This window comes from Mustelus asterias, chromosome 2 (genome assembly GCF_964213995.1).
Source record: "Mustelus asterias chromosome 2, sMusAst1.hap1.1, whole genome shotgun sequence".
NCBI lineage: Eukaryota > Metazoa > Chordata > Chondrichthyes > Carcharhiniformes > Triakidae > Mustelus > Mustelus asterias.
Window position 1 is genome coordinate 35,380,912 of NC_135802.1, and position 144,179 is coordinate 35,525,090.

Below are 144,179 nucleotides of genomic sequence, written 5' to 3' on the forward strand. Positions count from 1 at the left end.
CTCAAAGTCAAGAGAGTTTGAGACCTAATAGAAACCCACTAGCCTACAACTGGTATTACTACTACCGTTATTACAATATTGACTCTAACCCTAATCCTAATCCACCAACAGGGAATCAAAAATCAAGTCACCTCATACTAACAAATCATCTCTCTAGACAGTATCCATTCTGACCTCTTGCAAAAGGAAAGGATCTTTGTATCAAAATATTTTGGCCTCACAAAACGCTGGTTCCAATGTGAAGTCTTAGTTGGACAGTGAGGTGCCAAAGGGGAGGCGATGGCCTAGTGGTATTATCACAACTATTAATCCAGAAACTCAGCTAATGTTCTGGAGATCTGGGTTCAAATCCCACCATAGCAGATGGTGGAATTTGAATTCAAGAAAAAATATCTAGAATTAAGAATCTACTAATGAACATTGTCAGAAAAATCCATCTGGTTCACTAATGTCCTTTAGGGAAGGAAATCCTTACCTGGTCTGGCCCATATGTGACTCCAGAGCCACAGCAATGTGGTTGACTCTCAACTGCCCTCCAAGGCAACTAGGGATGGGCATTAAATGCTGGATAGACAGCGATGCCCATGTCCTGTGAATGAATAAAGAAAATGTTCTGGGAATAGATTACAAAGACAAACTCAGGATAAATGGCCTTATTACTCTCTAGTGCGGCTATAACCATGAGATCTGTTATATGTTTTAATCTGTGCAGTACATCCAGGTGTGATGTAGAATTTATGGCATTTAACAAACTTCAGAAATATTTTAAAGGAATGTTAGTATTTAACTTCAGTGTATTTATCTTAAGAAAAGCTGCATTATAATGGTTACTGTGATCATACAGGAGGAGCCAGGACAAGCCAAAGTGGCTCTCGACAGTGTTTCAGCAAGGACAGTGTTACCATTTTAATCAGTACACATTTTGAGAGACTATCTTCATTGGTAAGCTGTAATTTTATAAATGGGAAATTTGATCATAGCTTTCCATACACTGAATATCCTCTTCAGGGTGTTTTGATTCATGGATTGATAGAAAAATGATTCAGGGCTCTAGATACGTCTTTAACCAAAGCAGGGGCCTCTCAGCTCAGCTCATCATTCAGTGGGATTCTGTACATCAGTTTTAGCACCGACCTGCAAAAAAGTAATTGATTGTGTTTAAAGGATTTTTCTTAAACAAAATAATTATTTATATTACTTTGACTGAATGCATGTATACCACGGTCTATTTTTAAGTAACTAGAATGAATTGCTCTATTATTTTTCACCGCATTCATGGTGATTGCCTACTCAAAAGACACACTGCTAAGGATGTTTCCTTTCCACTGTCCAAAAAGTCATCCTTGTCGTTTCACCTTGAATGAACCTCAATTGGCTGCAGGCGGGACTTTCGCCCCTCATTCTGGAGGAAGTTCCCCCTTTAGAGAGAGTTAGCGGCCAGTCTGATTGGCCGGTAGCTCTCGAGTTCCTTCAGACGGGAGCTGCAGTGGACAGAAGAGGAAGTGCATGAAGATGACAGAGCCAAAGTCCAAGGACTAGATGGCAAGGGAAGTTTTTGGGGTTCCAGGTGAGGGAGCGTAGGGAGATAGGAAGTGGGCTTTTTGGTGTTGCGGGAGAGGCTGGCAGGGAGGGGGAGGTATGTGAGGTCCACCGGAAGATAAGGGCTGGGCATCCAAAGTTAGAAAGGAGTCTCTGATGGAGGATTCCCCCCCAACCTTCCTGCTTGAGGCCTAAGCCCAATCATCTGTGGGCTTCCCCGTCCCTTGGAAAATCCTCCTGCCAGCCTCAAAATTGAAGCAGAAATGGCCAATAATTGGCCACTTAAGAGTCTCAATTGAAGCAAGGACGGACAGCGTGCCTAAGCCCCAGTATTGGGCTCAGGGTGGACAGGAATCCAGCGGGAAACCCATTGCTTCAATCTGACGGCTCACTTTTGCGAACATGAAATTCAGGCTGGGCTGTTATATTACAATTTTATTGACCTAAATGCTCTGCATTTCCAGGAAACAACACAGAAGTGCAGCAAGTTGCTTTTCTATCCCAAAATAAAGACAAAAGAGGGAAACTTTAATCTACATTTGCAAAATTTCACAGCTTAGAAGAAGCCATACATGTCACGTTGGGAAAAATGTGGCAAAAATGAAACATTTTTAATTAAAAGCATTTGCCATAGTGCATCCACCAACTACCTATAGCAACATCTTCCTTGCAACACCTTTCTTTGTGAATTCTCTCCACCGACATATTTCTGCTTCCACTTACAATGAATCCCATCTTTTTGCTCCACTATATTTTATTCCATACAGTGCGCAACCAGCTACAAGTAACAATTCATTTCTATTTATTACTGTAACCTTAATATTTGGACCTGTGTGACTCTGTATTGTAAACCAGAGAAGCATCTCTTGCACAAACAGAATTATAAATAACTACAGCACTGGAGGAAGCCATTTAGCAATAATGTATGTGTTGGCTCAATGTGAAAGCAATCAAAACCAATCCAACTCTCCTAATAAAAGCAAACATTGCTGCAAATACTCAATGGATCTGGCAACATTTCTGGAGAGAAAAAGAGTTAATATTCCAGCTCAGTGACTCCTCATCTGAACCCTACTCTCCCTATGGCCTCTCACTTCCTCTGTTTAAAAATTTGCTCCACACTTCCCTTAAAATATGCAATGGTCTTTACCTTAATAGTTCCCGATGGTAAAGTATTCCATGCTCTACTAAACCCAAAATGCCAGTGGTCCATTTTATGGCATTATCTACCTTTTTCAGAAAGTCATGTTTGTGATGTGGTAGTTGCTGGTTAGGCCAACATTTATTGCCCATCCCTAATTGCCCTTGAGAAGGTGGTGGTGAGCTGCCTTCTTGAACCACTGCAATCCATGTGATTTGGGGACACACACAGTGCTGTTAGGGAGGGAATTCTGGAATTTTGACCCAGCGACAGTGAAGGAACAGTGATATATTTCCAATTCAGGATCGTGAGGGACTTGGAGGGGAATTCCCAGGTGTTGGCATTCTGAGGTATCTGCTGCTCTTGTCCTTCTAGATATTAGGGTTAGGAAGGTGCTGCCCAAGGTGCCTTGGTGAGTTCCTGTAGTGCATCTTGTAGATGGTACACACTGCTGCCATTGTAAGCCTTTTAAGGAATTGTTTATTTACACCCTCCTCTTCTTCAGAATGTTTCCATTGAGTATTTACTTCCTATTCTTTGTTTTTCCTCCCAAAATACAAAATCTCCAATTTAGATACCTTGGTCCAAATCTTCCCAGACGTACGACGTAAATGCATATCAGGACCCTGGGAAAATCCTGATACACAGATACACATGGGGATTGGTGAGCAATTCTCCTTGTTCCCGGGACCTTCCACCAATGCCTCCACTTAGAGCTAGAGTTGAAGCCTTGGGACTGTTCCTGGGTGCTAGATAGAGTAAAACCTAGTCTAACACCTGGATAACTACACAACTGACCCCCAAATCACTCACACTGACTCCCCAATTAACTCCTGACCACTCGACCACTGCCTGACCACCCCACTACCCCACAACCACTCCCCTGACCAATTACCCGCAGCACATCCCCTAAATCCAATCGATGCACCCTGACCCGACCATCTCCCCACCCCACCCAACAGCCCCCGAACCAACCTGGCTACCTCGCAGACTTAGCTACCACTTCATTCACCTGCCACTTCATGCATCTCCCACTCACATATCTGCCACCTCATCCATCTGCCACCTCACCCATCACCCACGGGCCAGCTCACCCATTCACCCACCTATCACCTCATCCATCACTCTCTCCCACTCACCCATCCTAACCACTTACCTCACCCACCCAGCCATTTACTCACTTATCCACTCGCCCGTTCACTACTATTCAAACTGGATCCTTAAACTTATCAAACGGCAGTCAGTGCTGTAAAAAGGGATCAAGTCCTGTCTCTACTCCAAACTCTGCTCCATTGTGACGGAGCTCTCCAAGGGACACTGTGTTCCGCATTTCTAGAAAAGTCAGGCTTGGAATGGAAGGAATGTGGAGCAGCGTTGAGTCAGGGAAACATCCAGGCACAGCGGCAATCCAATGATGATTGCCATTCCTCTAACGATACCAGCCAGTAAATTGGTAAATCTTGGAACTCCCTCCCTAACAGCACTCTGGGTTAACCTACACCTCAGGCACTGCAGCAGTTCAAGAAGACAGCTCACCACCTCTTCCTTAGGGCAACTAGGGATGGGCAATTAGTACTGGTCCAGCCAATGACGCCCACATCCCACAAGTGAATACAAAAACTATTTCACCTGCTTTTTGTAAAGTCACCTCATTATTGAAGTTAAAGTGTTAAAATTGGCATACATGACATTTATTTAACCAATCCACTGGCGGCACGGTGGCACAATGGTTAGCACTGCTGCCTCACAGCGCCAGGGACCCGGGTTCGATTCCCAGCTTGGGTCACTGTCTGTGTGGAGTCTGCACATTCTCCCCGTGTCTGCATGGGTTTCCTCCCACAGCCCAAAGATGTGCGGGTTAGGTGCATTGGCCATGCTAAATTGCCCCTTCATGTCCCAGGATGTGTAGGTTAGAGGGATTAGCTGGGTAAATAGGTGGGATTACGGTGATAGGGCCTGGGTGGGGTTGTTGTCGGTGCAGACTCGATGGGCCGAATGGCCTCCTTCAGCACTGTAGGGATTCTGTGTGACTTTACATGTTCATTAATTTGATCTAAAATTATGAATTCTAATCGATTCCCCATGACGGACGTTAGACCAACAAGAGTATTGTAACTAAAGGTAATTTTACTCCAATATTTCTGTACTTTGATTTCAATAATTCTATTAAAAAATTGCAGAAAGGACAAAACAAAAGGGCACAGAGTAGTATGTGCCTGTTGAATATTTAGTACTGGCATGGGTCTACAGGGCTGAAGGACCTTTCTGTGCCGAGAATACTGTTGTTCGAATATAATACTTTGATATCAATTCATTCCTTATGTGATAAGTATGGCATTTTAGGCAGTGTTGCAGCACTGTGCGTGCCATCAATACGGCTTGTGCCAGTCATTCTGATCTATTGATCTCAGCTGGGTGTGCAGACTTGAGAAGTGGAACTCTAAATAGAAAGAGAGTGAAGCACAATGGGACACCAATTAGCAAAAATGAAAATGCAATAAACTAGAGGTAATCTTGTGATGTAGGTTGGTAATTTGATGGAAGTTATAATTCAGAAAGTAAGAGACGAAAGGATCATTTTCTGACTGACAGGGAGTCCTCCAGATTTGCAGGGTAGATAAAAAGAATCAATTGCCTTTAGTTACAGAGTGCAGAATAAGACCGATGGGAATTAAAACCTAGCACAGCCACAAAAACATCCATAAGACGCACTTAAAGTGGTTAATAAAATCATTTACTAAAAGAAATAGAAACTATGCTTAAATGTTTACATCCCAAATAGAATAAAAATGGCAACTTGTTCAGAATGATAATGCCCCATCCATATTACACTAAGTACATATTCATTTATCATCTCTGCCCTTTTGCCAACCTTCGGAGGATCCTTGTCTCTCGGCATATCAATTTTCAATCTCTTTGTCCTCATCTACAAAGCTCTCTGGAGCCTCAGTGCACCCCTGTTCTGCAATCTCCTTCTGACAATTCCGTTACTGCGCCTCTGTACTTCTAATACTGTTCTCATTCCACCCGCGTCCCCCACTGATATCTCCTCCATTCTCAGAATTTGCAGTTCAAAAAGCCTCACACTTGGGAAAGGTCTCACTTTGCTGGGAAGGGAGTGGCGTAGTGGCATTGTCAGTGGGCTCGTAATCCAGGGTAATGCTCTGGGGACCTGGGTTCGAACCCAACCACGGCAGATGGTGAAATTTGAATTCAATAAAAATCTGAAATTTAAAATAAAGTCTAATGATCATCACACGACCGTTGCCGATTGCTGTAAAAACCCGCCTGGTTCACTAATGTCCATTAGGGAAGGAAGTCTGCTGTCCTGGTCTGACTTACATGTGACTCCACACCCCAGCAATATGGTTCACTCTTAAATGGGCATTAAATGCTGGTCTTGCCGGATATGCTCACATCCCATCAACAAATCCAAAACAAATGACAGCTGGAATCTTATCACTGGTAGGATTTTCCTATCCCGCTGCAGTGAACGAAGATTTGGCTGGCCTCCAAATTCTCCAGTCTCGTTGCAGCGGGAGCGTGGCGTGAATGGCAGGTCAGATCACGCTTGACCTTTTTGTGATCTTCAGTCACAAACCTTGATCCTTCTCCCAGTGTTTGGTGATGGTTATTTTTGCCTATCTGAAAGATCTGGGACATCACGGTAGCACAGTGGTTAGCACTGCTGCTTCACAGCTCCAGGGACCTGGGTTCGATTCCCGGCTTGGGTCACTGTCTGTGTGGAGTTTGCACATTCTCCCCGTGTCTGCGTGGGTTTCCTCCGGGTGCTCCGGTTTCCTCCCACAGTCCAAAGATGTGCGGGTTGGGTTGATTGGCCATGTTAAAATTGCCCCTTAGTGTCCTGGGATGCGTAGATTAGAGGGATTAGTGGGTAAAATATGTAGGGATATGGGGGTAGGGCCTGGGTGGGATTGTGGTCGGTGCAGACTCGATGAGCCGAATGGCCTTTTTCTGTACTGTAGGGTTTCTATGATTTCTCCATGATCATCCAAACTGAAAGGCACTGTTTAACTCTTGGGTTACTGCTGATGTACTCCATTAAGTTTATGGAAATGCTCAAGTGGCCAATGTTTATCATTCATGTTCAGGGAACATGTGATTCCTCTGATTAGCGCAGAAGTAAACAAAAGGCGCAGACACATCCATTAAGCTGAAGCTTCGCCCTTTTTAATGTTACCCAGCTCTTTCTAGGGTGCTTCCATCTCATTTTTCCACAGGTTTCTGGGTTGGTTATCCATTGGAAAAAGTGCCCAGCAGAAAGAAGCACTGGGTGGTAAACCCAGCTTTCCTCAGAACATGGCACCATGGAGAGAAGCCAAGGAGAATCTACAAGGTTATTTTTCCTTTGGATATGTGGAAATGGAGACTTTGTAGCTGCCTCAAAGCTGATGGCCATTAAAACTCACAACTTCAGGGTTGCCAGCCCAATACCAGAGCATCATATTCCTTGCGTAATAAAAGTGTGGGCCTGTTTACCATTTTAAATGCCGAGGAAATCATTCCATGGTTAGGACAGAGCAGAAGTAAGATCTGGTCTGATTCTTACTCTCCTATACTTCTTACTCTGGGAAGCTGTGACATAGTGGTATTATCACTGGACTAGTAATCGAGAGACCGACGGTGTTGTTCCGGGGACCTGGGTTCGAATCCATTCACCAGGTGAAATTTGAATTCAACAAAGCTGGAATTACAAGTCTAATGATGGCCATGAAATCATTGTCGATTGTCAGAAAAACCCATCTGGTTCACGAGTGTCCTTTAGGGGAGGAAATCTGCCATCCTTACCTGGTCTGGCCTACATGTGACTCCAGAGCCACAGCAATGTGGTTGACTCTCAAATGCCCTTTGAAATGGAGGGCAGTTAGGGATGGGCAATAAATGCTGGCCCTGTCAGCGATGCTCATGTCTGGTAAATGAACAAATAAATAACTGGCAGCACCATGGGATGGCAAATATTGGAAAATATTCCATGATGCAACACCGACATTCCTCAGTTGAACAAAGACAAATAAAATGTCACCAAAGAGACAGGGAAAATTTGAGCAATTTGAATTGATATTTTGAAGGCTGCATTCTGAGACACAATTCTTATTTTCTTCGGTCGGTGTTGTCTGCGAGTATTATGTAATCAACATTGCAATAAATCAGTTAATGTGGGTTTGACTTTAGGTGAAGTCTGGACAGCAAAACGATTGAATGTTCTGAAAGCATGAGCCTCAAACCATATATATCATATCATCACTCACTCCTAACAATGGATAATGGCCATACGCTCCAGGTCTTTTCGCTACAAGAGGTAGCACAGTATTTCTCCATGTGTCCATCATTTGATGGATTAAAAAAAGTCCCATCCATTCATTTATCACTTGCGCAGAGAACAAAGGACTGCATATAGAAGAGTCAGACTCTTAAATTAACAGCATATTCGCCTAATGCTTGTACAATCAGCCTCCAGTTAATTAAATGAATAATTCAGAAAAAGACAAAGATAAAGTCTGACTTTGAAATTAGTGTGACGAGTTTACTGGATAACCCATCATCCGGATCTGCAGTTTCTTTTGGTCCCGCAGTACAGCTTCAAGCCAAAATTAGCTTGTTGCAGTTTACAGTAAAAGGATGACATTTTAAAAATGTGATAATGTTCTTTTGTAAACCTACCACACATGCTAAAAGTTCATGCATTTGCTAATAAATGCCACCAGTGTTAATCTCAGGCATAAATGTTTCAATATCCGCTCATAAAATTTGTCCATTAGGGTCGTCAGCAATATATTAGACACAGACTTATAATGAAACCCTGGAGAACAGTATGGTAAATTGCACCCTCTTTAAAACATTGCTCATTTTTCTTTCAAAATGTAACTGTAATTATAGATCTCTGTTTCATAACTGTCCAGCTTCTAAATCATTGTATCTCCAATGTACTCCCCGAGGCAGTATCTCCTTTCAATCTCAAAAGCCATTCCTTTGAAGGCCTCATTTCTCTCATACCAAAACTACCTTGGGACTGCATTTCTCCTGACCACTTGAAAAGATTCCTGGCAGCAATAATACTTAATATAAAATATAGAGGGAATAATTCGCAAACACAGATCTATTTTCCTTGAAGATTCTCCTTGAAGAAACACGTCTTGTGCTCTGTCGACCACATTCCTACCAGGTCACTGATCAGCTAACTCCCCATTCTTGCTCAAATGTTTGTTGTTTCCTCTCCTCGGGTTATGTCTCCATCTCTTTTTAAATCTCTCATCATCACCCTGGCCCTCAAAATTCAAAACTTGGACTCGTTCATCCTCGCAAACTACCCTTCCATCTCTAAGTTCCCTTTCCTTTCTCAAGTCTCTGTACTTTCCACTTTTCCCAACAGCTGACTTAGTTCCTCAGGAACAGTTCGGAAAGGTGGGCAGAAGGAGGATGGAGGTGGAAGGAAGGGTTGCGGGCGGGTGGGGTGGTGGGGGAGGTGGGGGGTGGCGGGTGAGAGCATAATCTTCCGATGCATTGACGAGGTCCTCTTCCTTAACCTTGTCAAACTCTTTTCTTCCACTTTCAAATTAAGAGATGCTTTTTAAAAATTAATTTATGGGATACAAACGTCGCCGGCTGGGCCAGCAATTATTGCCCATCCCGAATTGCCCTCTATTTCACAGGGCACTTAAGAGTCAACCACATTGCTGTGGGTCTGGCGTCACATAGAGGCCAGACTGGGTAAGGATGACAGATTTCCTTCCCTAAAGGGCCAGATGGGTTTTTAACAACAATCGACAATGGCTTCATGATCATCGTTACATTTTTAATTGAATTTTATTGAACTCAAATTTCACCATGTGCCAGGGTGGGATTTGAATCCGGATCCCCAGATCTTGATTCCTGGATTCCTAGCCCAGTGACAATACCACTACGTCACTGCGTCTCCTGGCACTGAGCTGGGCTGCATTCTTCTGTTCTCTATTGTCACTTATTATTTCTCAGGATCAGTGCCAAGCTAAACAAATAGTTGGGGATTTCATGTTGATTCCCACCCATTGCTTACATGCAAAAGTCAGGGGGAGCTCAGAGCTGCCACTTTTAGGGGCAGGATTGCAACAGAATTGCCCATGTTCCTTAGCCGCATTACGAAAGTACTTGAAAATGAATGATATTAGCAAGATCAATTTGTATTTATATAGCACCTTTCATGTAATAAAACATTCAGGGAAACCAAACTGCCTGCAGAAGCTCAACTTAGAGGAGGGAGAGGATGGTAGACTTTCTTCTGGAAGGATGAAGCAGAAGACAAACATTGTATCCACAGATCTAGATTCACCATCAAAAGCAAGATCGCAGATATATCGGCAGAACTTCCAATTGGCATGAATAAAGGGCTCATGATGCTACACCTTCAGCTTAGTGGCAATGAATAGGCCACAGAGGAAGCAATGACCTAGTGGTATTATCACTAGACTATTAATCCAGAAACTCAGCTAATGTTCTGGAGGCATGGGTTTGAATCCCGCCACGGCAGATGGTGGAATTTGAAGTTAATAAAAAAAATCTGGAATTAAGGATCGACTGATGACCATGAAATCATTGTTGATTGTCGGAAAAACCAATCTGGTTCATTAAAGTCCTTCAGGGAAGGAAATCTGCCGTCCTTATCTGATCTGGCCTACACGTGACTCCAGAGCCACATCAATGTGGTTGATTCTTAAATGCCCTCAGGGATGGGCAATAAATGCCCAGCCAGCGATGCCTTTGCCCCACAAATTGATTTTTAAAAAATCAGCAGTGTTTACATTCTCACGCTCAATTCTATTGACCAAACTCTTTTCTGCAGATTTGGATCGTGTACTGGCAGCCGTCCAAAACAAGACAAACCGATCCTATTGAGAGATTTTAATAACAGAGGTGGACACAACTACACCGCCCGGGAGGGCATCACCAGGAAAGGAGGAGTGGGGAGATCAAATCTAACAACTGCTGGATAGACCACAGACTTGTACACTTGCATACGCCTGGCACCCAAAGACGAAAGATCCTCACAGAATTCCAGAAGATTTAACTCCCAAATTCTCCAGGAGATAAAAAACAAGACAACAATTCCACGTGCAACTATCTTCCTGTCTTCCTCTCTCAGGCTCCAATGAAGCCTATGTGGAAGGGTTTTGGAACAAGATAAGATATGCAACTTGAGCGACATTCGCCCAGTTCATTAAGTTTGAATCTCACAAGCACTGAGACTAGTTTGATGAGAATGATAAAGAAATATGCAAAATTCATGCCCGGACATGCCAAGCCTTCATCACATGCCAAGACTATCCGACATGACAACAAGATTATTTATTATTTGTTCATGGGATGTGGACATTGCTGGCTGGACCAGTATTTGTTGCCCGTGCCTAATCCCTAAGAAAGTGGTGGTGAGTTGTCTTCTGAAATTGCTCCAGTCTATGTGGTGTAGGTACAGCCACAGTGCTGTTAGGAGGCGAGCACATTCTACTCAAATCCAAAGCTCAGGGAATGATGCTTGTCATCAAGAATAGGTGGGGGGTGGGGGGGTGGTTTTAGGTGGGGAGGATCAAGGAAATCCTATGCAGACCTGCACAACGGACGGAGTCCATCACATCCATTTATGGAGCATCCCCTTCCTCCAGTTAAAGATGGTAATAGATTGCTCAGAGACATTACAGTTATCTGAGCCATTTGAGAAAAGTACTACTGGACCCTTCTCAAACTGGAGTCAACAGAATCAGACAAAACAATCTACACAAATCCTCAACAGCTTGAGGGATCACATTTTGATAAGTTGCCAACACTTGCTGGCATCTAACAGATGAAGAATAGGGGTGTGGTTTTGACAACATTCCTGCAAAGATCTATGAAGCTGGTGGTCTTGCATACTCACTCAAACTCTCAAAATCTGGGAAGATTAGTCCTAACTCCGGACTTTCGCAATGTCATCATTGCTTCACTTTTCAGGATGGGTGACAAAGCAACTTGTGGGATTCTCACACATACCCTCCTGAACAGTCTCCTACCCATTAATAAAGACATACTTCCAGCAACACAGTGTGGTTTCAGGTGTTCTGGGGGATCTTTGTCACTCAACAAATCCAAGGAAAGTGTCTGGGGCAATGCAAAGAGCTCTACATGACCTTTATTAAAGGTGGCATGATGGCATAACGGTTAGCACTGCTGCCTCACAGCACTAGGGACCCAGATTTGATTCTGGCCTTGGGTGACTGTCTGTGTGGAGTTTACACGTTCTCTCCGTGTCTGCGTGGGTTTCCTCCGGGTGCTCGGTTTCCCCCCCACACTCCAAAGATGTGCGGGTTAGGTGGATTGGCCATGCTGAATTGCCCCTTAGTGTCCCAAGGTGTGTAAGTTAGATGGATTAGTCATGGCAAATGCACAGGGTTACAGGGAGAGGGCAGAGGGTGTGGGCCTGGGTAAGATGCTTTTTCAGAGAGTTGGTGCACACTCAATGGGCCAAATGACCTCCTTCTGCACTGTAGGGATTCTATGGTTCTGTTGATGTGCCTTTGACTGCATCAGCCACAAATGTTTTTGGAAAGTAATCCAGAGGCTTGGATGTCCAGCAAAATTTGTTACCCTCCTGCGAATCCTGCATGACAATATGGCAGCGACCATCCTTTGCAATGGATTGCACACCCTCTTTTATTCAGATGGCTGTTGAGTAAAGTTGTGCGACTGCACCAACTTTTTTTATTTTCTACCTCAGCCTAGTCACGGAAGCCATTCGTGACCCACTGCCAGTAGGGGATCATGATTGAATTGAACTCAACAGGAATCTTTACAACCACAAGGGACTGGGAACCATGGGGCCTTCCAGCATATCCATGACTTACAAGATGATGAGTGATGGAGTTTAAAAACAGTGAGGTTATGCTGCAGCTGTATAAGGTGCTGGTGAGGCCACACTCGGAGTACTGTGTACAGTTTTGGTCTCCTTATTTGAGAAAGGATATACTGGCATTGGAGGGGGTGCAGAGGAGATTCACTAGGTTGATTCCGGAGTTGAGAGGCTTATGAGGAGAGACTGAGTAGACTGGGGCTATACTCATTGGAATTCAGAAGAATGAGGGGAGATTTTATAGAAACATATAAGATTATGAAAGGAATATGTAAGATAGAAACAGGGAAGTTGTTTCCACTGGCGGGTGAAACTAGAACAAGGGGGCATGGCCTCAAAATAAGGGGGAGCAGATTTAGGACTGAGTTGAGGAGGAACTTCTTCAAACAAAGTGTTGTGAATCTGCGGAATTTCCTGCCCAGTGAAGCAGTTGAGGCTACCTCGTTGAATGTTTTTAAGGCAAGGATAGATAAATTTTTGAACAGTAAAGGAATTAAGGGTTATGGTGAGCGGGCGGGTAAGTGGAGCTGAGTCCATGAAAAGATCAGCCATGATCTTATTGAATGGCGGAGCAGGCTCGAGGGGCCAGATGGCCTACTCCTGCTCCTAGTTCTTATGTTCTTACGATGCCTGACAGATGTCATCCTTGTTTTGAGGGAGTGACAAATTTTGACAATGAAAAAAATAACCTGTGTAGAGTAAATATGGTGAATGTTTTCTTGGGTACTTTTCAGTACTTTATTTCTAATCAAAAAAGCCAATTCAAATTTAGCATGGCCAATTGACCTAACCTGTACATCTTTGGAATGTGGGCGGAAACTGAACACCCGGAGGAAACCCACGCAGACACAGGGACGAACTAGATCCAAGCTGAAGGCAAGACATTGCATCCCATCTTGGGCTTGATCAAACAAGATCCAAGCTGACAGGATGAGGCATTGCACCCCCTCCCGGGCTTGATCTGATGTTTAATTTTAGCTAAAAGGTCAAGAAGGCTTTGAAAAATTGCATCAGGTAAAGCCTTGGTTTAACCTCATTGGCTACCCTGATCCTTTACTCTATCCTAGCCTGGGCAAACCAGGCGTCAGCACATCCCCAGTGCAATGGGCTAATCTCATCCCCTGCCTGATCATGGTTTCACTCCTGCCAGGTAATTTGTGGCTATCAAATCTCCTATAAAAGGATAATGTTGGTGCTTAAAATATACAGGGCCTTTAGCACATGGCACTTCAGAATTGGCACGTCTACCACTGATGCAGTGTACGCTGGCCTTGCTGCAATTGATGGAGCCAGCTCATTTAAAAGCTCATTAACATCCTGTGTAGAATGGGATTACTGAGCAGGTGTGGGATGGATTTTGGTTCCAGCTGCTTTGAGAAGCATGAAGTAATTGAGAAGAACAGAGCAGACAGGGAGCAGCAGAGGAGGACCGGTAACACTGAATGCTAGATTGCACACTTCGAGAGGCCTTCGCAGCGAATCTTCGAGACTTTGGGAGAAAGGCTTCAAATGCAGGAGCAGCCAGAAGGAACCAAAAAAAAGACATAGTTCGCGGAAAGGGGAAAGAAAAATTGAGTTTGACCTTCACGCTTTACTCAAGGACATGCTTCAAAGGTAGAAAGGCTGCTGGGTATTCATGGACAGAAGGTTCTCCCCTACCACCCACCCTCCCCGCCAAAAGGTCTTTCACAATTTAAACTAAATTGCCAATGGCATTGAGTACCACCTATTTCAACCCCAGAGCAGTAGACAGCGCAGGAAAATGTTCAAAGACCTGACAAGGGCAGCCAAGGTAACAGACCAGCCTGTTTTCCATTTTGCGCTAGAGCAGCACTGGAATAACATATTGACCATCCTCTATCATTACTGGGAGCACAAATCTTCCTTCAGTTAAAGGAGCTAACCATCTTTGAAGAACAGGCCTCTGAACTATTGGGGGGGGGGGGGGGCGTTTAGGTCTAGGGTATTGTTGAAATCAGTAGACAGTGCAGGCTACAATTCAGGGCACACAGAGACCCAAATATTTATCACAGGCAGTCCTGCAACTTTAAATGAGACCTAAGTGGTTTTTTCTTGAAAGAAGATTTGTTCAAGGGACATCGCACCTACGGTCATGCATTGAGTCTTCTCCCCTCATTTGTGTAACATTCTGTGATGCATTTTCCATGTTTTAGATATCAATCCGAATAATAACATAAAAAGGAGTGGGCTATTTGGCCCCTCTAACCTGCTCCACCATTCAGTAAGATCATGGTTAAACTTCGAAACAAACTCTACTTTTCTGTTCAATCCTGTATCAGCCTCCCATCCCTTGACTCTGTCTACACTTCCTGCTGCCTCGGTAAAGCAGACAGCTTAATTAAGGACCCCACGCACCCTGGACATTCTCTCTTCCACCTTCTTCCATCGGGAAAAAGATACAAAAGTTTGAGGTCATGTACCAACCAACTGAAGAACTGCTTCTTCCCTGCTGCTGTCAGACTTTTGAATGGACTTACCTTGCATTAAGTTGATCTTTCTCTACACCTTAGCTATGACTGTAACACTACATTCTGCACTCCTTTCCTTCTCTGTGAACAGTATGTTTCGTCTGTATAGTGCACAAGAAACAATACTTTTCACTGTAGGTTAATACATGTGACAATAATAAATCAAATCAAATCAAAATCAAATTGAATCAAATCAAATCCTTGGATTTTTCTAGAGTTCAAAAATCCATCAAATTTGATCTTGAATATAATCAATGAATGAACATGCCTGGCCCTCTGGGTTAGAGAATTCCAAAGATTCACAGACTGAGATTTCTCATCATCTAGAGTCCTAAATAGCCAACCTCTTATCCTGAGATTATAACCCCTGGACTCTCCAGCCAGGGAACAGTCTTTCACCCTATATCCCATCAAGTCCCTTAAGAAATTCACATGTTCGTTGAGATCAGCTGTCATGATTTCAAACTCCAGAGAGTGTAGGCCAAAAGAGATAATGCTGGAAAATCTCAGCAGGTCTGGCAGCATCTGTAAGGAGAGAAAAGAGTTGGTGTTTCGAGTCCAGATGACCCTTTGCCAAAGCTGGACTGGAAACGTCAGGTTTTTTCTCTCCTTATGGATGCTGCCAGACCTGCTGAGATTTTCCAGCATTTTCTCTTTTGGTTTCAGATTCCAGCATCCACAGTAATTTGCTTTTATCCAGAGAATGTAGGCCCATTGCACTCAATCTCTCCTCATAGGTCAAACTTATTTTATGGGCGGCATGGTGGCACAGTGGTTAGCCCTGCTGCCTCACAGTGCCACGGATCCGGGTTCAATTCCGGCCTCAGGTGACTGTCTGTGTGGAGTTTGTACATTCTCCCCGTATCTGCGTGGATTTCCTCCGGGTGCTCCAGTTTCCTCCCACAGTCCAAAGATGTGCAAGTTAGGTGGATTGGCCATGGTAAATATTGCCCCTTAGAGTCCCAGGATGTGTAGGTTAGATGAATTAGCCATAGTAACTGTGTGGGATTATGGGGATAGGGTGGGGGAGAGGCCTGGGTCAAATACTCTGTCATAGAGTCAGTACAGACTCGATGGGCCGAACGGCTTCCTTCTGCACTGTAGTGATTCTATGAAATTTCTCATCCAGGAATCAATCCAGTGAAGATTCATTGCTTCCCCCATAAGATGAATATATCCTTCCTTATAGAGACCAATCTGGAATGCCCTGTATGAAAGGGTGGGGGGGAACCAGAGTTATTGGTAACATCTGAAAGAGAATTAGATGTACACTTGAAAATGAATGATTTGCAATGCTATGTGGAAAGGACAGGAGAGTGGGACTAAATGGATAGTATTTTCAAAGGAGCATGATGGGCTGAATGGTCACTTCCCGTGTGGTAGAATTATTTGATTTTACAGTGCTGTGAGTTACCAATGTACCTTATGTGTCGCCACAGGCTGTCAGCTGTGGGATGTTTGCCACAAAATGTTATTCAGATGCTACAAAAGCTCTTCAGCCTCTGAAATGGCATTGGCAACACCTGCAGACAGTGCATAGTGAACGGCCAACAGAATTATACAGAAAAGGTCAATTGGCCCTCTTGCCAGCATCGGTGTCATTGTGAAGGTAACTGTAAAAGTCCAGCTAGTGTCCTCTTTTAACCACATGCAACTGAACATACATTCAGCAGCAGAAATGAATGCCCACCAACACTAATCAATGGGATCTTCAACTGCTTACAGGCTGGCCCATTTCTTCTGGCTGTTGAATCAACTTTAAAAACATTTGGTTCTTTCTGTAGTTGCTTTCATGGTCTACAGGGAATGGTGTTTTATGCGCTGAAAGACTTTTTGTTAACTTTAGCTTCTGCACCAGACATGAATGCACTCATAACCGTTTCCATTGGGATACAGTATATCTTGGAGAATGAATGGAGGTAAAACAGAGAAGGGCAAGATGCTGGAAGAGGGAGGAGGAGGGAGTGGGTGGGAAGAAAGGCTCTTCACAAAAGGCCATATTGACGCAGGTTGCTCATGGAGCAATTTTTCTCCGCGAACCTCAGTGAGGATCACTGTCTCATTCAGTAAGGACATCCACAATGGAAGCTGTCATGCTGCTGCAACCACAAATTTACCAATACCCACAACCCCAATTTCTGATTGATCAACAGCCCTACACTATACCTTCCCCCGTCATTGATCCTCAGAGCAATAGCCTGACCACAACACAAAAATACATGCCACCACAAAATAAATATTCCAAACCAAAGTCATTAATGAAGGGTGGGATTCTCTTAAACACTGGAGCAAATCCCATTGTCTCTTTCAGCGGAATTTTCAAAATGAATCTCCCATACTTTGTGCACTGCAGAGTGCACTAGCGTGAATATCATTAAACATCAGTGGACAGGGCCTATTCCCACTGGAGATGCCGGCAGCATAGCGCTGAGCGGGCCACTGCACTATAATCTGTCAGAGCGGAGATCAGCGCATGCACAGTAACCCCACACTGCCGACTTCCCAATGGCTGGCCAGCCCCATGACCCCCACATTACTGACCGTGGAACACCCCACACGCCCTGATTGCTCGCCTTCCAGATGTGTCAGGACGAGCCTTGACCCACACCCCCAGCCCGCCTCGATCTCCCCCTCCGCCTCACCAGCAGTCCCAATCTCCCACTGGCAGTTCCTATCAACCCCCGGCAGGCCAATCTCTCCTCCCACACCAATGGGCAGCCCTGACCTCTGGCCTCTCTCCCTCTGTCACTGTCAAGTGCAGAGTGGCAGTGGGTCTCCCCACCCCCACCTATCTCACCTCCAGAGGCCCTGCCCCTCGAGGTCCCATGCCATATGGCCCCACTCCCTTGGCACTGCCCAATGCCTGGTGGGCAGTGCCAAGATGCCCCCGGGCATTGTCACTTGCCCCATTAGGCAGTGCAAGGTCGCCAGGTCCCCCCCTTACCCCCGATCTCCTGGAGGGCCTCCCTTCACTCCAGTGGGGTTAGGTTGTCAGTTCCCCACTAGTGGAGAGCTATTGTAAACCCCGCTGGAGTGAAACGCCCCTGGGGGGGGAGGCGGGGGGGGGGGGGGTGGGGGGGCAAATGGGTCTGGAGAATTCAGTCCCGGTCTGCTAATGATATTGAAATCATCATTTGAACAATTTATACAACTCTGTGCCGCTTTCTGGCGCAGAGCTGATGGTGCCGAAATCCAGCAGCCAGAGACATGCGGAGGCCACGGCGCCCAGCGGGAAGCCTACTACACGGCCTCCGCTTGAGTCTCCCGGCTCGCTGCGCTGGGAGAATCGTCCCTGAAATCTTACCAGATTGTAGGAAAAGTGGAAAAAGTAAACTAATCGCCTTGATGCCTGTCTTCTGTGTGCCTCTGCCTATCCCAGTGTTCCTACACAGTGCTAACCCAGTCATCATTGGCTTCACCCTTCAATTCAAAGTTGATGTCAACTTACGATTGTGAGTTGCTGCCAGGGGTCTTCTTGCCACTGAACACGCTGATTCTGAATTTTGCCTGAGTGTTTGTGGAAGGACACTGGCATTTATCTGACGGCTCTCCCATTGAATCTGGAGGAAGCTGCAAAGGCATTGCTGGTGGAATTTCCCGAGTGCTCTTCTGTGTCGCTGATATAATCCAGGTCACACTGCCGGACAAGAAGGTGGTGATGAATTCCTGCGCTGTACACTACAACTTATGGTGCCTTGCGGATGTCTTTGCTGTTAAACACTCGCTGCCCTAGTTTAGGGAAGGTTGAGATGGTGCAGTTTATCTAGTGTTGGATCTCTTCGTCAATAGAGGCCTTTGGAGAGGTGGCTGGCAAGGTATGGGAAATACTCAACACGTTCCACAGTCTCTCCTTCATCACACAGGGGGAGGTAGATGTTTGGCTGAACCAGGTGTGGGTTGAGATAAGAGTTTTACTTTGGCAATATTCAAGGACAGGCTGAGTTTCTTGTTTGCAGAATTGACGAGATCGAGAATGTCTTACAAAACTGGCACAGAGTGGGCAATGACAATGCAATCATCTGCCAACTGTAGGTCATGCATGTTTTGACACAAAGGCAACTGAGGTGAATGAGTTTTCCAAATAGACGCCACACCAGTAGGCAGTTGATCTTTGATGAAGTGAAAAACCACCGTCAGGTAGGTTGTGAATAGTATGGGGACAATCACACAACCCTGCTAGCCACTGGTCTGAACTTTGATCGTGTCTGCTTCAAGACCCTTACTGAAGAGGAAAATAACTCAGTAGAATCCACAGCATGATGTAAAAGCCTCTGAGAATCCACCCGATCTATACCTCTCAACATCTTGTACACCTCTATCAGGTCACCTCTCATCCTTCGTCTCTCCAAGGAGAAAAGACCGAGCTCCCTCAGCCTATCCTCATAAGGCATGCCAACCAATCCAGGCAACATCCTTGTAAATCTTCTCTGCACCCTTTCAATCATTTCCACATCCCTCCTGTAATGAGGTGACCAGAACTGAGCACAGTACTCCAAGTGGGGTCTGACGAGGGTCTTATATCATAGACTCAGAATAATCACCCCGTCCTCATACTTCAAAATAAATGTTCTCACCTGGTGTTTTAACAACATGAACTTCTGGAACCCCCTGGTCGTTAATAACATGTGAAAAGCAGAACCAGCCGCTGTCCACGTCTCTGAAGCTGCAATATCGGTGTGGCAACTGATCAGGCCGTTCCACTAGAGTTACTTCAAACTCGCACTGATCGCAGGCATCTTTCTTGGGCCCTTTGTTAAAGGCTTTGCACAGAACGCAGTTCCTGTGAATCAGTTAAGATGCAGATTCAACTATACCGGAAAGAACACCTCGAAACATTGAAAATAGAAGCAGCAGGAGGCCATTCGGCCCTTCGAGCCTTATCATATTCACTATGATCATGGCTGATCATCCAACTCAATTGCTTGATCCCACCTTCCCATCCTTTGATCCCCTTCCCCCCCAGGGCAATATCTAACTGCTTCTTGAAAACACATTGGGCCTGATTTTACCATCAAATTGCACCCATTTTCGGGTGCAAAAACTTGGTAAAGTCGGGCGGGAGGCAAGTAGCATGATCTGTGCCTGCCTCCACACCCGTTCCCCCTTTACCAATGGCCGAAAATGGCCGCCATCGGGACGCACCCCAAACGGGCGCAATGTCAATTTAAATACATTTGCATGTATTTAAATTGACTTAATGGGCTGGACACCCAAACGTACCGGCCCTTCCCCCTTTACCACCACATTCGCCTGTCCAGATTCAGCGCGAAACAGACATGGTCCGCAAAGGTCCGATTCGGATGCTCCAGCTTCTGAGGAAGTAAGTTCAGAGCTTCCGGCGACTCTCTGACTCAGATCGGTGGTGGGGGGGAGGAAGGGAGGCGGGTCTCATGGCTCTCTGGTGAGGGGGAAGGAGGGAGGTGGGTCAGATGGCTCTGGTGAGGGGGAGGGAGGCGGGTCAGATGGCTCTGGTGGGGGGGAGGGAGGTGGGTCAGATGGCTCTGGTGGGGGGGAGGGAGGTGGGTCAGATGGCTCTCAAGTGGGGGGGGAGGGAGGTGGGTCAGATCGTTTTCTGGTGGGGTGGAGGGAGGCGGGTCAGATGGCTCTCTGGTAGTGGGAGTAGGTGGGTCAGATGGCTCTCTGGTGGGAGGGAGGGAAGTGGGTCAGATGGCTCTCTGGTTGGGGGGGCGGTGGGATGTGGGTCAGATGTCTTTCTGGTCGGGGGGAGGGAGGTGGGTTGGATGTCTCTTGGTGGCGGGGAGGGAAGCGAGTCAGATGTCTCTCTGGTGGGGGGGAGGGAGGCGGGTCAGATGGTTCTCTGGTGGGGGGGAGGGAGGCGGGTCAGATGGCTCCCTGATGGGGTGGGGGGCAGGGGCAAGGGGGGTCCGCTGCCATTCTGCGTGCGTTCGGTAGGGGAGAAGGGGCGTCAGCCGACACTCTGCATGGCGATCAATGAGGGGAAAGGGGGGTCCGCTGCTACGCTGCGTGTGATTGGTGGGGTGGGGGGGGAAGGGGGCAGAGGCCGTGGTCAGTTTGGGTAGTGGGGGTGGGGGGATAAGGGGATCAGTTATGCTGTGGGGGTGAAGCAATGTCTGTGGGACAGGGGGAGGCATTATCCAGCTCGGGAGTAATGTGGCAGGGGAACATTTTCTATTTTTTTTACTGCACATGCGCAGTTGAAAGCTCCGATCAGAGCTGCAGGGTTTCGGGTGCATTTAGCACCGCCCACAAGCTTGTGCAGCGCAATTCGGACTCGCTGATATTTTTACAGGCAGAGTGCGTATGGGGGCATCTGAGAACAGGTCTAAAAGTCGGATCTGAAACACTCCCAGTTTCAAGTCCGCCCAGAACTTAGAATCAAAATGGTAAAATAGGGCCCATAAGGTTTTGGCCTCAACTATTTTCTGTGGTAGTGAATTCCACAGGCTCACCATTCTCTGGGTGAAGAAATTTCTCCTCATGTCTATCCTAAACGATCTACCCTGTACCCTCAGGCTGTGACCCTGGTTCTGGACACCCCCACCATTGGGAACATCCATCTTGCATCTGCCCTGTTTAGTCCTGTTAGAATTTTATAGGTTTCTATCAGGTTTTATTTATTTATTGGTGCCACTAGCAGGCTTACATTAACACTGCAATGAAGTTACTGTGAAAATCCCCTCGTCACCACCCTCTGGTGTCTGTTCAGGTACACTGAGGGAGAATTTAGCATGGCTAATGCATCTAACCAGCACGTCTTTCAGACTGTGGGAGGAAACCAGACCACCCGGAGGAAACCCACACAGGCACAGGGAGGATGTGCAAATTCCACACAGACAGTGTCCCAAGCCGGAAATCGAACCTGGGTCCCTGGTGCTGTGAGTCAGCAGTGCTAACCACTGTGACACCGTGCCGCCACCGTGATATCACCCTCATTCTTCAAAGCTCCAGTGCTTACAATCCTAACCAACTCAATCTCTCCTCATACATCATTCCCGCCATCCCAGGAATCAGTCTGGTAAACCTTCTTTGCACTCCCTCTAGAGCAAGAACATCCTTCCTCAGATAAGGAGATGAAAACTGCACACAATAAGGAGACCAAAACTGCACACAAGGGGCAACTTTCTGTCTTTGCACTCTGGCTGGGGAAGATCACCAGTTAGGATCATGAAGTCAAAACTCACCCCTTTACTGTCAAAGCTCAGCATTTGTGGGGTGGTGCATTTGTGAATCAGATACATTTCAGGGCTTTAAAAGAGCATGTGCATGAATTAGATGCATATGCAGTCACATAAATTAGTTCAGGTGAGTTTTCAGATAACATACAGATTATTAATGTTTATCACATCCAAGGGCTCTAAATCCAAAAAGTCTTCAAACCCACACTAAGCAGATAGTTACCTAGTTCTTTTTGAAGGAATTAAGCAATGACATTTATTGTAGGAACAGATAAGATACGGCAATTGACTGAATACCTACTTAAGGTTTGTACAGACATTAGGACAAGTTGGACACTGTTCACAGGTTGGTCCTACAAACATGCCTGTGCACCTGCACCGACCACATTCACATATTCCTCTGCCATTACAAATGCGTCCATTGGCTGCTCTACATGATTCCTCCTCCAGTGAACACTGACAGGCATTGCCTCTAAAAGTGGGCAAGCACTCACATCTTCCACACTGGCAAATGCCATTTCCTGCAAACAAAAATCAATAAGATTAGCTCACACATCATAGAATCATACAATCCCTACAGTACAGAAGGAGGTCATTCAGCCCACCGAGCCTGCACCGGATCTCTGACAGAGTATTGTACCCAGGCCCTCTCCCCTGCCCTATCCCTGTGACCCCACACATTTCATATGGCCCATCTCGTCGAACTCACATATCTTGGGGCACTGAGGGCCAAATTAAAATTTAAAGTTTATTCATAAGTGTCACAAGTAGGCTTGAATTAACACTGCAGTGAAATTACTGTGAAAATTCCCTAGTTGCCACACTCCGGCGCCTGTTCGGGTACACTGAGGGAGAATTTAGCATGGCCAATGCACCTAACCAGCACACCTTTCAAACTGTGGGAGGAAACCGGAGCATCCAGAGGAAACACACGCAGACACGGGGAGAATGTGCAGACTCCGTACAGACAGTGACCCAAGCCGGGAATCAAACCCGGGTCCCTGACGCTGTGAGGCAGCAGCGCTAACCACTGCGCCACCATACCAAACGGCCAATCCACCTAACCTACACATATTTGGACATCAGTTCTGTTTTGTCAAAATTTACTCCAAAATTTATTTTTAACACAGTACCTCTTACAATAATTGCTTTTTTAGAAGGTAGCCATGACCTCCAGGCCCACATTGGCTTTGCAGTTCAAGCCTTCCAAAGCTGTGGTTCGGTAAATCACACGCGCCCCTCCTAACAGTATACAATAATTGTAACTCTGTTAATGCACCTCAGAGTGCGGCCTGACCTATGCGTGTAATTTGAACAGCATTGTACTCTCTGTAACAAAAATATTGAAATGTTTATAATGTTCTCATTACTGTCTCGAAGCAGCTCAGAGTGCTTCTTGATCTCTGTGGAGTATGTGAACGTCTTTGAACCTTGCCATTATGACAATTTGAAATGTTTTGCAATGTTTCTTTCAGATATTTTATGAATAAATCATATTTTTGCAAAAAAAGTCACATGCACCAAAGGGACTGCCATGTAAAATTGTCAGTGAAGTACATTTTAGCCATCAGAAAGGCTGTTGGTGCTGCCTCTGTATATTTCAGCCTTTGTAAATCCTGTTCTGGCACAAAAAGTAGCTCAAGGAATGGAGTTGTTGAGAAGATAATGAAGTGTTGCAGCCACTGATGACTGATAAAGTAGATCACCACAGAAGATGGGTGTGAGAAGGTGGATGTCATTGAGTAGAAAGTTGGGTTGATCTTGTAGCAGATAGCACAGCTCTGTAACTGACTTCATGCCCCTATGGGGCCAGTTCCTTACATTTAGTGTTGGGGCATGTTGAAAAGGTTGGAATAATGTTGATCATTCAGCTCTGGTATCTGTTGATCTCCGAGGCATTCATTAATTCCATCTGTGCCAATTTCAACCATAAGAACACACAACGTCCAAACCAATTTCCACCAGGAACTCACTGCCCACCAACAGACTCTGACACTGATCATCTGGTTTGGAAGAACTTTCCTCCCAGTTTCTTTGCAATTATGCTTTCAATGGGTTAGCTGAAATAAAGGGTTATTTTTGGGGCATTAAAGAGGAACTTACTGTAATGAATCTTTACTTCATTTACTGTTCTAAATCAATTGCATAAAATTAACCAAAAATTACAGATTATATTAACAAAAATACAGATTTTTAAAAGAATGCATAAAATGAACAAACAACCAGGATTTGCCAAGCTTGCAGCAGTGAGCCAGCCAGAGTCCACTAACTCCAGCACCATGGAAGATTCCACTGATTGGAAACATTGCAACAAGAAACAGCCAAAGCCACTTCTTCCCGGGTGGCACGGTGGCACAGTGGTTAGCTCTGCTGCTTCATAGCACCAGGGACTCAGGCTCAATTCCGGCCTCGTGTAACAGTCTGTGTGGAATTGCGTGGGTTTCCTCCGGGTGTTCCGGTTTCCTCCCACAGTCTGAAAGACGGCAGGTCAGGTGAATTAGCCATGGTAAATGTGTGGGTTTACGGGGCTCAGGTTGGGGGATGTGCTGGATAAAATGTTCTTTCAGAGAGTCAGTGCAGACTCGATGGACTGAATGGCCTCCTTCTGCACTGTTCACATTATATATTAATGATTTGGAAAAGGAACTAAATGTATTATCTCCGAATTTGCAGATGATATAAAGTTGGGTGGTAGAGTGAGCTGTGAGGAGGATGCAGAGATGCTTCAGCGTGATTTGGACAGGCTGAATGTGTGGGCATGTGCATGGCAGATGAAGTATAATGTGGATAAATGTGAGGTTATCCACTTTGGTTGCAATAATAGGAAGACAGATTATTACTTGAATGGGCGTAACTTGAGAGAGGTGGATACTCAGCGAGACCTAGTGTACCAGTCACTGAAAGTAAGCGTGCAGGTATAGCAGGCAGTAAAGAAGGCAAATAGTATGGTCTTCATAGCGAGAGGACTTGAGTACAGGGATAGGGATGTTTTGCTGCAGTTGTATAGGGTGTTGGTGAGGCCACATCTGGAGTATTGTTTGCAGTTTTGGTGTCCTTATCTGAGGAAGGATGTCCTTGCTATTGAGGGAGTACAGCGAAGGTATACCAGGCTGATCCCTGGGATGGCAGGTCTGTCATATGAGGAGTGACTAAGTCAGTTAAGATTATATTCACTGGAGTTCAGAAGAGTGAGAGGGGATCTCATAAAAACTTATAAAATTCTAGCAGGTTAGACAGGGTAGATTCAGAAAGAATGTTCCCAATGGTGGGGGAGTCCAGAACTAGGGGTGATAGTTTGAGGATAAGGGGTAAACCTTTTAGAACTGAGGTAAGGAGAAATTTCTTCACCCAGAGGATGATGAATGTGTGGAATTCACTACCACAGAAAGTAGTTGAAGCCAAAACGTCTGATTTCAAGAAGAAATTAGATATAGCTCTAAAGGGATCAAGAGATATGGGCGGGAAGGAGGGGAAATCAGGATATTGAATTTGATGCTCAGCCATGATCAAAATGAATGATGGAGCAGGCTCGAAGGGCTGAATGGCCTACTCCTGCTTCTAGTTTCTATGTTTCCATGTAGAGATTCTATGATTTTATTCATAATGGGCTCTGAATGCAAAAACTGAGCATAAGCCTGAAAACTGCAGTAAAATACTCAATTATGTATTTTTTATAGTTTCTGGAACTTTAATTAATTCAAGGCATGAATGCGTGCCAGTGCGCGTGCCAGTGTGCCAACACGTAAAATGTGGCAGGATGGTAAAACCTGGGGGCAGAACGAATTCGGCACAATGAAAAGCTGCTGGCTCAGTTTTCCAATCTCTCCAGCCTGTGCCTGTGGAAGTGTTAGCATCAATCAGAAAATCTGTACTGCAGATCTGACATGGGAATAAATAAAAATCACCATTCCTTGCTTCAATGTGTATTCTACCACTCTCCGAAAAGAATGACGGCATTCCCTCTGAGATTCCTGAATGCTCTCACTATGTTCATACTATTGTGAAGGTGAGTATCGACTACTGTGGCCATCTGCATTTGGTTTGCTCAGGTCACTGAGATCCGGAGTAATGTGTGAAGAATTCTCCGTGTTAAATTAACACGTAGCAGGTCATAGAATCCTTACAGTGCAGAAGGCAGGCCATTCGGCCCATCGAGTCTGCCCTGACTCTCCAAAAGAGCATTTTACCCAGGCCCACTCTCCTACCCTTTCCCTGTTACCCCGTACATTCATCATGGCTAATCTGCCTAACCTACCTAATCTTTGACAATTCAGCATTTGCCAATCCACCTAACCTGCACATCTTTGGACTGTGGGAGGAAACCGGAGCACCCGGAGGAAACCCGCGCAGACATGGGGGAGAACGTGCAAACTCCGCACAGTCAGTCACCCAAGGTCGGAATTGAACCTGGGTCCCTGGCGGCAGCAGTGCTAGCCATTGTGCCACTGCGCCACCCTTGTGCCACCATGCCAGATGTGCAGTGACCCTATAGCCCATGGTATTCATTAACTTTGAGCAGAGTGCACGCCCCCCCAAATGACGTGCCCCCTTTCCACCTTTACAACAAAGATATTCTGACTCTCACCCACCTCTTCATGCCAAATGTAGTGTGATATGGAAAGATTCATATTCAGAGGCCAATTGGCTTCTAAATAAGTCTAATTGGACATTAATGATTTTTTAAAAATGGCCGACACTCTATTTCGGCGTCCACCTACCTATTGTATTGTGGATATTGATTCGGGAGTCAATGGGAAGTTGGTGGGCTCACCAGTTGTCGTGTTTTACATGCCGCACTATGCCCCCGTCCTGCCACCTCAACCCCACCCTGACCAAAAACACACCTGACTGAGATCTGCCACTCACCTGACGAAGGAGCAGCGCTCTGAAAGCTAGTGGCGTTTGCTACCAAATAAACCTGTTGGACTTTAACCTGGTGTTGTTAGACTCCTTACTGCAAAAACACACCGGCAGGGAGGCTTTAAAATCCAGCAGCTCATTTCAGTTCTGCATTGGCTTCTTGGTGTAATTTTTCTAATTGTCAAGAGGGACACAAGATTCTGTATCATACGTTTGACCACACAAGCTAACATTGATTTCCTCTGAGCTCAGTACATCTATTTCATCTTCTGCTGCTGAGCTAATGCAATTAAATAGAATCTGTTTCTGGATTAGCTGCCGTGGACATCAATATGGAGGAAAGTGCCAAGTTAGCATCAAACTGGGCAACACGGTGGCACAATGGTCAGCACTGCTGTCTCACAGTGCCAGGGACCCAGGTTCGATTCCCGGCTTGGGCCATTGTCTGTGCAGAGTCTGTATGTTCTCCCTGTGTCTGTGTGGGTTTCCTCCGGGTGCTCCGGTTTCCTTCCAGAGTCCAAAAGATGTGCTGGTTAAGTGCATTGGCCATGCTACATTCTCCCTCAGTGTACCCGAACAGGCACCGGAGTGTGGCGACTAGGGGATTTTCACAGCAACTTCATTGCAGTGTTAATGTAAGTCTGCTTGTGCCACTAATAAACTTTTAAACTCTAAACTGAATTTTCAGCTAGGCTCAGCAAAATCCGGGAATCTGCGTTTCCTTCACTCTTTATACCATCCTTCATAACCAGTGACATTTGGCAACTTTCACAACAAACATTTGAGGTAAATTACAGATAAATTCAGAAGCCCAGTCAGAATTTTACAGTCCCTCCTGGTCTTCCAGTCCCGCTGAAGTCAGCTGATATTTGAATAGCTCGCTGCAAGAGACCCGTGAGGCATGTGAACTGCCAAGGTTCCCCGGACGTAGGGGAAGAAGGGTGTAATGATCTCAACGAGGCCCATGAAGTTGGCCTCTTGGAGTATGTGCTCCCTGATTGACTGCCTGCCCAATCAGGGAGTCTCGCCTGTATATATATTGAGGAGTGTCAGGGTCACTGACAGTCTAGACTCTGACTTTGTACCTGAAGCACTCTCAGGAGTGGAATGGAGTTTGTAAATAAACATTCTGGTCCAGCAATCAGCATATGCAGAAATACATTCTGGCAGCTCATTCATTCTGCTGTACACTTGCCTCCACAAATCAAGCCATTGTATCGGTCACAGCTGAAGTTATTGCATTCACAGTATCTGCCGAAGATGACTTCTTTGGGATTTTCCCTTCTTCTGCACACACAATCCCCACAGATACAATCCCCATTGTTGCTGCAGATTGGAGATGCCTTGTCTTTTCGACACGAAGCAATGATATCATCACTGAATGTTTCATCAGTGTTGCATTCACAAAACTGACCAATACGTCCTTCGTTACATCTGAAAACGAAGCAGTTCAGCCTTAAAACCAATAACAGTGAACCGTGGACTTACTTTCTACATTGAAAACAAGCACCCTTTGTCTTGAGGAAAACCACCTCAGCTTTTGACTGGGCACTTTACAGCTTTCTGCACTCGTCACTGAGTTCAACAATTTAAATGATAAATGGCATTGTTTTGCTGGTTTGTTCTCTTTATCATTTCTTCTGACTCCTTCTACTTTGCATTCAGGTGGCTGCTCTCCTGCCATTCACACCTCATCGTGACACATCTTTTGTTTCTTTACATGACGCACCACCCACCCCCTGTGGCTTTTTGCAGCATCAAAACCATTTAACCTATCCTCCCTTCCACCCCATCACACACACCTTCCCTGTCGTTCTTCTTCCCACCTTCCCCATTCTCATTCGCTCAAAGCTTTGGCAGTTCATTCGTTCCGCTGTATAATTGCCTCCACAAATTACCCCACTGGATCGATCACAACTGAAGTTGTCACATTCACAGTATTCGCCGGAGATGGTTTCATTGGGATTTTTGCTCCTTTTGCAGGCATATTCCCCACAGATTAGACTATAAAACAATAAGACCACAAGGTATAGGAGCAAAATGAGGTCATTCGGCCCATCGAGTCTGCTCCGGCATTCCATCATGGCTGATAGGATAAAAGCAAATTGCTGCGGATGCTGGAATCTGAAACCGAAAGAGAAAATGCTGGAAAATCTCAGCAGGTCTGGCAGCATTTGTAAGGGGAGGAAAGAGCTGACGTTTCGAGTCCAGATGACCCTTTAAGGAACCTTTAAGGGTCATCTGGACTCGAAACCTCAGCTCTTTTCTCTCCTTACAGGTGCTGCCAGACCTGCTGAGATTTTCCAGCATTTTCTCTTCTGGCTGATATGATTCTCATCCCCATTCTCTTGTCATCCCATAACCCTTGATCCTCTTATTACTATATTATTATAATAGTTATATATATATAAATATAATATATTATTATACTACTATAATATTATTAGATACAATCAACATTGTTGCTGCAGATTAAAGATAAATTGACTTTTCTCAGCTCTCATGAAAGGTCATCAGCCTGAAGCGTGAACTCTGTTTCTACTTCCCACAGATTGTGCCAAACCTACTGAAACCTCCAGCATTTTCCGTTTGTATCACCGGTCTCCAGCATCTGCGGTATTTTGCTGATCATGGACGTGCCTACCTTCTTCCCTTCCAGAACAGCACACAAACAAGAAGGCCATTCAGCCCCTCGAGCCTTAATAATATCATGGCTGATCTAAAAGTAACCACAAATCTGCAACCCGCCTACCCCTCAATAACCTATCACCCCCTTGCTTACCAAGAATCTATCCATCTCTGCCTTAAAAATATTCAAAGACTCTGCTTCCATCGCCTTTTCAGGAACAGAGTTCCAAAGACTCAGGATCCTCTGAGTCACCGCATCTCCATTTTAAATGGGCGACCGCTTATTTTTAAACAGTAACCCCCTCGTTTCAGTATAAGGGCAGCAAAAGAACTTCTCACAGAGAATAAAAGGGTTGTGTCACGAACCAAACATCCAAGGATGAATGAGAAGATTATGTCCAAAGCAACGTGTCAGCAGTCAAACCAGAACAAAAAGTTAAACAGAAACGGATACAGTCACTGATAACTTAATGGCTGCATTGCTGTAAACTTGTGCTCCATATTCCTAGCCATGTTCCATAGCTAGGCTGTTCCTGTACAGCTACAACACTGGCATCTATCTGACAATGTGGAAAATATGTCCACAAAAAACAGAACAAATCCCATCCGGTCAATTATCGCTGGAATTTAATAGATAAGTTTGGAGGTCATGCATTTGAGCAGAACAGGTAGGGGGCGCTATACAGACTTCATGGCACAGTTCCAAAGAGTGTGCAGGGACAGGAAAACACATTGGTTCATGTGAATAGACTTTTGAAGGCGGCAGGACACATTGAGAGGGTAGTTAGCAAAGCATATAATAAGATCGTGATAAAAAGGAATAGGAGTAGGCCATTCAGTCCCTCCATCCCCCCCTACATTTCAATAAGATATTGGCTGATCTGATTGTAGCCTTAACTCCACTTTCCTGCCTGCCTCTCCATAACCTTTGACCACCTTATCAATCAAAAATCCATCGAACTTAGCCTTGAATATATTCAATGATGCTGCAATCCATAAATAGTTGATCTGATCCCGGTTACAATTTGCCAACCTGAAAATGATCTATTTGTCCCAACTCTCCATTTCCTGTCTGTTAGCCAATGTCCTTGCTAACCTATCACTTCCAACACCACCATCTTAGGCAGTAACATATATGTGGCACCTTTTCTAATGCCTTTTTGTAATCCAAACACATTACATCTACTTTGTCCTTTATTCACCCTGCTTGATTCATCAAATAACTGTAACAAATTTGTCAAACACAATTTCCCTATCACAAAACCAAGCTGACTCTGCTTGATTGTGTTATGATTTTCTAAATGTTCTGCTATTAATGTCCTTAATAATGGATTCCAGCATTTTCCCAATGATAGATGTTAAGTTAACTGGCCTATAGTTTCGTGCTTTCTGCCTCTCTCCATTCTTGAATAGGGGTGTTATAATTGTGGTTTTCCAATCCGCTGGGACCTTTCTAAAATCTCGGACATTTTGGAAGATTACAGCCAGTGCACTCACCATCTCTGCAACCATTTCATTTAAGACCCTGAAGCAGCCTATCAGATCTGGGGGACCTATCAGCTTTTAATCCCATTACTTTCTCCAGCATTTTCTATTTAGTGAACATGATAAGGGATCTTGAGCTGCATTCAGTAGAAGCATTGAGCACAAAAGCAGAGAAGTTATGTTGACTTTACCTTATAAAGTTCTGGTTTGGCTACAACTATAATATTCCATCAAGTACTGGTTACTACTCAGGGGTCATAATTTGGATAAAATCATAGAATCATAAAATCCCACAGTATAGAAGGAAGCCATTCGGTCCATTGAGTCTGTACCGATCACAATCCCACCCATACCCTATTCCCATAACCCCACACATTTACCCTGCCAATCCCCCTGACACTAGGGGTCAGTGTACCACGGCCAATCAGCTAACCCGCATATCCTTGGACTGTGGGAGGAAACCGGAGCACCCGGAGGAAACCCACGCAGACACGGGGAGAAAGTGCAAACTCCACACAGACAGTGACCCAAGGCTGGAAATAAACCTGGGTCCCTGACACTGTGAGGCAGCAGTGCTAACCACTGTGCCACCGTGCCACCCTAGAAGAAGGCCATTCGGCCCATCGAGCCTGCACCGACAATAATCCCGCCCAGGTCCTATCATATTTACCCACATATTAACTCTACTAATCCACCTGACACTCTCCTAACACTAAGGAGCAATTTAGCATGGCCAGTCAACCTAACCCGCACATTTTTGGAGTGTGGGAGGAAACCAGAGCACCCGGAGAAAACCCACGCAGACACGGGGAGAATGTGCAAACTCCACACAGACAGTGACCCAAGCCTGGATGAAAAGATGTCTCTACTCCAGAGGACCGTGGATGCTCAGTTATTGAATATATTCAAAGCTAAGATTGTGAGGTTTTTGGACACTAAAGGAATCAAGTGACATGGGGATCAGGCAGGGAAATGAAGATCAGCATAAGCTCATTGAATGGTGGAACAGGCTCAAATGTCTGTACAGCTACTCCCACTCGCACTTATGGGCCAGAATTTTACCATCCCGCCCGCCATAGGAATCAGAGCAGGTGAGGGGGAAGGACCATAGAAAGGTACATTGACTTCGGGCGGGATTTTATGGTTTTGGGGCGAGCGCGGATGGAAAGTCCCACCCATGTTCTTTATCCTGCTGTCTATATTCTCCTTGGAGAGGCGAAGGATGAGAGGTGACCTGATAGAGGTGTATAAGATGCTGAGAGGTATTGATAGAGTGGATTCTCAGCGGCTTTTACCCAGGGCTGAAATGGTTGTCACGAGAGGCCACAGGTTTAGGGTGCTGAGGAGTAGGTATAGAGGAGATGTTAGGGGTGAGTTTTTCATTCAGAGGGTGGTGGGTGCGTGGAATCGGCTGCCGGTAGTGGTGGTGGAAGCGGATTCGATTGAGTCTTTTAAGAGACTTTTGGATAGGTTCATGGAGGTTAGTAAGATAGAGGCTTATGGATGAGCCTAGAAGGTAAGGAAATTGTTCGGCGCAACTTGTGGGCTGAAGGGCCTGTTTGTCCTGTAGCTTTTCTATGTTCTATGTTCTATATTGTGTGCACAAATCCTGAATAAATGATTGACCTACCTACAGGTTCCACACTCGAGCATTCCATTACCCTGGTGACAATATGGGCTGTTGGGGATTCCATTTTTATGGCACTCGCATTCACATACAAACTCCAAATCAATCTCAACTTTCTCATTCAGACCCCGTGGCTCGATGTTAATAGTTGTCTTCTTCCTGTTTTTAGGGCATGTCTTTGCTGTGATACTTATGGCGAAGTTTACCTGGAAAGAAGGGAATGACATTTCAAAAATACCACCTCGTTCAGGTATCACAAGCAAAAATGTTCTTACTTTGATATGCAAGGTTCAACAGAGTAAAACTGAAGAGGTGAATTTAAAAGTGGTTATTTAATTGCATTAACATTGCTCTGAGGGCCACAGGAAGGAGGAAAGACCGAGGGAAATAAGAACTTCCAACATTCTCAGGTCCTGAATCATAGAATCCCTACAATGCAGAAGGAGGCCACTCAGCCCATTGAGTCTGCACCGACACTCTGAGAGCATCTACCCAATCCTCGTAACCCCATGTATCCCCCTAACCTACACATCCTTGGACACTAAGGGGGACAATTTAGCATGGCCAATCCACCTAACCTGCACATCTTTGGACATTAAGGACAATTTAGCATGGCCAATCCACCTAACCTGCACATCTTTGGACATTAAGGACAATTTAGCATGGCCAATCCACCTAACCTGCACATCTTTGGACATTAAGGACAATTTAGCATGGCCAATCCACCTAACCTGCACATCTTTGGACATTAAGGACAATTTAGCATGGCCAATCCACCTAACCTGCACATCTTTGGACATTAAGGACAATTTAGCATGGCCAATTCACCTAACCTGCACATCTTTGGAGTGTGGGAGGAAACCGGAGCATCTGGAGGTAACCCACACAGGCACAGGGAGAACATGCAAACTCCACACAGGCAGTCAACCAAGGCCAGAATTGAACCAGGTCCCTGGCACTGTGAGGCCATAAGGTGGAGATGCCGGCGTTGGGCTGGGGTGGGCACAGTAAGAAGTCTCACAACACCAGGTTAAAGTCCAACAGGTTTATTTGGTAGCACGAGCTTTCGGAGCGCTGCCCCTTCATCAGGTGAGTGGAGAGTTGAGTTCACAAACTGGGCATATATAGACAGAAACTCAATTACAAGATAATGGTTGGAATGAGAGTCGTAACAGGTAATCAAGTCTTTACAGGTGCAGACAATGCGAGTGGAGAGAGTGTTATTTTAAAGAGAGGGTTAACCATTTGGCCTGGGCTTGCAAAATCTTACTAACTGTCCTGGCTTGAGACAATTCACACCTCTTTAACCTGTGCTTAAACCTCTCTCCACTCACGCATTGTTCAAGGCAGCATTTAACCAAGTGAGGCATCACAGGCCTATGGTAAAACTGAAGCCAATGGAAATCAGAGGGAAAACTCTCCACTGATTGGAGCCATACCTAGTCTAAAGGAAAATAGTTCTGGGTTGCTGGAGGCCCGTCATCTCAGCCCAAGATATTGCTGCAGGAGTTCCTCAGGGCAGTGTCCCCGGCTTAACCATCTTTAGCTGCTTCATCAATGACCTTCCGTGATGATTACATAGTGTTCAGTTCCATTCACAGCCCCCCAGATGATGAAGCAGTCCATAACTGCATGCAGCAAGAACTGAACAACAGGCAAAGTTGAGCGATGTAACATTCACACCACATTGGTGCCAGGCAGTGGCCATCTTCAACAACAGAGAATCTAACCATCTTCCCTTGACATTCAATGTTATTACTATTGCTGAATCCTCCGCTATCAACATCCTGAGGTTACCATTAACTATTAATGGTTACATTATTGTTTTTTTTCCAAAAAAGGGAAAATCAAATCAGTTGGCCAGGAAACTTTTTCGAACAGGTAGGGCCTTAATGGAAGACACTATAGTGACTACCATTAAAACAAAATGGGCAACACGAAAACATGGTAGCTTGGTTCTAACGTGCCAGCAGATGTGGGTAAGCTATGGGCACAGCAGCCCCTGCCATTGTACCCAATTTTACATTGCCCTCGCTTGCCAGCCCACTCCCAGGGGGCATAAAATTCCAACCAAGGTGCAGGCACGAGATCTGATAACAAGATCTTTCTTTACTTCCCAAACATGGCTCTGCAAGAATATAATTTCCACTGGTTGGTTATTGATCAAGTCTTTAAGCAGATTAAGAAGTCTCACAACACCAGGTTAAAGTCCAACAGGTTTATTTGGAATCACAAGCTCCTTCATCAGGTGAGTCAGCGCTCTGAAAGCTCGCGCTTCCAAATAAATCTGTTGGACTTTAACCTGGTGTTGAGAGACTTCTTACTGTGCCCACCCCAGCCCAACTCCAGCATCTCCACATCTTGAGCAGATTGGAAAGCAAGTATACATTATACTCATTGCAACTTCAACTTTACACTGATATCTTACCTCATCACCAACTTGAATACCCAAACACTTTCTGCCATCTTCCCCTGTGTGAACGGTATAATTGTTACAGTGGGCTGTATAATCGATTGACATTCGTTTTGGCAACTTGCTATTCTCCAAGATTACTTCAGAAGACAAGTCCTGTAAAAAAAAATGGAAACATAAACACCGCTTGATTGCTAAGTATTGGAGCAGTACAAAATGTTGAATGGATTTTGATGCACAAGTCACGTTAATAGTCAATACTTACGTGATAAGCGTCGAGGATTAACTTGATTACATTACTGGAATTTGATGTCAGAATTCCCACTTTGGATTTTGCAATTGAATTTTGGAGAGTCTATTAAAATAGAGAAAGAGGTTCCAGCGTATCACAGGCTGCAGCTTTAATCATAATGGTAAACGCCTCGAAAGCTCTCCTTGTCAATAAACGATAGCAACAGAAATGGTATAAAACTCTCTAACTGTGGACTCTGACGAGGCGAGGGGAACTAATTCTGTTCTCAGTGAAAAATACAAAAAGGAATTGTACGTAAGGGGTGCAATCTTATCGGCTTGCCACACTGGTCAATCAGTGTGGTGAGCCAGGAAGATTACGTATGCGGCCAAAAATCAGATTTGCAGCAGACGTGAGCCAGTTTGGGGCCGTCCCGGCCCTGTTTTGCCAGCCAGAATATCTTCGCGCGTGAAGCCTATTAGCATATTAATGCCTTTATTTAAAGGGCATTAGCAGCTCAGCACAACCGCTTCCAGCCTCACGGCGGCTTCCCCCCCCCCGTCGCCAGTGAGACATCTCACTGGTGAGAATCACTACTGCTTTGCAGTAGCGGAGACCAGGCACCATGGCCATGCTGGGGAGATCGGAGACCATCGAGGCCCCTGAGTGGTTGGGGGCATGGCCAGGCAATGCCCATCGGAAGAATGTTCCCGATAGTGGGGGAAGTCCAGAACCCGAGGTCGTAGTTTGAAGATACGGAGTAAACATTTTAGGACTGAGATGAGGAGGAATTTCTTCACCCAGAGAGTGTCAGCCTGTGCAATTCATTACCACAGAAAGCAGCTGAGGCCAAAACATTGTATGTTTTCAAGAAAGAGTTAGAATCATAGAATCCCTACAGTGCAGAAGGAGGTCATTCGGCCCATCGAGTCTGCACCGACAACAATCCCACTCAGGCCCTATCCCCGTAACCCTACATATTTCCCCGATAATCCCTCTAACCTATGTATCCCGGGACGCTAAGGGGCAATGTAGCTTGGCCAATGCACCTAACCCAATGCCCCTAACCAGAGCACCCAGAGGAAAGCCACGCAGACATGAGAAGAACATGCAGACTCCACACAGACAGTGACCCAAGCCGGGAATCGTACACAGGTCTCTGGAGCTATGAGGCAGCAGTGCTAACCACTGTGCCACCACGCTGCCCATAACCACTAAGCCACTGAACCGCCCATTAGATATAGCTCTTGGGGCAAACGGGAATAGGCTGTCGAGTTGGATGATCAGCCATGATCATAATGAATGGCGGCGCAACCTCGAAGGACTGAATGGCCGACTCCTGCTCCTATTTTTTATGTTGCTGGGAGATCTGGCACATGTTCAGACAAATGCCAGCCAGTGAGAGAATCCAGGAGATGTGAAAACAGTACAGGGCAATAACCAACACTCACCACCAAGTTCAACCTGACCGCCTTTACATTGGATATCAACTTTTTACCAATAATGTCAGACCTTTATCTTGCCAATAGATCAATGTTGATAAAACATTTCATACACTCTGAGCTCCATCTCCTGCTTGGAGCCAATTTACTGTGATGCCAATAATTTCATTATCATTGAGTGTTTAATATTCTGTCAATTAGCACCAAATTTAGCTTTTTGCCTTTTATTGCCACATTTGAGTAAAGTTGTGCAGAGGAAATTCACCAGGGTGTTGCCTGGGATGGAACATTTAAGTTATAAAGAGAGGCTGGATAGGCTTGGGTTGTTTTCTCTGGAGCAGAGAAGACTGAGGGGCGACCTGATTGAGGCGTTCAAGATTATGAGGGGCATGGACAAGGTGGATAGGGAGCAGCTGTTCCCCTTCGTTGAAGAGTCTGCCACGAGGGGACACAAGTTAAAAGTGAGGGGTGAGAGGTTTAGGGGGGAGTTGAGAAAAAACTTTTTTACTCAGAGGATGGTGATGGGGCATTGCCCCATCCTTTAACATCCTTTAAAAAGTACCTGGATGAGTACTTCACACGGCATAACATTCAAGGTATGGGCCAAATGCTGGCAAGTGGGATTAGGTGGGCAGGTCAGTGTCTTTCATGCATCGGTGCAGACTCGATGGGCCAAAGGGCCAAAGGTGGCAGATGGAATTTAATCCAGATAAATGCGAAGTGATGCATTTTGGAAGAAATAATGTAGGGAGGAGTTATACAATAAATGGCAGAGCCATCAAGAGTATAGAAACATAGAGGGACCTAGGTGTGCAAGTCCACAAATCCTTGAAGGTGGCAACACAGGTGGAGAAGGTGGTGAAGAAGGCATATGGTATGCTTGCCTTTATAGGACGGGGTATAGAGGTTAAAAACTGGAGTCTAATGTGGCCTAACCAGCTGTATAGAACGCTGGTTAGGCCACATTTGGAGTGCTGCGTCCAGTTCTGGTCGCCGCACTACCAGAAGGACATGGAGGCGTTAGAGAGTGTAGAGAAGGTTTACCAGGATGTTGCCTGGTATGGAGGGTCTTAGCTATGAGGAGAGATTGGGTAAACTGGGGTTGTTCTCCCTGGAAAGACGGAGAATGGGGGAGATCTAATAGAGGTGTACAAGATTATGAAGGGGATAGATAGGGTGAATGGTGGGAAGCTTTTTCCCAGATCAGAAGTGACGAACACGAGGGGTCACGGGCTCAAGGTGAGAGGGATGAAGTATAACTCCGATATTGGAGGGATGTTTTTGACACAGAGGGTGGTGGGGGCCTGGAATGCGCTGCCAAGTAGGGTGGTGGAGGCAGGCACGCTGACATCGTTTAAGACTTACCTGGATAGTCACATGAGCAGCCTGGGAATGAAGGGATACAAACGATTGGTCTAGTTGGACCAAGGAGCGGCACAGGCTTGGAGGGCCGAAGGGCCTGTTTCCTGTGCTGTACTGTTCTTTGTTCTTTGTTCTCTGCACTGTAGGGTTCTGTGATTCTGTGATTCTCTTTTCATTCTCTTATTCTTAATGTCTTTCATCCTATCAATCAGCTGGCTCACGTTGTTTTGTTCAAAGAATTGATTCCTTATCCTGCGGCCTCGAAGAATTATGTTTTTTTTTCTGTTTAAGAAGTCCAATTAGCTTCAGGCTAAAGAAAGCAGCAGCATTTAAACACCTGAGAAGCAAATGAAAGCTATTTCTGATATAACAGTTTACTAAATTATTCCTCACAAAGAGAAACTATCTGTTTACAATTAGAGCTTTTATGCAGTATTATAAATCATTGGCTATTTCTTGCTGTTAAGTCTGGTAAGGGCTGAACCACATCAGCTGTACAGTCACATGTCACGCAATTCGGACGTCAAACAACACTTGACTTCGGAAACAGGAAAACTCCATTACAAAGATTATGCTTAATGTATGGAAGCATTTGAAATTTCAGAAAAGAAGAAATTTTCCCTTCATAAATCCATGCTGACTCTGTCTGATCCTGCCACTGCTTTCGAAATGCTCTGCTATAAAGTCCTTGATAATGGATTCGAGCATTTTCCCCACTACCGATGTTAGGCTTGCTGGTCTATAATTTCCTGTTTCTCTCTACCTCCCTTTTTGAATATTGGAGTGACATTAGCTACCCTCCAATCTGCAGGGACTGTTCCAGAGTCGCCAGAATCCTGAAAGATGACCACCAATGCATCCATTATTTCTAGAGCCACTTCCTTAAGTACTCTGGGATATATATTATCAGATCCTAAGAATTTAGCCGCCTTCAATCCCATCAATTTTCCCAGCACCATTTCTCTACTAATATTGATCTCCCTCAGTTCTGCCCTCTCACTAAATCTTGCATTCTCCAACATTTCTGGTATCTGATTTGTGTCCTCTTTTGTGAAGACAGAACTAAAGTATGTATTCAGTTGCTCAGCTATTTATTTGTCCCCGATTATACATTCCCCTGTTTCTGTCTGTAGGGGACCTACATTTGCCTTCACCAACCTCTTTCTCTTCACGTATCTATAGAAACTCTTAGGACCCTGTTTTACCATTGCGTCGCGCCCGTTTTCAGGCGCGAAAGCATGGTAAAGTCGGGTGTGAGGCCATTAACGCGATCCGCACCCATGTCCGCGCAGATGGCCACTTTACCAAAACCCGGGAGTGGCCGCGATCCACTCTGCGCCCGAAACAGGCGCAACGGCGATTTAAATGCATTTACATGTATTTCAATTGAATGAATGAACTGCCCGCCCAACTTTATCAGCATTTCCCCCTTTAACACCACGTTCGCCGATCCAAAATTGTGCCAAAATGAACCTGCTGAATAAAAGTCTGAATTGGGGCGCTCCAGCTGCTGAAGAGCGCATTCAGAGTTTCCAACGGCTCTCTGACTCAGATCAGTGGTGGGGGGGAGGAGGGAGGCGGGTCAGATCATTCTCTGGTTGGTGGGGGGGAGGGGAGTGGGCTAGATTGTTGTCTGGTTGGGGGGGGGAGGAGGAGGCAGGTCAGATGTATCTCTGGTGGGGAGGGGGAGGCCCAATCGTTGTCTGGTGGTGGGAGCGGGGGGGGGGAGGGGGGGGCAGGGAGGGCCAATCGTTGTCTGGTGGGGGGGAGCAGGGAGCGCTGATCATTGTCTGGTGGTGGGGGGGTGTGGTGGACTACAGTTGCGCCTTTGTCCTGTCTGGACCACCGTTGTGTGTTTGTCATGCCTGGACACATCCCCTGCCGGCTCCTCCCCTTGTCACCTAGTATAAAGGTGGCTGTTTCCTCCCCCTTGTTCAGTTCGGGTCGGTTATCTGTTCGGATGTGCTCCTGGTTCTGTAATGAATAAAAACGTACAGTTGTATTGGCACACAAGTAGTCTTTTGCCTAATTGATAGCGCTTCAATTTTATTCATTACCTTTGACCGATATGGAGCAGCTTTTGAAGCCTGACAGATTAACTCGCGACCCTCAAGAGGTCGGAGCGTCTGATAGTTTTGACCATTGGCTGGACTGTTTTGAGGCTTTCATCAGCGCCTCTGCGGTTGTCGACTCCGACGGCGATAAGCTCCGCGTGCTCCGCGCCCGGGTAAGCGATGCAGTCTACTGTATATTCCAGGATGCTACGACATACGTGGACGCCACAGAACTCTTAAAAGGGCAGTTTCGAAAGAGCCCTAACGTGGTCTACGCCAGACATCTCTTGGCTACTCGCAGGCAGCAGCCAGGAGAATCGTGCGCCCAATTTCTGCGCGCCCTGCGGGTTCTAGCTAGAGCTTGCGACTGTAAGGCTGTTTCAGCCGCTCAGAACACAGAGGACCTGATCCGGGACGCCTACGTCACGGGTATTGAGTCTACTTACATTCGGCAGCGCCTGTTTGAACAGGGTGGCCTGGATCTCCAGAAAACGGCCACGATGGCTGAATCCCTAGAAGCGGCCCCCTGCAATTCGGGGCCTACAATGCACCCCGTTCCATCGACGGTTCCACCGCTGCGGCTGTTCCAGCGGGGCCCAAATGCTACTTCTGCGGCCTCCCCAAGCACCCTTGGCGTCGCTGCCCGGCGAAGGATGCGATCTGCTCCAGATGCGGTAAGCAAGGCCATTTCGTCAAAGTCTGCCGGGCGAAGTCGATCGCGAAGTCTCATGGCGCCGCGTGTGTTCCGCGGGCGCCGCCATATTTGATGCAGTAAGTGTCTGCGCGGAAATCATCTTCTTTGATGCAGTCAGTGGCTGCGCGGGAATCGCCATCTTCGATGCAGTCAGTGGCTGCGCGGAAATCACCATCTTGGGTGCCGTCATCAAGGCGCGCCGAGTGGGAAACTTCATCCGCGACGTCATCAGACGCGGATGAATATGAATACTCACCGGGTTCAACAGTTGCATCAATTCGTCTGGACCAATCTCAGCCTCACCAACTCTCCAAGTCAATGATGGAGATTAAGGTAAACGACCATGTAGAAAACTGTCTGTTCGACTGCGGGAGCACAGAGAGTTTTATACACCCTCGCACAGTGCGTCGATATGCCCTTCCCGTGCGGCCCTGGAGACGGACAATCTCCATGGCTTCGGAGTCTCACTCAGTGGATGTCCTTGGGTGCTGCGTGGTGACTCTGACGGTACAGGGCACAGTCTACGAGCATTTTCGGCTCCTCGTGCTGCCGCGACTCTGTGCAGCTGTACTTCTGGGGTCAGATTTCCTCACCCATCATAGGAGCGTCACTTTGCAGTCTGATGGCCCTTATTCCCCGCTCTCTGTCTGCAATGCGCTGTTACTTAAGCGCCCCCCGCTCACCACCTGCAGTCTCTCGACCCTCAAGATTGCACCCCCCCCCCTTTATTCGATAATCTCACCCCGGATTGCAGGCCTATAGCCACCAAAAGTAGGCGCTATAGTGCGGAAGACCGGGCCTTTATTCGGTCCGAAGTACAACGTTTGCTCAAGGAAGGGATTATCCAGGCCAGCACCAGCCCCTGGAAGGCGCAGGTGGTCGTAGTTAAATCAGGGGAGAAACACCACATGGTGATCGACTATAGCCAGACCATAAACAGGTATACGCAACGAGATGCGTACCCTCTTCCCCGCATCTCTGATATGGTCAATCGCATCGCGCACTATAGAGTTTTCTCCACGATTGATTTGAAATCGGCCTACCACCAGCTCCCTATCCGCTCGGAGGATCACCCATATACTGCCTTTGAGGTGGATGGTCACCTCTACCAGTTCCTCCGAGTCCCTTTTGGTGTTACCAATGGGGTCTCAGTTTTCCAGCGGGCCATGGATCAAATGGTGGACCAGCACGGGCTACGGGCCACTTTCCCGTATCTGGATAATGTCACCATCTGCGGCCATGACCTGCAGGACCATGATGCCAACTTACAAAAATTCCTCCGTATTGCCACTCTCCTGAATTTGACATATAATGAGGCGAAGTGTGTCTTTCGGACACGCCGCCTCGCTATCCTTGGGTACGTGGTGGAAAATGGTGTCCTTGGTCCCGATCCAGCCCGTATGCGTCCCCTTATGCAGCTTCCCCTCCCTACGACTCTCAAAGCACTGAGGAGATGCCTGGGCTTCTTCTCCTACTATGCCCAGTGGGTTCCCCATTACGTGGATAAAGCCCGTCCGCTTCTCAAATCGACCTCTTTTCCCCTGGCGGAGGAGGCGTCGGGCCTTCAACGACATCAAAGCGGACATCGCGAAGGCCGCGATGCATGCTGTGGATGAATCCATCCCATTCCAAGTGGAAAGTGATGCGTCTGACTTTGCCCTAGCCGCCACCCTTAACCAAAGGGGCCGTCCGGTGGCCTTTTTTTCCCGGACCCTACAAGGCCTCGGTTGAGAAGGAGGCCCAGGCCATCATGGAAGCCGTCCGGCACTGGCGCCATTACCTTGCGGGCCAACGGTTCACTTTACTTACGGACCAGCGGTCCGTTGCCTTTCTGTTCAACACCAGGCAGAGGGGCAAGATCAAAAATGATAAGATCTTGCGGTGGAGGATTGAGCTCTCCACCTATAGATATGATAACATGTACCGGCCTGGGAAGCTCAATGAGCCCCCAGACGCCCTGTCCCGTGGGACATGTGCCAGCGCCCAACTGGTTCAGCTACAGTCCCTCCATAATGATCTCTGTCACCTGGGTGTCACCAGATTATTCCACTTTGTCAAAGCCCCTAACCTGCCCTACTCCCTCGAGGAAGTCCGGTCGGTTACCAGGCAATGCAGGGTCTGCGCAGAGTGCAAACCGCAGTTCTATCGGCCAGGTAGGGCGCACCTTATAAAGGCCACTCGCGCGTTTGAGCGCCTCAGCATTGATTTTAAAGGCCCCCTCCCTTCCTCTAACCGCAATATTTATTTTCTGAATGTCATCGATGAATATTCACGTTTCCCTTTTGCCTTCCCCTGCTCGGACATGACCTCGGCCACGGTGATTCGGACTCTGAACACGCTCTTCACCCTGTTCGGCTTTCCATCCTATATTCATAGCAACCGTGGGTCTTCATTCATGAGCGACGAGCTGAGGCAGTACCTGCTCGCCAAAGGCATTGCCTCCAGCCTCACCACTAGCTATAACCCCAGGGGTAATGGTCAAGTAAAGCGGGAGAACGCAACTGTCTGGAAGGCTGTTCTATTAGTGCTACAATCTAGGGGCCTTCCAGTCAGTCATTGGCAAGACGTCCTCCCGGATGCACTACATTCAATTAGGTCACTCTTGTGTACAATGACCAATACAACCCCTCACGAGCGGATGTTCACTTTCCCCAGAAAGTCCTCCTTGGGTACCTCGCTCCCAGCTTGGCTGATGTATCCTGGGCCCATTCTGCTTCGGAAGCATGTCCGGACCCATAAGACAGACCCCTTGGTCCAGAGGGTTCAATTGCTACATGCTAATCCTCAATACGCTTATGTGGCGTACCCTGATGGGCGGGAGGATACAGTCTCTGTCCGTGACTTGGCCCCTGAGGCTACCACGTCCCTCCGCCCCACTGTCCCAGTCCCTTGTGTTGTGCGCCCAGAGCCCACTACGTCCTCCACCCCCCCAGCCCCAGTTCCCCCTGTTCTCCATACACCACCAGGGCCACAGCTCACTCCCCTCACCCCTATGTACAGCTCGCTTGAGTCGCCGGTGCCGTCGCCACGCAGTACCCGACTACTGGACGGGACGACGGATGGTTCCGCCTCACACCACCTGGCGCCTCCTCTCGACGCTCAGTGCCTGGAGCCTGGGCCGACACCGCTCCCTGCTCGGACAACTCTGCAACTTGCACTACGGCGATCGCGACGGCAGATCAAGCCACCAGATCATCTGAACTTGTGACATTGTTTCCGCTTCACCCCGTGTTGGTTTTTTTTAAAGGAGGGGTGAATGTGGTGGACTACAGTTGCGCCTTTGTCCTGTCTGGACCACCGTTGTTGTGTTTGTCATGCCTGGACACATCCCCTGCCGGCTCCTCCCCTTGTCACCTAGTATAAAGGTGGCTGTTTCCTCCCCCTTGTTCAGTTCGGGTCGGTTATCTGTTAGGATGTGCTCCTAGTTCTGTAATGAATAAAAGCCTGCAGTTGTATTGGCACACAAGTAGTCTTCTGCCTAATTGATAACGCTTCAGGGGAGAGGGCTGATCGTTGTCTGATGGGGAGGGAGGAGGAGGCGGGTCAGATGTTCCTCTTGCGGGGGGGGGGGAGTGAGGCTAGATCATTCTCTGAGTGGGGGTGAGTGAGGCCAGACCATTCTCGGGGGGGGGGGGGGGGGGCGGGGAGGTGAGGCCAGATCATCCTCTGAGGAGGGGGAGAGGTGAGTGAGGCCAGACCATTTTCTGGGGGGGGGAGTGAGGCCAGATCGTTCTCGGGGGGGGGAGGGGTGAGGGCGGGGGAATAAGAACAGGATATGGCGCTCGACTCATCGATCGACAGTTCCGACGCGCCACAGCGAAAAACCGCACTGACCTCCTCAGAAGACAAACACGGGACACGGTGGACAGAGTACCCTTCGTTGTCCAGTACTTCCCCGGAGCGGAGAAGCTACGGCATCTCCTCCGGAGCCTTCAACATGTCATTGATGAAGACGAACATCTCACCAAGACCATCCCCACACCCCCACTTCTTGCCTTCAAACAACCACACAACCTCAAACAGACCATTGTCTGCAGCAAACTACCCAGCCTTCAGGAGAACAGTGACCACGACACCACACAACCCTGCCACAGCAACCTCTGCAAGACATGCCGGATCATCGACACAGATGCCATCATCTCACGTGAGAACACCATCTACCAGGTACACGGTACCTACTCTTTCAACTCGGCCAACGTTGTCTACCTGATACGCTACAGGAAAGGATGTCCCGAGGCATGGTACATTGGGGAAACCATGCAGACGCTACGACAACGGATGAATGAACACCGCTCGACAATCACCAGGCAAAACTGATCTCTTCCTGTGGGGGAGCATTTCAGCGGTCACGGGTATTCAGCCTCTGATCTTCGGGTAAGCGTTCTCCAAGGCGGCCTTCACGACACACGACAGCACAGAGTCACTGAGCAGAAACTGATCGCCAAGTTCCACACACATGAGGACGGCCTAAACCGGGATCTTGGGTTTATGTCACACTATCAGTAACCCCCACAGCTTGCCTCCTGGACTTGCAGAATCTCACTGGCTGTTCTGTCTGGAGACAATACACATCTCTTTAACCTGTGTTGAATGCTCCCTCCACCCACATTGTCTGTACCTTTAAGACCTGGTTGGCTGTAGAGATTCGCATTCTAATCAGTATTGATTAGAATGATTTTGTGTCTCTGTGCCCTGTTTGAGAGCAGATTTCCACTCCATCTCATGAAGGAGCAGCGCTCCGAAAGCTAATGGCATTTGCTACCAAATAAACCTGTTGGACTTTAACCTGGTGTTGTTAAAACTCTTAGTGCGGATTCTATGCAGCTTCAATAAAATAATTGCCCACTGACTCTCCTGCTAGATGCCACAAAGCCTTGGATGTGGAATGGCATACAAAATGTCGTCTCCCGAGTTTTGATTTGATTTATTATTGTGACAGGTATTGGGATACAGTGAAAAGTATTGTTTCTTGCTCGCTATAAATACAGAACAAAGTTTCATAGAGTACATAGGGGAGAAGGAAAGGAGAGAGTGCGGAATGTAGTGTTACAGTCATAGCTAGTGTGTAGAAAAAGATTAGCTCAATATACCGCCAACAATCTGACCCAATGTGACCAGTGCAAAAGCTTTCTGGCCGCAATACAAAACGTAAAGGTTGATTTATGACTCCTTTCTTCTGGTATTAACAGCCTCAACATAGGGACTGTGATTTTTTTATTATTTGTGAGTGTGGCTGGCTGGTCCCTCATTTATTGCCCACCCATAGTTGCCCTTGAGAGGGCAGTTAAGAGTCAACCACATGGCTATGGATCTGGAGTCACCTGTAGGCCAGACCAAGTGAAGATGGTAGATTTCTTTCCCTTCCCTTCCTTCCCACATTAGTGAACCAGATGGGTTTTTATGACAATGGTTTTCATGATCATCATTAGACTTCATGACCCCCGACATGCCCCCTTTATGACTCCCGACATGCCCCCTTTATGACCCCCGACATGCCCCCTTTATGACTCCCGACATGCCCCCTTAATGACCCCTGACATGTCCCCCTTCAAGACCCCTGACATGCCCCCTTCATGACCCCACTATGCCTCCCTTCATGATCTCCCTCATGCTCCACCCCTTCATGACCCCTCCCGTCATAGACCTCCATTATAGCCCCCGCTCAGGCCTGACCCTCACTCGGCCCCACGCCTTGGCACTACCCTGGCACACTGGCAGTGGCCATTCAGTACTGCTCGGGTGCCAGGTGGGCACTCCCAGGGTGCAAGGGGACACTGCTAGGTGGGCACTCCTCAGCCATGTTCCCGACCACCTGGGGGCTTCAATGGCCTCCAAGCCACCCGGTGTGGCCATCATGCCTGGTCTCTGCTAGTGGAGACCAGTCGTGATTCTCGTTGGGTTTGTGCCAACCCCGAGGGTTGGAAGAGCCGGGAGCTGGGAGAATCCGCGGGCTAAGCTAATTTAAATGCTACTTTAAATATACTAATCAGCTTCATGCCTTTTCTGAGCATGATCCAGTTTGTGCCAATAGAAAGGGACCGGGATGATTGCAACTATTTGGCACCGGGCACGATACCCTGGGTATCAAGCCCTGGGTGTGGCAGAATCTGCACCAGCCGCAGCGAGGCTGGAAAATCACCCTCCAAATGACCCCAATTGCCATTTCTGGGGTGTGTGTTTATTATCCATAGCTGAAGATGATGATGACATTGATTGGAATTCATTGAGTTAAGTTTCAATTGCTCTATAGAGGCAAAATACTGCGGATGCTGGAATCTGAAACAAAAACAGAATGTGCTGGAAAATCTCAGCAGGTAGTGGAGGCAATAGCCTCGTGGTATTATCGCTAGACTATACAGAAACTCAGCTGATGCTCTGGGGACCTGGGTTCAAATCCCATCACGACAGGTGTTGGAATTTGAATTCAATAAAAGATATATCTGGGATTAAGAATCTACTGATGACCATGAAACCATTGTCAATTGCCAGAAAAACCCATCTGGTTCACTAATGTCCTTTCGGGAAGGAAATCTGCCTTCCTTACCTGGTCTGGCCTAAATGTGATTCCAGAGCCACAGCAACGCGGTTGACTCTCAACTGCCCTCTGAAACGGTCTAGCAAGCCATTCAGTTCAAGGGCAACTAGGGATGGGCAATAAATGCTGGCCCAGCCAGCGACGCCCAAGTCCCACGAATGAAGAAACAAAAGTGCTTAAAGCCTAGAGGGAGCCTTGTTCAAAGTATAAATGTTCATTTTGGTTAGAAAAGAAGCTACGATACAAGTAACCATGTTAAAATACAATGGTTTTGCTTGTAACATAGAAGATGTAATGTATATACAAAACCTGTTAACATCTACAAGGTTTCAAGAAGTTCCTTGTGGAAGCATGAGTGGCCTAATCTTGTTCCAAAAACATTCAAATACACTATACTTTGGCCAGAATTCTCTGATGGCATATGCCCCTCCACCGCTGCCAGCGAGTACGGTGAATTTGGCGCTCAGACAAATCTCCATTCACGGCAGCGGGACTGGAGAATTCGAGCCGCGGACAAGGTCGGAGTTGTCTGCTTTGATACGTGATATATTACAGGAGCTTGTGGCTGCTTTTTGTGTGATTATGACAGAAGATCTCAATGTTAACCCAAGCCAAGGAACCTCCGAACCACTTCCACACATTCCAAAATAGGCAGAAACGGTCATTCAAATGGATCCTTTTCTGTGATCCCTTAACATATATAACCAAAGTAGGCTAAATGTCTTCCGGCACAGGTGGACAAGGGTAATTGTTCAAGCTACCGACAATAACAACTCTGGTTCTAAAAGCTCAATTTCTACTGAAAGGCTTGCAAAATAGTTGACTTCAAACATATTTCATCACATTCTTGCAGAGTTCAATTCTATGTTGGTTTCTATGTAAAAATATAGTGATTAGCTCTACCCCACCTCGACCCCTATGTTTTCATTTTATTTAATTTTTCACTGTTCGCTACCTTTTATTTCTTCATTGTCTTTCTTTATTTTTCCCCTCCCCCGCTCTTTCCCCCTATTTTACCCCCTTTCCTTACCTTTTCTCCCCCTTTGCTTCCCCTTTCCCCCTTTTCTCAATTTTACCTCTCTCCCACCCATCTCCCCCTCCCCCCACATCTTCATCTGTCACAGTTTACCCTCTGATTTCAGCTTCTCTGCCGTTTGGCCATTCACACCTTCTATTCTCTCTATGGACGGCCATTAGCAGCCTTTCCCCTTGGTTTTGTGGCTACGACTCATCTTTCATTCCCTCACCCTGCATTATAAATATCTCCCACTCTCTATGCCTTTTAGCTTTGACAAAGAGTCATCTGGACTCAAAACGTCAGCTCTTTTCTCTCCTTACAGATGCTGCCAGGCCTGCTGAGATTTTCCAGCATTTTCTCTTTTGGGTGGAGATAGTTTCTTGATGGAAGATATTTTCCTAAATACCAAGCTTAGATTTTGCAACTGTGAAGCATGACCAGACCTCTACTCATGACAAGATACGCGTCTCTTCCTCACAGCCCATCACTCACCCACCCATTCCATTCAGAGCAAAACATTCAGCTTTATAATTGTTGACCTAATGGAGCAGGGTCAGTGGCTTTTATCATCGAGCACTTCAGAAACAGGGGCAGAGTTTTGCTCTGCATGCCTGTTGCAAGATTAATCAATCAAATGAGACAAATTCCTTTCAACACATTCATAATTTCTTCTGTGGAAATGATTGCACAGGTTCCGACTTTTTTCCCTCCCTTCCATCGGCCTTTGAATTCTGGATATCTCGGCCTAATCAGTAGCTCTGTGACTCGGAGGGTGCACGTAATGTAAATGCAACCAACTACACCTGGCAGGTACATCCTGTATTTATTGGAGGACATGGGAAGGTGCGCAGAAAGGTAGGGATAGAACAGAGAGCAGCATGGTGGCACAGTGGTTAGCGCTGCTGCCTCACAGCACCAGGGACCCGGGTTCAATTCTGGCCTCGGGTGACTGTGTGGATTTTGCACGTTCTGCCCGTGTCTGGGTGGGTTTCCTCCGCGTGCTCCAGTTTCCTCCCACACTCCAAAGATAAACAATTCACACCTCTTTAACCCGTGATTAACCCTCTCTCCACTTGCATTGTCTGTACCTGTGAAGACTTGATCACCTGTAAAGACTTGCATTCCAACCATCATCTTGCAATTAAGTCTTTGTCTATATATGCCCAGTTTGTGAACCCAACTCTCCACTCACCTGATGGAGGAGCAGCGCTCTGAAAGCTCGTGATACTAAATAAACCTGTTAGACTTTAACCTGGTGTTGTGAAACTTCTTACTGTGCCCACCCCAGTCCAATGCCGGCAACTTCACATCACACTCCAAAGATGTTACAGGCTGGACGGTGGCACAATGGTTAGCACTGCTGCCTCACCACTCCAGGGACCTGGGTTCGATTCTCAGCTTGGGTTACTGTCTGTGTGGAGTTTGCATGTTCTCAACATGTCTGCATGGGTTTCCTCTGGGTGCTCCGGTTTCCTCCCATAGTCCAAAGATGTGCAGGTTAGGTGCATTGGCCATGCTAAATTGCCCGTGAGTGTCTTGGGATGTGTAGTTTAGAAGGATTAGTGGGGTTATGGGATGGGGCCTGGGTTGGATTGTTGTCGATGCAGACTTGATGGGCCAAATGGCCTCGTTCTGCCCTGTTGGGTTTCTATGATTTATATGTTTGTGGGTTAGATTGATTGGCCATGCTGAATTGCCCCTTAGTGTCAGGGGGGGCAAGAGGGTTAAATATGTGGGGTTACGGAGATAGGGCCTGGGTGGGATTGTGGTCGGTGCAGACTCGATGGGCTGAATGGCCTCCTTCAGCACTGTATGGATTCTATGATTCTATGAACAGGTTGCTGAATCTTCCAGAGCCATTAGTATCAGGTCCATGAACAACTGCTAGACAATCTGTATAGGCTGCCTTACCAGGTAAATGTCTTTGAGCTCTTCTTTAACAGCAAAAAAAAGATGGATTTTATTCTTCTCAAGTTTTTGTGCCAAATGAGAAATGGATGGATGATTCTGGAAAGAAAACAGATTTCAGAATTTGCACGAGAGCAATGTACAAAAAATCCAAAATGCACGGCACCACCTTTATTGTTGAAATTTTGCAACATAACCACATCCGACCAATTCCCAAACTCTGCAACATTTTGATTTCTACCATTAACGTTTTACAATAATTTATTATATTAGATCCCAAACTTACTGACTCAACGCAGAGAAAACGCACCTCCAATTCATCACTGGCACAGTGGTTCGCTTTGGTTGGACATCTTTTTAATTCCATCAAGGGATGTGGATTGAGGGGGGTCCTGTTGGGGGGTTGGGGGTGGGGAAGGTGGGGGAGGGGGGGGGTGGCGAAGAGGGGGAGGGGTGGATTGATGTGAGTCTGTGCAACAGTTACCCAGAAGTCAGAAGAGGTTTTATTTCTTTTAACTTTTGTCTGGGTAACTCTTTTTGTAACCCAGTCAGAACCATCTGAAGTTTGCAATTTTAATCACATTTTTGGATGGTTCCCAATGCAGGGAATTGCCCAAGAGAAGTTCGCACTTTTGGGCAAATACCCTGCAAACCAAAGCTGACGAAGGGTCACCCGGACTCGAAACGTTGGCTCTATTCTGTCCCCACAGATGCTATCAGACCTGCTGAGATTTTCCAGCATTTTCTGTTTTTGTTTCAGATTCCAGCATCCGCAGTATTTTGCCAACCTAATCTGGGAACGTCTGTGCATCTTTGGGGTACTCACCCGCCAAATATGACACTCTGGAGGTCAGATGTTACTGCCCATTGTTATATTTTAATCACATCACATTTGATTGGGTTGACTGGGTGGGATTGTGGTCGGTGCAGACTCGATGGGCCAAATGGCCTCCTTCTCAGTGTAGGATTCTGTGAGATTGCAGGGCACTTAAGCATGTGTCATTCGAAATTTGATTAAAGAACATTTGTCTACATACGGACAGGTTGTTCTCATAGTTCTCCTATTCTGCAGTGACCTCGGCCATGAATCGACAACACATAATAGTGCCAGGAAGATTCCACCAGCAATGCCTCTGCCACATCCTCCAGATTCAATGAGAGGATCATGCAACAAATGCTCCTGTCCTCTTGTAGCCAGCTCCACAAGCATTCAGGCAAAACTCCTACTAAATCAACTTTGGTGGACTAGCCACTGTGTCCAGCTGGCTGAAAAGCATCTATCCCGCCAGCTCCTCTTTTCCCAACTCTCAAAATGCCAGTGTTCCAGGGGGAGGACAAAGAAAATGCTTCAAAGACACTGAAACTCTCCTGGAATGCAGCATTGATACTAATGACAGGACATCGTTACCATTTTTCAGAATGGTGATAACTTGTCTATCAAGCTATATAATAATCACAAGTTCTGAATGTTGAAGCAGAGAAGGAAAGAAAAGGAAGAAAATCTTGTACTCCGATCCCACTACCTCCTGCTTCCCATACCAAAATATCCACAGCTCGGGAATCAGCCAGCTCAATCACATGAAGACCCACGGCAGAACCTGGCAACCATCCTCCAATGAAGGGATGGCCAATGGCAAGATTCTATAGCCAGCAATTCATTTCTAGCTCCTTATAGTTCATGGTCCCCAATGCATGTGGGTGACCCAAAACACAAACTGAAATACTAGCAATGCTCAGGGAGGTGGTGGAAACAGGTAGGATAGCGGCATTTAAGGGGCAACTAGACGAATACATGAATCGGATGGGAATGGAAGGAAATGGACTCCATAGGTGCATATGGTTTTAGTTTAGTTAGGGCATCATGATCGGCACAGCCTTGGAGGGCCGAAGGGCCTGTTCCTGTGCTGTACTTTTCTTTGTTCTTTGTTTCTTTGTTCTAGAAATGGATAGAAAATCACCTCCAAGTCACCGAGCGTCCTGCCTTTGGCATATGCCACCATTTCATCATTGCTTCTGGGTCAATCCAGTGTTCCCTTCCTAACACAGCTGCTAATGCGCCACAAGGACTTGCTGTGGTTCAAGGAGATAGTCAGATCCTCCTTCCCAGGGCAGCCACTGATAGATAATAAATGTGGGGCTGCCAATGTTGCTGCATCACAAGTATAAGCAATAACTCAGTGCTGCTATATCAACGATGAACTCATTTGCTGTTCACTAATGTCTAACATAAGTAACAGTACTTGAAGCACATCAATCCCAACTATGTCCCAACTAAGATTATGGAAACTGTTTTGAATACTGGCTCACTCCAAATGACATTTTTACACAGAGATTTTCTAGAACAGTAAACAATTTATTTCCTTAAAAAGGATGTATTGTCCATCCACTATTTTTATGTTGCATTTGATGAGTTCAAAAGCAAGCTTACATGATGATGATTCATTGTATAGACACCGTGACTATCGATGTGGCATTTCCCATCATTTAGCAGCATACTGCGGAGTTTATCATCTCCAGAAAAGTGAAGCCCTGTGTTGCTGTAGTAGATAAGCAGTCGAATGGCATTTCGCCAACCGATTGTATCCTGTAAGATAAATCAGATTTAATCAACTAAATGTGGATACTTATTATGAGAAAAAGCTTTACTTGTAGCAATGGGGAAACGAAAAGGGACGCAGAGAAAAAGTTGGACAGTGATTTTTAGAGATCTCTACTACACTTTAGAGAAAAGTATTCAAGCACATGCAGAGAAATGTGAGGTGATACATTTTGGCAGGAAAAACATGGAGAGGCTGCATAGAGTAAAGGGGACCACTCTAAAGGAGTGGAGGAGCAGGGGGACCTGGGTGTTTATGTGCAATTGTCATTAAAGGTGGCAGGACAGACTGAGAGCAGTTAATAAAGCATACAGTGTCCTAGGCTTATCAATAGGGGTAGAGAGTACAAGAGCAAAGAGGTTATGTTGAGCTTGTATAAGACACTAGTTAGACCTCGGCTAGAGTATTGCATCCAGTTCTAGGTGTCTCACTTTAGGAAGGATGAGTACGCATTGGAGAGAGTGCAGAAGAGATTTAAAGGAACGGTTCTAGGGATGAGGAACTTCAGTTATGGAGTAAGATTGGAGAAGTAGGGACTCTTTTTCCTTGGAGAAGAGAAGGCTGAGAGGGGATTTGATAGAGGTATTCAAAATCATGAGGGGTCTGAACAGTGTAAATAGGGAGAAACTGTTCCCACTTGTGAAACAACTGGGAATGAGAGAGAACAGGTTTAAAGCAATTAGTTAAAAAAAAGTGATGTAAGGAAAAGCTTGTTCACGCATCGAGTAGTTAGCATCTGGAATGTACTGCCTGAGAGTGTGGTGAAGGCAGATTCAATTCGGGCATTCAAAAGGGAATTCAACTGTTATCTAAAAGGAAGAATGTACAGGGTTGTAGGGAGAAGGTGGAAAAATGGTACTAACTGAATTGCTCATTTGGAGAGCCGGTGCAGACCTGATGGGCTGAATGGCCTCCTTTCGCTCTGTAACAATTCTGTGATTCTTTATACTAATAAGAGTTAATGGAAATGTTGCAGGGAAATAACATTTTGGATGGGATTTTATGGCCTCGCTTGTACCGAAACTATAAAATCCCGCCCAAGGTCAATGGACCTTTCTGCCCCTCACCCGCTCCGATTCCCATGGCGGGTGGAGTAGTAAAATTCTGGTCTATGTCTATAAATGCCCCATACAGCTAGATTTAGCGACATAAACTGTTTCTATTGAGTACTCAAACCTGAGATTTGAGTAGAATCTGAGGTGTAATCCCCCAACTGTCATACTGGCCGTCTTTCTGGTCACCTACATCCCCTCAGGACCAGTGTTTCCTCTAACTTGTGCACTTGCGCAGTCACGCAACAGTCCTTCAGGTGCTGTGCACTTTATTATTACAGCCACGCATCAGTCTCGCTTCCACTCCAACCGTTCCACTCACTGCTTCAATCTCACTCACCATCTCTCCCAACTTGCTGCATCTCTCAAGTCTCCATTTCACTCTGCAAGGGGGTTTTCACAGTAACTTCATTACAGTGTGATTGTAAGCCTACTTGTGACTAATAAATAAACTTTAACTTTAAACTTTAACTTAACTTTTAACTTTAACCCTCCAAGACAGTTAGACAGTAGCTTTTGCTAGCTCTTGACAGTTCCAACGATTTTCTACAGGATTTTACACACATTCATGTCCACTTTTAACACTCTCAAAGGGCACCTGGCCTCTACCAAAGGGCAGCTTACCTCCCCCAAAGGTTATCGCAGGACCATATCCAAAGGGGTATCTCACCTCTCCAAAAATGTATCCCGCATTTCCAAAGGACGCTGCAAAGTTTAGATTTGCTCCTACCAGGTCTAGCTTGTACAGCGAACAAAACGCAGACATGAGTGGGGACAGCTGTTGATTCATATGGGCAGCTGCCTCCCTGAAACATGCAGGCGCAGGTCCCAACCACCCCCCTCCCCCCCACCCCCAACCCCGCCGCAAAAATGGTAGGTGCTGTGTTCAGGGACGAGACCTCTGGAACGCGGCCTGCTCCGCCATTTTCAGAGTGACAGAGGGGCTCTCCGTGAAATGCCGGGCCTGTGTCTCCTGGACCTTCACCCTCCAGTTGGCAAAAGCCAACCTCTCCTCAAATTCACAGGGAAATTCATAGGGTAATTTTCTATTAGGATGGAGGGTTATAGGTAGGCCTAAAAGGTAGGGATATGTTCGGCACAACTTGTGGGGCCGAAGGGCCTGTTTTGTGCTGTAGCTTTCTATGTTTCTATGACACTTTCCCTCTGCCTTATTGTTGCTGTGAGGAAATGACTGCGCTACTTTCCTCACTTTTTGCAGCAGTTTTAAGCAAAGAAAAACTCGCAGTGAGCTGAAAAAGTAAAGAAGTTACCTTTGCCCACATTTACTATCAATTCAAAAAGGCCTCCTTAACTCTTTCTACTTTGAACTCATCAAGTTGAAACAATAGATCCTTGTCTTGTCTTGAGCAATTCAACGTCTGTCAAATGGCAAAAATACAAGCTACAATACGAAAACAAAAGCCTCTCTCATGTGGAGCAGTGATCATGGTACTGAACTTAAAACCTAGAGGCCGTGAGTTCAAATGCCACCATGGTAAATTTAAAATTGGATGCAGTAAATCTGGATGGTATGTCAATGGCAGGGGGGTTGACATTCCTTCTTCTGCTTCCATCCCTAGGGTAAATTTTTAAATATATGCATTATTAGGTAAAGATATTTTTTTTCTTGTTTTAACTGGTGGCGTCCTTCTGCACATTACCTTGAAATTGGCACAGAGAACAAAATTCACTCCGCAGATGGATGGAAAAAATTAGAGGGAGCATTGCTCAGGACACAAAACTGCAATCAAAAACAGCTGACTGGCTCTTCATTCATCCTGCTGTTATTTGAAAAGATTCCTCTGCTGACCTGCAACCCCCAGGCAAACGAGAAACAGACAGAAAGCGCTGGAGGGATGTAATAACATGAGCAGCGGAGGCATCAGTGTTAATCAAAGAGGCACTTGGGGGCAGGGCTGTTGCGATACTGCAACATATTGAAGAGTGACAAAGCTAACAAAAACAGGCAGCAGACAGTTTCATTAAAATGTGTCTCAGGGAGACTAACAACTGTCTCCAAGCCAAGATCCTGCATGTCTTGAAACCAGGTTCTGCAATTAAATGGGACCTTCGATGGCTCTTCAGCGCAGGTTAAGGACGAAATAAAGACACATCTACACTGCGTCGTCTCGATCACAACGCGGAGACAAAAACAACGAAAACTGAGCTCTTTAAGTATAATTCCTATAGCGTTGACGGTCGAGCAAACTGCCAAAGGTTTGACAGCTGCCGAGACAAGGCTGTTGATCAAACCCCAATGAGAATTGTTCCAACCACAGCGCACAGCTGATGCAAGCCACAGGACAGATGTTGGATCAGAAGACCACAAATGGACCATGCCACCCCCTCTCTCCCTCTCCCCCCCTCTCCCCACCAAACTGCAGCTGGTGCCAAGGATTATGGGAAGACATACATTCATCAGCTTACTCAGCTTCTTAGGAGCGTTCCTGGAGACAACTGTCACTGAGCACCTTCAACACTGTCTCAAGCACATTCGCTCTGTCAACTCCAGATAAACCGAGGGACAGCGTGCTTCAGCTGGCCGCACAGATTCTATGCAGCTTCAATAAAATAATTGCCCACTGACTCTCCTGCTGGATGCCACAAAGCCTTTGATGTGGAATGGCAGACAAAATGTCGTCTCCCGGGTTTTGATTTGATTTATTATTGTGACAGGTATTGGGATACAGTGAAAAGTATTGTTTCTTGCGCGCTATAAATACAGAACAAAGTTTCATAGAGTACATAGGGGAGAAGGAAAGGAGAGAGTGCGGAATGTAGTGTTACAGTCATAGCTAGTGTGTAGAAAAAGATTAGCTCAATATACCGCCAACAATCTGACCCAATGTGACCAGTGCAAAAGCTTTCTGGCCGCAATACAAAACGTAAAGGTTGATTTGTGACTCCTTTCTTCTGGTATTAACAGCCTCAACATAGGGACTGTGATTTTTTTATTATTTGTGAGTGTGGCTGGCTGGTCCCTCATTTATTGCCCACCCATAGTTGCCCTTGAGAGGGCAGTTAAGAGTCAACCACATGGCTATGGATCTGGAGTCACCTGTAGGCCAGACCAAGTGAAGATGGTAGATTTCTTTCCCTTCCCTTCCTTCCCACATTAGTGAACCAGATGGGTTTTTATGACAATGGTTTCATGATCATCATTAGACTTCATGACCCCCGACAAGCCCCCTTTATGACTCCCGACATGCCCCCTTAATGACCCCTGACATGCCCCCTTCATGACCCCTGACATGTCCCCCCTTCAAGACCCCTGACATGTCCCCTTCATGACCCCAATATGCCCCCCTTCATGATCCCCCTCATGCCCCACCCCTTCACGACCCCTCCCATCATAGACCTCCATCATAGCCCCCGCCCAGGCCTGACCCTCTCTCGGCCCCACGACTTGGCACTGCCCTGGCACACTGGCAGTGCCCATTCAGTACTGCTCGGGTGCCAGGTGGGCACTCCCAGGGTGCAAGGGGGACACTTCTAGGTGGGCACTCCTCAGCCATGTTCCCGACCACCTGGGGGCTTCAATGGCCTCCAAGCCACCCGGTGTGGCCATCACGCCTGGTCTCTGCTAGTGGAGACCAGTCGTGATTCTCGCTGGGTTTGTGTCGCCCCCGAGGGTCGGAAGAGCCGAGAGCTGGGGGAATCCGCGGGCTAAGCTAATTTAAATGCTACTTTAAATATACTTATCAGCCTCATGCCTTTTCTGAGCATGATCCAGTTTGTGCCAATAGAAAGGGACCGGGATGATTGCAACTATTTGGCACTGGGCACGATACCCTGGGTATCAAGCCCTGGGTGCGGCAGAATCTGCACCAGCCGCAGTAAAGCTGGAAAATCACCCTCCAAATGACCCCAATTGTCATCTCTAAGGTGTGTGTTTATTATCCATAGCTGAAGATGATGATGACATTGATTAGAATTCATTGTGTTAAGTTTCAATTGCTCTATAGAGGCTAAATACTGCGGATGCTGGAATCTGAAACAAAAACAGAAAGTGCTGGAAAATCTCAGCAGGTAGAGGAGGCAATAGCCTCGTGGTATTATCGCTAGACTATCCAGAAACTCAGCTGATGTTCTGGGGACCTGGGTTCAAATCCCATCACGACAGGTGTTGGAATTTGAATTCAATAAAAAAAATCTGGAATCAAGAATCTATTGATGACCATGAAACCATTGTCAATTGTCGGAAAAACCTATCTGGTTCACTCATGCCCTTTAGGGAAGGAAATCTGCCGTCCTTCCCTGGTTTGACTTGTGATTCCAGAGCCACAGCAATGTGTCTGACTCTCAGCAGCTCTCTAAGAGCAACTAGGGATGGGCAATAAATGCTGGCCAGCCAGCGGTACCCATGTCCCACAAATGAATAAAAAAATAAAAGGTCTGACAGCATCTGTGGAGAGAGAATAGAGCCAACGTTTTGAGTCTGGATGACCCTTTGTTCAATTGCTATATGTTCGAAGATAACCTAATTTTGAGCACAGAAGGATCTGTTGTATGTTGAGCACATTGTATTGTTGGTGCAGAGGAGGCCCGTGTGGCTTCAGACATGTGAAGCTCACCTTTCTTGTCAGTCAGCGGGACTTTGTTCCATTCCTCAGAGGCGGTGCCTCTGCTGATGGAGAATGCACCAAATGGGAGAATCTTTTGATTTGAATTTTTGATTTGATTTATTATTGTCACATGTATTGGGATACAGTGGAAAGTATTGTTTCTTGTGCATGATACAGACAAAGCGTACCATTCATAGAGAAGAAAAGGACAGAGTGCAGAATGTAGTGTTACAGTCATAGCTAGGGTGTAGAGAAAGATCAACTTAGTGTGAGGTAGGTCCATTCAAAAGTCTGATGGCAGCAGGGAAGAAGCTGTTCTTGAGCCGGTTGGCACATGACCTCAGACTTTTATATCTTTTTCCCGACGGAAGAAGGTGGAAGAGAGAATGTCCGGGGTGCGTGTGGTCCTTGATTATGCTGGCTGCTTTTCCAAGGCAGCGGGAAGTGTAGATGGAGTCAATGGATGGGAGGCTGATTTGCATGATGGACTGGGCTACATTCACAACCCTTTGTAGTTTCTTGCGGTCTTGGTCAGAGCAGGAGCCATACCAAGCTATGATACATCCGGAAAGAATGCTTTCTATGGTGCAATTGTAAAAATTGGCGAGAGTCGCAGTGGTGTTCAAGATCAGTCCGTGTCTCGGGGAAACTATTCAGAGAGACTTTCAGACTGTCCTTGAAATGTTTTTCTGCCTTCTATGTGAAATTTTCCCTTCAATTAACTCATCGCAGAAGAGCTGTTTTGGCAAGTGTTGATCAGGCAATCTGGCAACATGTCCTGACAGTGTACAGCAGAGCGTGGACACTAAGCATAGCAGCAGGAACCTCGTCCTTTAGTTATGAACTGGTCAAAGCTGGTGTAGGTCAGGCTTCAACCAATTCCACAGGCATTGAAGAGGAGGCCTAGCAAAGGCAATAGCTGAATTACATCTGTAGGTCCTGTGAGAGTTAAAATCCCCCTGTGTCCCAGCTGCAAAGTCAACTTACAGTTCCAGCTCAAAAAAAACAAAGGAAATGTGGCTACTTGGAAGTCCCGAGGCAGATGTACAGGAACCCATTAGCCCAAATTAATTTACTCAAGACAAAGTATAGCTTTTGCCAGCAAGACAAATAACGACATCAAAAACTTCTAAAGGATATGTTCCCATGTCCGTCAGAAGTTCCCAAAACATTTTGCAGAGAATGCAACCTTTTTGAAGTGTAGTTGCTATTGTTTATTTAGCAAACAAAGGCAGCAAGCAATTTGCACACAGCAACATCCAGTTAACAAGAATGAATTGGTTTATGGTGGGCCATCAACAACAACAACAACAATTTATATTTAGATTGCCCTTATTTGCCCTTGGCTGCCCTAGATTGCACTGCGGCACAGTGGCAAGCATTGCTACCTCATAGCGCAGGGGACCCAGGTTCGATTCCCAGCTCAGGTCACTGTCTGTGCAGAGTCTGCACATTCTCCCCGTGTCTACATGGGTTTCCTCCAGGTGCTCTGGTTTCCTCCCACAGTCTGAAAGACATGCTGGTTAGGTGCATTAGCCATGCTAAATTCTCCCTCAGTGTACCCGAACAGGTGCCGGAGTGTGGCGACTGGGGGATTTTCACAGTAACTTCATGGCAGTATTAATGTAAGCCTTACTTGTGACACTAATAAAAAAACTTTGAACTTCATTTGATTTATTATTGTCACATGTATCGGTATACAGTGAAAAGTATTGTTTCTTGCGTGCTATACAGACAAAACATATCGTTCATACAGTACATAGGGGAGAAGGAAAGGAGAGAGTGCAGAATACAGTGTTACAGCCATAGTTAGGGTGTAGAGAAAGATTTGTTTAATACAGGGTAGGTCCATTCAAAAGTCTGATGGCAGCAGGGAAGAAGCTCCAGTAATGGTGTTTATCAGAGATTATCAACAAAGTCTGACACCAAGGCACAGAATGGGGAGCTTAGGGCAACAGAAGAATAGGTGCAGGGAGCATCTTAAAGGAGAGGAGAAAAGGTGGATGGTGGAAAAGTCTAGGAGGGAATTCCAAAAGCTCAGACTCCTAGAGGTCGAGTGGAGGATGCGCAGGAGATCAGAGTGAGCGGATATCCCAGAGGGTTGTGAGGTAGTGGAGATTATAAAGATTGGGAGGGGCGATGTCATGGAGACATTTGAAAACAAGGATGAGAATTTGAAAATCAAGGTTTCGCTGGGCTTGGGGCCAATGTAGGTGATTGAACACAGGGATGAGGATTCGGTGCAAGATCGCCAGTGTTTGCAGTCGTTTAAAGTTTATTTATTAGTGTCACAATTGGCTTACGTTAACACTGCAATGAAGTGTGAAAATTCCCCAGTCGCCACACTCCTGGTGCCTGTTCAGGTACACTGAGGGAGAATTTAGCATGGCCAATGCACCTAACCAGCACGTCTTTCAGACTGTGGGAGGAAACTGGCACTGTGAGGCAGCAGTGCTAACCATTGTGCCACTATACTATTTGGTGTCTATGACTCTGATTGCCATTGTTGCGAGGATTGTTAAAGAAATGGGGCAGAATTCTCCCAAACTGCCCGTTGAGGGTTTGGTGGTCGACGGGTGCAGAGAATCTGGTGAGAGCTAAAAAAAATCAGAAAACCGCTGGTGTACAATCAGCTGGAATTCTCCCAATGGCAGGTTAATGGAGAGTTGGTCGTTCCTCTGGCAGGAGGCATGAATTCTATTTGCATTCATTTGCATCTCATGAATGCTCATTAAAACAGATGCTGGCTGGAATCCCATCAGGCCTTTCAATCTTGCATCGGGTCAGCAGGAAATTATGTTGGCGTCATGCCTGAATGATTAAGAGTGACGTGCCCAAGATGGTCTTCAGTTCGCTAGAGACTTCAAGATGAATGCAACATGCAGAGCCTATCTTCCATAGAGCTGTGCTGCTCCTGATGCACTGTACACCGCTCTGCCAGGGCAGACTATTCCTGCCTCCATCTTCATGCCGAGCAAGTCTTCATGGCCAGCACCGTGCTGCTGGACCCATGGACCCTCCCGTATCACCAAATCCGATTAGTACTGCGCCTGGGCTTGGGGAGTACAGGGGTCTCCTTGCCCATGGTTCCACACACCAGTCTGTGTGGACAGCACTGTGCTGCGGGACTTGTATAGCCGCCGTGGCAAACCCCGAGTTCGACCATGTTGGGTTGTGAGCGAGGGGATGCGGGTGTGGGCAGACAAAGACACAGGGGGCAATGTGGAAGGAGTGCTGTGCAAGGAGGAGGTGGGAGAAACATTAACAGTGTTTTAAAAGAGCGCTGTGAAAGGAAAGGGTGGGAGAAGGGCATGGGTTCATGTCATATGAAGAACGATTGAGGACTCTGGGTCTGTACATGTTGGAGTTTAGAAGGTTGGGGGAGGATCTTATTGAAACTTACAGGATACTGCGAGACCTGGATAGAGTGGACGTGGAGAGGATGTTTCCACTAGTAGGAAAATCTAGAACCAGAGGGCACGACCTGGGGCTAAAGGGAAGATCCTTTAAAACAGAGATGAGGAGGAATTTCTTCAGCCAGAGAGTGGTGAATCTGTGGAACTCTTTGCCACAGAAAGCTGTGGACGCCAGGTCACTGAGTGTCTTTAAGACAGAGATAGATAGGTTCTTGATTAATAAGGGGATCAGGGGTTATAGGGAGAAGGCAGGAGAATGGGGATGAGAAAAATATCATGACTGAATGGTGGAGCAGACTCGAATTAGGCTGAGTGGTCTAATTCTGCTCTATGTCTTATGGTCTCATGGTCTTATTATGGTTGGCAGACGGGCAATTTGTTGAATGAAGAGGATGAACAATGAAGTGCAGAGGCAAAACCAAGGTGAGGCTGCAGGACACAGAGATGAACAAGGGGTCTGTGGGGTAGAACAAAGAACAAAGAAAAGTACAACACAGGAACAGGCCTTTCGGCCCTCCAAGCTCATGTCGATCTTGATGTCCTAACTCAAAAGAAACCTTCTGCCCTTACTCGGTCTGTATCCCTCTATTCCCTCCCAATTCATGTACCCATCCAGATGCCTCTTCAAAGTTGTTTATGTTCCTGCTTCCACCACCTCCCTTGGCAGCGTGTTACAGGCACCCACCACTCTCTGGGTGAAAAACTTCCCCCGCACATCTCCCTTACACTTTCCCCCTATCATCTTGAACCTGTGCCTCCTTGTAATTGACACTTCCACCCTGGGAAAAAGTCCCTGACCATCCACCCTGTCCATGCCTCTCATAATTTTGTAGGCCCTTATCAGGTCTCCACTCAGCCTTCGTCTTTCCAGTGAAAACAATCCTAGTTTATTCAACCTCTCCTCACAGCCAACACCCTCGAGACCAGGCAACATCCTGGTGAACCTTCTTTACACTCTCTCCAAAGTTTCTATGTCTTTCTGGTAGTGTGGCAGCATGTATTACTGGAAGGGGATGCACCCAGACAGCAGATTATAGGGTTAGTGTGGTACATTAGGGATAGTTTGCATGAATACTGAACAGGTTAGGGCTGCAGTGCTTTGTGAAGGCACTGTTGTCCATGGTCCTCTTTGGAATTGGGAACTACACCAAGGCTCCTGTTTAAATTCAGGGCTGGCAGACTGGAGAGAGTGCAGACATTCTTGTTGTGAAATGGGAAAGAGTGACAACTGACAGGCAGTCCAGGGCCTTGGTCTGAAGTCAGAAATAGGAGATAGTGTAGAACAGTAGTGGGCATGCACCAGGGATGATTACTGGGGGCACGGTGTACCCCAGCAGCAGGGAAGGGCAAGGGTTGTGTGTTCCATTGGGAAAAATGCCCAGCTTGGTGTGCGGAGCTGTCCTACAGTCAATATCCCTGGGCATGACAGGCTCTGTACTGGGCCGCACAGGGAATTGTGATGGTCATGGGGCATCCTCAGCCTGTAGATAGGGAACACATAATACAGGTTGGGGTATGTGAAGCTCTCATGGGGAGGGGGGTGGGGGGAACCCTGTAATTTACATGGCACATGGCCTTCAAATAGGGTGGGTACAGGTCTACATGAGGTATGGATGCCTCCTGATAGGCTCTGTCAGGAGTGTGCCAGCGTTCACCACCACAATGACAGGATCCAGTATTAGTGGGGCAGGCTGGAAAATAAAAGGTGGCATCTCTACTCAATTGCATTGCCTGTGGGAGCAACCTGTGCAACATTTCAGCCAGCAACACATCAATGTCTACAGGAGGTGACCAATGCCCTTAACAGGAGGGCCCATCATTATGTAAACACTGCTCTGAGTGGGGATAGCCACGCTCAGAGATTTATGGGATTCACAGCTATCTCCAGGTTCCCACGAGTGCAGGGCGCAATAGATTGCACCCATAAAGCTATACAGGCTCCTTGGCAGCAGCCATTGAGTTTCATCGACCGCAAGGGCTTCCAGTCCATCAATGTACAGTTGGTGTGTGACCATCGAAAGTAGATCCTGCGTGTGTGCGCATGGCTCCCAGTGAGTTGCTGCGACTCCTACATCCTCAGTCACTCCTGGGATCCTCGAGGGGTCAGAAAGTCTGCAGGGAGATAAGTGCTACCCACTTAAACACTGGCTCATGACTCTGCTGCGGCGCCCTCTGACTCCAGCTGAGGTAAGGTACAACGTTGCTCACTCCACCACACGCTCCCTCGTAGAGCGGTGCATACGACTGCCGAAGATTCGACTCAAATACCTGGACCGCCCAGGTCTCTCTCTGCAGTATGAACCAGAGAGGGTTTGTCATATGATTGCAGTTTGCAGTGCTCTTCACAATCTGGCTGTGCAGAGAGGCTCTGCCAGAGGGTGAGTGGGGAGAGGAGAGACCTCGACAGAAGATGAAGATGAGGAGGTGCAGGAAGACTACCCTTGAACTACGACCCACCGAGGTGTGTGTCTCTGTGCTGGGGGAGGGTGCGGGTGAGCGCTGTGATGGTTCTTCCCGAGCTCCCTCATCCTCAGAAGTGCTTCGGGGGCTCAGTCTGTTGATAGCTACACAGGACAGAAGGACAGTTTAAGTGGATGGGCTGAAGCTAATTCAGAGTATGGCACTCACTTTAAATGGCAGGATTTAGTGAGGTGATGGGACGGAGATCTGTACGAGGTTGTTGGGAGAGGCCAAGCTTTGCATTGCCACTGGAGTGACCCCGGTCCTCGCCGGCGAGCTCTGCAGCAGCCTGCTTGGACTTGGTGGGGGTGATGATCTCTGCCACTCCCTCCCCACCCAGGTCTAGACTCGCTTGTTGCGCGTGAGTTGGGCCTGTATGGGGACAAAAGAGCGAGTTGTGATCAAAGGGAATGGAGCAGGGGTTGTGTGAAATGAATGTCCCGTGTGTGTGTGAGCCCTCCCGAGAAGGGACAGGGAATGGAGTGTGAACAAACAAGACAGATGGGATGGTGGTGGTATGGAAAGTCTTGTTGAGAGAGTGTCTGTTGATTTGTGTCCCCCAGGGCTGAATGTGTGAGATCCATGAAGCGAGTCGCTGTTTGAGTGCATGATGCCATGCTGAGAGTTTGACAGTGGAGGGAGCTGAGAGAGGACGTACCCTGGTGGAGCAGATGAGATCATTCTTCTGCTTCCTGCACTGGATGGCGCTTCATGCGTGGGTGACAGCCACGCTGACCTCCTGGAAGATGGCCTCCCAGGCTGCAGACATGAGGTTGGTGTGCTGCTTTGGAGTTGCCCCTGGGGTAGAGGACATGCCATTGGGCCTGGATTCCCTTAACAAGGACTTCAAGGGCCCTGGCACTGAAACTGCTGCTGCCTTTTCCCTTGGGGTTCCAGACATCCTACATGGCCTGGTGAAGACAGAGGGGGCGGGAGTGAGTGATATGGCATTTAAATATGGTGCCCAGACGGGGCGGCATGGTGGCACAGTGGTTAGCACTGCTACCTCACAGCATCAGGGACCCAGGTTCGATTCCCAGCTTGGGTGACTGTCGGTGTGGAGTCTGCACATTCTCCCCGTGTCTGCGTGGGTTTCCTCTGGATGCTCCGGTTTCCTCCCACAGTCCGAAAGACGTGCTGGTTAGGTGCATTGGCCATGCTAAATTCTCCCTCAGTGTACCTGAACAGGTGCCGGAGTGTGGCGACTGGGGGATTTTCACTGTAATTTCATTGCAGTGTTAATGTAAGCCTACTTGCGATACTAATAAATAAGTCATCTCGGGGCGGGCGGAGGAAGCAGCTGCCTGGCCCGCCAGGTGGTTCAGAGAGGAATTCACATTTGCTTAATTAATGAGGTTCCAAGTGCTGAATCGGGCATGGCATTCTCGTCAGCAGAACAGGCACTGCCAGAGCTGCCCACCACTGCACTTAACCTCAAACAGAGAGAATTCCCATCCACAGTTAAAATAATTTATTTTTCTGGCTGGATTTTTTAAAAATGGAACCCTCTAAGAGACAATGGTGGAACTGCCCTTAGAACACACATAACTACACATCCCAGGTGGGATGATAAGAAATAGTCACTCAAACCCCTGTGGAACATGAAGGACCCCATTCCCCTGTTGGCTTCACACCATCCTGAGACTTTTCAATCATTTCTGAGATGAAATTTTTCTGTACTGTAGGGTTTCTATGATCTATTTCTATTCTATGAAATATCAAAATGCAATTATCTTTTCTGAAAAAGTAACTGCAGCAGGCAGAGACTAATAGCGTTTCTCAGGAATATACAGCCAGCATGGTACTTTAAGAATTCTTACCAAACAAGAGATAGACAACAAAAGATAACGCGGTACTGAAAACTGTTGAAGCAGTGGACCCTCTCTCTCCGAAGTGTTGCGCACAGTTTGCAAAGTGACCATCCTGAGAAATCTGCTGTGAGCTGAGACCTTTCGTGAATAAAATGTGGAAATCTGCTCCATACAACTTCACCCAGGAAGACAACTGAACAAAATGGCCGCAGCATGGAATCACTGTGCCGAGACCAGCCAAGAAACAGCATAATGCCCTGTTTTATTTTTCGTGAACTGTAAACATCCTGTAAGCCTCTTACTCTGTTATTGGTACTGGTGTGCGTGGTGTGTGTGAGTGTGTGTGTGTCCAGACATTTGGGCCGGAATTTTACCGGCACGCCCACCCCAGAATCAGGGTGGGCGAGGCTCGCAGTACAAAATTATCTGTTGGCTTCAGGCAGGATTTTACGAGCCTCGCCCGAGCAAAGTCATAAAACAGCTGCAATGATGTATGCATGGTGATTGCAATTTACCTTGTTTTATATCAGTTTGGCAAATAGTTTCAATGAATTTACCTTGCTCTTTGGTTAACCTATGACAATCTAGCTGATAAACTCTTTACAGCCTGAAAGTGTAAACAGTGGGACAGAATTGGCAAAGCAGATCCTCCCTAAATTCACAAAGAAACTCTTGTTACAGTCAAACTTGGAGTGGAAGAATAAGGGAATCATTTCACCCCTCATCACAGGGTCATAGCAACATCCTTGGTGGGAATTGGTTTGGACTCTGACCAGTTTCATTGGCAATGGAGAGAAAGAGGCCCAGCCAAGATACACTCCGATTGTTTTGTGGAGTTCCCACATGAATAATCCAGCCCCTGCCTCTCCAAGCTTCGCACCTTATGCAATCACAGTGTGCGGTCAGCTGAGGGGGGGGTGCTCAATGATTGAAGGCCTGAGGCCAATAAACTCCACTGGGACTCTGCGGCCTACAGACCTGATGTTAACCAGGTCAATGCCTCAAAATCATATATGCATCCTGGCTGCAGGAGGGAGGTGGTTAGCCAGTGGGGCCCACTGGTGCAGGCAGTCAGCTAGCCCACTCTGCAGGTATGGGAAGCCAGCCAGAGTTTCACTGGCTGTCTTGTCTGGAGACAATACACATCTTTTTAGCCTGTCTTGATGCTCTCTCCACTCCCATTGTTTTGTTTCTTAAAGACTTGATTAGTTGTAAGTATTCGCATTCCAACCATTATTCATGTAAATTGAGTCTGTGTCTTTATAAACTCTGTTTGTGAACAGAATTCCCACTCACCTGAAGAAGGGGCTTAGAGCTTCGAAAGCTTGTGTGGCTTTTGCTACCAAATAAACCTGTTGGACTTTAACCTGGTGTTGTTAAACTTCTTACATGGTTGAAATAGACCGTGCACCCAAGGTTTCCACTGCTTGGCCAGCCAAACATCTGACTGAAAGCACAGATCACAGAAACCCCCCCCCCCCCCCACACACATTTAAGTTATAAAGGTACCGACAGTCGCATTGACACGACAAGCACTGAAGTTTTCCACTCACCCCACAGACAGCAGTCTGCATGATAGCAGCAGCACCGTCCTCTGAAGAGTTCAGACTCGCAGCAACGGTCTGCTGGTGGAGCAGTGTGTTGAACATCGCTCCGTCAGAATTCAATGCTAGAACGTTTCTGAAGCTGAATTGACTGGTGCATGTCTCACCAGCTGCACAAGGATTTCTCTGCAAGATACCGAACCCTGAAAGGAAACACAACTTTATAAGTGAGGGAATGCTATGAGAGCTGAGCTTGGCAAAGTAAGGAAAAATAATTTGATTTGATTTGATTTATTATTGTCACATGTATTAACATACGGTGAAAAGTATTGTTTCTTGCGCGCTATACAGACAAAGCATTTTGTTCATAGAGAAGGAAAGGAGAGAGTGCAGAATGTAGTGTTACTGTCATAGCTAGGGTGTAGAGAAAAATCAACTTAATGCGAGGTAAGTCCATTCAAAAGTCTGACAGCAGCAGGGAAGAAGCTGTTCTTGAGTCGGTTGGGCATGTGACCTCAGACCTTTGTATCCTTTTCCCGGACGGAAGAAGGTGGAAGAGGGAATGTTTGGGGTGCATGGGGTTCTTAATTATGCTGGCTGCATTGCCGAGGCAGCAGAAAGTGTAGACAGAGTCACTGGATGGAGAAAATGTTGCTCAGACCATAAAGTTTAATCCTCTGCAGTTATACTTTATAATTTATAATGTAGAGGTGTGACACTGAACTGATTGTGTCATAAATCAACTTTAAATTAAATTAAACTAAATTAAATCTTCAAAACAAAAGCTGCAAGGAAAAATTCTTGCTTTATCTCATGATTTGTGTGTGTCCTTTATAGAATTTCAAGGATCTGGCCTGTGAGAAGAAGGTTTATGGTTTTTCTTGCCAATTCTGAAATCAGATGTTATCTTCTGCATTTCTTCCTTTAATTCAATTCCCAATTTCTTCATGTTTTCCAAGCCATCCTGCACAGAGATGGAGAGGTCCGCAAGATAGTAGAGATCAATGGGATAGTCCTTAGCTCTTTGAATATGCAGCGAGAAGGTCTGGGGTTCTCCTGAGATGAAACAAAAACGTTAAATGTTAAAATTTGGAGTATTTTGTGCAGTTCTGGCCACCACACTACCAGAAGGACATGGAAGCTTTGGGGAGAGTGCAAAGCTCTCTCTGTTGTAATGGATGTTGCCTGGTCTCGAGGGTGATGGCTATGAGGAGAGGTTGAATAAACTAGGATTGTTTTCACTGGAAAGACATAGGCTGAGGGGAGACCTGATAGAGGTCGACAAAATTATGTGAGGTATAAGCAGGATGGATAGTCAGAGGTTTTTTCCCAGGGTGAAAGTGTCAATTAGAAGGGAGCATATGTTCAAGGTGAGAGGGGGAAAGTTTAAAGAAGATGTGTGGGGGATGTTTTTCACACAGAGAGTGGTGGGTGCCTGGAACGCGCTGCCAGATGAGGTGGTGGAAGCAGGCACGTTAGCAACATGTAAGAGGCATCTGGATGGGTACATGAATAGGGAGGGAATAGAGGGATACAGACCGAGTAAGGGCAGAAGGTTTTTTTTCAGTTTAGACAGGGCATCGTGATCGGCACAGGCTTGGAGAGCAGTGGGGCCTGGGCCTGTGCTATACTTTTCTTTGTTCTTTGTTCTAATATTAGAAATTCATCGATATGAAACATACAAGTCTTATCTACAAGAAGCACTGACGTAACTCACAAAGGCTCCTTCTTCAACAGCGCCTCCCAAACCCCTACCACAAAGAAGGACAAGGGCAGCAGATGCACAGGAACACCATCACCTGCAAGTTCCCCTCCGAGTGATACACCACTCTGACTTGGAATTATATCACTGTTCCATGATATGTGCATGGTTTCTGATAAAGAGAGGTTTGGTCGGATGCATTGGATTGCACTTCAAAACAGCAAGTGCAAAAGTGATGGACCAAATAGGCTACATCGGAGGAACTCCCCTATAAAAACTTCCATCATCACCCACTTTGCCTCCTACTATCTGTTGGTTTGTTACTAATCTCCCTTGATTTCTATCTTGTCACAGAGCATGCCTTTTGTACTTTCCTTGCCTCTCCACCATTCCCTGCCTCTCCCCTTACACAAAAACAAACTGTCACAGCACAAATTGTTGTCAGTTCTGATGGAAGTTAAACAAATTGGAATATAATCCTCTCTTTCACCGCAGATGCCGACCAGTCAGCCCATCAGTGTCCAGTACTCTAAGAGGCCTCACTCTAATTGGCTTATTTGTTTTATCTAATTATTTTACAGTTGTGAGCATTGGAACCAGCGTTTGCTCGCGTGGCGGCCGTCAGCATCACAGACTCCCCTGGGGATCATTCACGGGCCCTGGGAGTCCATGGACCCCAGTTTGGGAACCCTTGCATTAAACTATATGTGGCAGCATTGCAGTAATTGGCCTCTACATGTAAATTTAACACAATAATTAAGGAAATAATTCATGGCCAATTAATTGGAAAGACTTCAATTTCACGAATTGGGAATGTCTCCTCACAGAGGATGATGATTTAACCTTGGAAGAAGCCATGACCTTGGCTGCACAAATTGAATCTGTAATGTTAGATTTGGAGAGGTTACAGAGCAATACATCCTTCAACTTAGAACTGAGACGCAGCCTGCACAACCTGCTGAAGTACAAGGGCAGCAAGCACAAGGGTGACAGACAATCTCATTAACACATGCCCCATCATGGTTAGATACCTTCAAAACTGTGAGCAAATTATGGAAATGCCCAATGAGTCACTCACCATGCCCAGCTCAGGGGAAAAAAGTGCAATTGATGCTGTAAGTAGAGCCATATTGCAAAGATGTGCAGGTTGTCCAAGAAGATGACTTCATTGGTTCGACACATGGAAGAGCCTCTCACTGAGAGTGACATGTATGTATCATCGCAAAAGAAAACTCACCTTTCAAACAGCTTGACCAAGTGACTGCACATAAACTTATCCATTGTTAGGATCACATGGCAGATTCAATCTGGACTATCAAAGTCATGGCTTTTTCCAAAGTTAAATCGACAGCCCCCATGAGGAGACATTCCCTAATTCACAAAACTGAAATCTTTTCAATTAACTGGCCACAAAGTGGATCATTAGTTATTGTACCAAATTTACATAGGACTATAGAATCCTATCATCTATAAGATTCTATATACTATGGGGTGGCATGGTGGCACAGTGGGGGGGGGGGGGGTAGCACGGTGGCACAGTGGGGGAGAGGGCGGCACGGTGGCAAAGGGGGGGCAGCACAGTGGCACAGTGGTCAGCACTGCTGCCTCACAGCGCCAGGGACCCGGGTTCAATTCCCGGCTTGGGTCACTGTCTGTGTGGAGCTTGTACGTTTTTCCCCGTGTCTGTGTGGGTTTCCTCCGGGTGCTCTGGTTTCCTCCCACACTCCAAAAGACATGCTGGTTAGATGCACTGGCCATGCTAAATTCTCGCTCAGTGTACCCGAACAGGTGCTGGAGTGTGGCGACTAGGGATTTTCACAGTAACTTCATTGCAATGTTAATGTAAGCCTACTTTTGACTAATACTTTACTTTAGAATCCCTACAGTGGAGAAGGAGACCATTTGGCCCATTGAGTCTCCACTAAAGTCTCTTCGAAAGAGCATCTTACCACGGCCTACTCAAAAGGGGGACTATTCCAGTGTGAGGAGTGTAAGCCCTGGTTTCGGACGCCCTTCTCCCTGCAAGGAAATGCACCAATACACAACAGTGATCAAATTTTCAAATGTGATCAATGCAACCAAACTTTTGTGACTTCTTCTGTGCTTAAGTGTTTAAGACACGGGGTGGAATTCTCCGGCTCTTCCCGCCAGCTGGATCTTCTGCAGAAGTCAACTCCTGCCGTGGGTTTCCCAACGGCAGCACAACAAAGGATGTAAATCGCCAATGACTTCACCAAGACCAGAAGGTCCCAGCCACAACCAAAAGCGAGACAACTCCGCTGCAAGAAAACTTGCCACGGAGGCTTGGCGAATCCTATCCACATACTGGAGCAAAGAACAGTTGTTCATAGCCTGTAACTTCCCCAGCACTGAATTGCGTGTACCCTGGCAACTGTCCAAAAGTGTCAACATCCTCTGCACAATCGCGTTCTACTGGAAATCATCTGACAAAGTGATTTTATTTTTTATTCATTCCTGGGACATGAGTGTCGCTGGCTGGCCAGCATTTATTGCCCATTCCTAGTTGGGCAGTTGAGAGTCAACCACATTGCTGTGGCTCTGGAGTCACATGTAGGCCAGACCAGGTAAGGATGACAGATTTCCTTCCCTAAAAGACATTAGTGAACCAGATGGGTTTTTCCAACAATCGACTATGGTTTCATGGTCATCAGTAGATTCTTAATTCCAGATATTTTTAATTGAATTCAAATTGCACTATCTGCCGTGGTGGGATTTGAACCGAGGCCCCCAGAACATTAGCTGAGTTTCTGGATTAATAGTCTAGCGATAATACCACTAGGTTATTACTTGCCCCCAAATCACAAACTTTGGATGGTTCTGCCAGTGAGACACTAATAGTTAGTCTGAAAATGTTAAAAGAAATAAAACCTATTCTAACTTCAGCCGAGCTATTTTAAACACCCAGACTGAGCCCCACACGGGACACTGCATGTCATACTTGTAACTTTTAAAATACAAACTTTATTCAACATGGAATCTTTTGAATAGACTTGATCTATTTAAATGGAGAATGTGCTCCAAGATAGAGGTCAGATGACCTGCCCTATGCATTCATGGAACTGGCTGAAGTCTGGCTCTGTCCGAAAGACAGACAGCAGTTGCATTCCATACTAAAAGCGGAAAGACCATTAGAAGAGACATTCCAGGAATGAATGTACCTTTTTAAGAACAAAGAAAATTACAGTAAAGAACAGGCTCTTTGGCCCTCCAAGCCTGCATCAACCATGCTGCCCGACTGAACTAAAACCCTTCCGGGGGCCATATCCCTCTGTTCCCATCCGATTCATGCCAGTCCAGACGCCCCTTAAACGTCACTATTGTATCTGCTTCCACTACCTGCCTCGGCAGCGGGTTCCAGGCACCCACCACCCTCTGTGTAAAAAACTTGCCTCATACATCTCAAAGAACAAAGAACAATACAGCACAGGAACAGGCCCTTCGGCCCCCCCAAGCCTGCACTGATCATGGGTTCCTAACTAGACCATCTGTTTGTATCCCTCTATTCTCAGTCTGTTCATGTGGCTATCTAGATAAGTCTTAAATGATCCTAGCGTGTCTGCCTCAACCACCTTGCTTGGCAGTGCAGTCCAAGCCCCCACCACCCTCTGTGTAAAATACGTCCCCCGCATATCTGTATTGAACCTTGCCCCCCTTACCTTGAACTTGTGACCCCTTGTGTTTCTGACCTGGACAAAAGCTTCCAAATGTTCACCCTGTCTATGCCCTTCATAATTTTATAAACTTCTATTAGGTCGCCCCTCAACCTCCGTCTTTCCAGGGAAAACAACCCTAGTTTACTCAATCTCTCCTCATAACTAAGCCCCTCCATACCAGGCAACATCCTGGTAAACCTTTCCTGCACTCTCTCCAAAGCCTCCACGTCCTTCTGGTAGTGTGGCGACCAGAACTGGATGCAGTATTCCAAATGTGGCCTAACCAACGTTCTATATAACTGCAACATCATATGCCAACTTTTATACTCTATGCCCCGTCCAATAAAGGCAAGCATGCCATATGCCTTCTTCACCACCTTTTCCACCTGTGCTGCCACCTGTAAGGATCTGTGGACTTGTACCCCCAGCTCCCTCTGTGTGTCTATACTCCTGATGGTTCTGCCATTTATTGTATAGCTCCCCCCTGCATTAGATCTACCAAAATGCATCACTTTGCATTTATCTGGATTAAATTCCATCTGCCAGTTCTCCGCCCAATTTTCCAGCCTATCTATATCCTGCTGTATTCTCTGACAATGTTCATCACTATCTGCAACTCCAGCAATCTTTTTTAACCTCCTTTTAATCTCCTTTAACCTTGCCCCTTGCATCTTAAACCTATGCCCTCTAGTAATTGACTCTTCCACCCTGGGAAAAAGCTTCTGTCTATCCAGTCTTTTGAAAAGAAGGAAAACAATTATTTTCATCCATCAAGGTGGATGCCTTATATCAATGGTACAGTAATCCAGAAACAATAATATAGGATATGGTGCATCAATCTCAGAACATTGCCATATTTGGTAAAGGAACTGTAATGACCTCAACAAGGCCCATGACAATGGCCTCTTGGAGTATGAGCTCCCTGATTGAGGTAATGATTGCCTGCCCAATCAGGAAGTCTCACCTGTAAGTATTATGAGGAGTGTCAGGTCTATTGACACTCTGGATTCTGGCTTTGTACCTGAGCACTCTTAGGAGTGGAAACAAATTTGTAAATAAAGGGAATCGGGTGAAGGAACACCGGCTTCTCAGGAGTTAATTCAGAAACCACAATTGTGAAGAGCCACATGATGGAGCAGCCATGCTTGCCCTTTTGAATCTTTAGACAAGAATTGCAATCTGCAGGAAAAACACGGCAAAGGCAGTGACATTGGTGCCTGAAAAAGATCTAAAGGCTGTAACTTCTTCAGATCTCCAACCCTGTTTGATTTTGGGTCCAACTCAACAGCAAACTGACATCCTGGTAATGAGACCACAAGAGACTAACATTGTGACCTAGAGAAAGTTCCTAATTTTGAGCAAATCCTGCAAACATCTTTGGCATGTGAACTTCCGCTGCTGAACTCACCTTAACTGCAATTCAGATGTGTCGGAGACCTTCCAGTTGCAATGTGTTCTTTGCAAAACAAGACAATCACATCAATTATGAACTATTATTTTCTTTATAACTTGTAACTCTCCAGCTGTACTTTCCTTGAGTATACTTGTGTGTGTGATTGCATGATTGGGGATGTAGCATTAGATTTCAGAGTGAGTGCATCAATAATCTTTCTTATTCAAGAAAGGAGGGAGACAGCAGCAAACTATAAAACAGTCTAGCATCTGTCATTGGGAAAATGCTCGAATTCATTCTTAAGGAAGGTGTAGTAGGACATTTAGAAAATCTCAATAGGATGAGGCAGAGTCAACATGGTTTTGTGAAAGCCAATCATGATTAACGAAAGGATGGAATGAGAAGGATGGATAAAGGGAAACCAGTAGATGTAATGTATTTGAACTTCTAAAAGGCATTCAGTAAAGTGCTACATGAAAAGTTACTACACAAGAGCCCATGGTATCAGGATCACATATTAGCACAAATTAGTTAAATAATAGGAAAGTAACTAACAGGAAATGGAGTCGGGGTAAACAGATCATTTTCAAATCAGCAAACTGTAGCTCACGGAGTGTCACAGGGGACAATATTATTTTTAATGAGGCTCAGGCCTCAACTATTAACAATTATATTGATAATTTGGACGAAGGGGCTAACTGTTTCGAACCAAATTTGCTGATGATACAAAGATAGTTAGGGAAGCAAGTTGTGAGGAGGATACAGAGAATCTGCAAAGGGCTATAGATAGGTTAGATAAGTAGGTAAAAAAATTGCCAAATGGATTACAATGTGGGAAAATGTAAGGTTTTACATAATGGCAGGAAGAATAGAAAAGCAGAATATTATTTAAATGGAGAGAAACTGCAGACTGCTGCAGTACGGAGGGATTTTTAAAATTATTAATTCATGCGACATGGGCGTCGCTGGCTGGACAGCATTTATTGCCCATCCCTAGTTGCCCTTGATCAGAGGGCAGTTGAGAGTCAACCACATTGCTGTGGCTCTGGAGTCACATGTCGGCCAGACCAGGTAAGGACGGCAGATTTCCTTCTCTAAAGCACATTAGTGAACCAGATGGGTTTTTCCGACAATCGACAATGGTTTCATGGTCATCAGAAGATTCTTAATCCCAGATTTTTTTTATTGAATTCAAATTCCACCATCGCAGTGGTGGGATTCAAATCCGGGTCCCCAGAACATCAGCTGAATCTCTGGGTTAATAGTCTAGCGATAATACCAGTAGGCCATCACCTCCCCTTTGGGTGTTCTTTTATATGAATCACTAGAAGTTAGCATGCATGTACAGCAAGTAATGAGGAAATAAAATGGAATATTGGCCTTCATTACAAAGAGGTGGAATAAAAGCAGGGAAGTCTTGCTACAAATGAACAGCCTATTGTTGAGACCACACCTAAAGAACTATGTACAGTTTTGGTCTCCTTACTTATGGGCCGATTTATTTGCATTGAAAGCACTTCAAGGAGGTTCACTGGGCTGATTCCTGGGTGAAAGGGTTGGCTTGCGAGGAAAGGTTGAGCAGGTTGGACATACACTGATTGGAGTTGAAAAGAATGAGAGATTTCTATTGAAACATAAAAATTTCTGAGGGGGTTTGATGAGGTAGATGCTGTGAGGATGTTTCTCTCTGAGGGGGTGTCTAGAACAAGGGAGGTATTGTTTGTAAATAAGGGGTCTCCCATTTAAGACAGAGTTGAGGAGGAACTTCTTTTCTCAGAGGGTCAATGGTTTTTGGGTTTCTATTCCACAGAGAGCACTGAAGGCTGAGTCACTGAATATATACAAAATTGAGTTGGACAGATTTTTATTGACAAGGAAGTCGAGGGTTATGAGGGCTGGATGGGAAAGTGAAGTTCAGGCCACAGTCAGATTAGCCAGGATCTTACTTAATGTCGGAGCAGACTCGAGGGGTTGAATGGCCTGCTCTTTAGCTTATGATTTGATTTGATTTATTCTTGTCACATGTACTGGCATACAGTGAAAAATACTGTTTCTTGCACGCTATACAGACAAAGCATACCATTCATAGAAAAGGAAATGAGAGGGTGCAGAATGTCGTGTTACAGTCATAGCTAGAGTGCAGAGAAAGATCAATTTAATATTAAAAGAGTTAGAATAGAGATTTAAAAGCATAGAACGAGAGTAAAAGATAGAATTAGAGGGTGTGCTGGGCACGGCTCGCAAGAAGTCGCCACGCTCCGGCGCCATCTTGAATGGGTAGACAGTTAGTCTCCAAGTCTCACAGGGAAGCATTAGGAATGTCAGGTTTTATAAATGGTTATACTTTAAACTGTCTTTCAGCCACTTCAGGGATTGGAAGTTACCCAACTCAGAAAGGGAAAAAAGGAATACATTTGGACAGGTCCCTGAAGAACAAAGTATCCGCTAATGAGACAGAATAAAGTGGAAGGGAATTTTCAGTCATTTTTAAAGGTAAATGGAGGTTATTTGCTGTATTTTGGAGAGTGCGTTGATACTGGATAGTGCTTATCTAGATCCTGAATGTTGTTTTCAGTTTGCTTATTGCAGTAAAGGTCTTAAAAATTGAAATCTTGTCACCTAATCTTTCCAGTCAGTCACTGGAAATTTGAGTTTATGGGGTTCGTGACCCTAGCTTTTAGAAATGTGATGCTGGGAAATTGTACCAGGTTTGGTTGCTCAGTAACTTGAGAGTTTATTGGGTTCCTCTGAGCACTTTCCATTAAACCAGCTTCTTACAAAGAAACATGTAATCATAATACCACAGGAAAAAAATGATGGACAACCAGAACCAGTGGTCACAGTCTGAGGATTCAGGGTAGACCATTTAGGATGGGGGTGAGGAGACATTTCTTCACCCAAAGAGTGGTGAGCCTGTGGAATTCATAGCCACAGGAAGTAATTGATGCCAAAACGTTGAATGTATTCAAGAGGCGGCTAATTACATTGCACTTGGGGTGAATGGGATCAAAGGTTATGGGGAGAAAGCAGGACTAGGCTATTGAGTTGGATGATCAGCCATGATCGTAATGGGTGGCGGAGCAGGCTCGAAGGGCCAAATGGCCTCCTCCTGCTCCTATCTTCTATGTTTCTATGGGGCGATTCTCCCATCGCGACCTGCAACTTTTCTGGCGGGTCGGGCTGGGAGATGCGCGTCGTCGGCCTTTTTCCGAGATATACGCATGTGCATCTCCCAGAGCCGGAGAACAGTCGGAGGCCAGACCACGCTGGAAACCGGCGGGAAGGCAGGTAAATCATTTGAATCTTTTTTTAATGTGGTTTAAATATGTTTAGCATTTCATTATCGGGAACTTGCCGGTCCTGATTGAATCTCCCATCCCGCCAAGAGTACTTCATTCCGGTGGGGTTTAGAGTAGCTCCCCACATTTGGGGAACTAGTGAGAAACCCCGCCGGAATGAAGAGGGGGCAATCGGGGTGCCCCAGGGGTCGGCGGTGGGGGGTGGGGGGGCCCTGGGCATGGGCACACTGGCAGTGCCAGCTGTGCCCCCTGGCACTGCCCAAAGGGCAAAGTGCCTATGCCCAGGGGGCACCTTGGCACTGCCCATCAGGCATCAGGCAGTGCCAAGGGGGTGGGCCTATTGTGGGCAGGGCCTAGGGACAATTGGTAGGGATGGGGGGGGGTCCCACCGCCACTCTGCATGATGATTGTTCTGGGCTGGAGGGAGGTGGAGCGAGGCCAGCAATTGGGGTGGGCTCGGTGGTCTGCCGGGGGTCGGGGGGGGGGGGGGGGGGGGGTTGGCGCCTGTCTCTCGGGAGGGGGTCTGACCCCGATGGGGGGGGTTCAACGGGAAGGGGGGTCTGCCTGGGTGAGGGGGGTGGGGGGAGCGCCTCTGCTGGGGGGTTGGGGCTGGACATCGGGATGCTCCAGGATGGGGGAGGGGGGGGGGGTGTGGGGGAGTGTCGGGGCTGGCCCGGGAATTGTTGTGGGGGTCGCGGTCGGGCCATGGGGGGGGGGGGGGGGGGGGCTGGAGGGGCAGCACTCCGAGGGTCCCATGCTGGCCTGCGATTGAGCTGGCCAGCAAACAGGGAGACTGACAGATCGGGACCACTGCGCATGCGCAGAGTTCCAAGACTGTCAAACTCTGGCGCGAATAGGCACCCGCCCGGCCCCCCCAAGGTTTTTCATGAGATTCCCGATTGTGACCTCTGCATTGCACAGAGTGCGGAGATTCAAGTGTGAAGTTAAACTGAGAAAGCAGTCATGGTCTAGAACAGTTTTCCCACCAATTCAGCACTTTTGGGAGAATCGCCCCCCTATGTTTCTACGTTTAACCCTTTCAGCCTCTGTCAGTTCAGAGCCTTTGCTTTCTTTCAATAATTTTGATGAATTTACTGAGTTTGAATGACTGAAGAAGCCTCTGCCTCCGAATGCCTTCTGATTCTTGACACAATTTTTTTCCAGTACGGAAGTTTGTTGAAGGTTCTCTCATTTGCTAACTCTATCATTATTCCATTGTTTTAAACTGAGAAACCTAAGTGACCAATAATGCTGCGCTAATTGCGATTGACAGGAACAGGAGATAAGATGAGATAGAGTCGTCAGGGAGTGGTTACTAGGGCCAGGATTCTCCATTCTCACCCACAGCTGTGATTCTCCAGTCTCGCTGCAGTGAACAGAGATTTGGCTGAGTGCCAAGTTCTTCATTCTCACTGGCAACGGTAGCAGGGTGGACAAAGCTGGAGAATTCCGGCCTAGATGTCTAGAAGGTCATGAGGAGGAAGAGCAAACTGAGGCAGATAAAGAGTTGCGCGATTTTAATGTCCTGGGAAACAATGGGTAGAAGAAGGTACATTGAATCCTGGTTTCAACAAATGGAGAATGTAGGTAGAGAAAAGCAGCGTGCAAGATGTCATTGGGCTGGTAGCAAATGAAAAAAAATGTCATGTAGTAGCATTGATAAAAGAGAGAGAGAAGAAATGTTGTCGATCCACTCATCTCCTTACCTTGAAAGCTGAAGGATCATCTTTCAGATTAAAGCTTTTTTCCTAATTTCCTGGGAGAGAGTGACAGAAAAGTACCACAGCAACCTCCCAGCTGCAGAGGTGAGATTTAATTTTTGGGCAGAGATGGACTTCGTGAAAAACGTAGGAAGGGTTGAAGACATTTAAAATAAAACTGGGCATTACACTTCATGGAGGCTTGGAAGACCCTGCAATTAGGGGCGGCACAGTGGCACAGATGTCAGCATTGCTGCCTCACAGCGCCAGGGATCCTGGTTCAATTTCCAGCTTGGGTCACTGTCTATGTGGAGTCTGCACGTCCTCCCCGTGTCTGCAAGGGTTTCCTCCGGGTGCTCCGATTTCCTCCCACAGTCCATGCTGGTTAGGTGCATTAGCCATGGTTAGTTCTCCCTCAGTGCACCCGAACAGGCGCCAGAGTGTGGCGACTAGGGGATTTTCACAGTAACTTCATTGCAGTATTAATGTAAACCTACCTGTGACACTAATAAATAAAATTTAAAAAACATGAAAGTAATTTAAACAACTGGTTAATTCAGAAGTTCCTATAGGTTATAATTGCAGGAAGTGCCTTTGGATTGCCCCCGTTGATACAGTCCAGTGTCAGCTCCACTAGATATTTTTATTATCTTTGAGAGAACACATTAGTTGCATAGTGGGCACAAGCCTTAGTTCGGGTACATATTTGGTATCCAGCTGACCCATGTACCCAAATAGACCTGACGTCCCTTTCTTTTTCATGGGGATTCCATGCATATCCCACCAGAGTTACAGCAGGAGACTGGTAAAAAGAATCATTGAATAGAATCCCTACAGTGCAGAAGGAGGCCATTCAGCCCATCGAGTCTGCACCGACTCTCCGGCAGAGAATCCCACACAGACCCTTCCCTGTAACCCCACATATTGACCCCACTAATTGCCCTAACCTACACATCTTGAGACACTAAGGAGCAATTTAGCATGACCAATCGACCTATCCTGAATAGTTTGGGAGTGTGGGAGGAAACTGGAGCACCCGGAGGAAACCCACGCAGACACCGGGAGAATGTGCAAACTCCACACAGATAGTCACCCAAGGCCAGAATTGAACCTGGATCTCTGGCGCTGTGAGGCAGCAGTGCTAACCACTGCGCTGCCGTGCTGCCCACGTGCCGTGCCCATCAAGCCTGAAGAATTTCTTGACCCCTTACATAGCAGTGGGTCTACAAGAAACATTGGAAGTTGGGATAAAAACATGAATTGCCAGAAATCAGCATCTATAATGAAAGAAATGGGATTAACATGGAGTAGAATTCATCACCAGAAAATTACTTAACAGCTTTCTTAACTAAAAGATGGTTTGTATATGCATTTAAGGAGCAGAATAGTTGAAGTTAAATCAAGAACAATGACTATTATATCACAAGCATCAGTTTTTTGATTAGTTTAATTTAATTGGGAGCTTTTTCCAGGCTTTATTGTAATTTTTGTACCTGGTCGTAATTTCAGAGAAAGCTTCTGTGGTCGAATTTGTGACAGGTCTTCCAGACTTATCCCCTTCCCGCTTGCAGGACCAGTCAGATTTCTATCAATTTCTACTCTCAAGGAACCTTTTGGATTTTCAATATCTTCCATCGCACATCCTCTCCTCTTTAAAGATTCTACATCATCGCAGCGCAACGCTGCTGGTTCTCCCGTCCCCAAGAATTCCTACAAAAAAGGACAAACTTGTAAGTTCACATGCTTCAACTGCAGTAAAGCTAGAAGGGATTTTCAGTCAGAATCACAGAATGTTATCACACAGCAAGAGGCCAATCTGCCCATCATGTAGGTTCTGGTCTTTAATGAGAATAATCCAAAACCAATCATGTGATAGAGCTCTCTCCCTGTAGTCATGCATCTTCCTCTGACTCAAACATTTCCTTGAAAAGATGCTCTTTGCCTTTACTATTCTCTATAGTGGAGCGGAGAATTCCATGATCTATATGCTGCAGTTTTTTTAGCACCTCCTGCGAGGTTACGGGGATGGGGTAAGGTGTGGGGGAGTGTGGTTAGTGATGATGTTAAGATGCTCTTTCGGAGAGTCAGTGCAGACTAAATGGGCGGACTGGCCGTCCTTCTGCACTGTAGGGATTCTATGGTTCAATGTGAGGAACATTGTCAGAGGCTACAGAAGGATATAGATAGGCTGGAAATTTGGGCAAAGAAATGGCAGATGGAGTTCAATCCAGATAAATGCGAAGTGATGCATTTTGGTAGAACTAACGTAGGGGGGAGCTATACGATAAATGGCAGAACCATAAAGGGTGTAGATACGCAGAGGGACCTGGTGTGCAAGTCCACAGATCCTTGAAGGTGACGTCACAGGTGGAGAAGGTAGTGAATAAGGCATATGGCATACTTGCCTTTATAGGACGGGGCATAGAGTATAAAAGTTGCAGTTGTATAGAACGTTGGTTCGGCCGCATTTGGAATACTGCGCCCAGTTCTGGTCGCCACACTACCAGAAGGACGTGGAGGCTTTAGAGAGAGTGCAGAGGAGGTTTACCAGGATGTTGCCTGGTATGGAAGGGCTTAGTTATGAGGAGCGATTGGGTAAACTGGGGTTGTTCTCACTGGAAAGACGGAGGATGAGGGGTGACCTAATAGAGGTGTATAAAATTATGAAAGGCATAGATAGGGTGAACGGTGGGAAGCTTTTTCCCAGGTGACGTTCACGAGGGGTCATAGGTTCAAGGTGAAGGGGGGGACGTTTAACACGGACATCAGAAGGACGTATTTTACACAGAGGGTGGTGGGGGCCTGGAATGCGCTGCCGGGCAAGGTGGTGGAGGCGGACACACTGGGAACGTTTAAGACTTATCTAGATAGCCACATGAACGGAGTGGGAATGGAGGGATACAAAAGAATGGTCTGGTTTGGACCAGGGAGCGGTGCGGGCTTGGAGGGCCGAAGGGCCTGTTCCTGTGCTGTATTGTTCTTCGTTCTTTGTTCTTTGTTCTGTGATTCCTTGGTGAAGCATAGCTGTCCAACACCCTGCTCCTGGCTGAGGTGCAGGTGAGGGAAGTGTTTCCTGAAGACATTCGGTGGGAAAGGCCTCTTCTGACAGCCCACCTGCTTCTCCCCACTGTCCCTGCCCCATCTCCCTCTGATACTGCAACCTTAAAAAGGCTGGCACAACATTGTGAGCTTGGTGAGTCATTAGAAAATACTCTTCAAGATCGTCTAGTTTGTGGTCTCCAAAATGAGGCTATCTAAAGAAGATTGCTGACTGAACATGCTCTGACTTTTAAGACAGCAGTAGAAATTGCAGTGATGATGAAATTGACTGCTGAAGAGGCTTCACATTTGGTGCAGGAATGAAGATCCACGAGTTGGGAACTGCCCATAAAAAGTCAACACAGCAAAAGGCATGTCACAGGCATGCCAACATGGTCATTCAGCGAGTGAATACTCGAGCAAGGATAGTTAGTGCAAGAATTGTGGCAAAGTGGGTCACATTGCAAAAGTTTGTTGGGGTAGACCAGCTTCCCCTGAGAGGAATATTCAGAAGAAGGATCTGGGTACCTTCAAGGAGAACAAGTTGCATTCTGTAAAAGGAATTTACAACATGGAAGAAAAGAATTCTGACTGTGAAGGAGAGAATGTCCAGGAATATGAGGATGAGTTCCAACTGAACATCTTATCCATGCAGGGTGAATCGCATAGATTCAGAATCACCCAGAATCTACGTGGGCAACCTGTTAGGATGGAAGTTGATACCGGTAATGATGTAGCTTTAATTCCTGAGACTACATATCAACAAAAGCTGAAGCATCTTCCTTTAAAACCAGCTGTTGTGGTTTTAAGGACATACATGGAAGAGATTGTACCATTAAAAGGTTATATCATAGTCAATGTGAGAGTTGAAGTGATTACCCTGACATCATTCCAGGGGATTCCCACTCCACTCTTCGCTGGTTGGGAGTAATCTAGCAGCACGGTGGCACAGTGGTTAGTGCTGCTACCTCACAGCACCAAGGACCCAGGTTTGATTCCCGACTTGGGTCACTGACTGTGTGGAGTTTGCACATTCTCCCCATGTCTGCATGGGTTTCCTCCGGGTGCTCCAGTTTCCTCCCACAGTCCAAAGATGTGCAGGTTAGGTGGATTGGCCATGCTAAATTGCCCTTTAGTGTCAGGGGGACTAGCTAGGTTAAATGCATGGGGTTATGGGGATAGGGCCTGGGTGGGATTGTAGTCGGTGCAGACTCGATGGGCCGAATGGCCTCCATCTGCACTATAGGGATTCTATGGTTCTAGCATACCTAAGGGTCAGGGCAAGGAGGAAAGTCAAAGTCTTTGGTCTGGGATTCGCAGTCAAGAGTTTCACATATAGATATAGCTGTGGCAATGTGGAGAGAGTCACAGATTAGGAGCAATCCAGGGGCTATGTAGATCTCATAGTCAGAGGTCAGAGATAGGAATTCCACGGTCTCCCGGGGACAATCCACTGCCCTCATGAAGCTGGTCTGATTTTTGATTCAGTTGAGCCATGAGATTGTGACCATTGAGCTGCAAAATTGGAACGCAGCTACACAGAACAATCACAGGTGTGGATGTCAGTATGAATACTCCCCAGAGAGCTGTGTAGATGAAATTAATGAACAGATTGGAGACAGTCCTGGGGTGGAGCAGGCATGCAGCAGGGGGAATCATTGGAAGCACGGTGTATTCCAGCCTCAGGGAGGGACAAGGGCTGTGTCGCTCCAGAGAAAACAAACACAGCTTGGTGTGGAAGCCTGTCCCACAGTCACTGTGCCCGGGCTTGGGCTGCCTCTGTCTCTGCTGAGGGAATGGTGTTGGTAACTGGAGGCATCTGTAGCCTGTAGATTAGAAACACATAATAAAGGGGAGGGGGAGGCAGGTGTGTGAAACTATCCTGGGGGTTTAACCACTGTAGGTGACCATACATGATGTGGAGATGCCGGCGTTGGACTGGGGTAAACACAGTAAGAAGTTTAACAACACCAGGTTAAAGTCCAACAGGTTTATTTGGTAGCAAAAGCCACACAAGCTTAAGCCACCCTAAACACGTTAAAGAAGCCATCCCCTACGGACAAGCCCTCCGAATACACAGGATCTGCTCGGATGAGGAGGATCGCAACAGACACCTCCAGACGCTGAAAGATGCCCTCATAAGAACAGGATATGGCGCTCGACTCATTGATCAACAGTTCTAACGCGCCACAGCGAAAAACCGCACCGACCTCATCAGAAGACAAACACGGGACACAGTGGACAGAGTACCTTTCATCGTCCAGTACTTCCCCGGAGCGGAGAAGCTACGGCATCTCCTCCGGAGCCTTCAACATGTCATTGATGAAGACGAACATCTCGCCAAGGCCATCCCCACACCCCCACTTCTTGCCTTCAAACAACCACACAACCTCAAACAGACCATTGTCCGCAGCAAACTACCCAGCCTTCAGGAGAACAGTGACCATGACACCACACAACCCTGTCACAGCAACCTCTGCAAGACGTGCCGGATCATCGACACAGATGCCATCATCTCACGTGAGAACACCATCCACCAGGTACACGGTACATACTCTTGCAACTCGGCCAACGTTGTCTACCTGATACGCTGCAAGAAAGGATGTCCCGAGGCATGGTACATTGGGGAAACTATGCAGACGCTGCGACAACGGATGAATGAACACCGCTCGACAATCACCAGGCAAGACTGTTCTCTTCCTGTTGGGGAGCACTTCAGCGGTCACGGGCATTCGGCCTCTGATATTCGGGTAAGCGTTCTCCAAGGCGGCCTTCGCGACACACGACGGCGCAGAGTCGCTGAGCAGAAACTGATAGCCAAGTTCCGCACACACGAGGACGGCCTCAACCGGGATATTGGGTTCATGTCCCACTATTTGTAACCCCCACAGAGTTTCACTGGCCGTTCTGTCTGGAGACAATACACATCTTTTTAGCCTGTCTTGATGCTCTCTCCACTCACGTTGTTTTGTTTCTTAAAGACTTGATTAGTTGTAAGTATTCGCATTCCAACCATTATTCATGTAAATTGAGTTTGTGTCTTTATATGCTCTGTTTGTGAACAGAATTCCCACTCACCTGAAGAAGGGGCTTGCAGCTCCGAAAGCTTGTGTGGCTTTTGCTACCAAATAAACCTGTTGGACTTTAACCTGGTGTTGTTAAACTTCTTACTGTGACCATACATACATAGAATCTTAGAATCTTACAGAGCAGAAGGAGGCCATTTGGCCCATTGAGTCTGCACCAATCACAATCCCATCCAAGCCCTATCCCCATAACCCCATGCATTTACCCTAGCTAGTCCCCCTGACACTAAGGGGCAATTTAGCATGGCCAATCCATCTAACCAGCACATCTTTGGACTCTAGATGAGATGGATAGAGATCCACATGGTATATGGGCACATCACAGGTGATGGGCTTGGGGTGGGGGGGACGGGGGCGGTAAGACTATCCACCACAACAAGTATGGGCTCCGGTATAATTGGGTAGGCTGGAGAAGAACAGCAGCGAGCTCTATCTTCACATCATGAGGCTGTAGGTGTATACCTCGCACATGGAAAGGGGAAGTGTCAATGTTTGTCTGAAAGTAGTAATGCAGAACCACCATCTTGCTTTACCACAGTAATAAAATCAGAAGTTCCAGTGAATCGGAATGGGAGAGGCCTGAAGGGGTGTGGGAGGAGTGCAGCCCTGGGCTAAGGGCCACTAGATTAAACTGGGGTTTCCTTAGAGAGAAAGGATGAAGACCTCCTGGGGAAGAAAGCCACTGAAAGCCAACACCTTCATCAGCACAGTAACAGGGATACTCTCAGCTCAGTAGCTGAACATCACAGCCACTGCATCTCAAGAGTAACACATAAGATTTGAACATTTGGGCCTTCAGGCAGTAGTGAAGGACACACAGCTGCATCATATATGGCATTCCATCAATAAAGGCCAGTCACCAATTGGCATTCATAACGGGTCAAAGGGCATCCACTCATTGCCCATGAACAACTGATTGGTAATTACTGTGCCACATCAGAGATTGCAGCAGAGCTAGGTTGGGTCACTCATCTCATTTACACCTTATCATCCCATGCAGAGTTCCAGATGTTACATATCTGGGATGGCATCTTGGTCACTTCAGTGTGTGTGCCAGTGTGTCAGGGACAAGGCTGCAGCAGCCAACGTGTACGGAGAACAAAGAAAAGACAGACTTTTACAGTTACCATAAATTTCGTATTATTAGTTTCACTCTCCTGACCCTTTAATCATTAACAACTTCAGTCCTTCAGAAAGAAGACAAAAGCAGAATGGATGCAGGGCTCAACGATCCGAATGCAATAGATGAGGTGAAGGAGGTAGAGACGACACCAAGTGCAGCAGAATGCTCCATTATAGAATCCCTACAGTGCAGAAGGAGGCCATTCAACCCATTCAGCCTGCACCGACCACAATCCCACCCAGGCTCTGTCCCCTTTAACCCCATGCATTTACCCTGCTAATCCCCTGACACTAGGGTCAATTTAGCATGGCCAATCGACCTAACTAGCACGTCTTTTGGACTCTGGGAGGAAACCGGAGCACCCGGAGGGAACCCATGCAGACACGTGGAGAACGTGCAAATTCCACACAGACAGTGACCCAAGGCTGGAATTGAATCCGGGTCACTGGCGGTGTGAGGCAGCAGTGCGAACCACTGTGCCACCTTGCTGCCCATTGAGGGAGACATTCAAGGGGAGAGGGTCAGGAGGGGAGACCCAGACAACAGACTCGACTCTGCTGAAGAAGACTCCCCTGCTTACAAATGAGTGAGAGAGAATGCTAGACATGTCTGTGCTTGTCCCAAGCTCTGGTAGATCACATCTGCCACATTCTTCGTGAAGACCTACGTCATGTGCAGTTGGAAGCTATTCCCTGCCAGTGGCTTTAAAGGTGACCACCACACTCAATTTCTTCGCCTGTGGGTCTTTCCATGGATCAACAGGGGACTTGTGTGCGATTTCTCAATCCACAACACATAGGCCAGGATTTTATGGCTTCTCCCGCCAGAAGGATATTTGGGTCCCACTGAAATAAACGACAATTTAAGTGGCTTGTTGCATCCGTTGAGTGGAGACACACCATAACTGGGCCATAAAATCCTAGCCCAGATGCATAAAGGAAGGCACCTCAGTAAGTGAGGTTTGCTCTGGATGAAGATAACTAGGCTGCGAGATTCTTTGGTTTCACTCGATCCCTGAAACTTTCTGTTGTGTGGCAGCCAGCATTCTCCATACCTTCAGTGGAAGTAGATGTATGGAGGCTACCCTTACAGCCTCAGGAAAATTGCTTCTAATCAGCATTTCAGTACTGTAATGTCTTAACTATGATAGGGATTAAGGATTTTAACCAGAAAGAAAAAAAATGTGGTTTGCACACGATAGATTCATAATAACAACAACAAGGTTTGTTGTAGGAGCTGTTGCCTGTACAAAGCAGAAAATGAAACTAAGGCATGTGAAACGTCCCAATGACATCACCATCAAATCACGTGACCGGCTCTTAAAGCAATCATGCAACCACTTAAATATATAACAAGTACTAAACATGCTAGTATCCATTTCTGCACCTCTAGACACACTTACATCATGTAGTCAATTAACCCAAATGTTGTGAGCTAAAACTAGATTCATACCTCCAGAGCAAGATTAATATGGAAGCCCATGGTTGCCAATGCCCTCTTCGGGCACAGCACTTGAAGAGAGAGAGAGAGATGTCTTATTAGCATGGCACCCATTTAGTGGCTGTTTTCACCCCCTTCCCCAAAATAACTCCCACTTTATTTAATCCCACACCAGAATAGATAGCAGAGCTAGCAGGTTTTATTGACAGAGTCAGCGGCAATTGGGGACCTGCATAGAATAGGACAAAATATTACAAGGGAATGTCAGCGAGCTGTGTCTGGATAGGAAGCCAGACTCAGCAAGGGAAAACCCGTTCATCTCAAACCTGAAGCTGGTCAGATTAGAAATGCTGACTGCGGAGCATTAGGGAGTCTGTTAATGGATAGAGTGTGGCCTTTTAAATATTACTGCTCTTGAAGGCAGGAAGAGATGGTGACAAATTGGGAAAGTTATTGGACTCATAATCCAGAGGCCCAGGCTCTGAGGACATAGGTTCACATCCCAGCACAGCAGCTGATGGGATTATAAAACTAATGGTGACCATGGCAACTAGCATCTATTGTCATAAAAACGCATTTAGTTCACTATCCTGCCGTCCGTACCTCCAGCAATGTGGTTGATTCGTAACTGCCCTGTCAAATGGTCTAGCAAGCCATCAGTTCAAGGAAAATTAGGGTGGGCAACAAATGCTGGCCTGACCTGGTCAGCAACGTCCACATCCCATGAAAGAAAGAAGAAAAAATCCATTCTGAAGTTAGTTGGATCAAGGTTGCGATTGCAATCCATCAATCTTTACATCCACTTGTCTGTGAATATGGCATATGAATGGCTATTCATAGAAACCCTACAGTACAGAAAGAGGCCATTAGGCCCATCGAGTCTGCACCAACCACAATCCCACCCAGGCCCTACCCCCATATCCCTACATATTTTACCCGCTAATCCCTCTAATCTACGCATCCCAGGACACTAAGGGGCAATTTTTTTTTAGCATGGCCAATCAACCTACCCCGCACATCTTTGGACTGTGGGAGGAAACCAGAGCACCCGGAGGAAACCCACGCAGACACGAGGAGAATGTGCAAACTCCGCACAGACTGTGACCCAAGCCAGGAATCGAACCCAGGTCCCTGGAGCTGTGAAGCAGCAGTGCTAACCACTGTGCTACCGTGCCGCCCAAAGTGACATAAATGAATAAACTTTAAACTAAAAACTTGGTAAGGGTTTGTCTCACTAGCGGGACCTGGGTGTCTTTGTGCACCAATCGCTGAAGGTAAGCATGCAGGTGCAGCAGGCGGTAAAGAAGGCAAATGGTATGTTGACCTTCATTGCGAGAGGTTGAGTACAGGAGCAGGAATGTGTTGTTGCAATTATACAGGGCCTTGGTGAGGCCACACCTGGAGTATTGTGTGCAGTTTTGGTCTCCTTTTCTGAGGAAGGATGTTCTTGCCCTCGAGGGAGTGCAGCGAAGGTTTACCAGGCTGATTCCGGGACTGATGTACGAGGAGAGATTGACTAGGTTAGGATTGTTTTCGCTGGAGTTCAGACGAATGACTGAGGATCTCATAGAGACTTATAAAATTCCAACAGGACTAGACAGGGTAGTTGCAGGAAGGATGTTCCCGATGGTGGGGGAGTCCAGAACCAGGGTCACAGCGTAAGGATACCATTTAGGACGGAGATGAGGAGACATTTCTTCACCCAAAAAGTGATGAGCCTGTGGAATTCATTACCACAGGAAGTAGTTGATGAGAAAATGTATTCAAGAGGTGGCTAGATATAGCACTTGGGGTGAATGGGATCAAAGGTTATGGGGAGAAAGCAGGATTAGGCTATTGAGTTGGACGATCAGCCATGATCGTAATGAATGGCGGAACAGGCTCAAAGGGCTGAATGGCCTCCTCCTGCTCCTATCTTCTATGTTTCTATGTAAAATGTTTCAGTCTGCCACTGGAAAGAATGGAGAAATGCACACAAAGGCACAATGCACAATATCCAGTTCAGATCACAAGGGGGTACTATTGTTACAGCCTGGCTTATGACATTGGATGTTAGGCATTACAGGCACACTTCTGACCGAAGACTGTTTACAGGAGTGAGAAGCACCTCTGTGCCAGCGGGAGTATCTTGTAACGGTACTAATGTTTTCTCAAACATCGGCAATCATCAAATATCCACAGTCTTGATCAAAATACGTGCAGCATGTAGATGATACACATGGGCATAGGGAGTATTCATTTCTTTTTATTAATTCCCTAGGTGGACTAGCTGAGAAGAAGTGTAGCAGTAATTTTAATTCACATTCCAAAGTAGCCTGAGCTACAAATTACCATTCAACTGGTATCATTATCCAGAGTGCCTTACTGGTTACTCCAGAATGTATCTCTTCTAATGGGGCTGTTCAAAGGATTCTTTTCTTTTGAGTGTCAGTTTGTAGCAGTGGAACTTCTGATTTGAGTTATACATGTTTCTGAAAGCAATGTCAAAAACCACTTCCAAAGTGTTCTTCCTATTAAAAAGACTGGGTTGGGGAAGTTTAGAGTTCAAAGTTTTTAGTTTAAAGTTTATTTATTTATGTCACAAGTAGGTTTACATTAACACTGCAGTGAGGTTATTGTGAAAATCCCCCTGTCACCACACTCTGGCACCTGTTCGGGTACACTGGGGGAGAATTTAGCACGGCCAATGCACCTAACCAGCACGTCTTTCGGACTGTGGGAGGAAACTGGAGCACCCGGAGGAAACCCACACAGACACAGGGAGAATGTGCAAACTCCACACAGACAGTCACCCAAGCCAGGAAGCGAGTCCTGGTCCCTGGCACTGTGAGGCAGCAGTGCTAACCACTGTGCCACCTTGCTGCCCACAAGTGCAGATAACAGCAATAAGTGGAACTGTCTTCTATTTTCATCAGTCAAATCATCATTAACTTACGGTTTTGGTGCACCATCCACAGTTTCTACCAGCTTGTATACATTCCCCACATGATTTTGCACTGGCTTTTAAACATTCACTGGGATCTGTAAAAAGAAACAGGAGATCACTGCAATATACTGGCTGTAACTTATGCCAAAACAGTGTTTAACTTTACAGTAAAATTCCTCCAAAATTAGCAAATAATTAAAACTACATATGGTGAGGATTGATTAACACTGGATACAGCCAGAAATGTATTAAATTGTTCACTGTGAGCACCTCAGGATCATTGGTCAGTGATCCTGGTATTGACACCAATATGTCAATGTCTCTGCTTGAGTATGGAGTGTCAGGAGGGAAAGAACTCAGTAGTGTCTACCGTTGGGTCCTAGTGCCATCAGTGGTACTTCAAAAGTCATTTGCCATCCGCAGGTTGTTGAAAATGGTGGTGTCAGTGCCTGGGATAGGTGGGATATCAGGGTCCACACCTTTGGAAATCTCCTGACTGTGCCTTCCGTGACCCCTTAAGACTCTATGTTAATTTTCCAAAGCCCCTTCATTGGGGTCCATGCCATGACATTGCTGGAACCAACATCCTCCTTTAAAATATCTGTGTTCTCAGTACGTTACTGTTAGGGAGAAAAAAATACAGCTATTTGGCTATAGTGTGCTTTGCCCTCTCACTTTTGAGAAAACCAGATGAAGACTCTTGCAGTTACAAGACAGCACGGTGGCACAATGGTTAGCACTGCTGCCTCACAGCTCCAGGGACCCGGGTTCGATTCCTGGCTTGGGTGACTGTCTGTGTGGAGTTTGCACGTTCTCCCTGTGTCTGCGTGGGTTTCCTCCGGGTGCTCCAGTTTCTCCCACAGTCCAAAGATGTGCGGGTTAGGTGAATTGGCTATACAAAATTGTCCTTTAGTGTCCCGGGATGCGCAATTTAGAAGGATTAGCAGGGTAAATATTTGGGGTTACGGGTATACAGGGAGATAGTGGAATTTGAATTCAATAAAAAATATCTGGAATTAAGAATCTACTGATGACCATGAAACCATTGTCGATTGTTGGAAAAATCCATCTGGTTCACTAATGTCCTTTAGGGAAGGACCCAATCTGGCCTGCATGTGACTCCAGAGCCACAGCAACGTGGTTGATTCGCAATAGCCCTCCAAGGGCAACTAGGGATCGGCAATAAATGCTGGCCAACCAGTGACACCTATGTCCTGCAAATCAATTTTAAAAAAACATTTTCCTCTGTGCCAGGTACTCCAACCAGTGGAGAGTTTCACCCTGATTCCAATTGACTCCAGTTTTGCTTGGGCTCCCTGATGCCATACTCTGTCAAATGTTGCCATTATGTCAAAGGCATTCAGTCTCACCTCACCTCATTTGATAGAGCTATTCAAAATATTCAGGGGTTTGAACGGCAGATTTCCTTCCCTAAAGGACTTGAGTGAACCAGATGGATTTTTCCAACAATCGACAATGGTTTCATGGTCATCAGTAGATTCTTAATTCCAGATATTTTTTATTGAATTCAAATTCCACCATCTGCTGTGGCCGGATTCGAACCCGGGTCTCCAGAACATTCGTTGAGTTTCTGGATGAATAGTTTAGCGATAATATCACCAAGAAGGCACAGGCCCTTCGGCCCACCAAGTCTGTGCTGGCACATTGGTGGAACAATCGAGAGCAAGAAGGCACAGATTTAAGGTAATTGACAAAAGAAATAATGGAGAATTGAGGAAAAATCTTTTCCACACGAATAGTTAGGATCTGGAATGAATTGCCTGACAGTGTAGTGGAGGCAGGTGCAATTGAGATATTCAAGAGGAAATTAGACTGTATCTGAAAAGGAAGAATGTGCAGGGTTCTAAGGAGAAGGCCAGAGAATGATACTTAAGGGCCCGATTTTACCATTTTGATTCTAAGTGCTGAATCTGGACGCAATTCAGATCCGATTTGGAAACCTGTTCCCAGGTGCCCCCATACGCACTTAGCCTGAAAAAGAATTGCGGGTCTGAATCGCGCTGTGGGCAGGGATTATCGCGCCCGAATCGCTGCAGCTCCGATCGGAGCTTTGAACTGCGCATGTGCAGTGAGAAAAAAATTTGAAAAATGCTCCGCTGTCACATCGCTCCTGGACCGCAAAAAGCTGATAAAGCAGCCCGGGAGCGAAAAGTGGTACCGATGGGCCCCATAGATATCACCCCATCCCCACAACATAACTGTTCCCCTTATCCGCCCACCCACCCCACTACCCAAACCGATCGCGACCCTGTGCCCTCCTTCCCACCCCCCCCCCCCACCGATCGCCCGCAGAGTGGCAGCGGACACCCCTGCCCCCTCACCAGAGATCCATCTGCCCCCCCCCCCCCCGTCCCCCCCACCAATGAGCGAACGGGCCTCCCCCCCCACCAGAGATACATCTTACCCGCTTCCCCCCCACCCCCTGAGAATGATCGGGCCTCCCCCCCACCAGAGAATGATCGGGCCTCCCTCCTCCCCCTCGCTCACCAGAGAATGATCTGGCTTCCCTCCTCCCTCCCTCCCTCACCAGAGAATGATCAGGCCTCGTTCCTCCCCCCTCTCCCCTGCACTCCCTCACCAGAGAATGATCTGGTCGCCCTCCCCACCAGAGAATGATCGGGCCTCCCTTCCCACCACCAGCCCCCTCCCCAACCAGAGATACATCTGACCCACCTCCTCCTCCCTCACCCCCCCTCACCAGAGAATGTTCTGACCCGCCTCCCGCACCCTGCCCCCCCCCCCCCGCCCCCCCCCACCCCCCCAACCCTGCCACCACCGATCTGAGTCACCGTTGGAAGCTCTGAACTTACCTCTTCAGCAGCTGGAGCGCCCAAAACAGACTTTTGCTGAGCATGTCTGTTTCGCGTCGAATCTGGACTCGCGAATGCGATGGTAAAGGGGGAAATGTTGGAAAAGTTGGGCGGGCAGCCCATTAATTCAATTTAAATGCATGCCTTGGTAAAGTGGGCATCTACGTGGGCACGAATCGCGTTAATGGCCTCACGCCCGACTTTACCAAGTTTTCACGCCCGTTTTCGGGCGCGATGCAATGGTAAAATCAGGCCCTAAGTAGGGGAGGTGATGGCCCAGTGGTATTATTGCTAGAGTATTAATCCAGAAACGCAGCTAATGTTCTGGGGACCTGGGTTCGAATCCCACCATGGCAGGTGGTGGAATTTGAATTCAATACAAAATATCTGGAATTAAGAATCTATTGATGACCATGAAACCATTGTCAATTATCGGAAAAATCCATCTGGTTCACTAATGTCATTTAGGGAAGGAAATCTGCCATCCTTACCTGGTCTTGCCCACATGTGACTCCAGAGCCACAGCAATGTGGTTGACTCTCAACTACCCTCCAAGGGCAACTAGGGATGGGCAATTAATGCTGGCCAGTCAGTGACGCCCAGGTCCCACAATGAATAAACATAAAAATTGTCCCAATGGAGAGCTGGCACTGAAAAGCCTATTTCTGTGCTGTAATAATTCTGTGATTCTGCGAATTCCCACTAACTGTAATGGGCCAATAAACTGGTTTTGATTTTAGTATTTGAAGAATCATTTCTGGTAAGAGAGGGAGAGGGTGTAAGCAGGACTCCTGCCAGACCAGATGGTAAGGGTGTCTGGCATGTGTGGGTGGTGAGTGAAGTCATGGGTGAGATGAGGACACGACCCGCAGGGGAGGTGAAGGTGTGTGTGTGGGAGAGTGAGTGGTGGTGTCCCTTGAGCTGGCAGTGAGTGAGATCCCAGTGGGTGTGTGATGGATGTGTGAGTGTGAGTCGAGTGATGAGAAGAGTGACTTACCCTCCCTACTGGAACAGAGGAGATTATTCCTCCTCTTTCAGCACTGGGTGGCTGTTCTCCTTTAGATGGCGTTGGCACTGACCACCACTGCCTCCTTGCTTGGTGGTCTTTGCCCAGAGCAGTGATAGAGGACATGGCAGTGGGCCTCCACTGTATCTAGTAGGTGCTCGAGGGAGATGTCACTAAATTTAGGGTCAGTTTTGGTAGCCAGCAGTTCCCAATGGCTTCCGATTCCTTGAGGAACACTTGTCCTGCGCAGGGGCAGCATTTAAACATAGTGTCCGGATTAATGAATCTCTGAGGTCACGGCCGGGTGGGAGAATCAGAGGCTACCCGCCAGTGATACAATGTAAATCCCATGTCCGTTCACCTTTTGCACTAAGTGCCATACGATACATTGGGAAAACCCGCCATTGGCGATGGTGGGTCCAATGCCACCTTCCTGCCGATTTCTGGGACAATTCCACCCTACATCTCTGACAACGCAGCATTGAAGCTGCCAACCTGAAATACATGCTTAAAATTTATTTTGCCGTTAAATTAACCTGATTTAGCGGCAAGATTGCGACACTGACTCGAATCGCCACTTGTGTGTTAAATGTTCAGCAATAAACCATTTTAGTTTAAAAGATGTTACCTGATTGAGCTAGACTCTGCCATATCCAGCAACAAATCAGCACCATGTTTAGGATATACTTCAAACCCATCTGAAAGAAAAATAGCAGTGAGCCATTCAGATATGGTAAAACACCATCCTTGCATCATTAAAACATATAAGACTTAAAAATAGCGCAAGTTTTGACAGGCAGTCGTTGACTTGAATATTCAAAATTATTCCACGGGTTCTATTTGGTCTTCAACATGTTGTCAATAAAAAGAAAATTCATTTAGAATAGAATCATAGAATAGAATAATAGAATCATCGAATTCCTACAGAGCAGAAGGAGGCCATTCGGCCCACTGAGCCTGCACCAACAACAATCCCAGCCAGGCCCTATCCCTGTAACCCCGCTTATTAACCCTGCGAATCTCCCTGACACTAAGGGGCAATTTAGCATGGCCAATCCAACTAACCCGCACATCTTTGGACTGTGGGAGGAAACCGGAGCACCCGGAGGAAACCCACGCAGACACGGGAAGAATGTGCAAACTCCACACAGACAAAGGCTGGAATTGAACCCAGGGCCCTGGTGCTATGAGGCAGCAGTGCTAACCACTGTGCCGCTATGCCACCCAAAATTAATTTTCGGAATTTAGCAGCAACCAAATGTGATCATAAATAATCTGTGCTGATGCTTCTCAGTCCACTTATTTCTTCAATGTCTCCACACCATTTCCCCTGCTTTAGCCCCTCCCATTTTTCATAGAAAATTCATAGAATCCTACAGTACAGAAGGAGGCCATTCAGCCCATCGAGTCTGCACCGACCACAATCCCACCCAATCCCTATCCCCATGCATTTACCCTAGCTAGTCCCCTTGACACTAAGGGGTAATTTAGCATGGCCAATCCACCTAACCCGCACATCTTTGGACTGTGGGAGGAAACCGGAGCACCCGGAGGAAACCCACGCAGACATGGGGAAAACGTGCAAACTCCACACAGACAGTGACCCAAGATGGGAATCGAACCCGGGTCCCTGGCGCTATGAGGTAGCAATGCTGGCCACTGTGCCACCGTGCTGCCCAGAATTCAGAGCCCAAAACTGCACAGACAGGCATCAACGCAAGATATTCTTGTTAAAACATTAGTACAATCCCAACGTAAGTGTCTATTTGCTGCAATTCAGAAGCTCATCCTCACATATTGAGTATTTAAGGCAGTTTGTACAATGTGAAAGTCTTTAATACTGAGACAAGGCATGGTATCCCTATGATTTGCAATTTGAAATTCAGTTTCATCAATGAGCTATCTTATTAAGACAGTTCCTGCTTGTGTAACAGAGGAAACAGCTCATTAGGACCCGCTAGTAAATCACGTACTCATCCTCAGGATGTGGCACCAGTTACACCTGCCAAAGCAAATGTAACAATGTCAATAATGTCAAGGCTTCAGAACATTATGTCACTGCAGATGTACATTTTGTATTGGAAGATAAAGTGTAAGATGTTGAATTCAATATCAAAAATCTTATGTGTCAAATTTAGCGACAGTGGATTTGATAACAAGATTTCTGATGGAGAAACTGCTTTCATAAAACTCCACTTGTTATTGAGTTAGAATTGTGGTCAGATGTTACATGATTTCACAACATGTTTGGAGCAGCATTTCATGACTTCTCCGCTTGAGAGAACTAAGATACATTTTATGCAAAATCCAAATTAGATTATAGCGTGCAAATTAAATGGAACTGGACTGACTTCCCCGACTTTAGAATCCATTTTCTCAAAAGTCATGGTAGAGCTCTGTAAAATCACCATTTTTTTTGTATTAAATACACAATTGTCAAAGAGTTAAATACCGACTGGTACTTCAGTAGATTTTACTCATTCAGCCTTAAGCACACCTGGGTTAGGTATAACCTAACGTTGCATTTCCTAAAGCGAATTATAGTCTTTTTAATTTATTTTATTAGTGTTACTTAGATAAATTCAAAAGGAACTGGAGAAAGTCACCAACATCAAATGTGATGATACTGTGCCTTTAAGAAAGGTGTTTGTCATGTTTTTTTAATGCAGGATCTGTTGTAGTAGTTTGTTTTTATTATCGGAGCCATTCTGTCTGGATCCAGGGCACTGTATTGTTTCTGCAGCAATGTAATTGATCTTAGTTGATGCAGTGTTTGTTTTGATCTGAATTAATGCAGGATTCTGCAGTTTTATGTTTTCCCCAGGAATATTGCAGAGTAGAGCTTGATTGGGTTGATTGACAGGTAAGTCATATCACTGGGTACAGCTAGGCTTTCACTCATAATTTAAAGAAGTCTGCTTTTTGGGATCTTTAGAAAGAGGTCGCTTTCTCTGTATCTCTTGCTCTGTCTGAAGTGGAGACTGGAATCTGTCAAGAAATAAGACTTTTTCTCTGAGATTCTACTCTTGGGGGTGGAGCTTTCTCTGGAAGTTGCTGCATGAGAATTAGAAGATAAATGTCTGTCGATCACTCTCCAAAAGTGACAAAAGGCTGGAAATCTGGTACCCACATAAGCATCCTTGGTTTCTGTGCTAACTGGTTCTAAAGAAAGGATTTATGTCTATGTGGGGATAATGCCAAATTGGAACAATAGCGATAGCTAGCTGTTAAGAATTATATTTTGTCATGTTTAAGTTTTTAATTGGTAAAAAGTATGCTAATTCTTTTTGTTATATTCCAACTGTGTTCTTAAATGAAGTTTGTTTTGATAAATGCTTCCTAGTGGTTCACTTGAATCATACTTAGAATAAAGCACCTTATGCTCACCCATGCCAAAATCAAATGTAAAAGTTCAGGTTGAGGCTAACTTCATAAAATACCTCAGAGTTTCTAATCTGGTCCTTAACACAAAGAAGTCCATTATTAAAACTATTTACTGTAAAACATGTGATGAACAAATGGTTACCAAAGGAGCATATCTACACTCAAAGCGTAGCTATAAAGTCCACAAAGCCACATATAATTGAGATGTCACTGGGTTCATATGTTTGAATTTAACCAGGGTCATCCTTGGCTCAGTTGGTAGCACCCTGACCTGTTGAGTCAGGGATTGAGAGTTCCAGTCCCATTCCAAATCCTTGTGCACAAACTTCTAGACTGACACTCCAGAGCAGTACTGAAGGAGTGCTGCGCTGTTGGAGGTGCTCTCTTTCCAATAAGATATTAAACCACGACCCTGTCTACGCTCTTTGTAAAAGATCCTGTGGCACTATTTTGAAGAGCAAGTATTCTGTCAAATGATATGTCCCTCAATCCATGAAGACAGATGACCTGGTCATCATAACGCTTTTCGTGGGAGCTTGCTGTGGACAAATTGCATGCTAGATTTCCTACATTACAACCGCGAGTACACTTAAAAAGTATTTTGTAAGCTGTGGAGTGCTTTGGGCATGCTGAGGTTGAAAGGCATTGTACAAATGTATGTCTTCCTTTCTTACTTTTCAGCCTGGCACTTTAGCTGCAGCTGCCCACATGGTGGTAGCTCTGGAAGTTTCTGAGAAGTTTAAAAATGGACGACTGCGAACTCATCCCACTCCTGGAATGTCGCACACCTTACATTGTATAAATATTCCAGCCAAGCCAACACAATATACGTCTCCACCAGCCAGCTATGGACAAAGGCAGAGACTATATCGATGCCTCAACAGCCATTCAAAACGACGCCGATAGACTGCGGGTCCTCCACGCAAGGGTAAGCGACACTGTATACTCATCAATGCTCAAGACTACAAAGGGGCCATCGAACTACTTAAGAAACTGTACAACAAACCGCCAAACGAGATTCATGCTCGACACCTTCTAGCCACTCGACGGCGGCAGCCCGCTAAAACGACGGGACAGTACCTGCGCGAACTTCAGCAGCTAGCCAGAGCCTGCAATTGCAAGCCAGTGTCGGCGGCCCAGTATACTAACGACTTGATCCAAGATGCGTTCGTGGCGGGAATCGGCTCATCCTATATTCGCCTGCGGCTGCTAGAGCAAGGTAACCTAGACCTAGCTAAGATGGTGGAATTGGCTGACACGATGGAAACGGCCTCCATAAGTCTAGAAACATACCCCACCAACCACGTGGGAACATTGTAGCAAGTACAGCCACCGACTCAACTCTACCCTGCGGCTCCGAAAAACTGCGCGATTGTGCTTTCAACCTCGGACCTGATGGCGGCGGCAGCTCCAGGAGGCCCGCGGTGCTATTTCTGTGGATTGGCAAAACACCCTCGGCAGCGATGTCCAGCCAGAACGGTATTTTGCTCCGCGTGTGGGAAGAAAGGGCACTATGCCAAAGTCTGCAGGGCCAAACCACCCTCCAAGCATAGCAGTGCGGCGTGTGATTCTCTAGAGCCTGTCTCCTTGTCTCCGGCTTCATCGAGGTCTTCCACCACGTGCGATTCACGAGCGCCGCCATTCCTGACGACAAAGACGCAAGACACGTACGACCTGCAGGGGCCGCCACTTTTAGCACCACCGACCACGTGCGATCCATGGGTGCACCCATTTTGGTCGGCACCGACCGCAGACGACCAGCAGGAGTCATCATCATTAACCATCTCAGCTGCCTGCAGTTGCACTCAAGACCCAATGTTGGCGTCAATCATCCTGGACCAGGCCAAGCCTCACAGACTCGACAAGTCCATGATGGGCATAGAGGTAAATGGACGCCTAATACATTGTCCATTTGACAGCGGGAGCACGGAGAGTTTCGTTCATCCCGACACCGTGAAACGGTGCAGTCTCCGAGTACAGACTGTCAGACAGACAATTTCTATGGCGTCGAGGTCCCGATCTGTTACTGTTCTTGGGAGCTGCGTGGTCAACCTAACGGTGCGGGGCACAGTTTATGAGAACTTCAGGCTCCTCGTGTTACCGCACCTTTGTGCTCCGATACTCCTGGGACTAGACTTTATGGTCCACCTGAGGAGTGTGACCCTGCAGTACGATGGGCCACTCCCTCCACTTTCAGTGGGAAAACAGCAGCCTCCAAATTGCCCAGCGCGCTCCACGTGCAGTCTCTCGACACTCAGAATCACCCCACCATCTTTATTCGAGAATCTCGTGCCAGGCTGCAAGCCCATCGCAACTAAGAGCAGGCGTTACAGCGCTGAGGATCGGATCTTTATTCGATCTGAGGTGCAGCGGCTCCTCAGGGAAGGGATCATTCAACCTAGCACTAGTCCATGGAGAGCGCAAGTCGTGGTGGTTAAAACTGGAGACAAACCCCGGATGGTCATAGACTATCGTCAGACCATTAATAGATACACGCAGCTGGACGCGTATCCTCTCCCGCGCATATCTGACATGGTCAACCAGATTGCGCAGTACCGGGTGTTCTCCACCATTGACTTGAAGTCAGCTTACCACCAGCTCCCCATTCACCCAGAGGACCGAAAATATACGGCCTTTGAGGCGGATGGTCGTCTCTACCACTTTTTAAGGGACCCTTTTGACGTCACGAATGGGGTCTCGGTCTTCCAGCGTGCAATGGACCGAATGGTGGACGAAAACGGGCTACGGGCTACCTTCCCGTACCTGGACAACGTCACTATCTGCGGCCATGACCAGCAGGACCACGATGCCAACCTCCTTAAATTTTTATGCACTGCGTCTCGCCTGAATCTGACCTACAACAGGGAGAAGTGTGGATTTAGCAAGCGCCGCCTAGCAATTCTCAGATATGTGGTGGAAAACGGGGTCCTTGGCCCTGATCCAGACCGTATGCGACCCCTCCTTGAACTTCCCCTACCCACTAGCATCAAAGCACTGAGAAAATGCTTAGGCTTCTTTTCGTACTACGCACAGTGGGTTCCCAATTATGCGGACAAAGCCCGTCCGATCATAAAGTCTACCTCTTTTCCCCTGGCAGCAGAGGCTCGCTTAGCCTTTGAAGGGATAAAAGCTGACATCGCGAAAGCCACGATGCACGCTGTCGATGAGTCCATCCCCTTTCAGGTGGAGAGTGATGCATCCGATTTCGCCCTGGCCGCCACACTTAACCAGGCGGGCAGGCCCGTCGCCTTTTTCTCTCGCACCCTCCAAGACCCTGAAATTCGGCACTCCGCGGTGGAAAAAGAGGCTCAGGCCATTGTGGAGGCCATCCGGCATTGGCGCCATTACTTGGCTGGGAAACGATTCACCCTGCTCATGGACCAGAGGTCCGTGGCGTTCATGTTCAACAACACGTTACGGGGTAAGATCAAAAATGATAAAATCTTGAGGTGGAGAATCGAACTCTCCACCTACAACTATGATATCATGTACCGACCGGGGAAGCTCAATGAGCCCTCAGACGCCCTGTCGCGTGGAACATGTGCCAGTGTGCAGGAGGATCGGTTACAGGCCCTCCACAATGATCTCTGCCATCCGGGGATCACTCGGCTCTTCCATTTCGTAAAGGCCCGGAATCTACCCTACTCAGTAGAAGATGTCAGGTCAATAACCCGAAGCTGCCAGGTATGTGCTGAATGCAAACCGCACTTCTATCGACCTGACAGGGCACACCTCATTAAGGCCACTCGCCCTTTTGAAAGACTGAGTGTGGATTTCAAGGGCCCCCTTCCTTCGACAGATCGGAATGTGTACTTCCTCAACGTGATTGATGAGTACTCACGTCTCCCTTTTGCCATTCCCTGTTCAGATATGACCGCTGCCACGGTTATCAAAGCATTGCGGGATCTTTTCACCCTGTTCGGTTACCCCAACTATATCCACAGTGATAGGGGCTCGTCGTTTATGAGTGACGACTTGAGGCAAGAACTGCTCTCAAAAGGGATTGCCTCAAGTAGAACTACGAGTTACAACCCCAGGGGTAACGGGCAGGTTGAAAGTGAAAATGCTACAGTCTGGAAGGCTGTCTTACTGGTGTTGAGGCCTAAGGGTCTTCCAGTCTCCCGTTGGCAAGAGGTACTTTCTGATGCACTCCATTCAATCCGGTCCCTCCTGTGTACGACAATCAACGCTACCCCACATGAGCGGATGTTTACCTTCCCTAGAAAGTCTTCCTCTGGGACCTCACTGCCGTCTTGGTTGATGTACTCAGGACCTGTCCTCCTGCGGCGGCATGTTAGGACCCGCAAGTCCGACCCTTTGGTTGAACAGGTCCATCTCCTCCACGCCATCCCTCAATATGCCTATGTGGCATATCCTAACGGGTGAGAGGACACGGTCTCTATTCGAGATCTGGCGCCTGCAGGGGACTTGGAAACCCCTGTCGCTCCCGCACCCCTGGTTATGGACCCCTTGACCTTTATCTCCCCTCCTGACACGGCGCGGGCAGTATCGGGACCACCACTTAATCTTCTTACTCCCGTGTACAGCTTGCCTGAGTCCAGGAAATTGTCGCCACCTCGGGGCGTGCTCGAGTCCAGGGGATTGTCGCCACCTCGTGGTCCACCTGTCCGTGAGGAACTGGAGGAGTCACTGGACACCGCCTTGGAGAGAGGGTCATCACGGTCACCAGAACCGGCGCTACCGCCAGTGTTGAGGAGGTCGCAGAGACGGTGCGGCCCTCCAATACGTCTGCACTTGTGAATATATGGACAGTTCGTTCTGTTTTTTTGCCCCACCGGCCTTTGTTTTAAAGGAGGGGTGAATGTGATGAACCATAGATGGTTACCACTATGGGTACTGAACCATAGATGGTTAGCACTATGGGTACTTGTACATATGTTACTGTTGTCACTGTTGGAGTTAGGGTTGGGGTGTTCTACCTGTTGATATTGTTCTGTGGTACACTCCGGTTGGCTCCGCCTACCTGTAGGAGTATAAAGGTCACTGCACTGCCTGGTGACCCTTTAGTCTGGGATTGTATTGTTATATAGTATGCTCCATTCTTGTTACTAATCAGGAGAAAAGAGGCAATAGAAATAGGGTTTATCCTGAGACACAGGCTTGTCCCTACAACAGGTGGAGATTAAATACTGCCACCAAATCAAGTCGCTAGTAGGAGCTATATAGAAAATTAGGGGAGCTCATTTCAACATAACTGATTCTGTAGCATTGGTTTAGCGAGCAACTATGATGCATGTGATACATGGTGTGTTGCTGAGTTTAATACAGATTGGGAGATAACCTGGCTTAACCTTAATGTTGAATCATCTTTTCTCAGCCAGGGTGAAGCTTGGTCAGTAATGCCCTCAGTGTTTTCAGTCCAGTATGTGGTCACTATTCGATATTCCCTGCATGAAGGGACAGGATCAAACTGCATTGCTTCAATTAATAAACACCCCACCAATATTTACAGTACAGCAAAAGAAAAGACTTGCGTTTATATAGAGCTTCTCATGACCATCGAATTGGAGTACTTTCCAATGCAACCACTGTTGAAATGTAAACAATGTGGCAGCCAATTTGTGCACAGCAAGCTCCTACAAACAGCAGTGTGATAATGAACAGATAACTCACCCTTGTAGTATTGATTGAGGGCTAAATATTGGCAAGAACAATGGCAATTCTTGTTTGAAGTAGCATCACGGGAACTTTAATGTCCACCCAAACCTCACCTTAATATCTCATCCAACCTATAGCACCTCCGCCTGTGCGGCACTCCCACAATACTGCACTGGCATTGAATTGAATCCAGAACATTGTGGTTCAGAAAGAGGAGTGCCATCAACTGAGCTACGGCTGTCACTAGGGGCTGGATTTTTGCAGGGTCAGAAGGATTCCGAGGCCATGTAATAATTGCAGGAAGGACACCTAATCTGCACTCCCAACTTGGCCAGCTCCATTTGTGGGGGTGTGTGGGCATCTTCTTGCCCTCTCCGTACCCCTCCACCCCCGACAGTTTTTGTGGAGTCTGGCCAGATTCCCCATGACTCATGGCTCACAGCCGAGCAGAGGAGTTGTGAACCACAGTCTGGATTTGGGAATCTTACAAAAAGGTTAACTTCAAAGGTTCCAATCCATTCCCATTCATAACCTGAAGAAAAAATGGTGCTCAGAGAGGCCAGAATCTGAGAAAACGATTATGTGAGTGAGTTTGTTTACACAGGTACAAAGACATGGTGGGCGGGACCTTCTGACCAGGCTTGCCCAAAACCGAAAAATCCCACCTGAGGTGAACGGACCTTTGCAAGGACTGCCCCCCGCCCACTACGATTCCCGTGGTGGGCAGGACAGGAAAATTCCAGTGGTTGGCTTTGCTTGATTATAATCACTAGGGAAGCTGCACTAAACAATCTGATGGAGTTGTGGGTTGCCAAGTCTGCAGGTCCTGATGGATTTTATCCTTAAAAGAGGTGGCTAATGATGTAGTAATGGTGCTAATTTTCCAAAATTGGTTAGATTCTGGAAAGGCTCCATCAGACTGGGAAGTAGCAAATATAACCCCTCTATTCAAAAGGGGAGGGAGGCAGAGAACAGGAAATTATAGGCCAGGTAGCTTGGCCTATGTCATGGGGAAGTTGTTAGAATTGATCATTATGGAGGTTATAGTTGGGCATTTGGACAAGCTCAAGTTAATTGGTTTTATGAAAGGCAAATCATGTTTAATCAATTTACAAGAGTTAGTTGAAGGAATAACATGTGCGGTGCATAGAGGGGAACCTGTAGACGTCCTGTGCTTTCCAGAAAGCATTTGATAATGAATAGATAATCCATTTTTTGCAAATAATAATGCACCCTTGTCATTAATAAAGGTCTAATCTAGGTGTGTCTAACATATAGATCACTGGCAGGAATCCAGCCCACTGTGCCTCTCTATTTGACTAGTTTTCAGAATAACGGTGTCACTGAAAGATTCTCCAAGGAGCTGTTCCTGCAAGCCCAGTAGAGAAATGGTCTGTGATTGGAGGAGCAGCTTGAAGGTGAGTGGCCATGGTGTATTCCCTCTCTCGCACTAAAGATGCCAGCCTCATAAAGGAGCACGGGGGTCAGGATGACAGAGGGGACAGGGAATATAACGAGGATCAGCGGTCACAGCAATAGCAGCACCTGTCTGGTCCCTCCACCCAGAGCAGCTGGAGTCTCTGACAGGGTTGGGTGAGGAAGCGTTGGGTGATAGCTTTGCAACCGTCCCAAATTCCTCCTCTGTGGTAAATATCCAAACCTCATGGGCCTGGCTGGAGAGTGAGTGAATCTGTATGAGTGAGTGAGTCTTTATCAATGAGTGGGTCTGTATGAGTGAGTGAATTTGTATCAATGAGTGAGTCTGTATGAGTGAGTGAATTTGTATCAATGAGTGAGTCTGTGTGAGTGAGTTTGTATGAATGAGTGTGTGTGTGTGAGTGAGTGAGTCTGTATCAATGAGTGAGTCTGTGTGAGTGAGTCTGTATGAGTGAGTCTGTATGAGTGAGTGTGTGTGTGTGAGTGAGTGAGTCTGTATCAATGAATGAGTCTGTGTGAGTGAGTGAGTCTGTATGAATGAGTCTGTGTGAATGAGTCTGTGTGAGTGAGTGAGTCTGTATCAATGAGTGAGTCTGTGTGAGTGAGTCTGTATGAGTGAGTCTGTATCAATGAGTATGTCTGTGGTGAGTGAGTGAGCCTGTGTGAGTGAGTCTGTGTAAATGATAATGGACCACCACTAGGAGGTTCCCATCCAAGTCACTCACCATCCTGACATGGAAATATATCGCTGTTCCTTTGCTGTCGCTGGATCAAAATCCTGAAATTCCCTTCCTAACAGCACTGTGGGTGTACCTACACCTCAGGGACTGCAGCGGTTCGAGAAGGCAGCTCACCATCACCTTCTCAAGGGCAATTAGGACTGGGCAATAAATACTGTCCTAGCTAGTGATACCCACATCCTGTAAATGAATTAAAGTAAAATGATGTGAAAAGGGTAGATGATCATGTTTTATACCAATTACTGCACCAAACCCCAAAGTGTATAGCAAGTAATAAAAGATTTTATATCTCAAAATACTTTGCAATCAGACTTTGAAAGGCCTGGTAAAGGGAAATCATAAAATCATAAGAAATAAAAGCAGGGATAGGCTACTTAGCCCATCAAACCTGTTATGCCTTTCAGTAAGATCATGGTTGGTCTGATTGTGTCAACTCCACTTTCCTGCCAGTTCCCCATAACCATTGACTGCCAGGTAGATCAAAAACCTCCCCAACTCAGCCTTAACTATATTCAGTGATCTAACCTCCACTGCTCCCTGTGGAAGAGAATTTCAAAGACTGTGAGAGAAGAAATTCCTCCTCCTCTCAGTCTTCAACAGGAACGCCCATATTTATAAATTGTGCTCCCTAATTCTAGATTGTCCCATGAAGGGTGGCATCCTCTCAGCATCTGCTCTCTCAAGCTCCTGACCAGGTGAATTTAACTTCGGTCGTGGGAAAACTTTAGAAATGATAATTTGGGACAAAATTAATAGTCACTTGAGCAAATGCAGGTTAATTAAGGAAAGTCAGCGTTGATTGTTAAGACTAAATCATATTAAACTAACTTGCTTGAGTTTGTTGATGAAGCAACAGAGAGAGTCAGTGAGGGCAATGCCATTGATGTGGGTCATGGACTTCCGAAAGACATTTGATAAAGTGTCGCACAACAGACCTGTGACCAAAGTTAGAGTTCATGGAATCATAGAATCCTTACAGTGCAGAAGAGGCCATTCGGTCCATCGGGTCTGCACCGACTCTCTGACAAAGTATCATGCCCAGGCTCTCCCCCACCCTAACCCTGTAACACCACACATTTACCCCACTAATCCCCCGAACCTACACATTAGCCATGACCAGAATGAATGGCGGAGCAGGCTCGAAGGGCTGAATGGCCTACCTCTGCTTCTAGCTTCTATGTTTCTATCTTATAGATCATAGAATCATACAGTGCAGAAGGAGACCATTCGGCCCACCGAGTTTGCACTGACCACAATCCCACCCAGGCCCTATCCCCATAACCCCATGCATTTACCCTAGCTAGTCCCCCTGACACTAAGGGGCAATTTGGTATGGCCAATCCACGTAACCTGCAATCCACCTGGACTGCGGGAGGAAACTGGAGCACCCGGAGGAAACCCACGCAGACACGGGGAGAACGTGCAAACTCCACACCGACAGTCACTCAAGGCTGGATTGAACCCAGATCCCTGGCGCTATAAGACAGCAGTGCTAACCACTGTGCCACCGTGCCGCCCCTAATGGGAATGGGGCTGCAGCAACATGGATACGATATTGGCTGAGTGACAGGAGAAGAGATTTATTGTGGTTGCTGCTGTCGTTCTTTTGAGCATGCGGGCATGACAAAATGGGAGTATGCACTTTGCAGAACATTTCTAACAGTGATTGCTGAGTCAGGCATTATGCAACATGATTCCTTTGTGATATGTCGTTCTTATGCAATTTTTAAAAATAATTTCAGAGTTAGAATATGATTAATAGCTGATGTTCCTCAAGGCTGAACTTTTTCCCCCCGAACACCGAGACTGAAATAGAACAAAGCAAATGAGCAAAATATTTCTCAATATGGTAACAGTATCTACTCTGGGAGTACAACACAGGACAAAAAAAAACAATTATTCTGGCACAGATTAACTAATGCTGAAGTTGTTTCCATATAAGGTCAAAACTTTACTGCCTGTTCAGAGGTCAATCTCTCGAACCTCCTCCAGCTACTCAGCTTCCCTCAGCAGGCAAACACATCGATGTTACAAGCAAACATGCTGGAGTTCAGCCTAAGTAAAAATTACACAACTGTTTAAGGCATCTAACATGTCACCGTGATTCTTCAAGCATTGCTCTTCAACGTGTCACAAATTGTTAAAGTTAAAAATATCTACCTTAACCAAAAAATTACTTCAAAAAGCAAAAGAGCATCCGTCACTTCCTACTCCCCGCCCACCCACCCGTCTTTCTGTAACCTTGATAAGTTGGCCTCTCTCTAACAGCAGAAGCAGAGCACGTAGATGCAGCTGCCAATCTCTAGAATGTCCCTCAGCAATTAACCTTTAATTAACCTCAAGACATGCATATTTTGACCACTTCCCTTGAAAGCATGAAGTTAACGATAACACTTCCACGTGTGAAGATCACAACCTCACTTTGGTTTACAGACTACCCATAAATGCCATTGGAGAGTGTCTAGAACAGTGTCTCCCAAACTATTTTCCGATGGGACCCCATTTTAGATTCAGGGACATTTTAGAAAAACCTGCAGCCCAATTCTACAATGGCTTTTCATGGGTTCTTTCCCCTCTCAAAGTCCACTTCCATGACAATGTGAATCACATTGGCCTTATATGCAGGTAAAAATGAACTCAACACTGAAGATAAGAGCATAAGAAATAATCTCTCCCTTAAATTTAGTTAGAACAAAGGAGATAGTCACCGACTTCAGGAAGTGTACTGGAGGCTATAGCCCCTGTCTATCAATGGAGCTGAAGTGGAAATGGTCGAGAGCTTCAAGTTTCTAGGTGTCCAGAAAACCAACAACCTGTCCTGATCCCTCCATGCGAACGCCATAGTTAGGAAAGCTCACCAATGCCTCTACTTTCTCAGGAGGCTAAGGAAATTTGGCATGTCTGCTACGACTCTCACCAATTTTTACAGATGCACCATAGAAAGCATTATTTCTGGATGTATCACAGCTTGGTATGGCTCCTGCTCTGACTAATTCCACAAGAAACTGCAGAGGGTTGTGAATGTAGCCCAGTCCATCGTGAAAACCAGTCTCCCATCCATTGACTCCGTCTACACTTCCTGCTGCCTCGGAAAAGCAGCCAGCATAATCAAGGACCCCACGCACCCCGGACATACTCTCTTCCAACTGCTTCCAGTCGGGAAAAAGATACAAAAGTGTGAGATCACGTACCAACCAAAATTGAAAAGAATGCCCTGCCTGTGTACTTTTTTTCATTCATTGAGACATGGGCGTCACTGGCTGGCCAGCATTTATTGCCCATCCCTAGTTGCCTTTGGGAAGGTGGTGGTGAGCTGTTTTCTTGAAACACTGCAGACCATGTTCTGTGGATTGACCCACAATTCCGTTAGGGAGGGTATTCCAGGATTTTGACCCAGTAACTGCAAAGGAATGGCGATATATTTCCAAGTCAGGATGGTGAGTGGCTTGGAGGGGAACTTACAGGTGGCAGTGTTCCCATGTACCTGCTGCCCATGCTTCTTCTGTAAGGGTTGAAAATATCTGTTCTGACAGCTTCAGTAACTCTTTGTTGAAATAACTCTTCTTAGCAGTATTAGTACTTCTTAGCAGTATTCTTAGAATAGTTCTTCTTAGCAGAATTATTAATGCTTGGCTACTTTCCACAACCTATCATATTCACAATGGGGTTATAATTTCACAGTTTGATAACTCAGAGGTTATTAAAAGATTAGCTGGCTTTGATATAGGGCTATGAATACAACTGTGTTTTATAAGGGATCAAGTACTTGAAGGGATTTAATGTATAGAATTGGCTTTCATGAATGGGAATTTATGTACTGAAGTTTGTAATAGATGGTTAGAACTTTATTTAGTTGATCTCAGCAGTTCTCTAGTTGAAAGAATGACATGAAAATATTTTATGTTTCAAGACTTTTACTGTAACAAACTAAAAGGACTATAAGCCAAACATTATTTTGTAGACAAGTTATACTTTAAATACAGAACAAAACTTACAACTTTTGCTTTTAACACAACTGATAAACCCACTTCACAGGCATCTCTTACACTGTTTTTAAGTAGTCTTTGCAATGTCCCAGACCCAACCTGAAGTGACTCTCAACTCCTAAGGACTTATTGCTATTAATTTTCTTTCCCAGCTTTTAACTCTAGAACTGTACTTCACAGTGAGGGTTCTACCTGAAGTTTCTCCCTCCAGCACAAGCTAGGTGAATCTTCCAGTCTCGCGAATTTAGTCCTTTCAGGTCAAGTGCGAGTTCCCATTTGTATTCCTATGGGGTGAGCCATGGAGTGTTTTGGCCTCTGGCTACTCTCTCTCTCCTGGATCCTCACAGACTGCCTGTGTCTGTGAATTTACAATGATATCTTGGAAACCCTTCCTTTTTCGAAGCCCTTCTGCATGGCATTGAGAATCTCATGGGCCTTTATCCGGGTAGGCATGCGGATTAGCTATTCTTGAGACCTTTACAGCATACTATTTACAACTCAACATTTTCAACACCTTCCTGGGACTTTGGAAACTAGCAGATTCACCACTGTAAGCACAGATGTATCTGCTATTATCTTCAACTAAACACCTTACACACACTTTTCAGCAGAGCAGCCTGGGCCTCCCTTTAATAGCCATATCACCCAGGCCTGTTGTTAAGCAGACTTCAGAACAGGTCACATGACCCCTTTCATTTTATCATAAATTAAAGACACAGTGCTGAAGCCTAACAATCCCATAAGCCTCATGTTTGTAACAACGTCAGTGTACTATTTCATCTTGAGTTGAACTTCCAGCATCATGATATCTCTGTCACAAAGATCACCTCCTTCTACCATACTGCCTACCTCCATACCTGATTCACTCCATCTGAGACTCTGATGAGACTCGTATTCATGTTTTTTTCATATCCAGCCTTGATTATTCCAATCCTCTCCTGGCTGGCTATTCATCATCTACCCTTTACAAACATCAGCCCACCCAAAGCTCTGCTGCCCATAATCCATCCCACATCAATCCCCACTCATCCATCAATCCTACGCTCACTAACCTACATTAGCTCGAGATCGCCCAACATCTCAAATTTTACATTTTCATCTATGCATTCAAATATATTCCACAAGACCATAAGACCATAAGACATTGAAGCAGAATTAGGCCACTCGGCCCATCGAGTCTGCTCCGCCATTCAATCATGGCTGATATTTTTCTCATCCCCATTCTCCTGCCTTTTTCCCATAACCCCTGATCCCCTTATTAATCAAGAATCTATCTATCTTGGTCTTAAAGACACTCAATGATCTGGCCTCCATAGCCTTCTGCGGCAAAATGTTCCACAGATTCACCACTCTCTGGCTGAAGAAATTCCTCTTCATCTCTGTTTTAAAGGATCGTCCCTTCAGCCTGAGGTTATGCCCTCTGGCTAAAGGGACGTAGCTCACACCTACCTATCTCTGTAACCTTCTCTAATCACAATCCTGTGTACCTCTAAGTTGAACTTCTTAAAGTTTTCTCACTATCTTTGCCCCAATTTTGGTACACATGCCTTCAGCCACCCAGACCCTTAGCTCTAAAATCACCTCCCTAAACATCTGGACCTCCACCCCTCCTTTTAGGACCCTTCTTAAAATGGGACCAACTTTTCATCAGCCATCCTCATAACATTTCTTTCCCTCAGCATTGGTTCATGTCTAATTACACTTCTCTGAAACACCTTGCCTTTTTAAAAATACTCTGCATAAATGTAAGTTGTGTTTATTGTTAGTGATGGTCTAACAACGAGAAACAACTGGAGAAGTGTCTTGGGTTGCAGGAAGATATACACGAGATGGTCAAATGGGCGGATAAATGGCAGAGGGAATTTAACCCTGAAAAGTGTGGGTTGATGCATTTTGGAAGGAGTAATTTGACAAGGAAGTTTACTATGGAAGGTCTGACACTGGGAAGTTCCGAAGAACAAAGGAATTGACCTGATTGAGGCATTCAAGATTATGAGGGGCATGGACAGGGTGGATAGGGAGCAGCTGTTCCCTTTAGTTGAAGGGTCAGTCACGAGGGGACACAAGTTAAAAGTGAAGGGTGGGAGGTTTAGGGGGGGATTTGTGGAAAAACCTTTTTACCCAGAGGGTGGTGACGATCTGAAATGCGCTGCCTGGGAGGGTGGTGGAGGTGGGTTGCCTCACATCCATTAAAAAGTACCTGGATGAGTACTTGGCATGCCATAACATTCAAGGCTTTGGGCCAAGTGCTGGCAAGTGGGATCAGGTGGGCAGATCAGGGCCTTTCATTTGTCGGTGCAGACTCGATGGGTCGAAGGGCCTCTTCTGCACTGTAGGGTTCTGTGATTCTGTGAACAATGTACCTGCTTTTGTCCTTCTCTATGGTTGGGGTAATGAGGTGAGGGAGTAGAGGAGTGCTGTTGAAGTAAACTTGGTGAGTTGCTGTGTGTGTCTTATTGATGGTACATAATGGAACTATGGCGTGCCATGATGGAAGGATTGATAATCAGTTCAATGACAAGGGGAACAATAGTGTAGGGTGGTGTTGAACTTTTGACTATCCTTGCTTGAGAATCCATCAAACTGACCAGTGACTATACCATCACATACCTGATTTAAGTTTTGCAGATGGTGCAAAGCTTTTGAGGGGGCTAGAGGAAAGGCAATCACCACATATCACCCATCTTCCACCTTGTTCTTGCAGCAAATGTCAATGTGGCAGGTCCAGTTAAACCTTGGTCAAAATTGACCCTGGATTTAGAGTCATAGAATCAGGAGGAGACCATTTGGCTCATTCTGTCTGCACCAGCTGCTCTCATTCTCCAGCCCAGTCTCTGCAGCCCTCTACATTCATCACTTTCTAATATGCATCCAGCTCTCTTTTGAAACCTCCTCTGGAATCCGTCCCCACCACTCTCCCAGACAGCACATTTCAAATCCCAACAACTCTCTGAGTAAAGGGATGGGATCTTACCGGCTCAACACACCGGTCGATCAGTGTGGCGAGCCAGTAAGACAGGGCAAGAGGCGAAAAATCGGGTTTGCGCCCAATTTCGCGCCTCTCGCAATCCTTCTGGCCCTGTTCTGCCGGCAAAATCAACCTCGTGCCCGCCCCTGTTTAGCATGTCATTAATGAACCCGGAATGCAATAGTCCAGGCTCAGTTTCCTTAGTCCACTCACCTTTCGAGGTCCCCACCGGCGAGGATCACAGATGGTCCCCAGCAGCGGTGACCAGGTGTAATGGCCTCACTGGTGGGACCAGAGACCTTTGAAGCCTCCCGGTTGGTCGGGAGCAGGGTCAGGCAGTGTCCAGGAGGCAGTGCCAGCCTGACATGCCAGCACTGCCCAGTGAGCACTCTGGCACTGCCCACCAGGCGCCGAGCAGTGCTAAAGAGACGGGGCCTGAGGGGACGGATTCTAATGGGAGAAGAGTCTGAGCGGATGGGGCCTAATGGGGGTGGAGCCTGAGGGGGGTGGGGCCTGAGATGGGCAGCGTCATGATAGGGGAAGGTGGGCTGTTAGACAACTCCAAGGAGTCCATGGTTCCCTGGACCTGCTGTCTCTTTTCCTTTCGACCCTCACTCTCTTATCATCCCTACACTCCTCCTTGCCTGCCTATCCTGATGTGGAGTGACCATCCTCTGGTATGACTGTTCCACAAACCTCTCTCCCTCTCCAATGGAGCGCAGTAAATGTTGATGTTGTAAGATTCAGTTATGTTCATGCTCAGGGAAAGATGATTAGACTTTTTTGTTGAGTCTGGGCATTATTTTAAATTCTTCTGTAGCTACAACTACATTATCAGTGAGGAAAGGTGAGCTTTGTGAAATGATCTACAAATATGCCCCCCGCTTGACCTTATAGATAAACGGAAGGTCATTGGTATAGCAACTGATAATGGGTAAGCCAAGGCTGCTTCACTGAGAAACAATATCATGAGGCTAAGTATAGTCATTCTCTTTTGTATTGGCGAATACCGCACCATTTTGGAGCATTGTTTTTCTTTAACCCACAGTGAACTCCGTTTTGCCATACTCAGCTGAATGTTGCCTTGATGTTAACGGTAGCTCCTCTTACCTATTTCTTAGCATTCAACTCTTCAGAACCTGAACTGAGTGTCAGTGGTCCTTTTTGTTCTTGCAGCTAAGACAGACTTGGGTGGTCATCCAGATTGTCAGGTTGATGCCAATGCCAGGTCGGTGCCAATGCCATAGGAAAAGGTTGGTTAAACGGGTGAATAAAAATGGATCTGCAGCACTATGCCGTCAGGATCCACAGGCTTTTCATATAAGTTTTTTAAAGTTTATTTATTAGTGTCAGAATTGGGTTACTTGTTGGGGCGGCATGGTGGCACGTGGTTAGCACTGCTGCCTCACAACGCCAGGAACCTGGGTTCAATCCCGGCCTCGGGTCACTGTCTGTGTGGAGTTTGCACATTCTCCCTGTGTCTGCGTGGGTTTCCTCCGGGTGCTTCAGTTTCCTCCCACAGTCCAAAGACGTGGGTTGATTAGCCATGCTAAATTGACCCAAGTGTCAGGGGATTAGCAGGGTAAATATGTGTGGTTACGGGAATAGGGCCTGGGTGGGATCGTGGTCGGTGCAGACTCAATGGGCCAAATGGCCTCCTTCTGCACTGTAAGGATTCTATGATTCTATTCTATTAACACTGAAATGAAGTTACTGTGAAAATCCCTTAGTCACCACACTCCAGCGCCTGTTTGGGTACATTGAGGGAGAATTTAGCGTGGCCAATGTACCTAACCAGCACGTCTTTTCGGACAGTGGGAGGAAACCAGAACACCCGGAGGAAACCCCCCCCCGCAGACACGGGGAGAACGTGCAGACTTCGCACAGACAGTGACCCAAGCTGGGAATGGAACCTGGGTCCCTGGTGCTGTGAGGCAGCAGTGCTAACCACTGTGCCACCGTGCCGCAAGTGGCTTCCCCGGTGGTTGCTGACCAGCAAGAGAACAGCTCAAGCTATGTTATAGGATCTAATTCACTAACCTCTGCGTAGTTGCAGATTTAACTTAATCAGACAAACTGCATGGACAGGCAAATGTCTATCCCAATATAACTGAGGATTTTTAAACAATAAAAAAATGCTTTAATACAGAGAAATGTATTGTTATGCCCTGAAAATAATGGGACCCAAATACAACCATAAGGCAAAATTAATTGATAACGAACAATTTAGAGCTTAGACATTTGTCCCAATTGGTGGAAGCAGATATTTATACTCCACAGCAGGTTGGACAGCCCAACATAATCCAACCCTATCAGAGTATCTGCTATTCTTTTCTTCCTCATTTACTTATCTAGCTCCCTCTTAAAATATATTCCTGCTCATCACCTTTACGCATTAGCACACTCCATATTCTAATTACGTTCTGGTTAAAGAAATTGCTCAGGTGGGTTTTTATCAAATTTATTAGTGATAATCTTACGATCTCTAGCTTTGGACACGCTTACAACTGGAAGCACCTTCTCAACAAAACCTTTTCACAATTGTAAAAGCCTCTATTAATTCACCATTCGGCCTTCTCCTTCCTAGAAGAAAGAGCCGCAGCCTGTTCAGACATAGAATCATATGCCAGAATTCTACCGCCCTGCCTGCCACGGAATCGGAGCGGGCGAGAGGCGGACAACAGAAATGTCCGATGATCTTGGGCAGGAATTTCAGGTCTCACTCAAGCAAAGCCGTAAAATCCCGCCCATGGAGTCACAGAGCAATGCAGCTCTTCGGCCCAACAGGTCCATGCCCACCATGGTGCCCTCCCAGCCTGTCCCAATTGTCCACGTGTGGCCCATATCCCTCTAATCCTTTCCCATCCATGTACTTATCCAAACGCTTTCTATCTTTCCTGACAATTATCACCTATCAGTTCTGATGTGTTATGACAGCTGAACAAGGTAAACAAAGCATGTCTCCCATAGATACAACGCTGATCAGACGTGAGTGTTAACCCCACACAAAAAGACAGCAGTCACCAAGCGGTACAGCGTCAGTTCATTTTTCAAGCTCTGGAGCTGATTCAGACGTATCAGATTTCAACGCACACATCCCTGTTGAATTGGCAGGGCAACAGGTTTATTTGGTAGCAAACGCCACTAGCTTTCGGAGCGCTGCTCCTTCGTCAGGTGAGTGGAAGATCGATCTTCCACTCACCTGACAAAGGAGCAGCGCTCCGAAAGCTAGTGGCGTTTGCTACCAAATAAACCTGTTGGACTTTAACCTGGTGTTGTTAGACTCCTTACTGTGTTTACCCCAGTCCAACGCCGGCATCTCCACATCTTGGCAGGGCTACCAGCCAAAAAGGATGAGCAGAAGTCAAAGGCATCAAGACATTTTTTTATTAATTCATTGCAGTAAAATAATAATGATTCCCAAGCTCAATTTTTGTGTTGTTCTATGTCAGGATATTGGCACATTGGCAAGGCCAGTATTTATTGCCCATCCTAGCTTCCCTGGAAAGGTGTGTGGTGGGGCCCTCTTAAACCACGGTAGTCCAGGTAGGGAAGGAACTCCCACCATGCTATATAGTGGCTTGCTACATCTCAGTGACTTCGCTTAGGCTGCATGAGAGAGCAGTTAAGTGTCAGTCAAGTTGGTGTGAGACTGATAACACCTTTATGCTGAGCACAGCATTGTAAAAGACATTTACTAGAGACCCAGCTGAGCTTTTAATGATTGTCTAACAATCCTGTGGTCATTTTTATTAATACCAGCTTCTTATTCCTGTATTTTTCCTCCGACCTCAAATTTTTTGAACTGCCATGGTGTGACCTGAACCAATTTCCTAGGCCTCTGGATTTCTAGTTCATTAACATAGCCACCACACCACCATACATGTAAGCACGTTTCAGAATTTGCTTTTTGAAATTTTGCTACAAAGAGTTGAATAACAGAAAAAGCTAATGCAAAGAATTTCATTTTATTTAGTAAATTATGTACTTAGGAGGTCTTGTGGTGCAGTGATAGCGTCCCTGACTCTGAGTCACAAGCTCCGGGTTCTAGTCCCATGCCAGGACCTGTTGGCTAAGGAAGGAGCCTTCACGGCACGGTTCAATGGGCTGATAAACAGCCCAGAAATCCTTCCACCACCTCCTCATTGTTCTCCAAAAGGGAAAATATGTGTGTGAAGATAGGCTTTTAAAAAATTACATAATCTTATTCTTTTTCCGCATTTGCTGTTGAGATGTGGATGATGCTGGCAAAGCCATGTTTACGGACCATCGTTAGTTGTCTTAAAATAGCAGCAATAGAACTTCCTATGGGCGGCTTGGTGGCACAGTGGTTAGCACTGCTGCCTCACAGCTCCAGGGACCCGGGTTCAATTCCTGGCTTGGGTCACTGTCTGTGCGGAGTCTGCACGTTCTCCCCATGTCTGCATGGGTTTCCTCCGGTTGCTCTGGTTTCCTCCCACAGTCCAAAAGACGTGCTGGTTAGGTGCATTGGCCATGCTAAATTTTCTCCCTCAGTGTAACCGAACAGGCGCCAGAGTGTGGCGACTGGCGGATTTTCACGGTAACTTCATTGCAGTGTTAATGTAAGCCTACTTGTGACACTACACAAAAATAAATAAAATGCTGACAGAAATAAATGGCGATCAGAGTGTGGAAACATGCCCACATGCTACTTCTTGACATTTATCCTTCATGCATACAAATAGTTCTCATCATATTTACCCAAGCCCCATGCTTCATCCAATCAAATCTTCAATGCTACATCATATCCACAGATCTCTAAAGGTTGCCACTCAAGTGGATAGAGCTGTGAAGAAGGCCTATAGTGTGTTCATAGAAATCATAGAAACCCTACAGTGCAGAAGGAGGCCATTCGGCCCATCGAGTCTGCACCGACCACAATCCCACCCAGGCCCTACCCCCACATATTTTACCCGCTAATCCCTCTAATCTACACATCCCAGGACTCTAAGGGGCAATTTTTTTTTTTTTAACCTGGCCAATCAACCTAGCCCGCACATCTTTGGACTGTGGGAGGAAACCGGAGCACCCGGAGGAAACCCACGCAGACACGAGGAGAATGTGCAAACTCCACACAGACAGTGACCCGAGCCGGGAATCGAACCCGGGACCCTGGAGCTGTGAAGCAGCAGTGCTAACCACTGTGCTACCGTGCCGCCCCGTGTTAGCTTTTATTAACAGGGGGTTGGAGTTTAAGAACCGTGGGGTTATGCTGCAACTGTACAGGACCTTGGTGAGACCACATTTGGAATAGTGTGTGCAGTTCTGGTCACCTCACTATAAGAAGGATGTGGAAGCGCTGGAAAGAGTGCAGAGGAGATTTACCAGGATGCTGCCTGGTTTGGAGGGTAGGTCTTAGGAGGAAAGGTTGAGGGAGCTAGGGCTGTTCTCTCTGGAGCGGAGGAGGCTGAGGGGAGACTTAATAGAGGTTTATAAAATGATGAAGGGGATAGATAGAGTGAACGTTCAAAGACTATTTCCTCGGGTGGATGGAGCTATTACAAGGGGGCATAACTATAGGGTTCATGGTGGGAGATATAGGAAGGATATCAGAGGTAAGTTCTTTACGCAGAGAGTGGTTGGGGTGTGAAATGGACTGCCTGCAGTGATAGTGGAGTCAGACACTTTAGGAACATTTAAGCGGTTATTGGATAGGCACATGGAGCACACCAGGATGATAGGGAGTGGGATAGCTTGATCTTGGTTTCAGATAAAGCTCGGCACAACATTGTGGGCCGAAGGGCCTGTTCTGTGCTGTACTGTTCTATGTTCTATGTTCTATCATTTATGCATCAGTTATTACCTCTGGAAGGAGCTTACAATTCCTTGTGCAAAAAAGTTCCCCTTTTGTCATAGATGCTAACATTTTATCCTGTACCTAAGACCTCTTGTCCTAAGTTCCACAATTATTGGAAACATTGCGTTTCCACCCACCCTGTACCATCCTTTCAGATGCATTTTGCGAATGAAGAAGTCCCCAAATTGTGATTATTTGTACAATTAAGTGACTTGCACGATCGCTTAAGTGAACATTGAGAATCAACCACATATGTGGATAAGATTCACATGTAAGCAGGACATGAAGGAAAGGCGGCAGGTTCCTATTCCCGAAGAACGAGTTCTAGTTCATGGCTGAGACCTGACAGATGATCAGCCACAGCACTTTTTCAATCCTGGTTTGCAATTTGCCACAACGAGATGCACGTGGGTAACATGTGGAAGCTTGCTTTCCTCTCTTGAACTTTGTGGTCAACAAGCCGACTTCCGTTTGTTCATACAACGCAGACTAGACATGACTATACACCACAGAAATGTCAGAAAATACAGTACTAATTGTTAATCCCATTCCAAGAAGCCATAAGGATAGATGTTGTGGCATATGACGGAATCCACAGAATCTTTACAGCACAGAAGGAGGCCATTTGGCCCATCAAGCCTGCATTGGCTCTCTGAAAGTGCATTCCACCCAGTCGCATTCTCCTGCCTTACCACCATAAGGAAAGTTTGTTCCAAACTCCAAACATCATCTGGGTGAAAAATTTCTTCCTCACATCACTTTTACTTCTTTTGCCAATTATTTTAAATTTATGCCCTTCAGTTCTTGATGCTCTTGAGTGGGAATAGTTTCTCACTAATTACCATGTCCCGGCAGCATGGTGGCACAGTGGTTAGCACTGTTGCCTCACAGTGCCAGGAACCCGGGTTCGAATCCCGGCTTGGGTCACTATCTGTGCGGAGTCTGTACGTTCTCTCCATGTCTGCGTGGGTTTCCTACGGGTGCTCTGGTTTCCCCCCACAGTCCAAAAGACGTGCTGGTTAGGTGCATTGGCCATGCTAAATTTTCCCTCAGTGTACCCGAACAGGTGCCAGAGTGTGGCGACGGGGGCATTTTCACAGTAACCTCATTGCAGTGTTAATGTAAGCCTACTTGTGACACTAATAAATAAACTAAACTAAAATTAAAACATAGCACTCAGGACCTATCAAGTCTCCTCTCAGCTTTCGTTTCTCCAAGGAAAGCAGTGCCAATATCCCCAATCTATCCTCTTAGCTCTTTATCCCTGGAATCATTGTTGTGAATCTCCACTGTACACTCTCCAATGCCTGGAGAGGTCATGGGATTGATCATAGGTTTGGAGAAGATTACAGAGATAAGGAGGACAAATATGAGGAAATTTAAACACAGGACTTACCATAGCTAGTTGAATGCAATTCTTAAACAGAGTTATCATCCTGGATGGTTTTAAACCAAACAATGTTAGTCAGTGGGATTGGCTAGCAACCACAAATGCAAAAAACAAACTTGAATTATCAAATTAAACCCGGTTCCGATCCAGCCAAGAATCGGTTGCAAACAGTGTTTTTGGATTCGCTTTCCCGTTACTGAAAATGGAATAGCTGCAACAACAAAAAAAAATGAGACAACTATCAGAAGGAGAAAAATAATAAGCCAGATCAGCTTACCTTTATCTTATAGCCGACTGTCCTCTCTTTGTACCAGTGGAACTAATATTGTAACCAGTTGGTGAATTTTAGTGGATCTGACCCTCTGTGCATGCAAAGGGACCTGGATTCACACACACACACACACACAGTCAAGCACTGTCTCTCAGTTCATTTTATTGCTGAGTATTAACACACCTTTGACCCTGGCTCTCACCCACTTTGTGTGCAGCTTTGGCAACTTGTCCCAGTTGTCAGATACTTGTACCAGCGAAATTATTAAAAGAAAAGCCCGGTCCTGTGAAAGTTCCTAGCCTGCGTTGGTTGCCAAAAATAACATGGAACTCTTGGCCTTGGAAAGGCTAGGCTGTCTTCAAGTCCCCTACAGAAGACAAAATTGATCTACACCCAAAAATATGTCTATCCCCTCTCCGCTCCAGAAAGTGGCAGAATTACATTTTCCTCCCTAGAAGACAGTGACATGCTAGACCTGGGAACAGTGGGACTACTAACCATTCATTCTGGTTTCAACTGAATCTATTTTTATGTGCACTTTAATAAAAATAAATTGCTTTAATCCATATCAAATAGGTCTGCAATGACAGTGGATCTAACGCTATCAAAACAGCCGCACTATATTTTCAATAACCAATCTTCTATCACAAAGTGTTTGATACATGGAACAGTACGTAAACATGTATCATATACATTCTATTAATTTTGTCCACCATTTAAGTAGGATTTGCAGTGGTTGCACCTTTGTTACAATGTCTCATTCACCCAACCAATTCCTTGAGAGCCTGATTATAAAATAAAACAAGTCTTTACATTTAGGGATTTCCTTTATCTGACTGCACGTTGGAAAAATTTCAGCCTCAATTCTCATTCCAATCTGATGCCAATTGATTTGATTTGATTTATTATTGTCACATGTATTAGTATACAGTAAAAAGCATTGTTTCTTGCGTGCTATACAGACAGAGCATGCCGTTCATAGAGAAGGAAATGAGAGAGTGCAGAATGTAGTGTTGCAGTCACAGCGAGGGTGTAGAGAAAGGTCAACTTAATGCAAGGTAAGTCCATTCAAAAGTCTGGGAAAAAATATGGAATTATGTCCAGAAATATTGGACTTTAAATAAGACCTGAGTTTTTTTTAATGGACTCACAAGCAACTGGCTGAATTGCTGCAGGGTGTTTCTCTAAGAGACAATGGAACCCCCACCCTGAAACCAGACAAGGTACTTCTAAAAGCACCCAGAAACTAATTGCCATCTCTGGTCATGACAGTGGGCCATAATGGCCACCTCGTCAAGAGATTTCCTGTGTAATGCCTAGATGTTAGTTTGTGGATTCACCTTCCCACTTGGAATATGCAATGAATGGGTTAAAAGCTAGCTGGAAAAGCTGTCCCAAGTTGTCTGTCTGTGTGTGTTCTGTGAGAACGAGTGCAGGAAGCCTGACACAGAAGTATAAGCCAGCAAGCACGCTCACAGAGCCCCTACAAATAGCCATTTAGCAGGAATATCTCTCCCTCTCTGACTGTGGAAGTCAGTCAATTCAGCAAAGACTGCAGCTGAAGGGCGGCACGGTAGCACAGTGGTTAGCACTGCTGCTTCACAGCTCCAGGGACCTGGGTTCGATTCCTGGCTTGGGTCACTGTCTGTGTGGAGTTTGCACATTCTCCTCGTATCTGCGTGGGTTTTCTCCGGGTGCTCCGGTTTCCTCCCACAGTTCAAAGATGTGCAGGTTAGGTTGATTGGCCATGCTAAAATTGCCCCTTAGTGTCTTGAGATGGGTAGGTTAGAGGGATTAGCGGGTAAATATGTAGGGATATGGGGGTAGGGCCTGGGTGGGATTGTGGTCGGTGTAGACTCGATGGGCCGAATGGCCTCTTTCTACACTGTAGGGTTTCTATGATTCTATGATTCTATGAAAAGAGAACTGGGAAGTTTCTCCTCCAAATTTCAGAACATTGGAATCGCAAAACCAACTATTTGCCAGCTGAAGTCAACTCTACTGGAACCTCGAAACTGACTAGTCACCGACTGAAGCCAACATTGGAATCTCGAATCACAACGCTCGATCATCCATTGTGTGGAGTTTGCACATTCTCCCCGTGTCTGCGTGGGTTTCCTCCGGGTGCTCTGGTTTCCTCCCACACTCCAAAGATGTGTGGGTTAGGTTGATTGGCCATGATAAATTAACCCCAGTGACAGGGAAATTAGCAGGGTAGATGTGGTTTATATGGATTTTACCAAGGCGTTCGATAAGGTCCCCCATGCAAGGCTTCTCGAAAAAGTGAGAGGGCATGGGATCCAAGGGGCTGCTGCCCTGTGGATCCAGAACTGGCTTGCCCAAAGGAGGCAGAGAGTGTGTATAGATGGGTATTTTTCCAATTGGAGGTCGGTCACCAGTGGTGTGCCCCAGGGATCTGTTCTGGGACCCTTGCTGTTTGTCATTTTCATAAATGACCTGGATGAGGAAGTGGAGGGATGGGTTGGTAAGTTTGCCGACGACACGAAGGTTGGTGGGGTTGTGGATAGTCTGGAGGGATGTCAGAAGTTACAGAGGGACATAGATAGGATGCAAGACTGGGCGGAAAAGTGGCAGATGGACTTCAACCCAGATAAACGCGTAGTGGTCCATTTTGGCAGGTCGAATGGGATGAAGGAGTACAATATAAAGGGAAAGACTCTTAGTACTGTAGAGGATCAGAAGGACTTTGGGGTCCGGGTCCATAGGACTCTAAAATCGGCCCCGCAGGTGGAGGAGGTGGTTAAGAAGGCGTATGGTGTGCTGGCCTTTATCAAACGAGGGATTGAGTATAAGAGTCCGGGGATAATGATGCAGATATATAAGACCCTCGTCAGACCCCACTTGGAGTACTGTGCTCAGTTCTGGTCGCCTCATTACAGGAAGGATGTGGAAAAGATTGAAAGGGTGCAGAGGAGATTTACAAGGATGTTGCCTGGATTGAGTGGCATGCCTTATGAGGATAGGCTGAGGGAGCTCGGTCTTTTCTCCTTGGAGAGACGTAGGATGAGAGGAGACTTAATAGAGGTATATAAGATGTTGAACATAGAACATAGAACAGTACAGCACAGAACAGGCCCTTCGGCCCACGATGTTGTGCCGAGCTTTATCTGAAACCAAGATCAAGCTATCCCACTCCCTATCATCCTGGTGTGCTCCATGTGCCTATCCAATAACCGCTTAAATGTTCCTAAAGTGTCTGACTCCACTATCACTGCAGGCAGTCCATTCCACAACCCAATCACTCTCTGCGTAAAGAACCTACCTCTGATATCCTTCCTATATCTCCCACCACGAACCCTATAGTCATGCCCCCTTGTAATAGCTCCATCCACCCGAGGAAATAGTCTTTGAACATTCACTCTATCTGTCCCCTTCATCATTTTATAAACCTCTATTAAGTCTCCCCTCAGCCTCCTCCGCTCCAGAGAGAACAGCCCTAGCTCCCTCAACCTTTCCTCCTAAGACCTACCCTCCAAACCAGGCAGCATCCTGGTAAATCTCCTCTGCACTCTTTCCAGCGCTTCCACATCCTTCTTATAGTGAGGTGACCAGAACTGCACACAATATTCCAAATGTGGTCTCACCAAGGTCCTGTACAGTTGCAGCATAACCCCACGCCTCATAAACTCCAACCCCCTGTTAATAAAAGCTAACACACTATAGGCCTTCTTCACAGCTCCATCCACTTGAGTGGCAACCTTTAGAGATCTGTGGATATGGACCCCAAGATCTCTCTGTTCCTCCACAGTCTTCAGAACCCTACCTTTGACCCTGTAATCCACATTTAAATTAGTCCTACCAAAATGAATCACCTCACATTTATCAGGGTTAAACTCCATTTGCCATTTTTCAGCCCAGCTTTGCATCCTATCTATGTCGCTTTGCAGCCTACAACAGCCCTCCACCTCATCCACTACTCCACCAATCTTGGTGTCATCAGCAAATTTACTGATCCACCCTTCAGCCCCCTCCTCTAAGTCATTAATAAAAATCACAAAGAGCAGAGGACCAAGTACTGATCCCTGTGGCACTCCGCTAGCAACCTGCCTCCAATCCGAAAATTTTCCATGCACCACCTTCCTCTGTCTTCGATCAGACAGCCAGTTACCTATCCAATCGGCCAACTTTCCCTCTATCCCACACCTCCTCACTTTCATCATAAGCCGACCATGGGGGACCTTATCAAACGCCTTACTAAAATCCATGTATATGACATCAACTGCCCTACCTTCATCAACACTTAGTTACCTCCTCAAAAAATTCAATCAAATTTGTGAGGCACGACTTGCCCTTCACGAATCCGTGCTGACTATCCCGGATTAATCCGCATCTTTCTAAATGGTCGTAAATCCCATCCCTAAGGACCTTTTCCATCAATTTACCAACCACCGAAGTAAGACTAACCGGTCTATAATTACCAGGGTCATTTCTATTCCCTTTCTTAAACAGAGGAACAACATTCGCCATTCTCCAGTCCTCTGGCACTATCCCCGTGGACAGCGAGGACCCAAAGGTCAAAGCCAAAGGCTCTGCAATCTCATCCCTTGCCTCCCAAAGAATCCTAGGATACATTTCATCAGGCCCAGGGGACTTATCGACCTTCAGTTTATTCAAAACTGCCAGGACATCCTCCCTCCAAACATCTATTTCCTCCAGCCTATTAGCCTGTAACACCTTCTCTTCCTCAAAAACATGGCCCCTCTCCTTGGTGAACACTGTAGAAAAGTATTCATTCATCACCTCGCCTATCTCTCCTGACTCCATACACAAGTTCCCATTACTGTCCTTGACCGGCCCTAACCTCACCCTGGTCATTCTTTTATTCCTCACATAAGAGTAAAAAGCCTTGGGGTTTTCCTTGATCCGACCCGCCAAGGACTTGTCATGTCCCCTCCTAGCTCTCCTAAGCCCCTTTTTCAGCTCATTCCTTGCTAACTTGTAACCTTCAATCGAGCCATCTGAACCTTGTTTCCTCATCCCTACATAAGCTTCCCTCTTCCTTTTCACAAGACATTCCACCTCTTTTGTGAACCATGGTTCCCTCACTCGGCCATTTCCTCCCTGCCTGACAGGGACATACCTATCAAGGACACCCAGTATTTGTTCCTTGAAAAAGTTCCACTTTTCATTAGTTCCTTTCCCTGTCAGTTTCTGTTCCCAACTTATGCCCCCTAATTCTTGCCTAATCGCATCATAATTACCTCTCCCCCAATTGTAAACTTTGCCCTGCCGTATGGCCCTATCCCTCTCCATTGCAATAACAAAAGACACCGAATTGTGGTCACTATCTCCAAATTGCTCTCCCACAACCAAATCTAACACTTGGCCCGGTTCATTTCCCAGTACCAAATCCAATGTGGCCTCACCTCTTGTCGGCCTATCCACATATTGTGTCAGGAAACCCTCCTGCACACACTGCACAAAAACTGCCCCATCCGAATTATTTGACCTACAAATGTTCCAATCAATATTTGGAAAGTTAAAGTCCCCCATGACAACTACCCTGTGACCCCCACACATATCCATAATCTGCTTAGCAATTTCTTCCTCCACATCTCTATTACTATTTGGGGGCCTATAGTAAACTCCTAACAACGTGACCGCTCCTTTCCTATTTCTAACCTCAGCCCATATTACCTCAGTGTGCAGATCCCCCTCGAAATGCCTTTCCGCAGCCGTTAAACTATCCTTGATTAACAATGCCACTCCTCCACCTCTTTTACCAGCTTCCCGACACTTACTGAAACATCTATACCCCGGAACGTCCAACAACCATTCCTGTCCTTGTTCTACCCACGTCTCCGTAATGGCCACAACATCGTAGTCCCAAGTACCAATCCACGCCCCAAGTTCATCAACCTTGTTCCGGATGCTCCTTGCATTGAAGTAGACACACTTCAACCCACCTTCCTGTCTACCGGTACCCACCCTTGACCCTGATACCTTCCCCAATACCTCACCACCCTCACTGACTTCTGGACTACAACTCCTTTTCCCACTCCCCTGACAAATTAGTTTAAACCCCCCTGAAGAGCCGTATCAAATTTCCCTCCCAGGATATTGGTGCCCCTCTGGTTCAAGTGCACCCCGTCCTGTTTGTACAGGTCCCACCTTCCCCAGAATGTGTTCCAATTATCCACATATCTGAAACCCTCCCTCCTACACCATCCCTGCAACCACATGTTTAACTGCACTCTCTCCCTGTTCCTCAACTCGCTATCACGTGGCACCGGCAACGTACCAGAGATGACCACATGTTTTGTCTTGGCTCTCAGCTTCCAGCCCAGCTCCAGAAATTCCTGCTTTAAATCCCCATCCCTTCTCTTACCTATGTCGTTGGTATCAATGTGTACCACGACTTGTGACTGTTTCCCCTCCCCCTTCAGAATCCGGAAAACACGGTCTGAGACGTCACGGACCTTGGCATCCGGTAGGCAACATACCATCCGTGAGTCTCTTTTGCTGCCACAGAACCTCCTATCTATCCCTCTAACTAACTATTGCCCTCCTGCTCTGCCCCTTACCCTCCCGAGCCACAGAGACGGACACAGTGCTGAAGGTCCTCTCACTGCAGCTCACCACTGGTATGTCATCCCCCTCAACCGTATCCAAAGCGGAATACTTGTTGCTAAGGGGAACGACCACAGGGGATCCCTGCACGAACTGCTTCCTCCCAGCCCCTCTCACCGTCACCCATCTGTTTTCATTCCTCGGAGTAACTGTATTCCTAAAGCTTCGGTCTATGGCCACCTCTGCGTCCCTAATGATCCTAAGTTCATCCAACTCCAGCTCCAGTTCCCTAACACGGTTTTGGAGGAGCTGCAGAGAGGCATAGATCGGGTGGACTCTCAGAGGCTTTTTCCCAGGGTGGAAATGGCTGCTACGAGAGGACACAGGTTTAAGGTGCTGGGGGGTAGGTACAGGGGAAATGTTAGGGGGAAGTTTTTCACACAGAGGGTGGTGGGCGAGTGGAATCGGCTGCCGTCAGTGGTGGTGGAGGCAAACTCAGTAGGGTCTTTTAAGAGACTCCTGGATGAGTACATGGGACTTAATAGGATGGAGGGTTATAGGTAGGCCTAAAAGGTAGGGATATAGAAACATAGAAGAAACATAGAAACATAGAAAAACTTCAGCACAAACAGGCCCTTCGGCCCACAAGTTGTGCCGAACACATCCCTACCTTCTAGATCTACCTATATCCCTCCATCCTATTAAGCTCCATGTATTCATCCAGGAGTCTCTTAAAAGACCCTATTGAGTTCGCCTTCACCACCACTGACGGCAGCCGATTCCACTCGCCCACCACCCTCTGTGTGAAAAACTTACCCCTAACATCTCCCCTGTACCTACCCCCCAGCACCTTAAACCTATGTTCGGCACAACTTGTGGGGCCGAAGGGCCTGTTTTTGTGCTGTAGTTTTCTATGTTTCTATGAAGGGTTACGGGGATAGGGCCCGGGTGGGATTGTGGTTGGTGCAGACTTGATGGGCCGAATGGCCTCCTTCTGCACTGTAGGGATTCTATGATTGCTCACAAGTCAAGGACTGTGCAATATATCTTTTTTAATATTTACTTACTTTGAACTCAATGCTCCCTTCCAATCTGTATGAATGCATGTGTATGTGTTTTACCATTTTCTTGTCTTTAGTAATTAACAAACTAACTCTATCTTTAACTCGAGAAAGCCTGGTTAAATAGGCTTATTTTAAAACATAACTATTGGTCTGGGAAAAAGGTAACAGTGTAAAGGGATCGTTTTTAGATTAAATTTTGCTGTAACCAACAGAGGGGGTTTATAAAGACAGGGAACCAGTTCATCCCTCCTCATCTGTCCATGGTAGTGTCGGTAGGAGTGACCACTGCACAGTCCTTGTGGAGACAAAGTGCCATCTTCACATAGAGAATAACCTCTATCGTGTTGTGTGGCACTGCCACCGTGCTAAATGGGACAAACTTCAAACAGATCTAGCAACTCAAGACTGGGCATCCATTCAGGACTGTGGGCCATTAGCAGCAGTAGAATTGTACTCAACCACAATCTGTAACCTCATGACCCGGCATATCCTGCAATGTACCATTACCACCAAGCCAAGGATCAATCCTGGTTCAATGGAGAGTGCAGGAGGGCATGCCAGGAGCAACACCGGGCATACCTAAAAATGAGGTGTTAACTTGGTGAAGCTGCAATGCAGGATTACGTGCATGCCATACCACATAAGTAACAAGTGATAGAGCTAAGCAATTCCATTCAGACATGAATGCTGGTGGACAATTAAACAATTCACTGAAGGAGGAGGCTCCACAAATATCACCATCCCCAATGTTGGAGGAGCCCAGCACATCAGTGCAAAAGAAAATGCTGAAGCATTTGCAACAATCTTCAGCCAGAAGCGGTGAGTGGATGATCCATCTCGGCCTCCTCCAGTGGTCCCCAGCATCTCAGATGCCAGTCTCCAGCCAATTCGATTCACTCCACGTGATATCCACTGGATACTGCGAAGGCAATGGGCCCTGATAACATTCCGGCAATAGTACCGAAGATTTGTGCTCCAGAACTTGCCGCTCCCCGAGCCAAGCTGTTTCAATACAGCTCCAATACTGGCATCTTTCCAGCAATGTAGAAAATTGCCCAGGTATGTCCTGTACACAAAAGCAGGACAAATCCAACCCGGCCAATTACCGTCCCACCAGTAATGTGATGGAAGGGGTTATCAACAGTGCTATCAATTAGCACCTGCTCAACAATAACCTGCTCACGGGCTCTCAATTTGGGTTCTGTCAGGGCCGGTCATCTCCTGACCTCATTGCAGCCTTGGCTAAACATAGAAAAAATAGCTAAATGCCAAAGGCGAGGTGAGAGTGACTGCCCTTGATAACAAGATAGCATTTGACCGAGAGTGACATCAAGGAGCCCCAGCAAAACTGGAGCCAATGGGAATCAGGGGGAAACACTGTGGTTGGAGTCATTCCTGGCACCAAGAAACATGGTTGTGGTGGTTGGAGGTCAATCATCTCAGCTCCAGGACATCACTGCAGGAGTTCCTCAGGGTAGTTTCCAAGGGCAACCATCTTCAGCTGCTTCATCAATGGCCTACCTTCCTTCATAAGGTTAGAAGTGGGGATGCTTGAGGATGATCACACAATATTCAGCACCATTCGTGACTCCTCAGATACTGAAGCAGTCCATGTCCAAATGCAACAACATCTGGACAATATCCAGGCTTGGGCTGACAAATGGCAAGTAACATTCGTGCCACACAAGTGCCAGACCCTGACCATAGAACATAGAACATAGAACAGTACAGCACAGAACAGGCCCTTCAGCCTACAATATTGTGCCGAGCTTTATCTGAAACCAAGATCAAGCTATCCCATTCCCTATCATCCTGGTGTGCTCCATGTGCCTACCCAATAACCGCTTAAATGTTCCTAAAGTGTCTGACTCCACTATCACTGCAGGCAGTCCATTTCACACACCAACCACTCTCTGCGTAAAGAACCTACCTCTGATATCCTTCCTATATCTCCCACCATGAACCCTATAGTTATGCCCCCTTGTAATATCCCCGTGGACAGCGAGGACCCAAAGATCAAAGCCAAAGGCTCTGCAATCTCATCCCTTGCCTCCCAAAGAATCCTAGGATATATTTCATCAGGCCCAGGGGACCATCTCCAACAAGAGAGGATCTAATCACCATCCTTCGGCATTCAATGGCATTACCATCGTTGAATCCCTCACTAACAACATCCTGGGGGTTACCATTGACCAGAAACAAAACTGGACTAGCCGTATAAATACTGTGGCTATCAAAGCAGGTCAAAGGTTAAGAATCCAGCAGTGAGTAACTCACCTCCTGACTCCCCAAAGCCTGTTCCCCATCTACAAGGCACAAGTCAAGAGTGTGATGGAATACTCTCAACTTGCCTGGATGAGTGCAGCTCCAACAACACTCAAGAAGCTTGACATCATCCAGGACAAAGCAACCCACTTGATTGGCATCCCATCCACAAACATTTAATCCCTCCACCACCCACAAATATTGGCAGCCATATGTACCATCTGCAAGATGCACTGCAGGAACTCACCAAGGTTCCTTAGGCAGCACCTTCCAGACCCATGACCATTACCATCTAGACGGACAAGGGCAGCAGATACCTGGGAACACCACCACATGGAGGTTCCCCTTACAGGTTTCTCACCATCCTGACTTGGAAATATATCGCCGTTCCTTCACTGTCACTGGATCAAATCCTGGAATTCCCTCCCCAACAGCATTGTGGGTGTATCTACACCTCAGGGACTTCAGCGGTTCAAGAAATCAGCGACGCCCACACCACGTAAATGAATTTTAAAAATCAAATAAATCCGGGATTGTAAAAATTTGGGAGCATCCCAGCCGGAAGGTGACAAATTACAGGGTCTCGCCCGGATCAACAACTTAAAGGTAAGTGGTAAACCTGAGGTGGTGGTAACAAACTGTACAGGCAGGTATCAATTGCCAAACAAGGGTATCAAGTAGATTCTGCACTTGAGCAATGTTAATGTGCAATGGGCTCACACTAACCCAACAACACTCAATAACTTTTGGTTCAAGGCCACAATCCCAAGCACTGAATTTCAGACCCACCATTAAGAGATAAGATGCACTTTTTTTCGAATCATTAACATGTGTGACACATGAGCACGATGCACTTGAAGATTAAATCCCAACAGAAATCCACAAAACCAAATCCGGAATATAGTTTTATTTTGTCTTCTTTTTGGAGTGGCTACAATGAGAATGGTCATCTACTTTACTAGACCAGATTATCAACATTTTTTCCCCATGTTCCACACAAACCGATAGCCCAAATTGTAGCCATAGATCAGATACTCCTGTACTATACGTACACATACACAGAAACATAGAAACTAGAAGCAGGAGTAGGCCATTTGGTCCTTCAAATCTGCTCCGTCTTTGATTTTGATCATGGCTGATCATCGAATTCAATATCCTGATCCCCCTTCCCCCCATATCCCTTGATCCCTTTATCCCCAAGAGCAATATCTAATTCCTTCTTCAAATCAGACAACATTTTGGTCTCAACTACATTCTGTGGTAGTGAACTCCACACATTCACCATCCTCTGGGTGAAGAAATTTCTCCTCATCTCAGTTCTAAAAGGTTTATCCCTTATCCTCAAACTATGACCCCTAGTTCTGGACTCCCCACCATTGGAAACATTCTTTCTGAATCTACCCTGTCTAACCCTTTTAGAATTTTATAAGTTTCTATGAGATCCCCCCTCACTCTTCTAAACTCCAGTAAATATAATTCTAATTGACTTAGTCTCTCTCTTCATATGACAGACCTGCCATCCCAGGAATCAGCCTGATAAACCTTCGCTGTACTCCCTCTATAATGAGGACATCCTTCGTCAGAGAAGGATACCAAAACTGCACACAATACTCCAGGTGTGTCCTCATCAATGTCCTATACAGCTGCAGCAAAACATCCCTATCCCTATACTCAAATCCTCTCGCTATGAATGCCAACATACCATTTGTCTTCTTTACTGCCTGCTGTACCTGTGCGCTTACTTTCAGCGACTGATGCACGAGGACTCCAAGTCTCGTTGAATATCCACCTCTCTCAATTTACACCCATTCAAGTCATATTCTTTCCTATTATTGCTACCAAAGTGTATAACCTTGCATTTATCCACATTATTCTGCATCTGCCAGCCATATGCCCACACACGCAGCCTGTCCAAATCATGCTGAAGCATCTCTGCATAATGTGAACAGTTAGGGTCCTAGCACAGACCCCTGTGGAATCCCACTAGTCACTGACTGCCAACCAGAAAAAGACCCATTTATGCCAACTCTTTGCTTCCTATCTGCAACCAACTTTCTATTCATCTCAAGACATTTCCTGCAATCTCATGTGTTTTAACTTTACATAGTAGTCTGTTATGTGAGACCTTGTCGAAAGCCTTCTGAAAATCTAAATAAACCACATCCATTGGTTCTCCTTGGTCAACCCTACTGGTTACATCCTCAAAGAATTCCAATAGATTCGTCAAGCATGATTTCCCTTTTGTAAATCCAAGCTGACTTTGTCTGATTATACTACTGCCTTCCAAATGCCAAGTTATTAAATCCTTGATCATGGACTCCAGCAACTTCCCCAGTACCGACATTGGGCTCACTGGTCTATAGTTCCCTGTTTTCTCTTTACCTCCCTTTTTGCATAGCGGGCTTCCATTAGCCACCCTCCAATCTGTAGGAACCAGTCCAGAGTCGAAAGAATTTTGGAAAATAACCACCAATGGGTCTACTATTTTCAGGGCCACTTCCTTAAGTCCTCTGGGATGAAGATTTTCAGGACATGGAGATTCATCAACCTTCAATCCCTTCAATTTTCCCAAAACCATTTCTCTATTAATGCTGATTTCCTTCAGCTCCTCACTAAACCTTGTTTCTCTCAGAATGTATGGTACATTATTCATGTCTCCCTTTGTGAAGACTGAAGCAAAGTATGAATTTAATTCCTCAGCCATTTCCTTATGAAGTCTCCGGTTTCTGACGGTAAGGGGCGAACATTCATTTTTGTCAATCTTTTTTCTTTACATATTTATAGAAACTTTTAGTCAGTTTTTATGTCCCTAGCCATCCTACCTTCAAACTCTATTTTTCCCTTCTTAATCGATCCCTTGTTCCTTTGCTGAATTTTAAACTGCTCCCGATCCTCAGGCCCATTGCTTTTTCTTGCCAATTTGAATGCTTCTTCCTTGAATCTATCTCTAATTTCCCTTGTAAGCCATCGTTTGGCCACAATCCCCTTACCACTCTTGCGTCAAACAGGAATAAACAACTTCTGGAGTTCATCTTATACTACACACCTTCCTGCAAGTGCTATAAGGTCTAACTCTATCGTAGATCCGGGCTGCTAGCATCAACAGACTTCATCACCTGCTCCATTCTTTTTAAGAACTTCAGTACCAATTAGAAACACTGAAGTTTGGAACAACAACTGCTTGCAGTTATATAGCACCTTGAACATAATAGAATACCCCCAGACTCCCACAGGAGCATTATTAACAAAATGTGACACCAAGTCACATAAGGAGATATTTGGTCAAATAACAAAACACTTGGTCAAAGAGTAGGTTTGAATATTAAAGGCAAAAAGCAAGGTAGAGAGATGGAGCAATATGAGGAGGAAAATTCAGAGCTTAGGGCCAAGGCAACACAAGACGCAGTCACCAATAGTGGAACAATTAGAATCCGGCTTGCTCAAGAGGTGGAGATGCCGGCGTTGGACTGGGGTAAGCACAGTAAGAAGTCTCACAACACCAGGTTAAAGTCCAACAGGTTTATTTGGTAGCACAAGCTTTCGGAACATTACTCCTTCTTCAGGTGAGTGAAGAGTTGTGTTCACAAACAGGACGTACATAGACACATTCAATTTACAAAATAATGGTTGGAATGCGAGTCTTTACAGGTAATCAAGTCTTTACAGGTACAGACAATGTGAGTGGAGAGAGGGTTAAGCACAGGTTAAAGAGATGTGTATTGTCTCCAGCCAGGACACCTCTTTAACCTGTGCTTAACCCTCTCTCCACTCACATTGTCTGTATCTGTAAAGACTTGATTACCTGTAAAGACTCGCATTCCAACCATTATCTTGTAAATTGAGTCTGTCTATGTATGCCTTGCTCAAGAGGCCAGAATTAGCAGACACTCAGCTGCATAATATTGCTTTCTGCAGCTGCCTTACTCAGTACATTTGCAGAGAATGCTCAGATCTACAGCCAAATCTGCCCAGTCAGGTGGCCAATAAAATGGAAAGGACAGTCTATGGTCAGTCATAACATGTTCTGATTGGTCAACAAAATTAACTCCAAAATCATTTGTGTAGGTTTCCTCTGTGATCAGTCGCCCATTCCCTGACCTTCTCAAAATGGCGGCAGCCATGTTGGGAGCAGCAGTGGGATTGGGAATGATGGTAGCGATAAGGGCAAAACCAGCTTTAGTGACAACTGGGAAGATGACAATACTGGAGTGAGAAGAAGTAGTAAATAGCAGGTGAGGCAGAAAATAAAACAGGATTATATCAGGGCAGCCACAAAGGGTTGCTGTTTGCCCAGAAATCTGCTGCAGGACGTTACTGCAAGTGTGTCAAATCGGGATATTATTTACATTAAAATATGAAAACATTTATTAAAATATAATTATGTTTTAAAATCTTGAACAACAATTAACCCTCCTCACTTGTAATAATGAATTTTCAGGTTGACAGGCCATGCTAAATTGCCCCTTAGTATCCTGGGATGCGTAGGTTGGGGGGACTAGCGGGGTAAATATGTGGGGTTATGGGGATAGGTCTTGGGTGGGATTGTGGTCGGTGCAGACTCGATGGGTGAATGGCCTCCTTCTGCACTGAAAGGATTCTATGATTCTATAATTAACAGTTATCACATCGTCAAAAGGATACTTGAGCTTCCAATGACAACACGTAGCTTTCCGTGGTGAGTTTTGTTCATATTTGCTCCACAAAAGCAACAGCTTTACCTTATTCAGTGCATCACAACGATGAGACAGGCATCAAGATGCCAATCTTGCAAGTGCAATGAGAGTGGCGCAGCTCAAAAAGCAACTTTTGTGCATTGGAATTTAACCTCGCGTCTGCCCCTTGCCTGAAATTGATGTGCCATTTAAGCTTAAATAACCATGGCCCCATGGCTCTTACGAAAAAATAACATTTGGGCCATCAGCTTATGAATCGACCAAGATAGAGGAGGTGGTGAGGAAGTGTCAGTATTCTCTGCTCTCCCGGGTATTGGTTGACCTACAGTTTACAAAGTGAAAGGAAATAACATTTATTCGATCTTTACCAAATGCAACTGTTTGCATAAGAATTCAAAATTCTCCCTGTCTCTCCGATTGTTATGGTGCTTGGAGATTAGCCAGATTGGCTCTCAGTGTTGGCTCAGCTAGAATAGTGATGGATCTGTTAGCAGCAGTATTCATTGAAGGAACCACATTTTTCCTAGACCTGCACACCAATTCCAAGACAATAAGCAATTTAAACATTATGTACAAGAACATTTCCAGCCTCCCCAGGGACCAATGAACTGTAAAATTTATCCAGTTTTCCTACATCTGTCTCCACTTGATTTGTACAACTGGATGCATTCCATCTCGTGCGAGTGCTTTATGAATGTAGAGTGCAGCATTTAGACTGGAAATTGTCACATGATAGATTGGTGCTATTTTCCCCATGATCGCCAACACATTCCTCACCACTGCAGTTTCCAGAGTGGAAAACATTGATGGCATCTCGTCAAGTCTGCTTTATTACTTTGGGTGTCTGTGTGCGCGACATCTATTACAAAAACAGGTGCCTCGCAAACCCAACCCTGGTGGTTGCTGGGTAGTCATGATGTGGAGATGCCGGCGTTGGACTGGGGTGAACACAGTAAGAAGTCTCACAACACCAGGTTAAAGTCTAACAGGTTTATTTGGTAGCAAATACCATAAGCTTTTGGAGCACTGCTCCTTCGAACGAAGGAGCAGTGCTCCGAAAGCTTATGGTATTTGCTACCAAATAAACCTGTTGGACTTTAACCTGGTGTTGTGAGACTTCTTACTGGGTTGCTGGGTAGGGCAGGTTAAAACTTGCTGACATTGTACACAGAATATTTCCTGAATATATCCTCTATGATTTTCTTCAATGTGACTTTTCAGTGTCTCAATAGAATGGTCATAGGATCCATACAATCCCTACAGTGCAGATGGAGACCATTTGACCCATCGAGTCTTCACTGATCACAATCCCACCCAGGCCCAATTCCCGTAACCCCATATATTTATCCTGCTAATCCTCCTGACTAAGGGCAATTTAGCATGGCCAATGCACCTAACCCGCACATCTCCGGACTCTGGGAGGAAACCACAGCATCCAGATGAAGCCCATTCAGACACGAGGAGAACGTGCAGACTCCACACAGTGACCCAAGCCTGGAATTGAACCCAGGTCCCTGGCGCTGTGAGGCAGCAGTGCTAACCACTGTGCCACCGTGCCGCCCCAGTGTCACCCTACCACCCAGTGCGACCACCGTGTCGCGCAGCCTGCCAAAGAAAAGAGTAAATGTTAAATTATTTTAAATCACAAAAGACAAATTTAGCCACTTAGTTAGCCGTGGGCGGCACGGTAGCAGTGGTTAGCACTGCTGCCTCACAGCGCCAGGGACCCGGGTTCGATTCCCGGCTTGGGTCACTGTCTATGCGGAGTCTGCACGTTCTCCCTGTGTCTGCGTGGGTTTCCTCTGGGTGCTCTGGTTTCCTCCCACAGTCTGAAAGATGTGTTGGTTAGGTTAGGTGCAATGGCTGTTGGCCATGTTAAAATATGTTCTCCCTGCAGTTGCTACATTTGGCCACTGGATGGTGTGTACCTTGAGCTGGTCAACTTTCCTCACTACAATCTCCAGAAGCAGGAACTTTAGAGCCTTCTATCCGTATGCCAGCAACCAGCTGTTCAACATAGAAACATAGAAAACTACAGCACAAAACAGGCCCTTCGGCCCCACAAGTTGTGCCGAACATATCCCTACCTTTTAGGCCTACCTATAACCCTCCATCCTATTAAGTCCCATGTACTCATCCAGGAGTCTCTTAAAAGATCCTATTGAGTTTGCCTCCACCACCACTGACGGCAGCCGATTCCACTCGCCCACCACCCTCTGTGTGAAAAACTTACCCCGAACATCTCCCCTGTGCCTACCCCCCAGCACCTTAAACCTGTGTCCTCTCGTAGCAGCCATTTCCACCCTGGGAAAAAGCCTCTGAGAGTCCACCCGATCTATGCCTCTCAACATCTTATATACCTCTATTAGGTCTCCTCTCATCCTAGGTCTCTCCGAGGAGAAAAGACCGAGCTCCCTCAGCCTATCCTCATAAGGCATGCCACTCAATCCAGGCAACATCCTTGTAAATCTCCTCTGCACCCTTTCAATCTTTTCCACATCCTCCCTGTAATGAAGCGACCAGAACTGAGCACAGTACTCCAAGTGGGGTCTGATGAGGGTCTTATATAGCTGCATCATTATCCCCGGACTCCTAAACTCAATCCCTCGATTGATAAAGGCCAGCACACCATATGCCTTCTTAACCACCTCCTCCACCTGTGGGGCCGATTTTAGAGTCCTATGGACCCGGACCCCAAGGTCCTTCTGATCCTCTACCGTACTAAGAGTCTTTCCCTTTATATTGTACTCCTTCATCCCATTGGACCTGCCAAAATGGACCACTACACATTTATCTGGGTTGAAGTCCATCCCGCCCAGTCTTGCATCCTATCTATGTCACTCTGTAACTTCTGACATCCCTCCAGACTATCCACAACCCGACCAATCTTCGTGTCGTCGGCAAACTTACCAACCCATCCCTCCACTTCCTCATCCAGGTCATTTATGAAAATGACAAACAGCAAGGGTCCCAGAACAGATCCCTGGGGCACACCACTGGTGACCGACCTCCAATTAGAAAAAGACCCATCTATACACACTCTCTGCCTCCTTTGGGCAAGCCAGTTCTGGATCCACAGGGCAGCAGCCCCTTGGATCCCATGCCCTCTCACTTTTTCTAGAAGCCTTGCATGGGGGACCTTATCGAACGCCTTGCTAAAATCCATATAAACCACATCTACCGCTTTCCCTTCGTCAATGTGTTTAGTCACATTTTCGAAGAACTCCACCAGGCTCGTAAGGCACGATCTGCCTTTGACAAAGCCATGCTGAGTATTCTTGAGCATACTAAACCTCTCCAAATGCTCATAAATCTTGTCCCTCAGGATCTTCTCCATCAGCTTACCAACCACTGAGGTTAGACTCACCGGTCAGTAATATTTAAAGCCACACAGTAAAATCTTAATGGAAATGGATATAAGGATGATTGGCTTCTTAAGAAATGCCTCTTCTAGGTTTCCTTGTTGTATAATCTACAGTGTGAGTTGAGTTACGTTTGAGTGCATGGTTTCATAAAAGGTCATCACTGTTGCCATGCAGGACCAAATACTGTGGATACCGGAATCTGAAACAAAACAGAAAATGCTGGAAAATTTCAGTAAGATGACCAATTCTGTGAAAGAGAATTATTATTCATTTATTAGTGTCACAAGTAGGCTTACATTAACACAGCAATGAAGTTACTGTGAAAATCCCCTAGTCGCCACACTCCGGCTCCTGTTTGAGTACACAGAGGGAGAATTTAGCATGGCCAATGCATCTAACCAGCACGTCTTTCGGACTGTGGGAGGAAACCCATGCAGACACGGGCAGGATGTGCAAACTCCACACAGACAGTGACCCAAGATAAGAATCGAACCTGGTACCCTGATGCTGTGAGGCAGCAGTGCTAACCACTGTGCAATATTGCCAATGTTTTGAGTCTGAATGACCCTTCATCAAAGCTAATGGCAGCCAGTTTGTGCACAAGCTCCCAGTACCACAAGGTGATAATGAGCAAATGATTTGTTTTTGTGACGTTGATTCAGGGATAAATATTGGCCAGTGCACCAGGGATAAGTCCCTTGCTCCTTCTTTGAAATAGTGCTTTGGGATCTTTTGCATCCACTCAGTTGAGGCCTTGATCTAACAAGTCCTCTGGAAGTCATCACCTCCAGGAATGCAGAACTCCCTCAGTACGGCACGCACACATCAGCTCTGGTGTTTGTGCTCACGTGGGACTTCTACCTGAAGACTCAGAGACAGAAGGGCTACCAGTGAAGAGTAATTATAAAGAGAATTGAGGACTCGACCTAGATTAACCCTGTTTCCTCCATTCTATATCATGTTATTGTCATTTCTTTTTCGGTTTTTTTTTCTGATCCCAAATGTTGTTCACTGTCTCATCTTTTAGATGCTAGATGTTACAGCCCCAATTCCTTCGGTCTTTCTTTGTTTTTATTGATGGTTTATTTGCTGAATTTAACTACTTAGGTCTAATTTTTAACAAGTACCTTCTAATTTCCAGTGCCAACCTGGCAGTGCCAACCTGGCACACTGGCAGTGCCAAGGGGGTGGATCAGAGTGGTGGTGGAGCCTGAGTGGGGACTATGATGGGGGCCAGGATGGGGCCATTGTGAAGGGGTGGGACATGAAGTGGGGCATGTCAGGGGTTCGATGCTAATGATCCATGTCGGGGAGAGGGTGGGCTGCTGATGAGGGTGGGGTGGAGTGTCCGATGTTTGTGGGGGGAGGGAGGTGGTCTCCCAGTGCACTGTGAGATCAGGGCATCCTTTCAAAATGGCTCCTGATTGCTTTGCAGCCAGGTCCACCTACATGTTTAGGCCCAACCCCTCTCAGGACCAGTGCACAACTCACCACTATCCAAAACAATGATTAAGTGTGGGACACTTGTAGTCCAGTCCACGCCAGACAGACAGGGGTAGATCGCTCCAGTTTTCTCACCATTATGACACGGGCATTTTTTGGGAAAATCGTGGCCCACAAGTTTTGTTTTAAAGCCGTTTTGTGTTGGTCCGATGTAGGGCCGTGTGCCCTGATCAGCACCATTTTGGAGGGGCCTCTCTCACTTCCTGATCCTTTCTCTCGCTCCAATCCTCCGGCTCACGGCCTTTCCCTGTCCCTACCCACCCTCTCGCTGCCAATCCTCTGGCTCACAGCCTCTCCCAGTCCCCTACCCACCCTCCCACTGCTGACCCTTTGGTTCACAACTTACCGTCTATGAGTGAAAGCTGCACCTCCTGCCTCTTGCCACTCATCTCCAGAGCCCTCTCTCACAGCAAGGGTTCAGGAGAGGGAAGGAGGCGAGCGGGAGAGACAAGGAGCAGCAAGTTCATTGAAAGAGAGGTTGGTGAGAAGGAGGATCAGAGAGTCGCAAAGGTGAAGGTCTTGGAGGGTGGGCAGCAAAAGGGTGTATGGGAGACACCACAAGTCAGAGGATCAGATAGAATCCATACAGTGGAGAAGGAGGCCATTCGGCCCATTGAGTCTGCACTGACAACAATCCCATCCAGGCCCAATTCCCGTAACCCCACATATTTACCCTGCTAATCCCCCTGACACTAGGATCAATTTACCATAGCCAATCAACCTAACCCACACACCTTTGGACTGTGGGAGGAAGCCGGAGCACCCGGAGGAAACCCATACAGGCACGAGGGGAACGTGCAAACTCCACACAGACAGTGACCCGAGGCCAGAACTGAACCTGGGTCCCTGGCGCTGTGAGGCAGCAGTGTGAACCAAAGGGCCACCGTGCCACCGAAGTCAGAGGGTGAGTCAGAGAGTGGGAGAGGGCAGGAGCTGGAGGGCCGACAATGAGAGTGTGGGTCAGGCAGCAGTATAGGCCACGCACCAGAGGGTCAGCACGATGAGGGAAGGCCAGGGAGTGTCAGAGGCTGCAAACCAGGTGAGAAGGAGTGAGAAGGAGGATAAGGGAGCGGGATGTGTGATGAGCAGGAGATTTGAAAAGCAGGGTCGGCAGTGAGCCAGAAATAAGTCAAAAGTTAACATATTTCCTTGATATTGTTAAATTCATTTCATTTTTGAAAGTAATTTCACCTACCAGTATAGAAACATAGCCATGTAAAATATTTCAAATTCAGGGTAGAATTTTTTAATGTTTTTCCTGATGAGAAAGATCCTAAGTAACCCACTTACCATTTTACATTGGCTTTCAATGGAAAATCTGACTCACGTGAAGTGATTCCAATTAAAGTTGCGCTTTTCAGGTACACAGCTACAACTTTAAGTCATTAAATGCTTAGTTAATTCATCGATGCAATAGGCAACTTAATTCATTACAGAAAGATAAATTGGAGTATTTTTTCAGAGAGAAACTAGGAGAGTGAAGAAATTTGGGAGTTTAAGTACACCAATCAGAATAGAGAGATACAAAAAGTAATCACAAAAAAATTTACAAAAAGTAAAAAGTTGTCCTTTATCTCAAGAAGGCTGGAAGACAAAGAGGATGATATCAGTTGTATAGAGCTTTGATCAAACCCCATCTCGAGTACTGTATGCTGTTCTGGACACTGCACCTCATGAAGGGTAAACTAACCTTGGAGGTAGTTTAGTGCATTCCCCCATAATGATACCGGACCTTAGAGGGTCAGACTCTGAGAACAGGTTGCTTATACTTAGTTTAGTATTCTCTCGTGTACTGCAGATTGACGGCATAATCTGATCAAGATGTTTGAAACTTTAAAAGGATTTAATATTTAGTTACAGAGGAACTATTCCCTCTGGTGGGGGAATAAAGGATGGGGCCGGATTTTTCTCTCTGGCACCTGCCTGGAATTGAGTTGAGAATGGGTAAAATGAGGCCAACACACTAAGAAGTCTAACAACACCAGGTTAAAGTCCAACAGGTTTATTTGGTAGCAAAAGCCACTAGCTTTCGGAACAGGTTGTTCCTTCAGGAAAGGAAGCTTCAAAAGCTAGTGGCTTTTGCTACCAAATAAACCTGTTGGACTTTAACCTGGTGTTGTGAGACTTCTTACTGTGTTTGCCCCAGTCCAACGCCGGCATCTCCACATCATAAAATGAGGCCCAAAGGGCCGGAATTTCAAACCTACCCCTCCATTCCTTAGAGATCCCATCATCCCCTAGGCGGGAAATGCAGCAGGCCCTGGCTCCACACACTCGTCCTGTAATGTTTGGGGTCACCCTTACAAAGGCCGAGGAGAAATAAGCATTCCTTATTCCATTATTTTCAGCGTGGTGGAGAGATTTGAAAGGCTGAGAGAACTGCACCAGGTAAGTCAGTTTGTAAATCTTGGGGGAAGCCTCTTGAGTCAGAATCATTTGACAAATAAGTTTAGAATGTCTTTCCAATCCCTCCTCATATCTTCCATGTCCCCTCATATTGCCATGCCCCCTCCATAACCCCTCATATCCCTAATGCCCCCTCTATACTCCTTCATATGCCCAATGCGCCCAAGCATCCTCCATACCCATTCTTCCAGTATTCACTATGTACAGAACCAGTGAGCTACTGGCGAGACTGGCAAGCCTTTGAAATGTTCCTGAAACTGACAAAATAAGCAAAGGGAATTTTAAAACCTCCTTTGAAAAAAACTGCTTTTCTTACATAAAAGTGTTAATCAACCTCTTCCATTCGTAGTATCAATGATATTTTAATAATCTTAACATCTCTTAACCTTGTCTAATAAACAAACAGGCATTGAAAAACTATATCAAAGAAAAAAATAACTTATTACAACCACATAAAGCTGACAATCAAATGAAGCTCGCACTCCCTTTCAAGCTGTGGCAAAATTGCCTAGACAGCTGAGACAAATAGCCACTCTTGAAGCAAAGCCAAGCACTCATAGTTAGACTATCTGGCAACTATATCAGCAGAAGCAATTTGAGCAGAAGGCCAGGGAAGTGAGGTGGGGGATGAGGGCCAGGGGGCCTTACAAGAATTTGCACAATTGGGACAATGTCTCAGCACACCAAGGCAAGCATTCTAACCGGACTTCTTCACTACCCTCACGCCTCCATTGCCGCCTTAGGCATCTGAGGACTCCATCCCACAATCGGCCCATGGCGACCAAAATCTTGGGAGTCTCCTGACTTTCAGAGGTCATAAATGCAATAGCAGGAAATAACACAACTTGTGGTTCCTGTCCGAGGGGAAAATCTGGTCCATAACCCTAAAATTACAGCTGGGTCGGACAGGAGTACTTTTTCACACAACGGAAAATGGAACCGCCTTCCTGAAAAGGTTGCGAATGCGAGGACAAATGGAGCTTTGGGAGAACAAGATCAATAGATTTTTGTTCGGGAGATATGGAGTAAGTAAAGTTGAGGTGTAGAACAACCAGGGTCTAATTGAATAGCAGCACAAGGGGCCGAATGGCTTGCTCCTAATGTTCCTCGGTTGATTAATTGTGTCTTTAGTTAATGTAAAGGTTGGGCCAATGAGTCAATATCCTTTGTGAAGGTTGGGCCAATGAGTCAATCAGTATGTTTCATATCCTTTTCATATATTGGATATGCATCAGATGGAAAACTTCTAATCCTGTAGATGGATTCCATTTTCATATTCTTCGGATCCTTACGCAATTGATTCCCCTTTCAACACACCATGTTAAGAAGCACTCAAGTCTTTATTTTAAGAGAATTCTATATCTACTCCACCTTGACTCAAACTAATTAAAACTATTTATAAGCAGTTTAATTTGTTTCCTCCACCCACTCTCAGTTTCCCCAGTAGACAGCCTATTTGCTTAATTCAATATTGCAGTCTCCTTCAGCTCACTGATCAATAGTAATTATATTACCAGTCTCAGGAGGAGTTCACTGAGAAACAGGAGTATCATGTCTTTCGAATGCATGAACACACACACACACAAATCAAAGTTAGTCTTTTTCATACGGAACTCGTTACTTCCTGTACGAGACCT

The 144,179-nt window shown here is 46.3% G+C and overlaps 1 protein-coding gene across 1 annotated transcript; it reads right to left on the reverse strand.

Annotated features, from left to right (window-relative positions):
- Positions 1 to 937: 937 nt before the first annotated feature.
- LOC144506832 (integrin beta-1-like) lies at positions 938 to 120,879 on the reverse strand. The gene is made up of 15 exons (XM_078233191.1): positions 120,742 to 120,879; positions 95,751 to 95,820; positions 91,295 to 91,380; positions 81,165 to 81,381; positions 68,789 to 68,959; positions 67,913 to 68,106; positions 52,887 to 53,042; positions 50,462 to 50,557; positions 35,479 to 35,568; positions 35,229 to 35,369; positions 32,804 to 33,006; positions 28,256 to 28,494; positions 22,502 to 22,721; positions 19,618 to 19,823; positions 938 to 1,134 (listed from the first exon to the last, which is right to left on the reverse strand). Exons 2-15 carry the CDS (start codon positions 95,818 to 95,820, stop codon positions 1,124 to 1,126), a joined length of 2,100 nt encoding a protein of 699 aa, XP_078089317.1. The 5' UTR covers positions 120,742 to 120,879; the 3' UTR covers positions 938 to 1,123.
- Positions 120,880 to 144,179: the final 23,300 nt, after the last annotated feature.

Coding starts and splice junctions, on each gene's coding strand:
- LOC144506832 (XM_078233191.1), bottom strand. CDS start 95,820: ATGGGTTTGAAGTATATCCTAAACATGGTGCTGATTTGTTGCTGGATA. Junction 91,381..95,750: donor GCAGAGTCTAGCTCAATCAG/GTAACATCTTTT, acceptor TTCTTTTTACAG/ATCCCAGTGAATGTTTAAAA. Junction 22,722..28,255: donor CAATGGCTTGATTTGTGGAG/GCAAGTGTACAG, acceptor TTTTGTTTGCAG/GAAATGGCATTTGCCAGTGT.